At 45.7% G+C, this 143,574-nt stretch overlaps 1 protein-coding gene across 2 annotated transcripts; it reads right to left on the reverse strand.

Moving 5' to 3' along the window:
• Nucleotides 1-1,631: 1,631 nt before the first annotated feature.
• On the reverse strand, nucleotides 1,632-74,826 carry SPTLC2 (serine palmitoyltransferase long chain base subunit 2). 2 transcript variants are annotated; one of them, XM_065839117.2, is made up of 12 exons: nucleotides 74,668-74,826; nucleotides 63,492-63,686; nucleotides 55,271-55,425; nucleotides 54,132-54,280; nucleotides 53,681-53,805; nucleotides 48,899-48,992; nucleotides 46,245-46,350; nucleotides 45,200-45,419; nucleotides 42,099-42,225; nucleotides 9,674-9,809; nucleotides 7,486-7,615; nucleotides 1,632-2,349 (listed from the first exon to the last, which is right to left on the reverse strand). In XM_065839117.2, the coding sequence occupies exons 1-12, from the start codon at nucleotides 74,782-74,784 to the stop codon at nucleotides 2,230-2,232; spliced, it is 1,674 nt and encodes a 557-aa protein (XP_065695189.1). In that variant the 5' UTR covers nucleotides 74,785-74,826; the 3' UTR covers nucleotides 1,632-2,229. The 2 variants fall into 2 exon arrangements, with proteins under 2 accessions (XP_065695189.1, XP_065695190.2); XM_065839118.2 differs by lacking the exon at nucleotides 74,668-74,826 and adding an exon at nucleotides 74,231-74,608.
• Nucleotides 74,827-143,574: the final 68,748 nt, after the last annotated feature.

Consider the following 143,574-nt stretch of genomic DNA (forward strand, 5'->3'; position numbering starts at 1 on the left):
CAAACTGATGAAGTAAGTTCACGTAATTGCAGTTTACTCACTCTGTGGCTGAACAAATGAGACTATTTCATATCTATTAAAGTTGCAGATACAGGTTACAGACTTCTTGGTCTGTGCACACACTTTGCTCCAGAAGGCGAGCAAATCAACACTAGTGGACTAACACAGAAGGAGTTATCTGGTCGTATTTTGAAAGAGTCAATTTTAGTTCTCATCTAATTAAATTTCTGAAATGCAATGGTAAGAACTGAATCAGTGTTTTGAAGTTCCCTCACATTAAAATGCAACAAGATCTATAAATGCATGAAGATATATATATATATATATTCTATAAAACAGAAAACAATTCTGCTTTAATTCACCAGATGTATTTTCAGAACTGCTTGGTTCTAATGACCAAAGAGCTACATCCCTGATAGTTACAGAATGAACATAAAAGAACTTAACATTACTATTTTTTTTTTGCAGCACCAGGCAGATAGCTTTGAGCCACACTCTGCTTTAGCATTATGATGAAGAATCTGTTTAAAAAACTCCAGCCACCTGCAAAAAGCATCATGCTAACCCAAACTGAACAGCTGGCTCAAACCCAATTGATACGATGTTAAAGCTTTACTATCTTTGCAGAAAACCTACATGTCCAAGGTAAACATACAGAAACAAACTATACTGCAACTGAATCCTGTTAGAAAACTTTTGGTATCTCTTCAATGATCTATTCCATTCACTGAAAGAATCCAAGATGCAATGACGTAAGTAGCAGACCACCTCTAAGGTGTGCTAGAGCAATGGTGTCTATTTTAAACTTTGATCACAGTAAGACAGTGCGGAACATGCAAATAAAGATTCCAAACAGCAACTGGCTCGGTGAACATTAATTTGATCTCACACTAACAGAACAAAAAAGAATAAAGACCTTAAACCAGATGCAATGAGGATATTCTCTCTTCAGGGAAGGCCTACACAGACGTGGCTGCTACCAGAGAGACTGCTGGCTCACTGAAACATCAGCTTTGATAGAAGAGCCAAGCTGTCTACACTCTTTGCATAAAAGCCTTGTTCAAAAAGGCCAATGAAGAACATCTTGTATATGAAAAGAAAGAGTGAATTAGTGTGGCAATGGGTAGCAATCATTCTTCTACAGATCTGCATGAAATAAGTGGTTCTCCTAACAGTCATCCATTGTATAGGCCTGCTTATTGAGGGGTTCTGGTCTAAACAAGAAGCACAGGCTTGCTATGGTTTACTTGATCCCAAGTGCACCCTTCCAGAACTCAGCAGTGACTTGTTTGTGGTTTTATGATAGTCCTAAAGCAAAAGAGAAATTAATTTGAAGAAGAGAAAGCAACTCATGCTAAAGCTACCTTTTTTTTTTTTAAACAGAAGTGTGCCGGAAGGACGATAAACACAGCCTGTTTGAAAAAACAAACAAGCAAACAAAAACCCCCAAACCAAAACCAACAAAAAACCTCTCCAACACTTACCCTATATCAAGAGGATAATGAGTGTCAAAACCAGGAGACCATCTGGTCAGTATCCATACCAGGAAGGAAAAGAGGTTACAGTCCCAGAAGTCCTTCTGCCTGTGGCTTACAAAACTAAGTAATGTTTGGGAACAATGGTCCTGTCAGTGACAAGTCAACACCACATTTATTTTAAAAAGGCTAAATTCAAGTTTTAAACACAAGTAACTGCAAAAGAAAAAAACCTTTGGTTGATTTTCCATCTTGTTAAATATGTCAAAGTTAGCAATCAACAGTTTCTCTGGGAAGTCTCCAAAACCAGACAGGTCAGCTCACTCCTTAATGGGAAGGTCAGACACCTTAGCAGTGACTCTGGAAATGCTGCCACGCCAGCGTCACACATGCTCACGACATCTCAGCCAGCATTTGGGAGGCTAACGGTGATTACAAGGTCTGAGCTGATCAGCCACAGGCAGCTTGGGTTGCTGTGAATCATTGGGACAAATAAATTAAAAAAGCAATGAGAAAAAAAATAAAGCCAAGCACCTCTAGGGCGAGACCCTGAAGACATGGGAATCAAAGCTTTGTTTTTCTCCTCTCCCTATTTACAAAATGCCATTTAGAGCTGATGTGGCCACTTCAGTATTGTGAGGAAATGTCTTTTATGCTAAGCAGTCAGAAGTGTGTTGTTCATGGACACTGTGGGCTGTGTGCTACAGAGTGTCCCACAGGGTGTGCTCCCCCAACCAAGGCACATGGGGGGAGTTCAGTCTTCTGTTTCTTCATATGTAGTCTCATCAAATGGGCGGTCCAAGAGTGGTACCAAACGGTGACGGGAATATTTCAGTTGCAAAAGGTCCCCAACTTCATTGATTTCTTTTAAAGCCTGAGAAAGAGATCACAGTAGATCAGCAGAAGAAACATGCAAGAGTTATCAGCACATCTGCCTTTTTGCATTCCCACAGACTACTCTGACAGCCATTTTACTTCAATGAGATTTTACTGTGCTAGCAGTCTGTAGCTTCAGAGGTACATAGGATTTGGGTTTGATTTTAGCATTTGGAAGTCTCAAGACCAAGAGAGCAGCACTGGTCACTTAACAGAGCGACTCTGCACCCACCTGACTGACTATGCTTCCAAAGCAGGACAGTAACATCCAGCAACACCAGCTCAGATTTCACTGCCATTCCCAAAAAGGTTATGCCAATTCACAGACAGAAAAACTGAAAACAATGTTTCTCCTTTCCTGGGGGTAATAAAGCTGAAGCAGAAAAAGAATACTTGGAGGTTTGACTCCTCTTTATGTATGGCTTGTGGAGTCTCCTTCCCCGGAGACATTCAAAACCCGCCTGGACATGTTCCTGTGCGACCTCACCTAGGTGTTCCTGCTCCAGCAGGGGGATTGGACTGGATGATCTTTTGAGGTCCCTTCCAATCCCAAACATACTGTGATACTGTGATCCTTCACGATGAAAACAATACACATGTTAGCACACCATCTCTGACCTGTATTTTTTAAATTGCAAGATGGCAAAGGGCAAACTGCAATATTGTGCTAACAAGTTCTATTGATGCATTTGTTTTAACTACATTTGGTTAATTTGGGTTGTCCATATAGAGATGCAAGCTTGTATCACAAACAACATTGGATGGGAGATTTTTATCAGTCAATGTAAGGAATGAAAATAAGTTATTCTGGGAAGGATCCCAAGCATTTTCTCCCTAGAAAGCAAGCTGCCACAAGGGCAACACTCAGGCAACTGATGGCCTAGAACACTGCTAGGGAGCTAACAAAAGCTTTCACCATTTTGACCCGAATGCAAACGTTAAGTTTAACAGAGATCAAACATCTGCTAGTGTAAGAAATGAGGAAAGTCCCGGCTCACTTAATCATAGTTTCTTTATGTTGCAATCTCTTTGATAAGACACTGGTTCACAACAGCATTTTTTTAAAAAGCCAAACCCTAAACTTCAGTTCCTTTTTTCTACAGAACACTCCTGAAATAAGGTACAAAAGTCAGTTGCTGCAGACAAATCTGCAACAATATGTGATGCTAATTATCTAGGCAAGTAACAAAGAAATGAGTTCAGAAGATGACTTCCAAGTCAAATGTGATTTTTGAACTCAAAGGCTGGCATTCTGCACATCCTTGAATTGTAAATTTATTCAGATAGATACATTCAGCATTCCTTCAGGATGCCACTAATCCAACATTAATGCTCCAATTTTAACATGTTCTGGGTCAAATGCCTGTCTCTTGAGACTACATGGAGGTTAATATCCATACATGCTTTTTCTTCCTGGATGGATAGTTCAAGTTCTTGTTTCTTTAAACAATGGCCCCTCATGGTTGCTGTATCTGGCAGCAAGAAACTCTCTCTAAAAGTTGGGAGAATGACAAAACCAGAAGTTGGACCTTGGTAAAAACAAAACAAAAGCATGGGCACAGTTTGCCAGAGTTTTAAGTAAAGACCCCATATGGAAACAATTTAAGGTTGAATTTCTGTTGAAAGAGTCTGTTAACTGTTATTCTTGAATGCAGATTTAGGATTTTATTAATTTAAAACAAAAAGGACCATGTGACCAGCAAAGACTACAAAGGAAGTGGCATTGGTGAACTCTGACTTCAGGAGAGTGTAATATATTTTTCATCAGTGAAAAGAAAGGACCAGCCCACAGGGATGCAGGTTATGAAGGACTTCACTCTGATCCTGAGCCAAATATTTTCAGGCAAGGAAGTTTTATTTATATAAAACAGTTAAAATTGTAACTGAGAACTGTTCCCCATCATGTAGGCTTATTTAATAAGAACAAGGAAGCATTGCAAATATAAGCATTTACAAGACAAGTTTCTCTTCCCTGTGCTCTAAACTTGGATAAATTTTGGCTAGAAAAAGTGCCCTAGCAGCTCTAGTTAGCATCCACGTACACACGGATTCGCTACCAAGTTCTCCTCTCTGTCACTGACTTTGAGACAGCTGGCAGAGAGCTTCTTCAAGTCTATTCCTTTCAGTTCTTTTCATTGTGGATATTGTTGCCACAGTTCAGTAGAGGGATTGGATCTGAGTGCTGCCTTAATGATTAGCTGCCTGAAATCAATCCCTTTTCACTGCATCACAAGAAAAAAACAACACAAAGTCACTGACACAGACTTGTTCCTTACAAACTCCTCTTGCCAATGTTCTGGGTTCAGAGTGTGCAGCTGTTTTGAACGTTAAAGAAGATTACCCTAACTTGGAACAAAGTCTCCACATACTGAGCTAAATCAGGATTTCTTCATTCACTTCAAAATTCACACCTCATTTTGTCCTGGAATAATTTTCTTAGGCAGACAAGCCCTCATATATTAAACAATAATTTCCTCTGTTTAGAGCATTTAGCCCATAGAGAGGTACTCTAGAAATCAGTCTTTAGAGTTCAATGCATAAAATTTAAAACATTTTCTGGAAGGCAGACAGACCTGTAAGTGAATTGACAGGAAAAAAGCTTATATAAGCTGAGTAATAAAAGTTACAGATTGGTTTTGGAAGACAGCAAGTATAGTACTTATGTAGACCCTGCAAAAGCAGGTTGTTACAGTAAAGACTCCAGCTAGTCACTAAGAGAGAAGACCAAGAATCTAACCAAGAGCAAGACTGCATGATTGCTCAGGCAGTACCAGCACATCAAGTTTACACAGTTTCAGCTGTAGCTCAGTTTACAGCAATATCATTTCAGAGACTTCAGTTTCCTTTCTTTTCCTTCCCCTCACCTCCTTCCCATCCACCTGGCCAGAAGTTACTACGCCATCATTTGTGTCAATGTACTCAGTTCTATTAACATGCTCTGAGCCAAGTCTGTGATACTATTAATTTTATACAGGGGGAAAGGAAAAGAAGGAGAAGGCCTTCTCCAAACATACTGTTCCAGAATTTTATTTGGAACAGAAATAACTGAATTGGGATAATTATGGCAAGAGTAGCAGAGCAAATAGCTGGGAAGGAGCTCCTTAAGCAGTCTGCTGTCTGTCAGGGCAGAATCTCTCAGGCCTTGTAAGGCAGAAGCAACTCAGAAGCAGCAAGTACAGCACCACAGATACATGGCAACTTGTTTAATCAATACATAATGACACTAAATACACATTACCAAACTGCACACACCACTGCCTTACTAATTTTCCTAACAAAACTGAAATTAAAAAGAGCCATTTTTGGCTGTTAATTTGAAAGTTCTGCGGTGGTGAAGTGTGAAAAGTTTTCATCTATTTTTTTGACATGACATTAACAGATATCTGTTTACATGTCCCATTTGCTGTTCACATATTGAAGTGTTACCACCTGATCATATCTGGACACTGGGCCTAATCTCCCCTTCATAACTCCATGATGACTACTCCAAATCAGCTTCTTGTCCATGATATGTTTGAAAATAGTTTCAAGGATTTCTTTCTCCGTCATCCTTCCTGAGGATCAAGGTGAGGCTTCTCAACCTGCAGTTTCTCAGATCACACTTCTTGCCTTTCATTAAGTCAGTGGTGACATTTGCTTTCTTCCAAACCTCAGGAACCTTCCCTAATCACCATTACCTTCCAAAGATGATAATCAAGAGTGGCCTTGCAGTGACAGCCAGCTCCCTCAACAGTTGTGGGTGCATCCCATCAGGTCCCACAGATATGTGCATGTTTATAGTTTGTTTAAATGTTCCCTTATTTGATTCTCCTTCACACCAAGGGTAAGTCTTCATTGCTCCATATTTTTCCACTGACCTCATGGGCCCAGGACCCCTGAAGGCAAGTCTCACCAGTAGACAATGAGGCAATAAAGGCACCAAGTACCCTGGCCTCTTGCATGTCATTTATCACCTGATCCCCACGCCATTCAGCAGCAGCCTCACATTTTCTCTACTCTTCCTTCTGCTACTAAGACCCTCAACAAAAGCCCTGACTGCTGCATTCCATGTCCTTTGACAGACTCTGCTCCAGGTGGGCTTTGGCTTTCCTAACCCCATTCTTGTATGCTCAGGACTGTCTCTATTCCTCCTGGGTCACTAGTCCCTGCTTGCACCTCTTATGTGCTTCCATTTCATGTTTCTGCTGGTTTGTTCAACTGTGTAGGCTTCTCCTCTCTTCAGGACTGTACCCTTTGGAATTCTGTCTTGTTCAGAGACCAGCTTGAAAGAGTCTACTCTCCTGAAGCCTAGCACAGGTTCTGACTCACAGAACAACAAAGTGGGGAAAAAACACAACAGAGAACTTTGACAGAGCCTATGACAGCCCACATACATGTCCATCAAAGAAGATTTATCAGAAGACTCAAAAATGAATGTAGTTACCACATTAAAACATAGTAAGAATCGACAGGCTTATTAATATAATCCCCTTTCAACTGTATTAGTCAGAGTAAGCTCCATCCTTGTTTTTTAAGGCAGTATCCCTAACTGGGACGCAGGCCTCCTTAGAGGGGACCTCCATTCTCACCGGAATGTGCTTAATGCAGACAGGAGTCAGTAAGGCACTGCACATGGTACAGACTCATTTAGGGGAGGATCATTTAAGATATAGTGCTCTGAAATTTTGAACAAGAACCGGAATAGTAATCTTAGGAATAAAAATTATCATTCATAATCATGTCCTGAGGTTTGCACTTGCTTTTGAGAAGAACAGAGACATTTTGGAGGTTCTCAGGAGTTTTTTTTCTTACCTTCTGCATCTAGGATCAGAAGAACCAGAATTTTTTCCTTCTAAAAGATTCAGTGGAAGGTACAGCCTCTTAAAAGAGGAAAAAGCATTGTTTCTAAGGAATAAGACTCTCTCTCTCTCACATAATTTAAAATAGGAAAAGAAAGTCCCTGCTTTGCTGTAGGCAGCCATTCTGCATTGTTGAAGCAAGGAAAGAGAGAGAGTCATTGCCAGCTCTACTACACAAGGCTTTGAACATCAGGTTCAACTAGTTTGTGTACCAAACATTGAACTAGTCTACAAAAAATAGACAATTGTTGTATCTGTTTATAGAAACCATGAGGAAGACAAGATGAGACACTTACCGTATCAAGCATCTCTTTGGTATGAGCTGCAGACAAACAGAATCTGGCTCTGGACTCGATTATGGGGGTGGCAGGGAAGCCCACAACCACAACACCGATGTTCCGCTTCAGCATCTCACGCCCAAACGCGCTGCCAGAAAGAACAAGAAAGATTGTCAGAATGATACCAGTGGAGGCAAAGTAGCAGCAGCAGCGTGAAGGTCTCAGTAGGTTAACCCATGCAGGACTTTGTTGAAACAAGTCTGTAAGACCACAACTTGGAGCTTCTAGTGCTTGCTTTTAGAGGTAGAACACCTGTTCACAAAAGCCTTTTCAAAATTGAATCCCAAGGTGGTCCTCCTCAAAAGGTTTCATTGTATTAAGTTCTAACAAAGCTGAAAGATCGTATGTGGCGGATGCTGGTCTTTTAGCAGGCTGCTTCTAAATGGATTTGTAACCTAAGCTTGGAAATCTTTCCAATAGGAAATGGGGGTTTAGGTTCAGAAGTTTGACTATGCAAGGAATCCCCCGTGCTGCAATCCCCCAAAGCAGATAGTTCTGGAGTTTCAAGGAGGTTTGTTTTCACCAATTTAATTCAAGTAAAGTACATTATGGTGTCACAGAATGTACCACTTTTTAAGCACCTATCATGGGAACCATTGAATTGCCACAGTAAATTGAGATCATCTAATCTTTTACCAAATATTTTTAAGGAATGTGCAGAAACCTCATACAACTGTCAATCAGTATCTTCAACAAAACAAATTCTTATGGACGTTAAAGAAATTAACAGTTGTGACTTAGTCAATGAGAGGCACAAAGATCTAGATCCTTTCCATAATAGCAGTACAATTGTGGGTGTTTCTACAGGTCCCAGGAAATGGTTAATCCTTTTTGAACTGACCTTGTCTTCAGAAGTAGAAATAAATTCAAGAGGCTTATGAGGATGCATAAAAATAACATCCCCTACTAGGTTTTTACAATTTTTGCCTTTTACTTCTGCTACAACTATTTTCCTTATAAATTCGTGTATCCTGATACACTTCATTTAGTATCCATGTAGTACTCTCAAACTATTTCCAAAAAACAGACTAACAGAGACAAAGAAAGGATGAAGTAGATACTAAAGGCCAACTCTTGTCAGAGCTCTGTGTTCTTGCTCACTTTACAATAAGTTATTGGCCCAACTGCTCAGCTAATGAACATTTCCACGAACATTTCCAGGGAAAAGATAGTACTGAGTGGTAGAGCAGCTGGGCAGTAGAAACAGCATGCCTCCGTGTGCTGGATGGCACACACTGCAGACTCTACAGCATCCATAAAAGTTTCAGGCTGTTTCAATTGGGTGATACTGAGAAGAGTGGAGGACTGACCTGGCTTCATACAGAGTGCTAGAAGACGCTTGTTGCCTCACAGAACCACAGTTCACAGCCAGACTGAAGCCTAACTGAGCTGGAAGAGCACCAGACATGTTCGGCATGGTTTAAACCGAAGCTATGCTTTCCAAATTTGAAAGTGTTGCTTTAGCACTGCATTATACAGGGACACTGAAAAGCAGCTATGAAAGCCAGGTTATCCTTGAAATCAGGCTTTTGTTTATGCTGCAAAAATTTTTTAATAGATGCAGAATTTTAGCCTTAATTATCGACACAGCAGCCCACAACTCCATAAGCATTTATAAAGCTATATGTTACATCCTATTAGTATTTACAATAACACCTGGGCTATTAAATGCAGACCTCTTTAATTTGTGTCCTATTGTGTCCTGCCCCTCTGTTTTTTCTTTTTTAGTTTTTAGAGTACATCTGTAGAAACGTCGGCTGCTTGTGAACCATGAGCTGATTTGAAGGATTCCTCCAGTGATGTTTAATGTTAATTTCTATCCAGTTTCAGCTTCTCTTTAGCACACACTTCTCTCTAAAGCATACACTTTACAAATAAACAAAAAGGAAAAAAGCCTCCAATTTTTAAAATGTGGCACATAGTGGTAAAATTGGTTCCCTTTGAAGTGTTTTCTTGCCGCCTCAAGCTACAAGCCCTGGTTTTCTGAAGATCACATGTAGGAAGTTCCATGTTTTATAAGACCTGGTAATGATCATAGAAGCAAAAAAATCAAACTAGTCTTTTCTTATATTTAGACAAGTCTTAATATTCTTGTACCACCCTAGCTTTAGAGACTATGGATGAGACGGTACCCTGTTAAACCTACCCAATTTTTGCTGGCATGTACAGCATCAGAGGCACAACAGGGGAATCTTCATTTCCATAGATGATAAAGCCCATCTCTTTCAGCCGTCTCCTGAAATACCTGGTGTTCTCTGCTAGCTGCTGCACACGCGCTTTCCCTAGAGAAGAAATTAAGACAAGACCGTGAACACAATAGTCGTAAGTCACACATGTAACTGCAACACAAGGTCACTTGTTAAAGTACAGACTATGAAAATATCACTTGTGCTTATGGAAATGTTAAAATGAAATGCACACCAGAATCTGCAGTTTCTTCTCCCTCACGTAAGCAAGATTAATTACTTAGCTGAATGGACTAAGACAAGCATAGCTGTCAAGTCAAACATTCCCTAGGTTTTCCGGATCAGGTTTTTGTCAAGAGGTACCTAGCAGAACAAGACAGGTACCTGCTTTTAAACAAGACTGAAAATTTGCTCAACAATCATGGGTAACAGTATCTTGAAGAAAAGTTTACTTACACTTTGAATCATTAATGGAAATGTCGAATCAGCTGAAGTTGTTTGCCATGTTTTATCCTGCTTGCCTGTATTGATGGAAATTACTTTTTTCCTGCTTAAATCTGCTTGCTGAACTGATCGTGTGGCTGCTCCTTAACCTTATTCAGTTAAAATGAGCTGGGTTTAAATCAAACAGATCACTTCTGATTAACCAGCTTGCTTCACATAAGCAGCAGCAGCCAATTTATCACGTATTCAGCCAATTCTGTATTTTTTTTTTTAATGGTTGTCTAAACCTGTACACAGGACATTAGACAGTTGGTATAATTTAAATATTCCAGCTATTCAGACAGTCATGGGAAAACCTATTCCTCAGTTAATTAAATTCTTAGCTAGCAAAGTGTAGTACATTTCTGTATTGCCCAGAAAAAGATTCATATCATCTCACCTAAGCAGATGATAATGCACTTCTGATCAACTAATAACTCTAATGTGCTTAAGAGATTAAGCACTATGCTATTGATGAGACTATGATAGATAACATTTACAATTACTTGTCTCTGGTCCACAGAGTGTATTTCTGGATAGCTGATTAACCAAACACTACCTTCATCGGATGGGTGATTCACATACTGAAACACTGAATCTACAGCAGTGCGGATCTCTGCCACATGGTGAAGTTGGCTGCTAGATATTAATCATCTTCCTTTAAAGTTGTAGATAACTGAAGGTGATCAGCCAAAAGGAATGTCAGGCCTCAAAGAAACATCCACACCCACATAGCTATGCTCCAGGCCAGAACAAATGTAATTTTAAGAACCTATATAGTTTTTCATTGCCAAGAGTATCAGACATTCCACCCACAACTGTGTAATCAAAGGCAAAATCCCATCAAAGGCAAAGCATAAGAAAAAAGGATGAAACCTGTTAAGTTTGCAAAACTTGGCCTATCATTAGTGGGCAGGATCTGGTATTTTTAACAGCATTCACTGCCATTTAAGGCATCTCTTCTCCTCTGTTAACAGCATTATTTCTTATTATTTTCTCTCCCAGAGTTTCTGCAGATGCTTAAATTCCTCTTTCCCCCAAAGCAGCAAGTTTTCAGTAAAACACAATGGCATCTTGTGCTTATGAAACTCTTTTTTTATTAGCTCACATTAGATCAGATCCTCCAGTGGAGACCTAGCTTTCTTTTATGTTTTCAGACCAATTATTTGGTTACTTTAAATACCCCAGACTGCAAAGTGAAGTTAAACAACAAAATAAAAAGAAACAGGTCAACTGCAAGATACTACAGAGAGTGGGACAAAAGCCACTACTTGCATTTCTAACATTGAGACAATCAACTCAAGTGTCCAGAACAATCTACCTGCAGAAAAAACCTACTGTGGTACCTTCTGAGAAAGCTACATCCACGTCTCCTATACAGAAATGCACAACTTCTGATGTTTTGAGTCAGTGATCTACAATCCCACCAAAATAAGCACGAGATTTCACTACTGCGAGAGCGGTAAGGTAACATACACAGCTGGATACAACTACTGTGATCAGCCCCCTCCCACAACAAGGAATGCAGCTTCTTCCATACGTATGTTCTCTCTACGTTCCCATAAAGCACAGAGATTACAGCACTTCCAGAAGAAGGAAATTTCAGCACCCTTATCGTTTTCCCCTCTATACAATCACACCCTTACGCAAATTGTTGGGAGACTTGCAGGCTAAAGATTAAACAGGAACCTTAATTTGTAGTTGGCAATCACTTCACAGTCTTCCTTAAATGCTTTCCCATAAAAAGAATTTATGATTCTAGATTTGTCCTTATAGATTGAAGAGGGCTTTGAGACGTAAACAAGTTTAACGCGCAAATCTTTCAGTTCTCTACAGAGATGTAATCATCTACAACAGCAACAGATAGATTTAGAAGACGCTTTCTTCAGGTTTGTGGGTCTCACAAGCCTGTCATTTTTTACTCCACTCCAAGATCAGTCAATTTAATTGTCTCCTCTTTAAAAACTTGTCACCATGGCTATAATAATATTACTAAGAACTTTAACACACATTCAGTGGCGTCTTCTCACTACCCACCACATGTCATTCCCATCTTCTGAAGAGAAATAACTGTAGTCATGGTGAAACAAAGCAGCAGGAATTGAACAAGAACTGGGCACTTGTTCTTTGTCCTTCACTTTCCTTTCTCCCTGCATCCTGTGCAACTTCTCTTCTCTGCACTTCTATTCATTTAGTCTCCTAATCCGCTATAAAATCCTGCACTTGAAGAGTGATGCCACACGCTAATTGAAGAGGGTTTGCAATATTACGCAAAAAAGCATACGCCCAGTCTTCAGCTGTGTTAACATTTGCTGGTTCAGCCCCACTGGTACATGCTAGCACAGCACAGCACGCTGGGAACTGCCACCACAGTTTTACCATGTTCTCTGCGACAACAAAGACAAACCAAGCGGTGCCTGGAGACCGCAGTGATCAGGTACCAGTGCTAATCTCACCTGCACCCAAACAACGCTTGAGCATTCAGACAGGACCTCAAAATCCCTTCCCAGCCCAAACGTCTTCTGAAACTCAGCGTTTTGTCCATGTCTATGCAACTACAGGCCTAGAAAGCATTCCAGGATGGCAGCAATCCTCCAGCAAATGCCTTTCGTGGCAGAATGCAGCCTCATTTTAAGAACATGCAAAGAAGGTCGGCTCAGACACCACCCTGCCAATTGTTTTTGCACAGGAATTGTGCAACAATTCTGGTAACATCCTTTCATGTAGGAAACTGGAATGTGATGACCTTCAGGGAGGGAAGAAAAGGGAGAAGAAAGGGAGGATTACTGGAACTGAGTTCTTCAAAAGGGCTAGAAAACTAGAAATCCTTATCAGAGCAACTGATCTGAAGTCCCTCATGGGTCCTGTAAATATCTTAAACTATAATAGCTACCGACAGATCTACACCGGAATTACAGGATTAACTAACAACAACTCCTCTTTTGTACCCTTTTGCAAATTTACCGCAGTCATAAGAAGATTGGTCTTGCAATTTAGTAAAACACTCCCTTGCTTGTAGCACTATGGACACCATTTAGTCCAAAGCTCACAGTTAACCTCTGAAGAACATGCTGCCATTGTATTAGAAGGTCACATGCCACCCCAAAGGGAGAAACACTCTCCCTTCACCACCCTCAACTCAGAGCTGCATTTGTATGGATTCAGGAGAGAAAGAAAAAAGAACAGAGAAAATAATTACATCTGCTTGGATGGCTAAGATGGGCTGAATATCTATAGCTGACAGTTTGAGAAGAGGAACGTGCTTTTCCTTGACATAACCTTATACCGGTCCAAGGTATAACAGGCAGTCACTTTAAAATGGAATTGCTCATTTTCATACCGACATTTGTTTTACTCTACACCTGCAGTTCAGAGTATGTGGCACAGAGCCCAGATGCCCCTGACCAAGTGTGACTTCCCAGATCAGCAGCAGCTTTGCTGAGAAAGTCACTCAAAGCTCCACTCAAACCTTCATTCTAAGGCACTGCTTGTAACATCACAGTTGTTATAGCACCTACTCTTCATGGTCAATAATGCCAAATGTAGGCTTTTGGGCTCACAAACCCTAAGCAACTTCACTTGACAGAAGAGACAAGTCAGGCTTCAGAGTTTCTGCAGCAAAGGGTTCAGTGCCACCAGCTGAACCAATACAGCAGGTAACGGCTGACTGACTGTTGTATTTTTACCATTCTTACCATACTTAGTGCATACTTCCCAACACAAACAGCAATTTCTTCCCACTTCTAAATAAACTTCAAAAGATTGTGTTTCTACATTTGTGCTGAGGAAGAGTCTCTTTTCTGAAATTTGAAAATATTTAAAGAGTAGCATATCAAGTCTTATAAATACATAAGAAGGCACACAATAATATTAAAAAAATGCAGCTAGCATGTTCCTGGAAAACAAACAAAAAACCCCAACACAAAACAAACAAAAACCCAACACCCTAGAGAAAGCACTCAATTATGAATCTAAAGGAGCATAAGATACACATTCCCCTGCAACCCTGGTGGAAAGTAAATTAGTATATCTGCTAGGACAGATCCCCATAAGCTAAGGGAATGACATTTCATCACTTGTGAAGATCTCTGCTTCAGGGGTCACATTGCTCAGACAGACAAAAGTTATAGCGAAAACATTATCAAGTAGTCATTTAAACAAATTTCTTCCTGAAACCAAAATTAAATTGATAACTTACCATAGTTACCTGCAGAATAAAAAAGGAGGCTGCACATTCCACCACACAAAATCTAAAATCATCTTGCAATGGGTTTATCAGTGAGGCACATGGAGAAGTTCCCCTTTATTTAGTCTCACTGCTTCTTACAGACTAGAATTTGATGCTTACACTATTATAACAAATGTTGCACGGATTCTCTGACTGACCTTATTTGCAAAAGGCAGTTTAACAAATCCACAGTGATTAAAAATTTTTGCAAGGCCAGGATGAACATAGTCTTAAAAAAAAAAAAAAAGGAAAACTAGACACTTTTTAGAGCTGAGATCTGTGTAACTTCTCTATTCAATGTTTTAAAAAACCAAAATCACCTCTATAAGGAAGCCCTACAATCTGTGGAAGTGACTGACAAAGACCTAATACTTGTAATGTCCCTGTCATCTATTAAGGCTAATGAATAAGCTATCATAGATGGTACTGGACTCACAAGAAAATTTAGTTCAACCAGGATGTATTAGTTTTTCTCCCTTCTTGTGATCTCCAGGCAGCAATTGGAGAAGAATCACAAATCTGTCTTAAACAATGCAACACTTCATCAGCAAGGCTTCTTGAGAAATAAAAAGCATGTTGCACTGTACACAAACAGACTACTGACTGACACCAAACACCAGAGGGTCAAATCAACTTCAGATGGGAATACAAAAAAAAAAAAAAAGTGGGATTTTATTCACTTGTCACACTAGGGATCACTGTCACCTGGATCTAAAACAAAGACACTTGGTGCAACACAAAGAAAGCTCTACGTTTACATTTCAAATTTATTCAAAGTAACATAGTAGGACACATCTTTTAAAATAGTTTCTGAGTAGTGAAATGGTTAACTGTATGAGCAAGCTGCAATACCACTCTTGTTGGTCAACAAATACCAGTTTAATGGAAAATATGTCACATTAGATAGCCATCATGAAGTTACTACATATTCTCTGATTAACTAATTTTATAGCTGTTCAACACATTAGAGTTTCAATCTTGCAATCTTAATTTAATGTATGTTTTGTTGGCAACACAGACAATGAGGCTAAGCCAAGCAACTTCATGCCTTTATCTTACATGCCAGTTGAAGGCTAACATATTTGGTTTTAATGACTAAATGAAAGATTTATTATAAAAGAAAACTCTTGATATGAACAGATTGCTACTCAGTACATACACAATCATTTCACCTGTGATACACATTTATTGCCCTAATTTCTCAGACTCTGTATAACACCTCGAGCTGTAACATAGCGGAGCATCCTCAGTTTCAGTTTTCATTATGCAATCAACAAAATTCAAATGTTTACTAGCAGAGATTTGTAAGAATTTTGTGATAACTCGTAAATATGTACTCTGATAAGATTCAGTATGTATCTAACAAGATGCAGGTTTTGTTAAGAAGACTGGCTGAATCATATTAAAGACTGCAAGTAGTAAAGAAGACTATGGAAAGTTAATATCAAATCCATAAGATGAAAATACTCCATTAACTCTTTGCACAAGAGTTGCTTTCAGTCTCTAATGTAATTCGTTTTGCATTGTTTTTCAGGCTTGTGCCATCTTACAAACTCTTGCCAGTGCAGAGCTGTTGGAGGTGACACACATTATATCACCTATTGACAGATGTGTCATCTCTTATTTGTGGTAGAACCACTTACCTTAGTATAATTTATTTCAGTCAAGTTTATTCTAGAATAAGTCTACCTCAACAAAAATAACACAGCTTTACTGATATAAGTGTGACCTCATGGGGAATACTTTGCTAGGATGGCTATTGATTTTGTAGGACTGCTCACCTGGACAGGTTTCCTGTCCTGTCCTGACAGCCACAGTATAGGGAATTTAATGTCTTTTTCCTCTCTTGTACAAATGGTTTCCCAAGACTAAACAAGTTAATTTTTGGTCTTCCTTAGAAGAAGAAAAAAATTATTCAAGCTAACTAAAACAAGGACCTTTGTCAATTAAGAATGCTCATGAAGACTACGGTAGCTCTGTGTGCACGTATATGTACACATGTATGTGTGAAAATGCATCAAAGTGGCAGATCTTAACCTACCTTTTCAGGAAAAAAATTCTGAAAGGCATTTTACAACCTGAGCAGTAATGTTTACTGACTGGTGCTAGTTACCCAAGTAACAACTGAGCCTCCATATCCTTGTGCAGAATAAAGAGAGCTTATGGAAAGGGTATGTTCTGTAGCATCCACCATTGTTCCCAAATGGCATGGCCAACCTACAACCCCATTTTATGGAAAACCTTGACCACGCAACTTACCAAGATTTTTACCAGACATGAAAATAACTAAAAGATTACAAAAAGAGTAGAACAGCCAACCATCATGGAAAACCGAAGGGGAAAAAAAAAATCATAATCTATTATGAAGGCACAGAGAACAGCGATGCCATCAAGTCCTGTTCCTCAAACAGAAGGTAAGGTGATTAAATATATCACACAGAATGGATGTGGACCAGGCTGCAACTGACCGTGCTTATTTCCCTGAGAACACCACCATCAATGACAGTGAAGATAAAGCACTGTTTCATTAGCATGGATGGGGCTTTTTCTCCATATACCTTGCTACAAATAGCCCAAACAGAGAAAAATAAGTGATAATTTCTACTTCTAAAAGCCTGTGTTTTCAGACATTTGGAAGTGTTTAAATCAAAGTAAGCTGGTGGTGAAAACTTGGTTACATACATCATTCTGCAGAAGTTTGTTTCTTCAAGTCAGAGTGACGCTGTAATATATTCAAGCTTGTAAATTTTTCCACATTAAAACCCCCTTGTTTTTGCAAAGGCTTATACTTCCATTTTGTTTATTATTCCTACATTTCTGTCTTTTGGTTGGCTGTTTCAGTGGAAGACATAATTCAGCATATTCTGTTTTGGAAACAAGCATTTTTTCAAATCTCAACCAGGAATTCAATATTATTCTGCTGATTTAACAGATTCTCCACTAAGCTTTCAGAAGCAAAGTTGCCTCCTGAGGGCTTAGGAAGATCTTTTGCAATGTTAACATAATAAGTCAAGTTGTTTTCTGGATACTATACTTGTAAATACTTCATCATTTTAAAAAAACCCCACAACAGACAATTCCTTTTTTTATTTTGAGAAGGCATAAAACCACTACTCCTCTTTTACTGCTGTGAACATGTTTTTCATACAAGATACAGAAAATTTCTTCTTTAATGCTTTGCCTGAAAAACATAAGTCAAGCATGACACCTAAAACAATCTGCACAACGAAAAAAAAAAGAAAAATGTTTTTAGATTTGCTATGTAGCAGAAAGAACAAGCGTGACTTAAGAATAACTGACTGGGAACAGGGATCAGATTCAAAATGAGGTGGTACCTATTTGAGGGCTAAAGCAAGGAAACTGACAACTAGATAAAGGAGAGTGAGATTTCAAACTCAAACCCACTTGAACAGGGAACAAAATTCCAGTTCAGCATTCATTAAACACCACCATCTTTACCTTTTAATGAAATTGCAGTACGAGAGACAAAGAGAACACAATGTTGTTAAAAATACTGTAATAGATGCTTAAAGACCTGGGATGATAATATCCGCCAGAGCTGATTTTAAAAGGTTTGGAACATTATCTGTCAGAAAGAAGCACAAACTCACATCCCGAGGCAGAAAACGGGATCAAGACCAATTCATGTGCACAGTCCTGCCAAAGTTGGCACTCACCTACATGATAATGGAAAGGTCATTTCCTACAGCAACCTATTCTTCCAGCCTCAAAAAAAGTTATTTACAACAGCTCAAAAATGAAAGGGAGGTTTAAAGCAAAGTATTCACTGTTTTCTTCTGAGAGATTATACTATAAAAGCTATACTATAAAGAATCAGAGTCAAAATTCTATTATACATTACACAAAGATTTCTTATCTCTTGGAATACCTTTCCTATCTCATTGTTTAAGTTCCAGGGACAAGGTGGCTCCACACGTACTGATTTGCTTCCTTTAAGTTTGCACATGTGAGCACTGCACCACTGCCAACGTTTGCAGGAATAATTTTATATCCTTCCCTTCAGATGTGGTCTGCAGATTTTCATCACAGGTCTTCAGAAAAGTGTTCTATGTGATTATACAATGTAACTTGAGATCACACAGAGACATACTAAAATGTATGGGTCAAAATATTATATTCCCCCAGTTTTACATTATAAAGCACCAGCTCACACAGGCAAATGCCAAGAGAACCTGCCAAAACAATGAGAAAAAAAGTAATCAGAACAACTCCTTAACTCAGTGCTATTATATTACTGTTTAATAGCTCAAAGTCTAGTATTCAGCAAACCAGTCAGAAGAGAGAAGCAACTCATTGTGTTTTTCTGCAGCGCTGCTGGAGGCAGGGAGAATCCAGGTTTAAAAACAAGCTTAGAAAGGGAAGAGTCTCTTTAGGCTTTATGTCAGGAGTCTGGGGTCACCCGAAGGACTGAGCATCTCCCACTAGAGGCCACTGCTGCACAGAGGGAGCCCACAGCCGCCCTCCGTACCGCAGTGCTCCCTCTGAACAGCAGCTGTCAGCATGTTCTCCCCACAAAAAACACACCTGTACTGCATCACCGCAGAACCATGCTTAATTCATCCAGGAAACTCTAAGGAACCGCTAGGTGGACGGCTCAGTCAAGTTATTTATTCTTCTGACACACTTGCGTGCTTCCCCAAGTTCACTGCTCTGGAGATAAACTACAAATAACGTGGAAGGAGAAGCCGGGTACAAGAGACAAGAGTGCTTGAAAGCATGAACAAGGAAATCAAAAGACTGCTGAGAGCTCATGTTCATTGGTCATATGGCAGCAGCATTAGCAACAATTTATTTTAGGAGAAGCAGTGAAGGGCTTGGTTCATGACCACTCTGAGCTAACCTCATGCCTATGGGTTCTTAACAAGACTGTGTGCAGGGGATTTGCCTGGAATACATGGGTACCATGCATGGTGCCACTGCAGAGGTGATGGCAAAAATGCTCAGTGCTCTAAAGGAGAGAAGAAAACAGTTAAATTTGATTTAAAAATCTGGCAATGGTAAAGCCAAAGAGATGCAGAAATGGAAAAGGGAAAAAGTAAAAATTATGGCTGATGTTCTTGGCATTGAAAGTTTGCTGAGAAACAAAATTTATGCTAATACTAAGTATCTGTCATTGCATTTGCTATCAAGCTAAACAGTTCCAGTGGAGTCTAAAGGCATGCCAAAAAACAGCTGGGTACGTGTATTGTGTCCTCATTGAGTTTATATATTCTGGTGAGACTGAAGCCTTTGGCGTATTGCAAAGCTCAGTGGAGTACTTTTATACTTGCATTTTCTGATTTTGTTTGCAATCAGCTGCATTTAAAGAACCCCAAGGCAGGCTGCTCACACCATGAACTTCACCACAAAGAGATGCAGCTCTCACCATGAAAAGATCATGTCTCTTGATGCAACTGGAAAGACAGCATCTGTTAAAGAACTACCATTTAAAATAGACTTAAAGAGGTTTTAAAAGAACTTGGGCTGAGTGTGTAATGAGGGCACTTTCCCAGATCTTATTCATTTTTAAAAATAACACATGTTCCACAGTTTATTGTTCTATTAACAGAAACTGTACTTCGGTGACCATGAAAGAAGTTGACTGATGAGGCTGCACGTGCACTCCAAATATCACAGTGGTAGTATTGTCCAACTTTGTTGTAGACAACAAAATAGTATTTGTATTAATAGGATAATTCCAATTTCTTCATACTGCCCTGATCTGTGTACCATTTAAACTGTCAGTTCTCTACAGCAGTCACTACCTCTGTAAAGCAGGGAACACAACAGGGTCTTAACTCATGTCAAAGGTTTTCTGTGATATGGTGATACAATGATGTTGCAAAATGACACAGTAATAAAACCGGCTAAAATGGCCGCTCACCCATGCACAGCCACTACAATTACTTGATTAGCCATCTTTTGCCTCAAACAGCAGGCTTCACTATGTGAGCAGAAAGACTTTGAAATAAGATACATGTGTAAAGGAGACCAGCATAAGTAAACATTTTAAGGAGTTTAGTAAAAGCAGTATTAAAACCAATTGATTTAAACTGAGCCAATGTTTATCAAACTACAGGAGAGGGCTTTTCTACAAAACAATCCCTGTTATAAGATCCTGAAAACTCAAGCTTTAAAGAGACAGAGACTAAACCAGTACAATGCTAATGCCACAGAAAAAAAGATGGCTTAACAGACCATCCTGCCTCAAATCTGGCCAATGTTGGCTCCTAAACTCAGCATAAGCCAAACATTTAGTAACAGCCACAAATACCAAAAATAAGTTCCACTAAAGATGTTTATAAATGGCGAAACTTAGAAATAATTAATCCTTAGTCATTGCAGTGAGAACATAGATGTTACTGTTTTGCCTAGACTCTGCCATTTTTGTACAAATGAGCAGCTAACACAGAGCAGCACCAGCTGCCAGCAGAGCTCCGGAAGCAGAAGGGTAACATGCTGGCATCCCTCCAGCTCGACATTTTCACAGATCTACCATGTGGCAGACCAGGATTCACACGCGTACCAGCCAGGCAGCTCAGAACTGAAGGGCTGTCTACCGCCAGCACCACTTACTCAATTCTGCATGCAGGTGAACTAAGACACCTGAGTGGTTCAAATCATGTCCAAACCACCCTGCAGCTCCAGTCCACAGAGATGGTAGTGGGAAGCACCTAATATGCCAGAGTTCGGTCCAGAGCAAGAGTGGCTAAAAAGGTTTTGCATGTTGAAATTTAAAGTTATAAGAAGGAAAATGACTTATTAATAACTCAATTATTTATTTTGTCTGTGTGTACATTCCATCTTTCAGGTGGACATACATTAAGAATAATAAACTTTCTTAGTTTCTGCCTTTGCATTTGGCACAAGTGTATTGCAACCTGCATCTTCCCTAGTGTGACTGAAACACGGCTAATGTTCACCCCTGCATGTGTCCTTCAGAGTCTCTCAACTACAGAATTCAGAAAGCTGCTAAGTACTCAGAGGGAGGTTACTACACATGAGAACCACACAAGTATTTAACAATCCTTAAAAAAAGTACATCTGCAAATCCACAGGATAGAAGACTCCAAGCACTCTCCGCCTGTCATTACAATTATCCAACAGTGGGTATAAGTCTTTTAAAGGTACATGAATACTGTACCAGTGGCAGAGATTTTGATGAAGCTGTGACTGAAACATGAGGTAACTGACCTGTAGATGCCTGAAAGACATTTTTAAGATAGTTCAGGCTATGTCAAAATATTTTAGCATAGCATACTTGCATAATTAGAGAAGAATCTTCTGTAGCCAAACCAAACAGCCTGTGGAGGGACTGCAGCCCCGGATAAACTGAAGTCTTGGACAAAACTTGATTGGTCTCCATCATGGGAAGTAAAGTTCCAGCCCTGAAATACAAAGCTTAAACAAAAAATGCAAGAAGATAATATCCTGATCTGGGTGAAAGTCAAACATCATCAGGAAGAAAGAAACTACTAAAAGCTGTCAATTCTTCCTCTTTAGGATCACCAGAAAAGTATCCTCATAGAAGGACAGAGAAACTAACTGTTGCCCTGATGAGGCAATGTAAGAACAGTAGGAAGGAAAATTGGAACTTGCCCTAGAGAATTTTTTCCCCCCCCCCCCAACAAGGGGAAATATTTTCACTGGCCTGCTCTGGTATTTCAGGGCTATGGGGTGACTGATGGTAGAGAAAGGCATCTCAAAGACGTAAGTGGCCAAAGCAGATGCAAGAAACTTATCTAGCCAACGGACAGACTTCAAGGACAGTAACCAACCAGTTACTTCAGAACTGCTGAGCTAGGGACATATAAGAGCTTGTACATGGGACAGAACAGCCACTTTGGCAAGATAAGAATGACCCCTTGAATCTTGCCTGCTTACCAATTAGCACATCCTTTGTAAGTGGAACAGCAGCGTTCTAGATGTGAGCATCATTCAACTCCACACTGAGGTTCCCAATGCTTTGATGAACATCTCCTGAGTTCTGCACAGTCACATTTGGGAGTACCTAATATATCTACTGTCTGTCCAATAATTATAGAATTGGCACTAGAATTATCCTTTACAGTCCAGGTCTAGTGGCATGGCTGCTGCCACATGGTATTGGCTTATCAAAGACCACCAGAAGGAATCTTGTCAAGGGCAAGTCAGCTTCCCTGACCACAGGCTGGAAATGTGCACAAACAGACACAGACATAAACCAGCTATGAAGCAGCAGGAATTGACATCATCAGGAACTGTCAGTGTAATGTGGTCATTCTAGGATTCATCTTGCACGGACAATTACTCTGGAAACATCCACTCTGTACCTTCCTCTATGGTCCAACAGCACTGGAAAAGGCATTTGTAGAATGTAGAAAGACCTCTACAGGTTTCTCTTACTCTATGAAAATAGAAAATGTCCCAAGATGTGAAAAAAGCCTCTTACTGCTGCAGGAGGTACCACTTTCACTTTTCACAGAATCCTTTAGATAAGAAGAGATGTCTTGAGATCAGCCAGTCCAACCCACCTGCTCAAACAGGGTCAGCTGGAGCAGGTTGCCCACAACCATGTCCAGTCAGGTTTTCACTGTCTCCACAAATGGAGACTCTACAACCTCTCTTGGCAGTCTGATCATGCTCACAGTTTCAGTTTTCAGAAACTCCTTCTCCTCTTTGATAAATCCTAAAATTATATAAAACTTATAATTTACTAGATACAGAAACCAGCTAAAATTAGCCACATTAATTCAGTTCTGCCTTGCACTTTTTAGCTGCCTCCCACAACAGAGGATAAAATTTGATGTCTATAATTTTGAGAGATTAATAATAATGAACACTGCAAATTTTGCTCATCAACATGCTGCACATTAAGAGGTACGAGTCATCTAGCCTAAACGGCTCAAAGCTGCTGACTGAGGTATTCTGCCCACAAAAGGTGAAGACCTACAACCTGCCAAACCCCGAAATAATACACATCCGCTTCTTATGTACCCTGGCAACCAAAGAATGAGTCAAACTTGCCAGGGCACTTTGCTCAATATACATAAAATGCTCGACTGAATTTTAGCTACAACTCAACATGGCTTTGGAGTTATTTTAACCTGTGGCCAATCCCCACATGAATGTCCAAACTGCCTAGCCACAGAAATAACAAGCATAGCAAAGCCAGGTTCAAAGTGTTTTCTCTTCACATCTAAATCTAAGATAAATGTTATTCATGCCACACTGTGCAAATATAACTGCAAGGACTCCAGCTCTAAAAATAGAAGTGGTAGGAAAGTAAGAACTAGTAATGAATGGTATTACTGCTACTTCTGTCCAAATAAGAATGAATAAAATGCTTTGCAGAGTTAATGACACTTCCCTTTGCAGCAATTAGTCTCACAAAATGTATCAAAAGAACCTGGCCAGAATAAACTTCATCACGGTGTTGCTGTGATTATTTTTTAAAGCAAATAAAAACAACAAATTGAGGAAATTTCTAAAGCAAAAGCAGTAATGTGTGGCAAGAGAATTTAGAATTATGTTCTGAAATAAAAGAAAGTCTGGAAGCAGGGACCAGTCAACACTCTCAACAAATCAGACACTGTGGTAAGTCACATTCAGTATGTTCTACTTGCAAGCATTTAAACCTGTCTTAGGGTGGAGTTATGATTTAGATGTTGTGAGACCCAAAGCTGCCTCTTACCTCTCACCCCCAAGAGCCTCAGCTCAGATTTTTTTTTTTTTTTTTAAAGCACAGAACTGAGCCTGAATTTATCACAAAACTAAGCAGGTTAGAAGAACTAATAGTATTTTGGCTGGGACAGTAAGAAAAAGAAGTAGTTGCCAGGAGGACCAATTAGCTAACAAACTACCTAACACCACTCTGAACTTTATTTATAGATGCAAACTGACTACTTGCCAAGTTTTCAGAAAAAGAACCTACCTCCCTGAAGCTACTGCAACCAACAAGTTTATACAACCACTCCTTGAAAAAAACCCTTTAATAATCTGCAGTGTTAGGGCCACGTAATTTATCACAAACAGATGGTGTGCTGTCAATAAAGGAGGGGCTGCTATCATTCCAGGACAGAATAATTACCTTCCCTTTGAACCAAGGACAATGTTTTCAATAAAAACCCAAAGCTGTATAATGCAACTTCCGGTCTGTCAGACTCCCACTGTGCAGCCCCAGGATTCATTAGACTCACAGAAGTGAAGGAGACCATTTGTTAAAAGCACAGCACAAGTCTCTCAGAGAGGGCATTGATTATATACAATTTAAAAAATTTAAAGAGGCATTTTGAACCTTCTCTAAAAGCTTTTTGCATAGACTTTTTCCACCACAAGTTTTACAGGGAAAGTAGCTGTACTGCATTAAAATGCTACCTATGTCCTGGGCCTTTTAAGTAGACTATGGTAGATCTCCACTGTTCTGGTACACACCTCTTCTGGCTCTGCATCTTTGCATCTCAAAAGCAGGAGTAGCAACATTTATCATGAGAGAAAGACTAATAGGCAAGCACAGAGAATTCAAGGTTAGCTAGTAATTGAAACTAAAGGACTGAAAGCTGTCTCTTCCAGATCGAAAGACCACTAGGCTGACATTCCTCTGACATATCTAGAGACAAATCCCAGTTTACTTTACTGGAGTAATTCAGAGAACTGGACCTTGCAGTGCAATTAAACAAGTTATAGTACTACTAAATGGTACCTTCACTTTGAGCAGTGCAAGAGACTGGAAGAATTTCACTACATACTAAATTTCCCCCAGAGCTTCAAACTCTGCCAAATAAAAAGAAGTAATTATTTGAACACTCATAACATTTTCTGAGTCTGCTTCCAAGCCGAATTTTGACTTTCAGCTTCCCCTTCTTTCAGCAGTACATATTTAATGAAGTGGTTAAGAAACACATCCTCTCTTCAAAACAGCAGAACATTCTGTTCATCTTGGAAGGCTAGAAGAATAACTATTGAGTGTGGGAAATTAAAGGTGAGCTACAAGCCCAAGTGTGACCGTTTCCAGGAATTACATGTAACAGAATAGAAATGTTCATGTAGTTTTAGTGTTAAGATGGTAGCGAATGTTATCGAAGATGGTTTAGCCCAGTTTACTCTTGACTGACTCTCTAAGATCAAATCAGCACATTCTTATTTTCATGCAGCAGTTGCCTAAAGGACACTACTCAGATTCTATTATATTTTACATGTGATTTACAGCCTACAGAAGAAGATGCACGATAGAAGAGGGAAAAAAAAAAATCAAACCAAACCAACACAACAGTTGAACAGCACTTAAGATTTTGCACAAATGTCAACTGGTGTACATTTCAGGTCATCACCGCCAGGAGCTGCCATCAGTAGCTGATGGCTTACCACCCAGAAGACCACAACTAATAAAAAAGGTTAAAAGGATAAAAGCACAAGATCTCTTTGTCCTCATAAGAAGCACAGTTTTGTGCATGAACAAAGAGCTTCACAGGGAAAGAACATGTAGTTTCCTCTGTAGGAACCAGCAAGGGTGGCTCTTACCTTGGGATACTGGGGTTCATCCCCACCAGAACTTCATAAACATCACTGGGAAAATCCCACCAGAACTTCATAAACATCACTGGGAAAATCTCTTTGTTGTTCTTTCTTAACGAGTACACACAGTGGGGACATGACATAACATAACAGAGACAGCAAGTAAAAAACTTCCATGGAGACAGAGAGAGATACAGATCTATTTTTACTAACCCTTAAAACTCTTCTCATGAGTTTGGGCATTTCTTGCACCTATACGGTAGCCTTCAATGGAGATTTTGCAGGCTTTCCCAAAGGAGAGGCCTTTGTTTTCCAACACATGCCAATTAGTCTCATCTTGAAAATGAACCATTTCTACTGTTCTTCTTTTGTACAATATTGCTGTATTTCACATAGAATATACTATAATACAAAATAATCTTTTGTGAGATCCCCACTAGCTATAAAGCACTAGTGTTGCCACTGTTATTATATTATAGCTACTTTAATGAGAAAGTAGTGAAAACTGAGTACATATTGCATTATCAGGAACCAGTCGATCCAATCAATCAAGCTAAAGACAACTGAAGCCATTTGTCCTTACAGGAAATAAATACACTTGGAACTACCAATATTAACTGATGCACAGTACACAGAAAAATGAAGCCAAAGAACAGGCTGCATCACAGCACAGATGACCAGCTGCTCGTGGTGTCAGCACTTACACCAGGGCAGAACGAGACTGCAGTATGTTCCTCTTTATCAAGCTCTTTCTCTAGTAAGGGACTGAAGAAGCAATGTCAGTTTCTAATTAACACTGTATAAAATCATGTAATACAACTCTAAGGACAAACAAGTCTGAACAGTTTTGCTGTAGGTTTTACTAAGACTCTTCCTTCTATTAATAGTTTGCATTATAGATTTCCTAATTAATCTGAATTTTATAAAGCCAGCAGCTGAATTAACCTATTTTATTAAGTGAAACACCTTAAACCATCTTGCTACACAGATGGATTAGTATCTGCATTGAGACGTAATTAAATGAAACAGGGGAAAACAAACAAACAAACCAAACCAAACAAGAACTACTAAAAACTTACAAGCCACCAAGAGTCAATTTTACTAAGCTTTGTAAAGTGAACTTCAGTTGCGGGGAATAGAGATTTTTAAAGGCTCCACTGGTATGCAACATCATGGGTACACTAACTAGTATTTTTTAAAATACCAGGTATTCTCAGCATTGTGGTAAAAGTACCACCAGTAGCTCATCCCTGAAAATAGTCGATGTATTCTTTCAAATCTCTCTTGTTTAAAATATTGCTCCACAATAGGAACAGCACACAACTCTCTGGTACATCCAAAAGACAGGACTATTTGTAATTTAATATGGAAACATTTCAGCTGTCTTAATACCAGGATAATTCCTGTGCAGGTCTGGCATTTGAGACATGCTGCATATTTGTCACTGAAGTGTGTGCATTTTTATGCTCTTATGTGCGGTCCATCACTTGATGCATTGCCTATGACAGCATCCCCTCCCACACATTCGCTCTCAGGTTGCTGAAGAGATTACTGGCCTTCTGAACCTTTTTCATCAGACCATTTCTTTGTTCTATAAGGCACCATACAGTCCTCAGGGGTTCACAGCTAAAGGGACACCAACGGTTGAATCTGGTTGTAAGCAATTCAGCAAAACGCACGTTTACATTTGTCAGCCTTTTAATTAAGAGAGATATTAAGAACCACTGGGTTTGTAGCAGTAACCTTCACAAGGTTTAACACTTGAGCTGCAGTGCTTTTTCCCACTGTGACTTTAAAAGCTGTCCTTTCCCTCTGTATAGATAAGAAAGTGACATATAAGAGGGATACAGAGCCATTAGCATCTCAGGCTCCCTGCGTGATAATTAGAGGAAATTATTTGCTGACCTCAAGCAGCCTTTGAAGTCTGCACAAGCAGTATGCAGAGAAGAGGGAAGGACTATTCAAGCAGGATGCATACCCCCTTAGGCCTGTCTCTGCAAAAAGTTCTGCTGGACTGACTCTTCTCTCAAAACCTGGAAATACCTGTGCTGCCAAAAAACTTGTGGTTATAGGCAATGTTCAAGGACTGTCATGAAACAGACTTTGCACATTAGTACAAATACCGTCAAGAGGCAAGCACTGCTTTGCAAAAGCCCAAATTACTAATCTGTTAGCATTGGGGTAAGAAAACCACAGCAACATCCAAAAAACCACAACCCCCAGATCTATATAAGCTCTCCTATTTAAGAAGCTAACCACAATTCCCATTCACATTTACACAGGCTTTTATATTATGTAAGACACGATACAAACTAAAATGAATTTCTCACATTGTTTATTGTCAGCAGCTCCCTGATTTTAAAGATACAGAAATTACCAGATAGTAGACCTTTATTGCATAAATAACCTATCTGAGTTAACCATGTAAAAGAGAACTGTATCTTCAAACATAAAGCTTGTAACTTATTTCAAGAACTCAGTTTCAAGAAATGGGAAAGCCTAATACAGTCTCTTACCATTTCTCTGTATACTCAAAATGCACTGTGTATTACAGACCTTTTTTTTTTTAAATATTCAGGAAAGTCTTGAAAAAGACTGCTGGTTGCTGGTACCGTCAGATTCCTTAATGACTAACAGAATTGCATTTAGCTGGTAGTGAGCTTTTAAATATTCTTTTCCAGTATTAACTAAATGGCATACCAGATCCAAGTCAGACACTGCAGAAATAGCAACTGTCTCTACTTCAAAGTCTGCACAATGCACAACAAAAGATCCTATGCCCTCTATTCATGTTCAGTGCTGCTCTGCATAGGAAATCCACCTAGGCAAAAATGGAAGGATTTGATGATTTCGGTGAAGAATAGATCTTGTCCAAGGGAAAAAAACACAACAACAACAAACAAAACCAAACCAAAACATTGCCTCCTGTGAATGGCCGTCAGAAACATACAAGCCTTTTTCCCTTAAAGTAGAATTCCAGATAAAGTCTCATCTGGTAATGCTTACAAAAAATTATCATCCATTCTATTTTACCCTTTAAAAAGAGCAAGAAAGTGAGAACACGTGTCTGTGTATCTACAATCCAGTAAGAAGGACTGAACACAAAATTATTCCGTATGCAAAGGATTGCATTGGAACAACTCCATTTCATGGTCACATTATACTTCCCTCCTCTGATATGTTTGAAGTCCTATATAACAGACTATGCTCATGAAGAGATTCAGAAGGGCACCCTCACTCCAGCCCCACAAGCCACCACCATGTTTTTCCACACAGAACTTTTCTACAGGCTGAATTTCTACTGAAAGCAAACCCCCAGCCAGGCAACCCAGAAAGCAATTTCTGAAGTATAATTCACAAGAGCAATACTTTTTAATGATTGTTTAGTTTTTATGTTTAGCTGTTCATGTTTGTTTATACCTTGTTCACTGTATCTGGTTACACTGCTGTCACATGCCTGAAATGCATTACATCCTGACAATTATGATTTACAGTCATCTTTATTTTGAAGTCAAATGTTAAAAGCACTGGCTCAGATGAATCAATAATTATAAAGAATGTTATGAGGCTACCCCTCCAGAACAAAGAAATTAAGTTTGTGATGCCTGGGCATAAGTATTATCTAACTCTGCATATTAATTACTGGGAAGATTTGAGGGATTGGTATTAACACTCCTTACACATTATCTCATGCAATTGAGTATTATCACAAACATGCAGTCATGATAACATTCATAATCATTCCAAAGACAGTTGTACATATCCTGTCTGACAGTTATTCTTGTACCTTGCTGAGAAGAAACGGAAAAGAAATATGTGCTGGTCAGACTGTTCTTCTGAATTAGTTACGGTGTGTCCCACCACGAAGAAGTCAAAAACATGAAAAAAACAACTTTATATAGTTTCAATAAAACTTAAATTGTCAAATTAATGAAATTTTAGAGAAAAGCAAGCCTTTTTAAATTTCTGTTTTCTTTTTATTATGATACCTTGGGCACTGGAACTTAAAAAGAAGTTCTTTGCTCTTACGAATCTCAAAAAAGAGGCAAAGCATCAGTGAAGAACAGACAGGAGGAAACAGACTCAAACCTTTGTACAAAACGAATAGGTTGGCAGGTCTTTACAGCAGACTGAACTCACATAGAGAAAAAACATCAGGAACACATACAAACACCACATTTCTTTACAAGCTATGGAATGTGCAAGCTTTGACAAAGTATATTATATAAAGGATAGTTATAATCTACTTCCATGGAGACAGTTCAGTAGCTTTACAACATAGCAACAAAGAGCGTGAACTGTATTTTCCATCTGTTTTGTGCAGACTGTTTTTCTGCTCTGGAAACCAGCCAGTATCAAAGCTAACTGCTCTTTGGGATTTAAACCAGCAACATGAGAGGGCAGAGAAACGCTCTTTGCCTTTGCAGTACAGGAGAAGGTGATCAAGGACACAGCTTCTTTATCTGTTTCAACCAGGAAGTGTTACGAATAACCCAGTTTCAGCTAGCATTACTAACTGCCTTTACTAATTGCAAAATATCACACAGATATAAAATACCTTACAGAATCAGACAGATTATCACCTCCAGCTGAACATCTGCCATTCAGCCCTCTTTCATATTTTAAGACTAAGCTATAGCTGAAAAGGAAGGATATGGTCAGTATAAAACATGAATTCAGTTTTAGCTTAAGCATGAGAATAAAAATGCCAGTGTTGTAAGAACTCCTTCCATCTCCAAAGTTCATTTAAAGTGGTAGCATAAAATCTATTCGGAAGCTGTCCACCTCAAAGGAGATAAAACAAATAAAAATAGCATCTGTTGTATTGTTCTATATCACTAGCACACGTTCTGCCATGCTGCTGTTGTTAAGCTGGAGTTGACTCTACATGATATAGCAGAGATGTTCTCTATGTATATAGACCACTAGAAACAGCATAGTAAGCCACATTTATTTTCAAATCTTGCTATGAATAATCTTCCCGAAGTCCCCTGTATGAGCCCTCAAACAACGCTTCAGTCTTACAGAATAAACCTAAACTTATGCAATCTCACATACAGCACCACATGGATTTAAGACTGTGCCTGAGGAGCAGTAGTTTCTCCCACCGCTCCAATAAATATAATTACAGAGCTATCAAAACACGTGGATCCTGCACACATGCTTCCCAGAACACAGTATAATTCCCCATTTACCAGGTATCTACAGAGCTTCCATGAAGATACTGTTATGCAAATTCTTCACTTCATGATGAATGGTCAAAAGAATTTATCCTCAAGACAAACACATGTAGAAGAATATTTTTCTACCTATATAGTGCTGTCCAAAGGTTTCCCTTGGTAGTAAAATTTATAAGTTAACTATATACCAAAATCCATAGACTCAACCAAGACATTAGGGTACAATCTCCACAATCAACAGGCTACAAGCTGCTACCTTCTTTTTCCTGATTGAGAAAATACCATAACAAGAAATGGCCAAGTAGCTGCCTTCTACTCCAAACTGGGCTACCTCCTCTCAAAACACAATGATGGAAGCAGGTGCAAGTACGAGGTACCATAAAAATTAAAAGGACTAAAATCCAATTAAAAAAGAGTGCATACAAAGCAGGCTATAGCAAGAGGTCTGGGTTAGGTAGTCTGACAGCCATACCTGTGTCACTGTGCACCGTGTTAACAGATCAGCATTAAAATAAATAGTTTAAAAATAACACACCAACTTGGAAACTGACAGCTGCAATTTTCACCTATATTTAAATAAACATGTTTTTCACACTAGATGCAGTACTCTGGAAAAAACCCATTCCTATCGTTTGAATTAAAAATCACTAAATGTTAACTCCAGATGTTTCAATAACCTCAGGACTGTGAAAACTAATACTACTTCAGTCCAAGTTAGCAAAGGTATGAAAAAGTAAAATTTTCCACAGGGAATGTATGTACTTAAACACTACAGGTGTATTATTTATCATCTTTAATCAGTTTTCCATGCCTGACTTTTACAAATCCTGTTACATGAAAAAACATCATCACTAAGGCAAGGATAACTAATAACTATTGCTTAAGGATTATTTCTAATTACACTGAAGTATATTAATTCCCAAGGCATTCAAAACCAATTTCTAAACTTTAAAAAATATTATATTTATTTGCAGCTTGTTTTTTTCTGTGTGTAAATAAATAATTACCTACTGTAATAGTCTGAAATTTGTCTGGAAATGCACTAGAGAATTTCTATTTAAGCAGAAGACTGATTCTGATTTGCAAGGTCTGCAGTTTCTCATGTATGTTGATTTGCATATGAAAAAAATTATCTGCACATTTCTCCCCTCTAATCTCCTACCTCTCAGCAGCTGCTGATCTATCTGCTTCCCCTCTTAGACCCATTCCTCACAGTGCCTCTGTTGACGCTGGGACAGAAATCAGTTGTTCATCAACTTCTGACCTTTCCAAGACCTGCAGGACAGAAACTGCAAATGTTGCTTCATCTGAAAGAGATGGCCACCATTCAACACATCAACTTTGCTATTCCACGCACACCCGTGTGAAGCTTCTAGAAGACAACCGCAACTTCACACTAGGAAGGACTTATGCAGATAACTGAAGCAGCTCATCTATCTATCTATCCAGTTACAAACTCAACCCAAACTGTTCCTTTTACAAATAATTTCAGTACCTCCCATATTTCAAACACCCTTTTTTCCTCGGTAAGCAGTATGACCACTGCTGATATTAGGGGCATCTCAGGTGGTTCTGTTGAACTAGGACTTTCTAATACTGAGTAAATGAAAAAAAAATACAAACAGAAGAGATGCAGCGACAATGCAAAACGAGCAAATTAATTACTCAAAGACTTTTTGTTTCATGTAACAGTGTAAGAGCGAAGAGGCATAGTAAGCATTTCCTGTACCAAGCAGCCATCCAGGACTGTTTTCTTTACCCAGATTTAACAGCAATAGAGATACAAAATGTCTTTAGCTGTGCAAGAGCTACCCTTGACAACTCTAGGAAGCACCTTACAGAATCCAACTTGGAAAAGAAGAATTAAGCTCTGCTGTGTCTAGAAAAAAAAGCAAAGCAATTTTTCCCACCTCAAATTCTCAAATAGAATCATAATGTTCAGGGAAATACTCATAGTGGAGTACAGTTAGTGCAGTTTTATGGAAAAATTATTATTTAGCAACAGTATTAACATTTAGTCTGTCAGTATATTTATCCCGTTATTAGGCACATCTCTTAGGAGCATATGCTGTAATTCATATACCAGACAAGACAGCCAAGCACTCCACTTTGGAGCAGTAATTCAGTAACTCTGCTAACTGGTCTCTGAGATACTAGCTTACCTTGGGATCCCTCATCAGCTGGACATAGAACTTAGATTTTTTTACTGCTTTGTTTTTTGAATTTCACATCAAACCAGTATAGAAGCATAAGGTTAAACAATATCCACAGTCCTTAACCTATTATTTTCAAACTCAAAACCAGTTCAGCTAAATAGAAGGATTTGTATGTCACAAAAATTACAGGCAATGAGAAACAGTGCAGATTAGCAGCAGAGGACTAGGAGGAATCTTCTCCCTCATTCCCTACAGCTGTATCAGCCACTGAAGTGCTGTTCTTAACTATAAAATCAGATGGGAAGTGTATAAGTGCAAGAAACAGTATTCAGCAAGAGTCAGTTGGCTAGTCACACTCCATGTCAACACACTGAAAGCTTCCAACAGCATCGCTCCTGAAGCAGTGAGACTAATGCTCAAGTTCTAAGGCTTGATATTCAGATATACCAGCCAGCTATAAAGTGTACACCTTTAGTCAGAAATAGCAGCTTAGTGTAAAAACAGACAAACAGAGCTAGGGCATCCATTCTCTTACCTGGATAGTGAGCAAGGCTGAGGTGTGGGATGTGTTTGACTATCCTACTCTCTGGTAAACTTCTTTGGGAGGTGGCAACCATAAACACTGGAGTAGCATCTTCTGGCCAAACTGAAGAGAAATCAGCTCCATAAAGAAATGATGCCAAGAGCACTATGAAACAGGCTCCATGAGTTTGAGATAATAATGAGATCCGACACAGAAGTAAGCTTTGACTAGTAACTGATACTATAAGGTACTATGAGAAGTATTTCATCTTTGTGTTAGCACTCACTCTGAAAAGCCAGAAGAAAATCTGGCAGACAGGCTACCTTCTACTAACAGTCTCTGGGTAGGAGGATCCCTTAAGGGATAAGGAAAGTGAACAGAATAGTCCTAAATACCTACTTTTCCTCAGTGGTACTAAATGGGACCTTATGGAATGAAACGCAGTAGTTTCCAAAAGTCTTTTTGTCCCTCAACATGACTTTGATATATGTCCCAATATTGCTAGAGTTTTCACCTACATAGCACAAGGAGCAATGAGAGAGATAGGATGCTGCAAGTGTGTACGTGCTCTTTACTAATGTGTCCTGAAATTAAGAATTTCCACTCAGGAGGAGTTGGTTCAGGTTTGTTTGTTTGCTTTTGTAAATAGGAAGTTTATGTATGAAGTCAATGACAAGGTAGTACCTGAATCTTTCAAAGAACATAGTCTTTGTACATCTTTTTGTGAAGACCTTGATCCATTCCCATAAGAGGTTCTATACATCATCTCAAGTTTCTTGACATTCAAGACTCTTATAACTGAGAAGTTCATCTCACGATAAAAGCTACAGCCTCCGAATTTGCCATCATGTCAGAGCTGTCCACAACTGCCTGTACATCTGTTTTAGCAGTCATACTGGTCCTGCTCCAGTGTGCTCTCAGATTTACGCTAAAACTCTGCAATAATTTCAAGAGGAAGAGTGTTCAGCTTTCCCATGTTATTTGGTTGTATTTGGCAAGCAGCTCCTGGTAGGCTGCCACCTGGAACTCCAGTGAAGTGGAAGAGGAGGAGGCTTTGTGCCCAGAATGACCCAAACCCTAGAGACCTTGTCTCTGCTGTGACTTTTATAGACTTGTTTTTCCTGCATGGCTCTATTTTCCAATGAACCTGGAAAGATCAAAACTGTGTACACAAACCCCACAATTGTCCTGAACAAAAATTTACTTGTCAGGAATACAGCAATAACCCTATGCCATGGTTCAACCCCAGACAGCTACCAAGCACCACACAGCCACTTGCTCACCCTCTCCAAACCCCTTCAGTGGGATGGAGGAGAGAATTGGAACAAAGCAGCATAAGCTCTACAGGCTGATTTGTCCTGTTCTTGACAAGCCAATTTGTCTGGAGCTAAACAACGCTGTTGAAGTTAGGCTGCAACAGAACCTGCACAATCTCATTTAAAGTCACCTCAAATCTCTCTGCCGGCCATATGCTCTCAAAACACTCTAATTGGCATGTAGGTTATTCAGACTACTTCTTCCTTCAAAAATTAAATCTGTACTCTCTATGGAAATTTATTAATTCTGGGACATTGGCAAACATCTGTACCCTTGTTGGATTAATGTACACACTGTAGATTGTCAAGATTGTCCATGTTTGGAAATTTGGGGTAGATCAACTGTACTGATGTGAAAATGCAGGAGCTGACCTGGTGCCAACCACATTATATATCAGAACCCGCTAAAGCAGGCAAGAACAGTAGTTCGACTGGCTTGAGTCCCACATAGCTTAAAACACCTGCACATTGTCTGCAGAAAGGGCTTCAGTTACAGACTGCTACTTGTTTCCAAAGAAGCTAGAAACATTTTGCCATGTGTCTGTAGACTGCAGACACTATTTAAATATTAGTACTAATTTTTCTATGTAGAAAATTGTTGTAGTTGCCAGGGCTGATAATAGGAAATTGTGCTTACATGGGTCATTCAGGTACGTTGAAAAAACCTCTGCTCTAGTAAGTTATTATATGTATCACACCAGGAACAGCGAACTTAATTTCACACTAACCTAGGGTACACATCACTTCATTTGTCATTACTCCCATTCAAATGCTTTACCTTAACATTTATATCAACTTGAAAGCATTTTAGTCACACTACTGCTAACAATATATGCTAGTGAGCTGCTATCCAGTATTTTCTCCTTTCCCTGTATGAATGGCACATCAGTGTCCTGTAGCAACATGACAACTCAAGTGCTACTGAGAATAAAAAGTGAGCCACACATTTTAAATCAAACGCAGCGTAAGAAATTAAGAAAAACGAAATTGCTTCAACAAAGCCACATTCCTAGTTGTATTTCTGCTATAACAGATCGGTGTTTAGGCTATGAAGATCTAGCATAAAAGCTCACACCTGAACAGATATAGCAAGAACCAGAATGTTATGAGAACAAAGCAGGTGTAGAGTTATAAAGGTTTATGAGCTCTTGCACAAACATCACAATGTTGATTAAAGTCCAAAAGAAGAGGCACTGAGGAATTCTCACATTCCAATGCACAACACAAAGGGTACAGCTCTGCTAATTCTGTAAACACTCTTCAAAGCACCAAAGGTTGAAAGATTTCTCTTGCCCAGCCCAGGTTAAAGCAATATTTCTGGAGGCTTGCCATGCTCTCTCTGTGGGAGGGAGGTATGGGCGCAGCAACAAGCTGGATTTAAAAGATCCCCAGCTGGAAGCACAAATACAGAGAGTGATGTTTAAAACTGTCAGTCCCCTGGAGAGCAGCAGGAAACTCTCTTTATGACCCCCAGAGTATTTGTTTTTCCAACGGTTTCCCAGCTCAGCTTGAGATTCTCAAGGGCAGCAACAAAAAAAGTTTTCACTTCGCTAAAATTAGTTTTGACTGGTCCCTGGGTTCCCAAAGTGATAATTTAACACCTCATTAACAAGTGCATTATTAGAGGAAATTCAAATGAACCTATTTTAATGCTGATTGAAGGTTTTCAACCTCAGCCTGCACAAGGAATATTTATTTCCTCTTCGCAGTACAACAGCAGCCACTGCTTCCATTTCTGGATCTACTGCTGACAATGGCAAGGTACAAGCTTCATTTAAAAATATACGATAAGCTAATTAAAATCCTATTCCAAATGATGTAACGTGGGCTATTCCTGCTTACACTCGATACTTACATACACTGCTGGTTTGTCTTCGGAAAGAAAAGGGGAATTTTACAAAATGTCCAACTTGAAGAAACCTACTGATTAGGCATCTGATTGAACTACTGAGGTTGTGTCTTCACTTGAGGGTCTGATTAACTACATGGAAGTTAAAATACTAATTGCAGTCTCTTCTTCCCTAGAATTTAAGCACACCAGGCTTAGTTTTGATTCCAGCATCTTCTCCCTGGGCATATTAACAGCACAGCAATGGCCCTTCTGTCTTCTCAACAGCTCAGTTAGGCTCAGTTCTCTGCCATCACAGCTGTACATTCTTATTTACTTTGGCTATAATGGGTTTAACTACCTTTTCTGATCTAACTCACTCAAGTTTGTTGCACACAGCAATGACAACATTAGAAGCCACTTTTTAAGGTTTCCTTTGACTTGATATAATCAATTACTAGTTCTGCACAACTGAGTTGCTCACAGGAGACAAATACCAAACTATGTGCAGCTAACTGACCAGCCTTCAAAGGCTGGTTAATAATTTCTGACAGTTTAACAGCTGGGATGCCCTATGCAACTGCTGCCTCCATTGCCTGTGACATTAGAGCTATGTAGGATAATAATTCTTGGTTTCTATATGGTGCCTAAGACAATGTTAATTCAGAAGTTAAGTGCCATCTTGGGCAAGGTCTATCCACAACTTATCCTTTACCACACTACGTATGGCACTGTGGTTGAGTGTCAGATATTTGCCTCCTGAAACTGAGATGGAAGACAGTAAACTTCTCACAAACATCAATATGCATAATTACCATTATCAAATTAATGTCCATGTAAGAAAGTATTTCATCTCTTTTACAAGCCATTAACACTGCCAGCTTTACTTCAAACTGAAAACACTCTTGGATTTAAAGCTCACCTCCATTTTTTAATACACATGAGAGCAAACTAAGGTTTTATCTCTGAAGGAGGTTAACCAGTTCCTAGACTGGTTTCACCTTGCATGTTTTAATTTGCCCACATCTCAGTCAGGTTACTTTATGATTTTCTTCCACTTGCCCTCAGAGATATTATCAGGGCAACAAAGAGGCTGAGTCCTCAACACCAACAGTGCTAACAGAACTCCAGTTGCCCTGGCTCTTATGCAAACGGCAGAAGGGAGCCAACTGGATTCCCAGTTCCAGAGAGATTGTAATGGTAAAAAATCCAGTTTTCAAATCAACCATTGACACTGAAAAATTCACCAAGACAGATTAAGTACTTAATATAATGAATTCCAACATCATCTCATTTACCAGGACCAGCACCAAGCTGTCTCATTTTCTCTACAGTCAATTTAACACCACATGAACAGCAAGAATCAAGTGGCTGTACAGCACAAGCTTCCAGAACTCCATTCCAGGAATCAACTTGCCACCTTTGTGTACACTATGACACTTATTGCGTCTTTTTAGTATTGTTGTTTCAAAAATCAACTTTATCTACAAAACTATCTGAAGTTCATCCATCTTTGTGGCTGAACAGAGAGAAAGAGCAGCATCCACTGATATGCTGACAAGCAGCTGCAATGCTTGCTCATTAACCATTTCAACCATACTGACTCTGAATTGGAAAACCAGCTTCAAAAAAATTTGCTTTTGCAGAAGGAGGCCTTCTCCATCTCTCCTATTCACCTTGCTCTACTATATGTCAAAGCCAAATATGATGATATGCATGATGTACATTGTAATTGGAGCTCTCTGAAGGCATTCTATGTGCTCAGGATGTTCACCACTCTTGAGGACGACTGTTCCTTTCAAGAAATTCTCAAAGTGATCACAAATCAAGTATGCTTTGTTTAAGACCATATCATGGTCTTCTAGCCAATTACGTGCAAGACAAGTACTGCAAAGTAAAATAGGACACACATACAGCACTGAGTTAATAATGTAGAGGAGTTTCAGAAGCAGTACTGGAAGCACCACTACCAAGAACCCATAAACATGGCTCTGCCATTGCCTTCACTGTTGGAGTGATTTTCTTGCAGTTCAGATGAAGGAGTAAGTAATATACTTGTATTTATATACAATTATGTTCCCATAACTGTCGTCAGAGAGACTGAGGCTTGCTAGTCACTGACATGCATAAACAGTACAGAGAATTAGCAGATTAGTTTGAAAAGAAATCAAGACACAAGAAACTACTGTCTCAATTCAGGCAGCACATTTGCATGCCATCCATCTTATGTTCTCTATAAGCAGACATTCAGCTTTTCACAGCATCTGTATTTTGTCTGTGCTGCCTCCTACTAATATCCTATTTAGTCACTGTCAGCTGCTGGAAAGACTTGAAAGGAGATATTTACTTTTTTTTTAGTTATTTAAAATTTTACTAACTGCAATGCCTTATATTGTAAGTTTAGAGCCTCCAGAAGTTTCATTAGATTTAGAAATAGCCTGAAGTATAAGAAGATAGAATTAACTTCTTATTGCAAAATAATACACAAACAAAGCTTTCATCCTCAAAACTAATTGCTTCCTACTACTTATTCCCCAGCTACAGACCATTTCAATCTGACATCACAATTTCCACAAAGGTTTGATGCCATGCTAGACGGCAGCTTTTACAAATAGCGTGTGGTGAACAGAAGCAGGCAGACAAAGAAACCGCAAAGGCTCTTTTCAAGAAAGTATTCTTGAAGCCATTAAAAGATTTAGCCATGGCCCAAAAACCAGGGTTGGGAACTAGCTGTCTACTGTTCTGATTCCAGCTCCAACTCCTGTCCCATTGTAAAACCATTGCCCTATCTCAGTTTTCCTTCATCCATTAGTTCAGTTTGACTAATTTAAAAGCAGTGAATTTTTTGTAATATACAGTTGACTCAGAGGTGCTTATCGAGTGACCCAGTTTAACACTATTTCTCTACTTGTCCTCCACAGTTAACAACGCTTACCAGCACTACTCTACTCCACATTTACTTGTAGTCAAACCAATGGCAGGCAGTGGTCTTCCAGAGACCCGCCCATAATTCCACAGAATCCAGAGAGAGGTTTTTCAGCTAAATCCCTTAAGAAAAAAACTTTGTCATTCTATCACTAAGCAGCTCCGCAATTCACCCAAATGAACTTCTACCAACCTCATCCACAGAAAATGTCTACAAAGTAATATTATCTCTAAAGCCTCAAAGCAATTAAAAAAATGCATGACCAGGAAACAGCACTGTGCAGAAAAGCAACAGAGAAGCACTTCCATGCAGGGATCATCCTACGAGGTGCTTATCCTAGCTGAAGGCTGACTTAGATGCTTAGAAGACCAGTAACACTTCCGTGAGACCTGTAACTGAGAAATCCTCTCTCAGTATGAGCAGGCAGGACTCTGGTTATCCAACTGTTATATCCAGCACTTCTGAAAAGTGCACGGGGTTTCTTTGAAATGACACAGCTTTCAAACACCAAATTCGCTTATTTTCTCAACAGAAAGAGTGCCTAGGAATACTGTTACCCCATAGCACCAAATTAGCAAGATGTAGCCTTGACATACATTTTAAGCAACACAACAAAATAAAGGCCTTTTGAATTTAAGATTTCCCCCCCCAATTAGCTCCTGATCTGGTTCGCTTTTCAGCTTTGATGGATCTTGCTGGCATGATGGCACAAGAACAACACTCTGGAGTAGAAGTTGCTTCCATTCTTCTGGCTTGAACAAACAGTACACTGTAGCCTCAGAAGGGGCAAAAATGCCTGAATTTGAATACTGCAAACACATTTCCTGCTTCCCACTTTATTAAGCAAAACAGATACTGGAAGAAACCCAAAACAAGCAACACCTGAGCAGACCACAGACTGTTGGCAAATCATGAGCTAGAAAGAGTTCAAACAGTCACTTTTAAGATGGTGACAAGACCCAGCCTTTTTGCACAACGTTTTTTGTAGTCTGAAGCTTGGTTAGTATTTGTTCTCGAGAACAGCACTGTGTGCAGCTCTTCACTTCTTCAGGTATCTCCTGTGGACCACTGGGAAGTGCTCCAAGCCAGCACAGACACAGGCTACTGCCTGGCTGTATGTGCCTCAGTGACAACTTCTCTGTTGAGCAACCACCAACTGCTGGCACTCTGTTCTCAGATAACGTTAGCAAGCTGAATGAAGAATTTTTCACTTGTAATAGGTTAAAATCATTTCTCCAGCGAGCTTTTTCACTGTAGGATTTATCTGTCAGGTTTGTTGGTCAAATGACCCACGTTCAACAGCAAATACAGTTCTTCAGTACACACCACCACCTCGTGGCCAGATGCCCAAAACTCCCATAACTGAATATATTCTGCAGTTTGAATTCTAAGAGCCTCTGAATGGACGGCCACTGACAGATCCTCAAACTGCATCGCCATCCTCTAAGAGCTGCTCACAACTTTTTAATTACCTGTGAAGAGGGAAAAGCATCCTACATGAAAAGTGCTGGACCATTTCGGTTTTACGGCAGCTCACACATCACAAGTACAAGCTATTTACCTTCATGTGCTAACTGAAGGAAGCTGTTACCCACTAGGCAAAGGAGACACAAGAGTAAGTATTTTTTGAGTTTGAATGCATCAAGGCTAGTACAGATTTCCCCTTTCTTACTTTCATAATGAAAAAGGAAAACTAGGACCATAAAGACAAATATGCTGAATTTCTTCTCCGAGGGCATTAAGTCTGCTGATCTTGAAAACTGCTTCTAGCTTCCCAAGTAAAAAGGGATTTCAGAAACATTCCTGTATTTACTTTAACTGAGGTGCAAATTGAATTACACTAGAGATGAAAATCAAAAACCTTGCCTCTGCAGTAAGCAGCACACAAAACTGTAAGAGATAGAGCAAAATATTCTGAAAATACTCTAAAAAGTGGGGCAAATAACAAAGGACAGACAATGGGGAAGAGAGGGCAGCTATAAAAGCTGGACACAGAACAAAAACCAATACAAGACACTATTGTGTCTTTGATAAGACTAAGACGACTTACCTTTAGCTGGAAATTCCTTATGCTGTTATTAGCTTTATCTGCCAAGCAGGATGGAAAATCAGTTTTTTGCTCCAGAAATTAGAAATTTATATGTCCTAACAGATAATTATGAATGAGTTCACTGAATGAGTTATCTGTAAAAGTGATAAAGAGGCTCTCTTTGGCTTCCCACTTTCACATGTTTACTGTTAAAAAGACTCACCAACAGATGTACCATCTTCACCCATAATGCACTTCATGGAGGTGATGATTTGCTCCACAACAGGAGGTGACATTGATGTTGCATACACAGCACTGTGAGAGTGTGTCCTCAGGTAATCAATCAGTTCCTAGCAAAACACAGGAGGCATCAGACATTGCCTTCCCAGCACTCAGAGCAATGCTTTATTGTTATGTCTTAATCACACAATAAAACAGGCCACCAAAAGAAACCTCTAATATCCTGGAAGAGAACAGGTAGCTCAAGGATTGATTTTACAGTACAAGTAATAAGTACCTGAAGAGTGAACATCAGGGGCACAACAACCCATAATTATGCCGTAGGGCAAGAACGGTGTTTAACAAAGAGAAATGTCTATGACAAATTTGTTTAGCTAACACCATCAGCACTGGATTGCAACAAGGTGTTTGCATCACTAAAGCCGTGCACAGGCTGTGTTTCAAGAATGTTTAACAGTGGGAGTAAAAAAAAAAAGAAAGAAATAGTGGGGAGGAACATTAGCAAGCCACATCTCCATTTGGATGGGCTGAAGTAATTGTCACTACTAGTATCTAAAAAAAATTATTGTCCTGGTAGGAAAATGGTAGATTTTTACTCTGAAATAACGCTTAGAAGCCTGTACATTTGAGGATATGAGAAAGGGGACACATGTGGTTGTCTACACCATCCCTCCCAAAAGGAGGAGACTGGCAAGGGCAACACTTTCTAGCAGTACTTTCCAATAAAAGAGAGTCAGTGGCAAAAAAAACCCAAACAAACACCAACCCACCAAACCACCAAAAACACGGAAGAATGGTCTTTTTAGAAAGCAAACTGTTTCAGTCCAAAGAGCATCAGTTCCACCAGACTAATCTAAGAATGCGATTTTCCTCCAAACAGGCTGAAAAACTTCAGCTTTTTGCTTTTTTTTTTTCCTTTAAGTCTCATTAAAAGTAACACTAAGAAATCCCTGCTTTCTGGCTCCTAGCAGTTCCTCAAAAGATATTACACCACCACCGTACCATCTGCAAACTGAGGTCATCACTGACCATGTGAGAACTATACAATTACGAGTTTTTTTACTATACTACACTCTTCTGCATTCACAGAATCACAGAATGTTAGTGATTGGAAGGGACCTCAAAAGATCATCCAGTCCAATCCCCCTGCCAGAGCAGGAACACCCAGATGAGGTTACACAGGAATGTGTCCAGGCGGGTTTTGAATGTCTCCAAAGTAGGAGACTCCACAACCCCCCTGGGCAGCCTGTTCCAGTGCTCTGTCACCCTCACCGTGAATAAGTTTCTTCTCAAATCTAAATGGAACCTCCTGTGTTTCAGTTCATACTTATTGCCCCTTGTCCTATCATTAGTTGTCACCGAGAAGAGCCTGGCATATTTATAAACATTAATGAGGTCACCCCTCAGTCTGCTCTTCTTCAAACTAAAGAGATCCAGTGCCCTCAGCCATTCCTCATAAGGGAGATGCTCCACTCCCTTAATCATCTTTGTTGCCCTGTGCTGGACTCTCTCCAGCAGTTCCCTGTCCTTCTTAGAACTAAGAGGCCCAGAACTGGACACAATGTTCCAGGTGTGGTCTCATCAGGGCAGGGTAGAGGGGAAGGAGAACCTCTCTCAACCTACTAACCACCCCCCTTCTAATACACCCCAGGATGCTGTTGGTCTTCCTGGCCACAGGGGCACAGTGCTGGCTCATGGGGATCCTGGTGGACAGCTGTATGACCAAGTCTCTTTCCTCTGCACTGCTCACTAACAGGTCATTCCCCAGCTTATACTGGAACCTGGGGTTATTCCTGCCCAGATGCAAGACTCTACATTTGCCCTTGTTGTATTTCATTAAATTTTTTCCCCAGCCAACTCTCCAGCCTGTCCAGGTCTCGCTGGATGGCAGCACAGCCTTCCAGTGTGTCAGCCACTCCTCCCAGTTTGGTGTCATCAGCAAACTTGCTGACAGTGCACTCTATTCCCTCATCCAAGTCACTGATTAATACACTGAATAGTACTGGTCCCAGTCCTGACCCTTGAGGCACTCCACTAGATACAGGCCTCCAGCTAGACTCTGTCCCATTGACCACAACTCTGACTTCTTTCCTTCAGCCAGTTCCCAGTCCACCTCACTACCCAATCCTCCAGTCCACACTCCTCAGTTTAGCTGTGAGGATGCTGTGGGAGACTCTGTCAAATGCTTTACTGAAATCAAGACAGACCACATCCACTGCTTTGCCATCATCTATCCACCTGGTTATGCTCTCATAAAAGTCTGTGAGTTTGGTCAAGCATGACTTCCCCTTGGTGAAGCCATGCTGACTGCCCTTAATGACCCTGTTATCCTCGATATGCTTTGAGATGGCACCAAGGATAAGTTGTTCGATCATCATTCCAGGGATGGAGGTGAGGCTGACTAGTCTACAGTTACCCAGGTCCTCCTTCTTGCCCTTTTCGAAGACTGGAGTGACATTTGCTTTCTTCCAGTCCTCAGGCATCTCTCCCATTTCCCAAGACTTGGCAAAGATGATGGAGAGTGGTCCAGCAATGACTTCAGCCAGCTCCCTCAGCACCTGCGGGTGCATCCCATCTGGACCCGTGGATTTATGGATGTCCAGACTGCTTAATTGCTCCCTAACCCAGCCCTCATCAACCAAGGCAAACTTCTCCATTGTCCTGCCCTCCTCTGGGGCCTCAGGGGTGCGGGGCTCCTCAGGACCACCTCTGGCAGAGTAGACACAGACAAGCAAAGCATTTAGTAACTCTGCCTTCTCTGTATCTTCTGTCACCAGGACACCCACCTCATTCATCAGTGGGCCTACACTGCCTCTAGTGCTAGTTTTATCTGCCATGTATTTGAAGAAACTCTGTTGTCCTTGACCTGTCTTGCAACGTTTAACATATAAGGAGGCCTTAGCTTTTCTAGTTGCTTCCCTACATCCTCTGACAACAGCCTTATATTCTTCTGCATTGCACATACTTCCACTGTACTAGACAGTATATAAAACAAATGGACAATCAGGGTACTTGAGAAACAGATCAACTTTGAAATGCTTAGTGAAGGACTCCATCACAGCCATGAGGTTCCCAGCTTTTTACCTTCTTGCCTCCAATGTATCCTCCAGCAGCTCCAAAGCTTTTGGTGAATGTTCCCATCATAACATCCACATCTTCAGGACTGAGTCCAAAATAGTCCACTACACCCCGGCCATTGGGGCCCAGGGCACCTATACTATGAGCCTCATCAAGGTACAGATAGGATTTGTACTTCTTCTTCAGGGCAATCACTTCAGGCAAACGGACTATGGATCCCTCCATACTGTTGAGAAACAGAAATTCAGTTTAAGTTGTGTAATGGTTGGGGCCTCTTTATAGAGCCTAAAGTGACTAAGCTTTCTTTTCTTCACCCTTTTAGTAATTATGAAGATACAAAAATTGCTAGACACATCCTGTTCTGCAGAGGCATGAAAGAGAACTCCTCCTTGTATCTGGCTCCCAGATCTCTACTTTTTACCTGTTTAACATCCCTGGGATGCTGACATATGGACTAAATAGTAGCAGCAACAGTAAGTTAAAGCAAAGGAATGTGTTCAGTGATTTTGTTGTTTTTACTTCCACCTTCATGTCAGTATTTTGATCTGACATCCACCTACCTGTTGTTTTTTTAAGAACTGACTAGGTTCTCAGTAGCAGCACTCCAAAATGTCCCGTTTTCTGCTGAAAGTCACTGTGATTTAAATGCCTAACACAGTTAAGCCCACTACATATTCCTACTCACTCTCAGCAAAAATATTCAATTTGTGCAATTCCATTCACACTAGTATCATCTAGTGAGCACAGAAACAATGGAATGGACAAGTAATTTAAGACCTCAGCTCTGATGTAAATAATCTGATTAGATTAATTAATTTCTACAATCTAATCAGGATATGGGAAGCACTGTGATAACACCAGGTGCAGCTACAGTACTAGTAACAGAAAGTCCAGGAAGTGAGGCATTCATAGCTCAATTTAGTTCACAGATGAGATTAATGAAATAACTATGAAGTGACAGTATTCATAGCTTGATTTGGCAATGGAACACAAATACTAAGCAGCTAGATCTTATGTGGAGGGTCTTAAGAATACAAAGAATAGTTTGTACCTGTATATTCCTTCCACCAAGATAAGAATTTTTTTCCAGGGCCTCCGTGTACGAGGTTGCCCATGCACAATAGCATCTTTGAGCAGCTTCTCCAGGCTTTGCATATCTGCACCAGAAATTACTGTTAAATGGTACCAAAACAGCTACAGCTTGAGCTTTGATATGACTAAAGACAGCAATACTCCAGAAACGTATAAATTGCTCCAGCATGGAGGACAGACCGTACACAAGTCAATAAGCATGAGCTTCACCTAGCTGTAGGCCCACAGATGAGATTAAAAGGAATGGATAACTGTATGAACTCCAAGAAAGAATTTCATCATCCTAAGCTAAAAGCACAAGTTAGAGCATTAGGCAGAAACAGCAAACAAGGAAGGAAAGGGCAGGGGAAGGAAAGTATCTCATTGTGAGGAAAAGAGAAAGCAATTTAGGTAGTAAGCAAGTCCTTGTGGATGAAAATGACAAAAAAGAACAAGCAAGCTCACAGATCAGCAACTAAAAATACATAGAAGATAGACCAGTGTGCAAGACAAGAACAGTGGCAAGTGTGCTTTTTTATTACTTTGCTTAAAATTGAAGGGACTGGAGAGGTGAACTAAGCTACTAAACAAAAAACAGAAAAGGAAAAAAAAAACAGACAAAAAAAGGATCAACAGTGTAGGGAAGGAGGACAGCGCTCAGAAGTATATAGTTTTTAGCAGCAATGTATTCCAAAACCTCACTAGCTTTGGCTATGGACACTTGATGTGATCCTAGGAGACCTGACTAATGTGAGCAAATAAATACACATTACATCAGTCCTGCAAAATCAACTGAGGGAAGGAGTGGAGATGGTACTAATCAAACCATGAAAGCTACAGTGTTGCGCAAGAGACATGTATAAACACTAGGGCATGAAAAGGAGCACAAACCATCACGAAAAGAGGACTGGTAGATAAGGGCAATTGTAGATGTGAGAAGAGCTTGTGAACTAGGACTAGAAACTATACAGCAAAATAGGTCAGTTAACAGACTGTTGGAAGACAGGTAATGATCAGAAAAAGACAAAGATGAAGAAGTCAGTAATGGAGTCCCTGCCTCTAACAATCTCTCAAGGAAGAAAGGCAAGTTTAGTGCAGTTAGGGTGAACAATGGAATATAAACTACTGCTCTGATCTCTCAAGAGGGAAAGACTGGGAGCTCACCTTAATACAAAGGACAAAGTGCAAAATGAGGTAGAAAAAAAAATTTTGAAACAATTATTTGAAAGGGAATCTTTTTCCCCCATAATTTCTAAAAAGCAGAATATGAAGCCATTCACATCTCAGGAAAATGAAGTTAACTAAGGCAGCATAGAGTATAACAAGAGTAGGACTGAGAACACACACATAACTATGAATTGAACATCTTCCTGACAGGTCAAGATCATTGCTTGCACTGCTTCGCATTTTTCCTCCCCACCATCTATCCCCCAATCTCACCACTGCTATTTGTACCCCTTTCCCACAGCTCATCTATTCTTCCTCATCACACCAGAGCTTCTAAGTCCTCTTCCTCATACCCAGAACCATGTCACCATTGTTCTCTGAAATTCTAGAACTGGATGCAACATTCAGAAGTATGTCTACACAAACGCAGAAGTTGAATGCAAAGCTTTTGTGATCTTCCCCAGCAGTCAAGAATTATGAAAAATAAAGAGAAACAGTTTAAAATAATCAATGAATGTTACATGTTTGTAAAGAAAATTATTAAACCAATAGAGAATAAGAAAGTGAGAAAACAAAAGAAACAATAAGCACAGCAGAGGATCCACTGTCAAGTAGGATGAAGAAAGGAAAATAATTGCAGCCACCCAAGCTTTGCTGTCACCACCACACACTTCAACAAGAGCAAAAGAGTAATGATCTCAGAGACTGATACTATAGAGAGTATTAGAAGCAGATGAAGAATGTAGGTAGTGGCTTTACTAATCAAGGACAACCAGGTACTTCTTTCACTGAGAATAGGAGAAGGAAACCCTAAGTATTTTAATCTGAGAGTTATTCTAAATACTTCCCCTGGAAGAAGCTGAAACTCGCAAAGTGAAAATTTTCTGTATTCTCAAAACAAACACTGAACGCAAACCACTCAGTGAAATTAATCTATGCTTCAGATCTCAAAAATTCCTTTTGTACTACATTGTACCAATGCATGGTTGTCTCGTTTAGCTCAGGCATCTGAATTCATAAACTTTTGCTATTGTAGGATCATGTCAGCACCTGGTCCTAAAATTAAAATTTCTTATCCTCCATATTATAACTTAGACCACTTCAAGACTGCATTACTATGTGACAAGGACTGTTAGAACAGCCTAACCATGCTGCTATCCAAGTAACAAGAAGCCATGTTAAAAACACTAATGCCCCTAGACTTGCCAAAGGGCAGCATGTGCCTCTTCATACGTACAAGATGTAAGCCAGACAGCTTCAGGATAAAAATATTATTAGTTGGGACTGATCAAAACAGATCTAATTCAGAATGATTACATTCTCAGTAACAGAAGTCTTCTGATCTTTCAGTTAACCAACAATTGATTTCCTTGCAAGAAGTTTGATTTCCAACTACTAAAAGACAGAAGAGATTGCATCTGATCTATAGCATCTGCAGAAAGGCAGAGTCCACCATCTGATACTTACTGTTGTGCTTAAAGATTCGAATAGTTGCTCCTGACAATCTTGCTCCGAGCACTAGTGATGCATGATTCAGTTCATCACTCAAAATCAGACAGCCCTGAATTAGAAGGGGAAAGAGGAAGATATTGAAAAGGTTATGTTTTTACAGCCAAGTATGTAATACCTTTGAGCTCTGAACTTCTTAGACATCATTTAAGAAAACAAACAAACATATATGTCTGACATAAATGCAGGTAGGCAAGATTTGCTAAGAAACACTTTGCAGCCTTAGTATAGCAAATAAAAATACACAACTGATAATAACTGAAAGAACCACTTAAGTTCCACTTTCCCCAAAAGTTCTGCAGCTGAAACTGCCTGAATATCTCATGTTGATGATTATCTCGATGATTATCATCCTCCTCTGCAGCCAGGTAAAACTGAGAGCAGAGCAAGTTACTCAGCAAGTCCACAGTGGTGCTAGGAAACAGGCCACTGAAGTTGCACTATTTCTTACATTAGGAGGTAACTACTGATTAAACCCATGGGTGCTCAGTAGTAACAAAGGGACTAATTTTTTTTTTAAAGAATAAACCTATTTAAGTACTTTGTAGATGGAGGTAACATACAAGAGACAGGAAGTGGAAAACAACGTTGCAGAGTGAAATTGAGAAGTTTTCTGAAGCCACTGAACATTGCATTGCAATCGTTTGCTTTTCCAAAAGGGAAGATATTATCCTTGGACAAATATCAAAACAAGATAACGTCTGTTTTGAGAGTAGCAATGATTACAGGTCAATAGCTGATATGCTAAACATTCAGTCACAGTGTTATCACTGTGGACTACAGGAATGCGTATTAGGAGGATTAATTTGTAAGAGAGCAATAGTATTTCTAAATAACCATGGTCCACTCCAATTACTGTGTGAATTTGCTGCAACTCTAGAAGGGATTCAGTAAAGTTAAAAACCCAGAAAGTATGTCAAGATGCTGAAGATTTGACATGATATACAAAGATATACATGCTCATTCTATATTTTTCTATTAACAATTGGTCGAGGGAAGAGTAGAGAACATTTTTCTCTGCAATGAGAGTTGCTAGAAGGGACTGTGAAAAGCATTGCCTACCAGCATACAAGGAGGTGTCACAGGTAAGAGGAGTATTTTCTCCACAATAAAGGAAATTTTGCACTAGAATTGCAATGTATCTAGAAATATTCTGCATCTTGGGAAAGCTCGAGACTGGTTTTCCCCAGAAACTGCACTAAATCTCATGTGTTCAAACTGCTGTTACAGGGATTCACAGTGCATATTTCAGAGACTTTGGCATAAGAAACACGGAAATCTCCTAGAGGGCATTGTTGTTAAACACTACTGTAGCAAAACCTGAATAATCTAGTACTAGTATCCTTCTTAAATGGCAGAAGGTAAGAAAAGTGTCAGATTATAAAAAGAGGAAGAAGAGATTAACAGTCTAGAAGGAGCTTTTCCATAAAAATAAGTATGAGCTTTCGGTAGAGAAAAGATTTAACAAATCAATGAGTAGCCTCTTTTTCTTCCTGTAACAGAAGAGGACATTCAATCGGACAAAATCAACTAATTTAAAACTGAAGAGGAAGTAAAGAGTATAGTATAATCTGTCACTAGAGAGAACGCAAAGAATCAAAGAAGCCACTATGGTAATCACTGATGATCACATCTAAAACTGAGGGTGGCTACTACAATGATAAGACTTCACTTGCATTTATCGGCAAACTTACATTTGAGAGAGTATCCAAAAAACTAACACTAACTACTGGTATCAAGATCACACTACTGGTATAAAGAAAAACGTATGCCAACGAAGATCAGACTTGCCAATCCATCCCACACAGCAGACATAGAAACTGAAGTGAATGCCACATTTTTTCCACAAAGTGCTGCACACATGAATTGCATAATTTAGCCCTGAGCCCTTAATTTTACAAACTAAATATGCCTGGAAATTAATTTGTTTTCTTACAACCAAAAAGAGATCATTTAAGCACCATTGCTCTAACTTGATTATCTCACCTCTGTCAGTTCAGGGCTATGATAAAAAGCTCTGTGCTGAAGGCAGTACAGAAAGCTGTTATTAGCCACTTAAACTAACCACAGTAACGACACTTACTCCAAAACAGGCAAGTTTCAGAGACTAACTAGCTTACTCTCAAATGGTCTAACAACTCCCCTCTGTGTAATCCTCAAATCCCACATTATCTGTGGTCTAGACTCAGCATACTCGGCAGTGACTGCACCAGGCAGCCGACAACTTGGCTGTCGACAGGGGTTCTCTCCTGCTGAAAACTGCCAGATGCAGAAATTCCTGTTTTTAGTGATGCTTTAAGAGTGTTGAAATACAACTTTCAGTGTACACCAACCATACCTCTTTTCAGCATCTTCTTAGTAGAAGCTGCTGTTAGCAAGGCATAGTGAATAAAGATCAACTAGGTAATGCTGATGAAGCTTTTGAATTCTTTTTGCTGACCAATGCTGATCTGATTATGGGGCAGAACTGGATCATAGGATAGTCAAGTAATATTTGTTGCTATTAAAAGAGGATTCAGTAGCAACATAAATCAAGTGCTTAGGGATTTCACAAAGTAAAACCAGAACAGGTGGTCCAGTATAATATGTGAGTAGCTTTATACCAGCGGTTTGTGTTTTAAGCTAATTAAGTTACAATATAGGTGCCCAGATCTGATATAAATAATGATTAGCTTCTAATCGTATCAGTGACTGTCAAAGAAAATCCTTCTGGACAAATGTGGATGCCATTACTGATTATACACTCGGCCAACCTCCAAAAATTCACATTGCAAGAAGCTTTGCACCTGAAAATGTATGTAGGACATGCAGATAGACGTAAACAGTAGTAAAAAAAAATGGGATCCCAAGAGTTTAATCAAGCATGAGAATCTCTGGGCTTTACTGAGGACTCTATCAAAGCATTGCCAAACAGGCTGTGCACACACGGCCAATTGTCTACTGGGTGGTGACAGAATTCAGGATTTATGCGAGTTGCTATTTGCAGACAATGAAGAAACCAAAAGTGCAATGAGAAGCAACCTCAGGCATCTGAAAAAGAAGCATTTAGTCCATGTTCTGAACTGTGAAATGGTTCATTTGACAAGATCTCTTCAGAAGAGAACATTTCCTGTATTCACCTAAGGGCACTTCTAGCGTTGAGGCAGAAGCTTCTTAATACTTTAAAGTGCACAAAAACTAAGTATGCTCATTACTAACACAGTATAAGACTACTGTATCCATTTACAGAAAGAGCTGATTTAGTAAATATTCAAGTTATGCATATGAAAACTGGCATTTTTCATGCCTTAGAATTCACTGTTCAGATTCTCTCAATGGTTGTAAAAAGTTAAACTGTGAAAACCAAGGAGCTGAGTAATGTGTCTCAAGGGTATTTTTATAAGCTATTAAAGATATACAGTGGGATCCATGTGCACAGAAAAAAAGATTGAGTAACTCTGCAATAATGGGCACTGTGTACTGACTTAAACCAAACAGAAGTCTACTTAAATGTATCTGATAGTGTGTTCTGAACCTAAAAGGTCTCACAGAAATCATGACTCATTTTTATGTTGAGGGAAAACCAAAACAAAATAGAGATGTGGGAGACGGAGCAGAAAAATGCAAGTAAAAGGTACGTTAATACACGCTGTTCAAATCATAGCACTGCAGAGGTATTTGACTCCAGAAGGACTAGATTTGAAAGCACTGAATATCTCTCTGGCATCGGACTCTAAACCATCTTTCATTATGGAACATATCTGTTATTTAAAACTTAACAGACCAAAAGAAAAGAGGCATTATGTATACAGTGGTGCTCCACTGTTACAAAGAAAACAGCATGCTGGAAGACACTACAGCTGGTCAAGAAGAGATTCACCAGGAGGAAAAGTTGCTGGGAAGAATAAGGCAGCGATTTTATAATCTGTAGATATCACAAATGAAAGAATTCACAACGTTACCTCAGGAAGTGGAAAAATGAATGGAATAAAGGAAAAATAATTCACTACACAGGGACAAAGAATTCCAATGAGCTAGTAGTATTAGGCTAACAATGAATCATTTTCAATAAAGAAGAAACGGTTCCAGTACTTTTAGTATTTTACTCTAAGTAGGAGCTAAGAGAACACATATTTTGCAGCAGAAGATGCAAAAGAAAAGCTCTCTTCCATTCAATTTTCCAATAATTAAAAAAAAAAAAATTAATAGTTAGAGATGCAGGATACTCAGGCTGTGCTGTGTACTGTTTTATGGAGTACACAGTAGACATCATCAGTCTTCACATTTGACCTCATTTCTCTCAAATAGTTTTTCTGCAAGGATTTTGCTCCTTCAGAAGGACTTCTCAGCTGTCACTTCAAGATAATAAATTCTGTATGTACCAACACGCAATTCACCTTATCTGTGTGTCTTACACAGCCACTTCTTAGTGTCTCAAGAGCATCAAAATACCTTCAGCCAATCAGTCTGGTAATCAGCCACCATTTCATATATTAATGAGTAGCCTGCGGAATCAAGTCTTAACATGCTAGGCACATTACTAGAAAAAGGGCAAGATCTGGACTGCTGCTGATCCTATGGATGGTGTTTCCCAAAAAGATTTCTGCAACAGCTAGAGATTTATACCGTAACCTTTTAGTTACCACAGAGAATATCTGCAGGGGTTGTCACTGAAGAAAAACAAAACCAAACACGTAGCTTTTAAAAAAGCTGCAGCTAGCAGAATGTCAGATGAGCTTTTGCCAGTGATTGGAGCCATACCTTGCCAACTAATGCAGGAATGTTCATAGAGTTGGTTGCAAACCCCATTCCATATGCCATTGCAGATTCTACACCTAGGAATCTGGCAACTAGCTTTTCCAGCTCCTCATGTTTGTCCAAGTTTCCTGTACATGAAACAAACAAGAAATTCAGAGTGAGAAGAATCTTTCACTACTGCTATGTTCAACAAGAAGAATTTCTACCAACCAGACTGCTCTTTATTTAAAGGCTGATAGGCGAACATCAGTAAAAAATATAAATGAAAATATAAGTGAGCCAACTGCTGTGCCATGTAAACTAAACCTAGACAGTCAATTTTTCTTCACTAAAGTAATCTTTATTGATTAGTCTGAAGTTTAAAAGCTAGAACAAGTAACGTTTAAAAGACTTTTTATTAATTACAGACTTTGAAACCTACATTTGGGGAACATCCTATCTTTCTCCAGCTTACCCATCTCCCGCCTAGTGCTGCACACCCCAGCTCCATACTGGGACAGAACTTCAGCTGCTGCTTCTTGGCAAGTCCCAGCATTCTGTGCAAATCCAAGGTAGTTGTAGGAACCCATATTAATAATGTCCTTTATCACTCTCCCTGTGTACCTGTGTTTTAAAAACACCTCAAGTTAGGACACCTGCAATTTCAAAAGTTAACTACACCAGAAGATCCTTATTTCAGCTTCCTAGAACATACACTGAAATGTTAAAAATCAAATAATTAAATTATTTCAGTACTGCCCTTCATCACCAAACTGAAACAACCAGTGAAAAAGGTGGTTTCCCTACTATACAGTCTCAAACTAGTTCCCACAAGAGTTCACATTAAAAGCCACAACTGCTATCGCATCTATCATTGCTTGAGGCTTCTCAAACCATTTTTTTTTTCCTCTGGCATGTGCCCCCTCAATTGCAGAAACATAGAATTTTCTTTTCAATTACAAAATAAGATCTCTAGATCAATTAACTTGGCAGCGCCTCAAGCAGGATATCCTCTAACCACAGAAAGGAAAAACATCTGGCACTGCTATGCTAACAATATGTGACAGGGAGATTATGGAAGAAGTTTAGCAGAAAAAAAGTTAATTATTTTGCCCTTGAAAGCCAAGGAAAGACATGACTAGTTTCACCAAATACTGTGCTACAAACCTCTTCGCATCAAACCTGGGATATGTAATTTCCCATTTGTAAAAATCCTTGGTCTTGCATTTCTAATTTCATTTCCACAGACTACTTCAGCTCTGACTCAAAACAATCATGTTAAATTCAGCTTCAGGCAGCAATGTTTACCTCAAGTGTCAGGACTGATTCTAAATTAACACCAAGTCACAAGTAGCAGTGCAATCCAAGGTATCTACTCCAGGTCTGGTCACCACGCACAAAAGTATTTATTTTATTATAAGCATATGCCCATGAAATCTTAAAACAGTCAGGAGCCTTAGTAAGCACCTGAAAGATTATACACAAATAATCACCTGGATGACCAGATATGCTTGTTTCAAAAGAGCTCCTTTAACCTCACAGCCTGAAACTTGCTCCTACAGACCCTCTACTTAAAGACAGTTGTTGGAAGCCTTTTCTTCCATTTTGACTCACGTGAACGTCCAGTTATAGTCATGGGAAACTCTCTCCATCATGTCCACCTTGGCCCCTGGCACACTGCAGATTGGACGGTTCCAGCTGTCCCGAATGCGCATGTAGAGGTTTCTATTGTAGAAATTTTCAAAGTCCTGGTACAACGGGACGAAGTCCTGAAACACATCAAAAGCACTCAAAGTAAAAGGAAAATATATATTACAGCAAACTAGGAATAAGAGAAATAAGTTGTTTCTGTCATTTGGGTGTAATTTACAAATGGAGGAAAACAAAACAAAACAATTTTTTCTTAAGTTGAGTTATTCATCGCAAGCCCTGAAACCAATTCCACCTAAGTGTTTTTAATCCTGGAAATCTGTGTCAGTGCAAAATTATTTGAAGGCCAGACAGCATGCGATTCCCAAACTCTTTCAACCTGCAAGTATACCATGCCCTCAAGATTTTCTCAACAGTAGGTGCTTATTTGTACATAGTATAAGTAGCTTATAGAATCTAAAAGCTATTGACCACAACTTAAAAAAAAAAAAAAACAAGCATGGCAACAGGTCATGCTTCAAGTTGGAAAGCCTCCAAGAATTCTAACATATCGGAGAGGGAGTGCTGAAAGCAACACAGAAGCTGAAATGGAAACTCCTAATGACACAATGAGGTCTTGTTCTCTGAACTCAGGTGGCACTTAAAACATCTTGTCTCTCTTTCCAGCTCTTGGTGGGTAGCTGAGGAGAGCACCTATCTCAAAACATACAATAATGCCCTTCGTGAAATGCACGGGTATATAATCTTTGCAAGAGATTTGTATTCAGCCTTAAGATGTAAGCAGAGCAAAGGAACATGCAATTGCTTTTTAGCACCAAACAGCACGCATTGCTCTACTGAATACAAAAAGAATTTGAAAACTGAGGTACTCTGCTGTATCTTATTCTGTATATACGGAAAGCAGCACTAGAGGTTACTATTAGAACTTTGCACAAATTTTTTGTTCTGAATCCAAGCTATTATAACAAGCTGCATGATGGCATCTCTCCTCTGCACAGCCTACCAGCACTTCAGTCTCACAGGATTTCTCTGCATGAGCATTTCCTGATTACCAGCTTCCCTTCCAACAGTTTTCAGGAAAAGTGACTGTCTTGAATGGATAACACACAAGAATGTCAGACTAACGCTGACAGCAAGGATATCCGAGCACTCAAGAGCACTGTTTTTCTGGCCTACTTAAAATGCTCCAAAGTCATGAGATTTCCTTATTATTATTCAATTAAAAGGAAGTCTGACATACAGTAGTGATAAGAATGCATAATTATTTTGCTACTTTTTGGGAACAAAAAAAAGAAGTCTTTCTAACAATTTACAGAAGGAAAAAGTAGAACTTATGACAAAGGTAAGAGCCAGCACAGCATTTTTTCCTGTTTTTCACAAGAGAAATGTAAACATGGCGAGGGGCATTTTATTTTTGGTGACAGGAATATCTGTCTGACCAGATACCACAGTGCTTGACATTTGTACCACCGAAGCAAGACCGGAAGGATTTAAGTCAGTTTCTTAATAACAACTCAAACAAAGGGGCATTGACAAGTATTTACTTTCAATGCTTGACTGCAGGAAGAGTATTTTTTCTTTACCTTCCTATTTTAATGATTTCTCAACTTTGTCCTTTCAGTTTGGAGTAAAGGAACCATCTAGGTCCACCCCTTTGCATCCTCCTACCAGAAGCCATGCATAAAAAACTGAGCCCAAAAGTGACAGCTTCTGAGCAGACACAGTTGCACCTAAAGCCCCCTTCTGATTCGCCTGTGCATAAGGAGATGCCAAAAAGGAAGAAGGATATTAATTTTCATTATTTCAACTATGGTGAAACAACCCAAATTTAGCCAGTGATCACTCCTCCAGAAGCTAAGATGCATGGAAGGGCAGTTATTTCTTCCATGTTCCTCTACTTAAGTATAGCTTTGCATTATTTCACATGTGCCAGGTTTTCGTTGAAGGCCCTTGAGATGTTAACAGGAGTAGTAGCTCAGCTAATTCAAAGCTGTAACTCCCTAGAAAATCACTAGTTTTCTGAGGTAGCTACAAAGCTCTATCCTTTCTTGACTCAGCATCTCACCTTGTTCCAGGTTTACAGTGGATTTCAAGGCTGAATCACTAACAAACTGATTGGTCACTTTTACAATGGAGAAAAACATCTTGGTATTGATAAATGCATTTGAGAACTTCTTTCGCATATGAAAAGTTACATAGCTAGTGTATTCTTTTACAGAGCAGTGACACCCATGAGAGTACTTGCAGTAATATATTAAGATGATCCCGATTCATGACACAAAATCAATTATCACATACAAGTGTCTGAAACCCCCTGCTACATCACTTGTAGAAGGGTGGGGGAGGTGAGCTGATCAAAAAGAAACTCTGGCACATAATAAGATCAATACTTGAGGGACTTGTACCTCTTACATGTAATTATAATCTACTGAGATCCTTTTAAGCATTTTCAACTCCTCTTAACCATCTTTGCATGAAAATTCAGCTTTGCAGTAGTTACTCACACACACTATGTGACCCAGGAAACAACAGATTTTAGCTAAGGTTCCTGGCTAGAAGTAGAGGCTGGTAATGAGTCATTATACCAACACTAGCAGGTATGCCTGGGCTGATACAGTCCAAATCTCACCTCAGATCACCGCTCAGATAGAGCATGTTTTGTTCTGAAACCCAAGCTGACAAAGCAGGAAGAGTAACAAGTTGAACTGGTGAGATAAAGATGATCACCCACAACAGATTAACACCACCAAGAGATACAACGCAAGTATGATCTTACAAGCCAACAGCATAACTATGTTTAAAGTGATTTAACAAGGGAAAAGGTGTCTTAAAAGTCAACAAGAATTCAAGGAACAAATTATGGGTAAGAGAAATAAGGTCTAATACAAGACACTAGCCTTAGTTTTTAGGGGTACCAAGCTGTAAGATTATAGCAAAGGGCTCTCAGTGAGGCATCAGCTTAATGCCAGTCCCTTTGTTGTCTCTCCGCCTTTCCCGCCCTACACGCCCAATAAACTACCCTTAGTTGGCTCTTATGAGAAACTTCCTTGAAATAGGACAGGCAGGAAGTGTTATTTCGGTATAAATCAAAACCGGATTGTCTGTTTCCTCAGTAATACTAACCCCAAGAAGACGTTCTTGTGACCCATGAATCTGAGAACACACAAAAAGAGAAATGGTAGGGAGGTCATGCCTTAATAAACTGGTACTGACTTCTGGAGTTTGAGAGCCTTCTTTTGGAGCTGGCATACAGGACGAGATTGTGTATCTGGTTGGTTTGTGGGTGGTTGTTTGGTTTTGTGGTGGTTTTTGTTTGTTTTATTATTTTTTTTCTAATTTCATTTGTTTTCCCATTCCCCTATCTTTCTACAGTGCAGCATTTCAGATGGAGAGCAGAGAGGACAGTACACCAAAAAGACCACCGAAGTTCCTCATGGAAATTAAACGTTTTCAATCTTTGGACCGAGAAAAAGCATCTGAGAAAAAAGGGGGGACAAAATCTACCCATCCATACTATTTCAAATTTCTGGTACATGCAGCCTCAGCGTTTTGCTGCAACAGTGTCCTACACCTAGAAGCAATCACCATCACCTTTAAATGGCCTTCGCAGCTTATTGTTATTTTTCTACCAAGTTCTCATGTTATTTCAGATCCAACACTCTTTCTAGCCATCACAGACCCTAAGAATATCAGCCTGAGATGGAACAGTTTCATTTGTAGAAAAAATATTCTAGGAGCGAGTTGATTCTTTCAGCAACCTTCAGAGTACTCATCAAGACAAAAAAACTGCAAAGAATATACTGTTTCCCTAGCAGGGAACAAAGGCAGCATGTGTTCTTTCAACTGAATTTATGTGAATATGGAGCGAAGAAATCCTATACAGCTCTATTCCTGTCTATTTAAGCCTAGAACACATCCCCTATTAGTAAGGTGATTCCTGATGAAGAAACTTAAGTACTAGTGGTCTTCCAGAAGCAGAAAACACATAGCAATTTCAAAAAGAGTGAAACAAGGGAAGAATAAAATTCTCCCTTGGACTGCCGCACCTTAGCACAGGTGATTTGGGAATCCAAGATTTCATCATACTGTAAATTAATACTACGACAAGTGAAGGTCATAATGTGAGCTTTGTAACCATTAGCTTGGAGCACAGTGATATGCAAATGCAGTGATTATTCTGCTTTTAGAGCCAAGTTTTCACAGTGTTGCACCTCAGCTAACAAATGGTGCCATGAGCACCAACTGCTATTATCTGCAATTCACATAACATGCTGATAATACAAAACTACCTCTGAAGGGAAGTCGAGTAGACAATTGCAACTTCAGGCTTCCAAAAGGAAGCAGAAAGACTAGTTCCATCTCAATGCTACATGAGTCAAGAAAAAGAGGAGCAAAATCCATGGGCAGTCTTCACACTATCAGGAGGCCTCAGATGTTAACACTGAACAAAATACTCCAGTTTACTGCCCGTGTGATACTCCTATACCTGGATTCCTGCAGACAAGCATTTGAAAACCCCAGATACTAGAAACATCTTCTAACTGGACAAGCTACTCAGCACGAGGAGGTATGTTTAAGAATTACCGTCTCCATTTGGACAGTTGCTCCATTTACAAAACACATAGGGCAATCAACAGGTCAATCAGACCAGAACACCAGCAGAAGTGCCTTTCATCCTGCCTACAAAATCCTACAAGCATTTAACTACATTGTACGACCAGACATTATTTTAAATTCAGTACGCATAAATAGATTCCAGGGTAATTGAGAGCTGTTAATCTTTCTGCTTATCCATGCCTCAAACAGACTGATAATGCTTCGGAGAGGTCGTGCTACAGAACACCCGTTTTCCAGAAAAGTCCAGTTGGGTATATTTTAAACAAAGCCAAAACCCATCAGACTCTTTCCTGGAAATCTAGCAAAGCCTGTCCCTTTTCACCCTTTTGTTTTCCAATAGTGAGTGAATATTAGGTTTTCCTGGAATCCTTCATTTCAAGGCTCTAACAAATTCCAAGGAATTTATTTACCCACCGTCAGAGAGAGCCCAAATACAGACCTGCTGTAAAGTTTGCTCTTTAAATTGGTTTGGTTACTTTCAGTTTCTAGTTCTGATGCACACACTAAGATTACAAAACTAAAGTGACAGAACAAATCCTTCCTGACACTACTGAAATAAAATGCCCTCCAAAACACACAAAAACTGAAGGTGAGGGTTTTTTGTGTTTAATACTACATTTTGGACCTAAGTCTATGTTATGCTTTTAAGGGCGATCACCTTCAGGAAACACACCCCAGAAAATTCACACACTTCAATTCCATGACTTTCAGGACAAGGTCATTCAGCCCTTTATGAAATACTTCCTCGCACTAAGTAGTTTTGTTTTGCTCACGAAGCAAGTCATCACACACTGTTCAGCTACACAGCTACTCCCACTGCCTCTGCTTTGAGCTTTTCACCTAAGCAATTTATGAACTATTTCAAAAACTAAAGCTAACTCTTTTGCTTGATACTTAAGGAAATCAGCATCACCTAGATAGCTCTTTGGAATAATAAAAATGTTACTTTCTACATGAACGTCACAAATCTGACAGTGACTAACCCATGACATCCACAGGGGTCCTCAGATTTGCATGTATTAATTAAAAAAAAAAGTGAGAGTTTCAAGCCTTTTCTGCACCCTAGTATCTGCATTTCCTTACCATAATAAAAGACAACTGGGCTGTCAGCCAGCAGCTTAAGAGATTCAAATATTTGAAAATCATGACAAACTGTTTCAAAACAAGTCACTGAGCACCCGTCCCGCATCAAAATAAAACCTGGCTCACACACTAGATGCACTGCAACGTGTTCTCAGCAATTCATTTGCAGGCAAACTAAGCTTTAAGCACCAAAGTGTGAGGGTAAGTACTGTATGTTCTAGACCTCACACTTTTCTATTAGTCTGATATTGGAAACAGCTATTCCAACCTAAGGACTAGAAATGTGATTTCGGGAAATACACTAGGCTGAGATTTTTTCAAACACCAAACCCTTCTTAAACAGGATTTCCTATTTTTCATTCTTACGCAATATTCACTGGCTTAGTCATGACAAGCCAGAACAAACAGTATGCTCAGATAAAAACCACTTCTTACTACACCCATCCACAGAGGTCCTAAGTACAAAACAAAACCAGAATGAATACATGCATTTCTTCCTGCAAGCCGTGACCAACACACAAACTCAAAGGGTTTCAGTTCATCTGTCTAGGAGATACCCAAAAGACATTTGCTTGACAAGTGTAAGATGCAATGCTAAAATTAATTTATAAAATACTTCGCAGCTAAATTCCTTTTAGAACTAGGATAATCAGTTGCCAACAAACTCTGTGCCTCAGTGCCCTCTCTGACAGTCTTTTGAGAAAGCCCAATATCAATAACGTATTCCCAAGTCAGACCTACTACCTGAGGTCTTCCTTTTGTACGCTCTCACATAGGAGTCATGAGTGCTCCCACAGAAGACTTACTGTAGGTAGTCTTGCACCTTACACACTGGTAATAGAATAAGCATTTCACAGGACCTGTGACACAGAAATACAGTAACTACAGGACAGAGTTACTGCACCAACACTTCAGTTACCACTTTATAATCCCCAAGTACCATGAGTACAGACCAACATTTAAACCTTTACTCAAATGTCTTGGTAGATTTCTGCAAATGTTTGACTGTTCTCTACTATATCAGTTTCCAGTTTACATACAGAAAAATGCAAGAGTGTCATATTCTCAGGTGACATTAGCTCAAATGACATCAACAAACATTTGTAACTCATCGGAGTTACAAACTGAGATTTAGCCAGCAATTGTTATTCAGATATTGTAATTGTTAAAAAGGATCCAATGTTTTGTTTCTGGATTCCCAAACTGAGTTTCAGAAATAACGTAAATGTAAGCATCTATACATTTAACCAATATGAAATACCGATTCCTCGTTAAACTCCTATGAGAATGTTTCTATTTTAGAATTAGGTGTCTTACTATGAATCAGCTTAATTCTACCTCATGATGCTCACACAAAGAAGCTACTGTGAAGTCATTTTAGGCACTGATTAGTTTGCTGCATCTTAACTAATGTACTGTAACATGACATGCACTTTACTCCAGTGCTGCCTCCAAAGTAGCCTCTATTCCCCCCTATGGTTATTTGTTTGCATTAGTGAGATGCTTCTCTTCCACCCCTCCATTTTCTGCCAGCCAACTGCTTGTGTTGCAGGACAAGAGAACCAGAAACCAGCACCTGGAAAACAAATTCCCCTAGTGCCTTATATGCCAGATCAATGCCCCAAAGTGGCTGAGAAAAACAGAACCCCCATCAGAAAGAATAAGCCAATTCACCCCACTTTTGGAGCAAAACTCAGTATGCTAAGAGGGCTCACACTAAGAGTTTGCAGGAAATGGGCTGTGAACTGCAAGATTAAATGGTAGCTTTCTTAACAGTAAATAATTCCTGTGGGGAATAAAGGCCTCAAAATCTTTAACAACTACTCAAATTTAATGTTACCTATTCCAGACTAACTGCTGGGATAGGCAAGACTTTTCACCTGGTAACAACAGTTTTCATGAATAGGTCTTACTATGAATTAGTTATTTTTAATTTCTATCAGTGAGCCAGGAGCCAGTACCTCAGATTACTTACCAGCTAACATGCTAGTGTTCTGGATTCTGTATGAATTTAAAGTAACCCAGCCTGTGCTCTGGTTTTCAACCATGAGCTTTTCTTTGCAACTACTTAAGCTAAAGAGAATAAAAAGCATGCTTCCAAAACAAAACACAGCCATCAGAGCAGCCTCCCATTGCTGTCAAACTCAAACCAGATACTTTGATAAGCATTTCTTCAGCTGCTGATGCTGGCATACGCAGTCTCTCTCTCTCCAAACCCTTGTTTCTGCTGCTGGGGCATCTCTCAGCACATTGCTAGAATTGTTGATGCAGTTTTGCAGTGAACCAGATCAGGGAACTGCTCTGCCAAAAAATAATCCAACTAAAAGAAACATAATTTTGTCGCAGTACTAGCATAACATTTGGGGCATTCAGAAGACAAGGAAAACTGCAAAAAAAAAATGAATACTACTGCTGGCCAAAGAAATTATCAAACTGTGGCTTCAGCCACATCATTTCCCACTGAACATTATTTCCCAGTGTTTACCTTTTGTTCTTCTCTTTCTGTTGCATTTTGACACTTCTCAATCTTCCACTGCCGCATAAAATCTCGCAGGTATCCAAAGAGAGTGAGAACACCATAGCCTACATAGGTCAGCACAGCAACCAGCATTGGTGTTTCTTCAAAAGCTTCATTGAAAGGTCTTTTGTATAATCCTCCATTGTGCACGATATGATTTATCTATAACAGAAATTTAAAGAGAGGCATTTGTGAGATACTAATTTAAGAAATGTCCGATAGGCATTTCAGAGTATTCCCTGGCCCTGGGACCAGTTACAAACTCTGCATTCCCCCTGCACAGCTCCAAATATTTCCAGCTCGGTTCAGTCATTACTGACAAATAATGTCACTCTCCATGTATGAGGCTGCTAAGTAGCTGATATAACCAAACTCGCAGTTATCAATTTAGTGCAGTTTAATCTAACATCTAATTAAAATTCTTTAGCTTGCAAAACTACATAGAGGGTATTGCTTAGAGCCAGGCAAATCAAAATGAAAAAAAATGCCTTTCCCCTTCCCCAAGAACTAGCTAGGCACAAATAACAGAACAGCGAGGCTTCCCAGACTTACTACAGGGAAAAATGAAACAGAAATTAATAGTTTTATTAAGCTAAAGAGTGTATTCTTAAGATTATGAGGACTGAAAATTAACTGAAAATATGAGAATGGACTTGACTTTGGAAGCCTATGCTACTGTAACAAAACAAACGTAATCTATGTGTCTCCATGGCAGTTAGCCTAAAGATGCTGATGTAAACACTGTATTCATCCACGAGGTGGACATGACACCACAGACAAAACAGTCATTGTATACAGAGTCTCAACACTGCATGAATGTCAGCACACAGAACAAAGCAAGGCTTTCTGCTTAAAAACCACACTAAAAGTCATATTGTACCTACACACCATCCCGTGAAGATAAGAGCACGAGTAGTTGTATAATACATGTGCATGTCTGTCTCAAGTATGATTTCCACAATACATAATATTTGTGACTACTACAGAAAAACTTGACAGCTACAAGGCAAGGCCTCATTCAACGTAACACTGGGGTGAAAAACATCATGGTTTTAACTAGACTATTTCTCCAAAGAATTAAGTTAAAGATCAGATCTCAAAACTCAACATCTCAAAACAAAGAAACCCAGCCATTGGATGCAAACTGCTATCTGTACTCCTGGAAGTTGTAAAATAGTTTCCATACTATAGAATACCTATGTGTGAAAGCACACTGTCCAAGACATAGATCCCCTATCTCTATCATCAAAGGTGTCAAGTCTTACTCCTTGCAGAATAAATTTATTTTTGCCAGTACTTCTAGCTTTACCTAATAGGTTGTAATTTTCCTAATCTTAACTGATTAACACACAATTCTGTAACTCTGGTATCCAAATATGTTATAATGGATGTTGTCAGATGTGCATGGCACCAGCTACAAGACAAGAAGGAAACCAATATGTTTCAATAAATGCCTATATTAATAATAACACCACACTGAAAAGAGGGCTAGGACAAAGATATATCTAGGATGTTGCTTAGATTTCTCTGGACTGCATTCAAACTGCAGTTTATAGCCAGATGTAATAAAAAAAGCATTTAAAAAATATTCTAATCAAAGAAACATCAACACCTAGGAAAGCAGTTAATCCTAAGTATATCAAAAAAGGCCAACAGCAAAGAATCAATGAGGAGTAGGGACCAGGACACAGAACAAAACTCCTGTGGCATCCACACCATCATATGGGAAAGGAAGCCAGAGTTCTAGTAACCTCTGTAGCAGCCAATGGATCAATAGAAGCACACATACTTGCTGGCCTCACCAGACACTGCATTATCTGAAAATGGCACCTGCTCATCTCAGATGCTGGAACAAGTCTGTATTTTAAGCCCACTGTTAATAATTTCAACTTTTCAAAGGCCAGGGTCCACTCTTAATATATAATTACACTATAGCTATGCAGTCACCAAGTATAAAATGCACCATAACCTTCCTCTTGATACTCATTTACACCTCTTCCATTTTGCTGACAAGAACATCCAGACAGCTGAAGAGCAAAAACACAGTTTCAACCAAAGTAAATCCTTTATTTGGTCACTGTAGTTGCAGAGGAATTAGAATTGGTGCAAGTGTGGAAATAAAAAAGCAAAGACACAGCAGGAACTTCTCTTTTAGGAACAGCACTTACCCCAGATGCAGATAACTGATGTGCAGTTCTTTCAGACCACGTTTAACAGTGAAGTATTTTTTAAAACATACTGGTGACTTAGGTTAGAAAATTACCATGATTTGAAATAGGTGTACCAACACTTGCTTACCACATTTCAGCTCAGATTATGGCAATTTAGGGCTTTAATAAAGGCCACAGTTTCATACAGTTTTCTTCAGAAGCAGTGCCAGGCAGGAGAGCTGCCCCTGCCCCACTTGCTCCCACTTCGAGCTGCCTGCATCACCCTCTGGCCTGCACAACAATGGGTAATTTAATCACAGCATCCCTCCAACACAGAACTGATCCAAGTTGGAAATACAATGATTTGCAGAAGGTTATTTATTAGACACTAAGAGATTTTACAGCACCTATATAGATCTCAGCAAACAAGAACCAACAGCTGTTGGGGAGAGAGGAGGAGCAGCAGCACCCTGACAATAAACAGACTCCATGAGCAGCCAAGGCTGCAAAGGAAAAAACATGAAAGCTTCCTCTTCTCTATTACTTTTGAGATTGCTTAACTGCATCCCTATGGCTCCAGTTCACAAAACCATATATTTTTATTGCATCCAGATCTGAACATTAAAGCTCCAGTTACTACAATTCCAGTCTGATGAATTCAAGTTGAATTCTATGTCCTCACATTGCCAGACCAGGCTGCGAAGAGCAGCTACTCAGAAGCAGGCACACAATGTACCTGCTACCTGTGGCTGTCTACTAGTAGCTGTTTTCTGGACAAAGAGGTAGACAATGGGTAGTGACTACTTCTCAAATTACCTAGTATCTAATAAATATAGATCACATCAAAGTTTTTGATGTCATTGCCAGGTAACTCAAACTTCATCTGGAAAAGATGAAAGCCTACTTCCTAAGGGTATGGATCTGAGGTTAACTAATATCAAAAAATAGCTACTGAAAAAAAACCAAAAAAACAAAACAAACCTACATAGAATTTTACTCAGAAAAAAACACACTTTTTTTTTTTTACCCCCAGGTCTTTAGAGGTACCTCTGCTTGTGTCAACTGCTAAAATTAAACAAGTTAATCCACATGGTCAAAAATGACATTTCATGGAGAAATGCCCCTTTGGGAAATACCTGTATTGATTCAACACATACTCCAATTGATTTTACCTCCCACTGTTCTTTTACCAATGTGCTTATATGTCCTTATGCTCTGTCAGCTACCATGTAAGCTGAGAAGCTTCTATGCCATCCTATCTGAATTAAATGTTAAAGAAATACGCTTGAATGCAACTCCACGGACTTTTCATGAAGCATAGGATGACTATAAATACATTATAGTATTCCCTATAGAAGAGACATTTGCAGCCATGTTTTAGATACAAGCCTATGCCTCTTCCGAAGAATGCCTTATGAATCTGCATGTCAGCCTTCCAATGAAAAGTTATATGCTGCGAGCTCCATGCCTGTTGCTGAAGAGCAGAAAGTTCAGTTTCAGAGATGAAAGAAGGTGGGTATAGTTAGTGACTCATTTACTTTCCTGGGGGCAGAATGCAGTACTAAAACTTTTATGGTTTCAACAAGTATTATGATGACAAAGTGAGCCCTGACCTTTGAACTAGAACATATTATGCATCTAAGTGGAGACTACAAAGAATAGTCAGGGTTCACCTAAGCACTAGGTTCAATAAAGCAGGTGTATGCTCACCTACACCTCTCTCCTGTACTGCCCAGACCACAAGTACAAGAAGAGCACCATCGCATTAAGAAACCCAAATGCAGAAGGAAAATCAGAGCACCAGCTACTGGTTACGGAATCCAGCAAAGAGACAGCATTCTGAATCAGCCACAGGTAATGCCTGTGTCGGGCCAAGCTTCTGGGGAAATAAATAAATCACACAAAACAGAATTGTAACCATTACTGAGCAGCAGCAGCATTCAGCTACAGCTGGAAAGGATTGTACTGGTCTGAGCAGAACACATTGGAGAGTCTGATTACCATAATTCCCCCAGTCTGATAACAAACAGATCCAATTCACAAGACAGTACAAAACTGACTTCAAATTTAGTTCATCCTGCAAATTACAACCATAACTAGCTGACAGCACCTCTGGTACTGACAGAGGATAGGACTGCAGGCAGATATGCGTGCAGTACAACCACACTTAAGATGATGTTCTTGCCCAACTACTGCACAATGTTACGCTTTAAAGAACATATTGGCCTCCAGACAGCATCAGATATTGCAGTGCCTTAAGGTCATGTACTATCAGCATGAAACTCCAGCTCCACAGACAGAAAAGGTATTTCTGCCTATCCTGAGTTCAAATTCTTTAATTACTTACATGGAAAACATCTCGCAGGTAATACCCTTACACTCCCATCTTTGCAGTTACCTTAGCATGATTACAGGTCACCTGGTATTAGGGACAGAATAGTGTAATCTAAACAAAAACATTTCCCATTTAAGCCACCCCACTGATGGTAAATTCACACTGGATTGTATCTAAACACACACTTTGATTACAACCTCTGCTATCCTACTACATGTGAAGACAAATCCTTTATCAGAGCACAGAAAAAAAATGCAATTCATCAACAGCAGTTAGCAGTAAAATTGCTTTTACTAGTACCCTTCTCCATTTTACCTTCTCTAAATTTTGACAGTAGGATCTTCAGAGAAGGACCACCGTATCTCACCCTATCATAGATTTACAAAGAAGATAAAACAAAACTAGCAAGCAGATACAGATTTTAGCATTAATTATGCTTTCACTGCCAACCCCCAAAACAGATCATGTATGAAACTGGCATTATTCTGAACCTGAATTTATTTTAATTCAAAACTTATTTCTCAAAACCAACAGGAAAAAGGGATTTCAGTATATTTGCTATATCTGTGCCAGCAGCAAACTCAGATAAGAACTCATCATAACCCAAGTCAGCATGACAGAAATCAGCAGATGCAAAGGAACACATGAGAAACCAAAGACTCTCAGACCAAAGTGTATGACACCATGCTTAACTTCCAAGAGCTTGGAGGAGGAGTTTCACGAGAAGACAAAAGCCATGCTTAAACAGGAACATGCTGCTGCCCCAGGAAAACCTCACACTCTGTATTAGAGATGCTGGTGTTTCTCCTGGCAGCATGAAATAAAAAGTCAGACGAACCTGGTAGACTTCATACAAACACCTTAAAAGCATTATTTATGTTGGAACACAACTTCACTAAATTCTTACAATTTAGTAGCTTCTTGTTGCCACATACCACACATACTGCAGTTTTAATAGCAGCTCTGTGGCTTTTGTTTTTTTGTTTAATAACACAATATGGAAGAGTTGTGCTTTGTCAAAGATTCCTGCCAACTACAGGGAATAAATGGAAACACTCAAAAGCAGTCACGTTCATTCTAAAGGATCAAGGGAATCAGCACTACAGAAACTACAGCAATGCAAGTGAATGCCACACAGGCAGCTTTTCTAAGGTTTTAAGGTATTCTATGGTATTTTTTCTGTCACCTCCAGCCCTTTTCCTTGTGCTGTTTTATTCTCAGACTGCTGCATGGGTAAAAAGACCAGGAGGTATTTACTGCAGAAATTAGAATGGATTTCAATCACATTTTAAGGTTAAAAAAAAAACACACACCAAAAAAAAACAACACAGGAGGGAAACTTGTTGTACAAAACTTTAGCACTCCATTGTATTCCTAATTAAATATTTGTTTTGATCTGCAACTATTTACTCCCAACAAATTTGTCAGTCCTTTGCTAACCAAGATGCACTTGCCACATCTACACAAACAGTACAAATATTCACACATGTTCACAGTTTAAATGTTCTTTGCTTTGTTAGACAAGTGGATGATTAAATTAAGTTCTTTTTTGTGTTTAGTATGGAACTAATTTTAACCCTACTGAGAATATACTTTCTTCTGCCAGTTTACCTTAAATTACCTTAAACCCAGTATGTTACCCTATCTAGTATGTTCAATTGATTTTAGGTGTGCAGCATTTTGACAAAGAATGCCTTAAATACATTTAGTAAGTAAGTGAGCAGTTTACAATAAAGATTTCTGAAGACAGCACAAGTCTGTAGAGGTTCACTAACAATTTAATATCTAGGATCTTAGCTATCTCTGAAAACATTCTTGAAGTACTTTAGAATTGGCTCTCACTCTTTTTCAGACATTAAACCTCACCACTTCCTAAATTTTTCATCTCCTGCCTTCTCAACTATAAGTATTCTTCAAGACTACACTTCTCAACTAAAAATGGTTCTTTTTCTAGGAGTGATTTCTTAATAAAGGCCAAAGTATAAAAAAAATATATTAAGTTACTACAGAGTGTCCAGAAGAGGGCTATGAAGTTGGTGAAGGCTTTGGAGAGGAAGCCTTATGAGGAGCAGCTAAAGTCACTTGGTTTGTTCAGTTTGAAGAAGAGGAGACTAAGAGGAGACCTCACTGCAGTCTAGAGCTTCCTCACAAGGGGAAGGAGGAAAGGCAGGCACTGAATTCTTCCCTCTGGTGACCAATGACAGAACCCAAGGGAATGGCATGAAGATGTGCCAGGGGAGGTTTGGGTTGGACATGAGGAAAAGGTTCTTCACCCAGAGGGTGGTGGAGCACTGGAACAGGCTCCCCAGGGAGGTGTCACAGCCCCAAGCCTGACACTGTTCAATAAGAGACTGGACAACGTCCTGACACATACAGTGTGTGAACTGTGGGGTTGTCATATGCTTGTGGGTCCCTTCCAACTCAGGACATTCTATGATTCTAAAAAAATTAAAACCTCATTGCAGCTGAGCCAGTATTTTATGCTCTTCCTAGAGAAACTGAAGTCAGATAATTAAGCTTTTCTCCCAAAGAAATTCAGCAAAACAACATTTCTGAGGTACAATTAGGACAGGAAAACACAACATTACATCACTCAAGTAGTTACAATAACAAAAAATGAACTTGCTTATATTTATAAAAATTTATGATTTATCACCAGCCAACTTTGAAAAGACAGCCCCAATATAATTGAAAGATTTTAAGAAGTCAGTCTGGATAACATGTTAGTAGCACATATTCAAATCTAAGTGAAGCCAGTCACATCAGTAGATACCACGGGTGTTTGCTTTCATATTGGTACAGATACACAAACTCTCAACAAGTACAACACTAGCACTACATCTACTAATTTAAGATGATGGTGTCTAATATTCATTTAGTCAGATGCAATGTTGTATAGCTATTCCTTCTACAAAGCCTTATAGTCTTTTATAACTAATTTTGGTATTAGAAAAGTATCATCATGCACAGGTATGCTTTTTCAGAAATAGAGTTTTGTCAATTAAAACACCTGAAGGAGATCATAGCCTTTTCTAGGTCAGACAGTTTTCTACTCTTCAGTTTTATGTTACTGACACAACAAATGCAGTCAATCAAAAAGTCAAGCAAGAGGCAGAAGGTAATAACTTCGTTCCTCAGGTCTGATGCAAGCCTCAGAGTACATACCATAAGCCTCGAGGCACACATTTTTACAAGGGTTCAAGGATTAAACACTTATGTCTAAACCTAGGCAAAGTCTCCTGCAACTCACAAGTTTCTCTCTATATCCATGGAATAACCAAGGTTGGAATGGACTTCCAGTGGTCATGATGTCCAACTCCCAGCTCAAAGTAGGTCTAATTACAGCAGGTTGCCAAAGGCCGCTTCCAGTCTAGTCTTGAATACCTCCAAGGATGGAGAGTCTACAATCTCTCTGGGTAACTTCTTCCAGTATTTTAGCACCCTCACGGAAAAATTATTTTCTCTGTATGTAATCAGAATTTCCCATATTTTTCCAAATTACATCTGTTGCCTCTCATCCTTGTTGCCATGCACCTCCAAAAGTCTGGCTCCTTCTTCTCTGTAACCTCCAGCCAGCTAGCTGAGCCTTTTCCTCCTAAGGCTGAGCCAATCCAGCTCTCTCAGTCTCTCCTCATACCTCAGGGGCTTCAGCCTCTTCTGCTTCTCGCTGGCCCTCTGCTGGATTCAGATTCATGTGGCTATGCCAGCATCTTTCTGGGAAGCTCAAAACTGGACACAATACTCATGATAGTCTCATGAATGCTGAGAAATGGGGAACAATCACTTCCTTGGGATTAAGATCATGAGAGCTGGTTCTTTGGGATCTTTTTCTTTGTTGTTGTTTTCATGAGAACTATTTGCATTTAAAATTTGCACACAGACATGGAAAAAAAACCCAAAGAATTATGTACTCTAATTCCTTTTTATACCAGTAGATAGGGCAGTTACGTAGCATCTTTATCTTAGCTTTAATCTCAAATAAGGGCTTATTCACATCGCTGTTATCATTAACTCACTAACAAAAAAAATTCCAGTATTTGTTGCACTCATCCTCATAAGCGTGTTCTCCAAAAGAAGTCACACTAACCTGAATTTCAGCAAAAGCACCTATAAAAATCAAGATGAAGCCATCATTCCCCTGCACCATCTCACAATGAGCCTGCAAGTAACAAGACTGTTCTCTTTAAAAAAAAGTCAAACACAAATCACAGGACCAGGACCATACAAGCTGTTTCAAGCATGTACACACCAGAGCTTTCAGGAAATTAAAAAAAAAAAAAAAGAAAAATCTCTAGTGACCATTTTAATATGTGTAAGAATTCAGGGCCTTGTATCAGTTTTAAAGGAATGCAAATCCCACAGTCATCCCACTCTCTTCAACCAAACTATTCCTTGTCTTCCTGAGGAAGTAGTATGAGACCTTGTTTACAAAAGCATGTATGCAATAAAACATTCTAGAAACATCAGGGAAATTAAAATCTGTTTATATAATTCCAGCTCCTATATAACTGAGATGCCATGCACAGTAGAAATGAAGGACTTGGTATCTAAAACTTATATTCCATTTTCTTTTTAGTTTGAGATTATTTCTTCCTCAACTTCTGGAGGCATAACAGAAGCCATTCTAAAGTGAGAAGCTCAATTAAGGAGTCAAAAAACACAAATTCAACACATGGTAAGCATTAACATGCTTCCCTTCTCCTGTGTAAAGCCAGAACAACCACAATTCAAAAGCCAAAAGGCCAAACAAGTAGCTATATCTTTAGCAGTTCTAAGTTTCCACCACCGATGCTACTTGAGAAAGCTGTAGATGGCTTAGACTCCTGGCCACTTCTTCAGTAATGTTCTAACTTTCAGACCCTCATTTTGAAAGTTACCAATTTGGACCACATAAAATTATGGAGAAAAGAATGCAAGACCTGTAACTTTAAATCTGTGCTTGATTAGCAAGCAGCTGCCAGAAGGATCTAAAACTTTCTTATTCTCATCTTACATCCTCTGACCATGCTGCTACACTTTGGTCTTTTGCTAAGATTTCTCATGATCACTTATCCAATGAGCCTCCCCCCCAAGAAGTGGTTATCTCAAATGCCTCAGGCTTTCAAGACATATTTGAACACAGTATCACACACAAACTACTAACTGAATAGAATTTCTCATAAAACAGCAACATTTTAAAGTTTCCTCTGTTTGACATCAACAGATTTTCCATTCACATGCTGCATCTCCCATGTTTTCCAAATTTTGTTCAGAGCTGATCAAAATCCCTGAGGACAAAGCTTTTTCACACCTCTTTTCTGCTGAAGCAGAAGAACATGACTATATTCAGACCTTCTTCTTTAAAAGCACAGAGAGGGAAAAATGCTCAAAGAAAGAATGCTCACCACTAACAACCTTGGTCTTAGTGCAAAAATTTACAACTACAGTTCTATGCTTGGCAGCACGTGGTGTTTGCAAGGTATGACTACCAGTGCCATAAATTCGCAAGTCAATATAAGCTAACACTACTTGCCAAATGAACATATTGTACCCTCCCAGTACTGTGCTATCCCCTCCCTATTGCCAGGGCAACACCATGTGCCCATGAAGTGAAAGAAAACAGTGAGTGTCCTGGGTTAAAGTAAATTCAGGGGAGAAAAAAAAAAGTTTAGCATTAGCCTGCATCAGTTCTCGAACTGGTTCACACAGTGACTGCACAAGCCTATACTGGAAAAACAGAAGGGGCAGCCGAGGAGTGAAAACAAGGAGCAACAGGAGGCATGACAATGGAGAAAGGATTTTTCTCTAAGCAGAAATACCAGCTTTAGGCATCCAAGGAAACACTACTTATTCCATACCACTGGGATTGCCTTCATGAGAACAATTAAGTGTCTTGCAATATAGCACAAAAGTTCAGTGCTTTGCAGAGAAGTCTGAAAGTTTGAAACTGGAAGTCTGAAAGCATAAACACACACTCGCATCACAGAGTGTAAATACAGCAAGATGGGAAGTGCTGCGTTAACCTTTAACTCTTCTGTACAGGGAAGTCCCTACCTGAGGCTACTTGTATCCATAGCCCTGTGCATCACACCTGTAACAACAAGACAGAACTGCCAAAATCTTCTAAAACACAGACCCACTATATCATAGCAATGTTTACAATTAAAAATCTGCTGCTAAGAAAAGCCTTGCAGTAAAGGTACAGCAATGACTGGAGGGCCAGCGGTTTCACAGTCACCAACCTGGAGAACAAACACCCCCCTCCGGGACAGGCCAGTGGTCGAGACGCTGCCCTCCTCCTCAGGCAGGGGCCGGGGGGCGCAAGCCCAACCCCGCCGGCCTGCGAAGTTCCGCCGAACTCTGGAACAGCCACACCTCGGTGACTCCCCGGAGCCCGCCTGCCGCGCTGCGCAGGCCGCCCCAGCTCCCCGCCTGCCTGAGGGGACACCGGCGGCACGCACAGGGTGACGAGGCAGCGGAGCAAGGGCACCCCAAAGAACCGAGGCGGCACTGGCCTGACAAGAACACCGGAGCAGCCCTGTCCCGCCCCGCGGGCGGCCCCACCAGCCCTGCCCGCCGTCGGAGCCCCCCAGGTGGGCGTCCATCACTCTCTCACTCCTCTCTTCCCCGCCCCGGTGCCGGCCCCGCCCTGGCGGCGGAGGGCGCCCGCCGCGCACACCTGGGTGTCGGGCGCGGGCAGGCCGCGCACGTAGCCGTTGCGGAGCGAGCCGTGGGCCCCGCCGCTGCAGCCGTTGGCGCGGGGCTGAGCACCCAGCGCCGCCGCGTGCCGCTCCATTCCGCCAGCCCCACTCCGCTGCACCCGCTCCGCTGCCCCCGCCCGGCCGCGCCGCACCGGAAGCGCGACCCGCCGCCTCCCCCAATCGCCGGCGGAAACGTCACGCTCGGGGACGGGCTCTGCAGCGGCGCAACAGCGTCCGTGTGAGACTGGCGGCAGAGGCTACGGGGAGGGGGCGGGGCCTGGAGGACGGAACCCAATGAGAGCCCCGCATGCCGATCAAATGGGAGGGGTGCGAGGTGAAGGAAGCGTCTTGTCCAATCGCAAAACAGAAAGCTCGGAGGGAGGTGGAGCCAGAAGGTGAAATTGTCCAATCACTTGACAGAGATGCAACCGGGAACGAAGAGAAGGAGACAAGCTAGCGAATCACAGAGTGAAGTGGAGGAAGGGGCATGAGCGGACAACGGAGTCCGTCCAATGACAAGAGGGAGGAGCAGAGTGGCTGTACAGGCTGCAGCCAACGGGCGGGGGCCGGGGCTGGGGCAGGGGCAGGGGCAGGGGCAGGCTCAGGCTCAGGGGCAGGGGCAGGCTCTCGGGGCTTGGTGTGAGGCGGCGGCGCGTTAAGTGCCCCAGTGGTCACGGTGGGGGGGGTGTGCGTGCGTGCTTGGCTTAGCTGGCGGGTGCTGCTGTGCGGCTGTAAGCGCTTCCCTTGGCGTGAAGGGTCAGCACCGCGACGTGCGGGGCCCGGTGCCGCTTCTGGTGCCGGCCACGGCCCTTTCTTCAGGTCACCCTAGCCGCTGGAGCGGGGAGAGGGCCCGGGAGCCCCCCGCCTAACCTCGCCACCCCATGAAACGGTTACTTTAGGGCCCGAGGGGTTGCCCAGGGACAGGCAGGTGATGAGCTGTGTGAAAAATAAAGTAGCCCATTGCAATTCTGACGGCACAACCCCTGGGCGAAACCCTGAATGGCTTTTTAGGAGGCCAGACTTAATTACTGTAATGCCCTTTCAAGCCTACACATCTACCTGGGAAAGGTGTATTTTGGCACAAGTCCACCTGTGCAACAAAGGACATGCTTCAGGCAGAGTGTGAGTTAATAGGATTTGAATTTGGGTGTAAGGGTAGATGTACGCTTGGCTGCCTTGCTGAGCTAGTATCCCTGACAGCTGCAGTTACCAGTCTGCTAACTCTGCCTGCAGCTGTGTTTAAAAATCATCATATATTAGGTTATGAATTTGAGTATTTCTGTCAAGGTTTGGAAATACATACTTCAATCAAAGACCAGGTAAACTCAACACTGTTTAGTTCAGGGGTAGGTATTAACTGCATTAGTAAAGTTTGGGTTATCAAACATCACATAGACATCACCAGAGGAAAGATGCCCTGCAAACCACAAGGCATCTATCTCTTCTACAACTTGTATATATGTTGGTGAGGGAGTGGGAAGTGGGAGGCAGCTGGAGGTTTCTGAGTTGCAGGAGTGTTGATTGGTAGAAAGGAAACAGCCTCGCATGTTTAATCACTTACTGAAGAGATGGAAAAGTATGACCTTTGATTTTTCCAGTGTAATTGAGGGGGAAGGGCCGTTTCTTAGAGTGTAACTTGAAGCAATGAGAACGAATCTCTGTTAATGCAATGGAAAGTTAGCAGGTTTAAGCAGATGAGTTTGTGAGAACAGTCTTTTTCTTTCTGATTTGCAACTATTAGTAGTTATTTTTTCTGTATTACAGTCACATTGTGGAGCCTCTGTCATAGATCTCATTGCAAATTTCATATGAATGTGCAGTTCCTAGCAAAAGTGAAATAGTTTCTGCGAAAGACAGTCATTTTTCTTCCCCCAAGAAGACAGGAGAGCTTTACAGCCTGGTTTCAGCCTATTTGTAGGCAGCAATGTGTGTCCAGCATGTTTCGTATCTCTGTGATACCTTTGGACACAAGGGCTTTTTGTAATGAGGAGTACAAACAGAGGCTCAGGAGTAACAAGCACAGGCTGGGTGTGGGACCATGTGGTGGTAGAGCTACATGAGACTTTGTTCCTTTTCTTGCTTTCTGTGGCTGCTCCCATATCTTGACAGCCAGTAAAGCAGGAATGGACTTGCCTGAGAAGCATTCTTTCTCCACTTGGTTTCGGTATGGAGTGAGACAGCCATCAGCTAAGATGGGATGGGCCCTGTCCCTCTCGTGTTGCAGGGTGGGAGCATGGGGAAGACTGGCGTTGCTAGGAAGGACTTGGTGACCAAAGCAGCAAACACCCTGTTCAGCATTTGGGTGCTCATGCAAGTGGACTTGCCCCAGTGCAGGTGCAGTTAGGAGTGCTGGTGGGGAAGAGGCACAGGGACCTCTCTTGCTGCTGAGCTTTTTCTGAATAAGGAGGGGAGGGCTTTTGCAGAGATGAAGTAATTTAGGAGGAAATTAAAAAATACTATAATGAAGAAAGAAAACAAGTGGGCAAGTGAGAGAGAAGTGTCCTAGGAGACCATATACTGTAGAACTTTTTTTTGTAGGATTTCTCTCCTGTTGCCATAGTTGGCTGTTGGCATTTTCCTCCCATCTCTTCTTTTGAGTAGAATGGATTGAATTATACTGACTAGTTTGTGCCATGGGCTGCAAATGGTTCACCAGCCTACGCTCACCTGGTGTGTGTGAGGCAGCACCTTCACCCCTGTGTACACTCAAGTTTCATTTGCTAATGCCTGACTTCTGTTGAGGATAAGCTGCTTCCCCTGCTAGGCACTGGATCTCACTGTCATGTTAACTGTTCAGTTAGAGCCCAAAGCCCTTCCACATGTAGGTACCTGCAGACTGGTGACTTCATCTGTCCTTAAACCCAACTAGCACAAGCCCTTACAATGTGATGGTTTCAGTTTTGGTTTAGGAAACTGGAAGAAAAAGCATTAACGGATCCACCAAATCACTGGTGCCAGGCTGGGCACTCACACAGCAGCTGCAGTGCTCTCCTGCACTTAGGACCTCATTGTGTTGCCAGGACCTACCCTGCTGTTGGTGTGGCACCAGCATCACCTGGTGTTTGAGGGGCACCTGGGCAGGGGAGGCCACGCTCACCCTGAGCCTGCAAGGATGGAAGTCCCAGCATAGGGGTTCCATCCCAAGGTACAGTGGCTGCCACAGGCAGCACCAAGCATGTCCCAGAGAGCTCCTGGAGTCACACCTGCAGGCAGCTGGATGGGGCTCCGTGTGACCCACGAGACACCTGCATACACAGGTGGCTGGAGCTTGTACTTCTGGACTACACAGTTGCAAAACAGAGGAGCCAAATAAATCTTATAACAGCAAATTCCAGGTCTGAGTTTCCTTTTAGGTCTCAACGAGACTATTCCTGTGAGCTGTCAGAGCAAACAGCCTTACTCAGCCAACTGAGTGAAGCAAAGGACTGAATAAGAAATTGAATGAGTCAAAAGGAAGAGCAGACCATAAGTAGTAACAGGTCAGACAGGCAGGGATTGCTGTGCCACAGGCTAGTATCAGCAGAGAGCTTACACCACTGACATGAGTCGATGAATGCTGTTTGGGAATCACAGAGTAGAGTTGTGCAGTTTGGAGACAGCAGAAGGCAAATTCAGTAAAGAACAATTGGGCAACCACTGGGACAGAGAAGTGTGGCAGAAATCTTTTTTGCTCCCACATCCTACACAGAGAGAGCAAGGGCCTTTTGCAATAATAAGAGATAATCAGAAGTTGCCACTGAGATGTGACTGAGGAGAAGAATTTCCTTTGTAAAAGGAGTTGATGACTGAGATAAAATGGGGTATTTGAATGGTGCCGGTGTCACAGAGGCACCCTGAGGTTAGTTTAAGGGACAACAGGGTCCAAAACAACTTTTATTAAACCGGTGAGAAACAGGGTTTTAGCACTCCGAAAGTGACTTAAATACAGGTTCAGATATCAGTTGAGGAAAATTATTAAAGGGCAGCAACTAGTACAACAGGCGGTCCACAGAGTGCATGCACGTGGCTTCACCAAAACAATGCTGGAGCTGTCTTTGAGTCTGGGAAGAGTACACACTTGCCTACGATTATGCGAGGATTAATTTTACACGTGCTCATATTGAGGACGGACAGTTACACGTGCATATGTGCACGGAAAGTATAAATACACTCGCAGTCCTGCGAGAAGTTTTACTCACACCCATGGCGGCAAGGCAAGTGGAGTCTCCATCCTGGGGAGGGGAGCTCTCGGCAACAGCATCTCGCTCGTGCTCCGAGAGACCCGTGACAATGGGCGAAGTCTCGATGAGAGTCCTGTTTTTTATACTGGCTGATCAGATCTGACTGTAGGCATTCTAGAAGCTCCTCTGCACCCCCACACTGGCTGTGGGGTGCCCCTGAAGCCTCCACACATCCCCCACACTGGCCGCAGGTGCCCAGCGGCTCACTGGCGCCTCACCACTCCCTTCTCCTAGTGGCTCTGGCCATAGTGCTCTGGGGCCAAACAAAAGAAGCTGTTAGCCTCAAACAGCAGAGAGAGAGTGAGATGTGCCTATTCCTTCCATACTGAAGGAGCGAGGGGGAGAGAGGAGGGTTTGCATCCTGCCACAGCCGGCTACACAGGGTCTTGATGCAAGGTCTCAAGGTGGCTGTTGTCAAAAATAAGCCAAAGCCTTTGACTTTGACATTTGCAATGCAGAGACAGAATAAACAGTGGCTCAGCCATTGCAGTTAATAGGAGACAGGCTGCTCTGGGACAGAACAGTCTACATTCTCCAAGTACCTTTCATCTTCAGTCTCCGGGTGCAGGCTGAAGTAAGCATGAGATGAGTGCTGAAGGTGTAATCAAAAAGGCTGTAGTTTGGGCAGACCAATGCACTGCTGTGAGGTGAGGATTATTTCTGTTTCCTTCTTTCACAGCTATAGCTGTCTAATACTAAAACTTAAGAGACTGTCCCAGGAAATTACTCTAGGGAAGCACTGAACCTTGTTTTTTAGCTTGAGTCTGAATGGCAGAATGCCTGCCTGAAGCATAGGAGAAGAATGAGCAGAGGTGTGGAAAGCTCTTTGGAGACCTTGTAGCTGATTAAGTAGCCCTTGAAGAAAGCAGGTAGCTATGAGGGTGCCTCAGGAGAATTTGTCAAATCCCTAGCTAAACTTCATGGAAAGCTGGAGAAGGCTTGGAATAGCTTACAAGAGGGAACAACACTTGTAATTTTGGCTAACCTGGTATGGGAATGACCATCATCTGTCCTCAGCGTATCTTCATAAGTGGGTAAACCGTGAACACCCAGAGAAGATTGCTTTCTTCTGATGGAGGCAAGGGCAGGTAGGTACACCTTTCTAAACAATGTCGGGTTTACATTTAGCTAAGCTGAGAATTGTGTTTCTGCTCCAGGAGAGCCCCACCCTGTCATTAAAACTTTCTGCTGTGAATGCCACAGTTTTAGGCTCACCACAGCTTCTGTTTCACTGACTCCACAAATAATATTCTGGAAATAACCTCTAAGACTACACAATGCTAAAAATACGCCGTTCAGACTATTTCTCCCTGTTTTTTTTTTCAATGAAACCTTGACTGAATCTATCTGTGGGCGCTGGTTTGGACCAGAATTTATAAATGTGGTGGACAGTTTGCTGTTCAGTGTGTTTGCCTGGAGAAACCAGCCCGGCTTGCATAATGTGATTGTGGTGAAATGGGAAAGGAGTCAGGATGGGAGGTTTGTGATGGGAGATGCAAGAGGCCTGAGAGGATATACCAGGGACTGAAAGATGTGTATACAAGTCAGATGAGCTATAAGAAAACAGAGATGTAAGAGGAGGTGAGATGATCAGGGTGTTGGCCAGCAGAACAGAGCATGGGAGGGAATCCAGTGTGGCAGAGGGGATTAATGACAGACTGACTTAATCCTCTGCAGTTGTTATTCCTTTTGACACATACAGCTAGCTAAAAGTTTAATCCTTCAGTTAGGAGAGAAGTAGATAACTGTATTTACTCTTTTTAAAAAGATACGAAATATGTATGAGCTTATGTTTCCAATTGTGTGAAGGAATCACACAGCAGGACGCTGTTGCCTTGCTCATGGCTCCAGCCTTCTTTTAGCAAGTACCAAAGAGCTGTTTTTCTCTAGGTTTCAGTCAGGGATGAATACCAAGATTGTCCTAGCTTTGTTTGGAGTCATCTTCTCTATGCTTTATAGGCTTTTCCTCATGTCCTCCACCCCTAGGACTCCTGCGCAAAACAGTACTCAGAAAGTCCCTCCACCCACACAGTTCAAATTTAGGTACATTTGCATCTTCTTTAGGCAGTGACTGGTGCAGTGGTTTGGAATTGAGGTTGCCATTTCCCTGTAACTGAGCTGGACAACTAACTTAAGACCAACAGTAACATACACTCGTTTTTACTTTGTTTCACCCAGCCCATTGAAACTGAGGTCTGGATCTTTCCTTATGCCATTCACAGTGGAACTGTGTGGTGATATGTCTTCTCAGGTCACTTACTGGCACTGTAGGACTGACAAAGCGTGTAGCTTCAGGAACTCTTGGACTTGCTACTTGGATAAACTGATATGGGTTAAAACTATGCTAGCAAAAATTGATATGTGTGATCCTCCTCTGCAGTTCACCTTGTATCTGTGTCGGTTCTGTGGTTTAGTAGAGCAGGAAAGGCAGATTTGGGAATGAATGTCAGAGTTATGGGACCAGTTATTTTATCATCATTCCTGGCTTATGTTGGCTTTTGTCAATGTCTGACAAATATGTCCTGGAAAAGTCAGGTATTGCCGGAATATAGGTGCATTAAGTGCGTATATACATGGGCAGTAGTGTCTGGAAGCAAGATAATCTCATCAGGATCTGATCTCCTATTTGGCTGCTGTAATACGTTGTCAATCACCCATGGTGCTTTAGCTTTCATGTCCATCCTCCATGGACATTCATTGTCACTCATGCCTATTGCTGTTCAGGTTGTGAGTGGTGAAGCAGTGGAGCAGAAACTTTTTTCAAATCAGATTCAGTTACTTTCTGTCAGTATGTCCTGCATCTAAACAGGCCTCAGTCTCCTAGAGTCAGGGCTCCCTGGATTGTTCAGTACTAGCCTCTCCATTTCAGACACATCAGGGATTTGACCCTGGTCTCCCCAGCTCTAGCAGTGAAAAAGCTCCTGTGGCTGTAACCTATGACCAGGTTCTGTGCCTTTTCTGCCTTTCTGTGCCTTTTTCTTTTGGGTGATATTGAGCCAATGAGTTCATTTTGTTTGTGCCTTGCTTTCGTAGTGTGTAAAACAAGGCTAGTGAGACTGCTACCCTCCCTCTCCTCTCCCCTCCCCATCCAGGATGAAGTGAAAGGCTGCATCTGTGAGGTATAACCAAAGCCCTAATTTACATTTAAATGCATGTGATATCGCTGTAGCAGCACAGTTGCACCAGTGAAGCTTTCCTTGTGTGCAGGCAGCTTATGTCAGCAGAATAGGGCTCTTTTTTGAGCAGAACTTTTCCAAGCACTATCAGCTATATCAGCAAAAAACATTGAATACCAATATAACTGCATCCTCATTAGGACCCAGAGGCCCATGATATTTTAATTCCTAACTTTTTTACGCATTTAAATACTTTTGAAGATCTGGGCCTACAACTTTTGGCACTATGGAAGTGACCCTCAAACCCCTCTCCTCATCGTTACCCCGATGAACAGGTTGAGGGCAGATGTGGTCTCAGTTTATCAGTGGCTGCAGAGTGCTCTGTGAAACTTTGGTAAAGGGCACTGAGCCCAGCAGAGCTTGAGGAGGCTGCTATGGCTGGCTTCAAGGAGGACCACAACTGCTTTTGCTGGTGGTTCTTCTGACAACATCGTTGATACTGCAAGAGACTGGACAGATTCCTCCTTATTCACCTGGTCCTGTGTAAAGAACAGAACTAAAACAAGTGTTGCATTGAACATGTGTCTTTGTTACAGTTTTCATTTCATCCCTCAATGACATTCATAGAAAACTGGCACATCAGAAGGCAGCATGCTGTAGTGAAGAAGAGCGAGACAGTGAGGACATAGAATCATAGAATGTCCTGAGTTGGAAGGGACCCACAAGCATCATTGAGTTCAACTCCTGTTGTTGCGTATGACAACCCCACAGTTCACATCATGTGTCTGAGGGCATTGTCCAGTCTGTTCTTGAACACTGTCAGGCTTGGGGCTGTGACACCTCTCTGGAGGACCTATGACACCTCTCTGGGGGACCTGTTCCAGTGCTCCACCACCCTCTGGGTGAAGAACCTTTTCCTAATGTTCAACCTAAACCTCCCCTGGCACATCTTCCTGCCATTCCCTTGGGTTCTGTCCTTGGTCGCTCAAGAGAAGAGTTTGGTGCCTGCCCCTCCTCCTTCTCTTGTGAGGAAGCTGTAGACCGTGATGTTGTCTCCCCTTTGTCTCTTCCAGGCTGAACAAACCAAGTGACTTTAGCTGCTTCTCATATGGCTTCCCCTCCAAACCTTCACCAACTTTGTAGCCCTCTTCTGGACACTCTGTAGTAGCTTAATATATTTTTTATACTGTGGCACCCAGAACTGCACACAGTGCTCCAGGTGAGGCCAACAGTACTGTGGCATCTAAGCAGTGACCAAACCTTAGCTTGGAAAAGGAAGCAGCAGTTTGTCCCCTTTCAGGTACCAAGTGCAGTTCTCATTGTCCTGTCTCTTCAGAAAAACTGGATGAAAGGAGATAGACAAGTTGACAAAAAGCATAGATAAAGGGGCTTTTAAAATGCTGTATTTTATACCTGCAGAGTGAGGAAGTTCAACTCATGGATCCAACAGAAAATTATCCTGTGGAAAATTGACTAGTTTTCCTTCAGATCAGTGAACTGAACTGACTTGACAGTTGGGGGAAAGTGGCCATAGACTGAATGTAAGGGGAAACTCCCGCTTGTGTGCAGTCAATTGGTCTTAACTTACAAATCTGGTATTTGGGTGATGGTAGCACAGAGACAACCAGCTACCTGAAGCTCCGTCCAGAGAAGAAGGTCAGTATGGTGAAATAGAAGGCTGAGACCTCTCCTTTTGGCAAGGATATTGTTATTTATATAGAAGAGAGAAAGGCTTTGCCATATAGTACAGCTGTGCAAGGATGGGGGGGATAAATTGAATATAATTCTCAACCACCCATAACTAGGTAATGAAAAACTTTCCATTCAAAATCAAAGGAACTAAAATCCAGGCTTAACTTGCAGAAAGGAAAGATGTTAGAGGCCATATCCTGCCATAAGAGAGATCTGCCCCAGAACCAGGGATGGATACTCAGCCTTCCGTCAGAGAGGCAGCGTGACACTGCAGACAGGACCACTCATTGTGTGTGTGTTAATCAGCATCAGCCAAACAGGGCGCGCGGCTGGCCCTGTCCTTGTCCTCCAAGTGCAGGAGAGAGACGCCTGTGCCTGACAAGTGTAAGAGGCATCTGTGTGAAATATCAGTATTCACAGGAAAATCACATCTCCAGTGAAGATGCTGGGGGCCCGAGTGGTTGCTATATCGGGCATGGCCATAAGAGGGGAGTGTGTGCTCAGACTTTCCCTGGGCTGGAGCAGCCCCAACCGGGTCGGGTGTGGGCTCTGCCGGCAGCGCCGACCCCACCTGGGTCCCACCGCCGATGCCGGGCGACCAGCAGGGCCTGCACCTCCGGGGGCACCTGAGCTCGGCCACAGCCAGGCGAGCAGGTGGCAGTGGTGGGGAGAGAGGGGAGCAGGTGTGGGGAGGTGAATGTGCAGGTGGCTGTCACATCCTGAAGATAGGGAAGGATGAGATGTGCAGCCCTGACCAGTCCTGAAAGACTTGTCTCGAGATGCTGGGCAGCCAGGTGAGGAAATCTCTCTTCAGTGGTATCCTCACGCTTGTACGTCAGATCACTGTATTAACTGGATCACAGTCCGATTAGGGAGGGCATTCGGGCTTGAAGATGTTGATGTTGGGGTGCTTTTAGGAGGGATAGGGGAGCTCAAGAGAGTGAGAGCTGAAGTAAGCAGGGTGATCTTGAGAGGTTTACAGAAAGAAGGTTGGGTTCTCAGAGCCTTTTATAGGCCACATGTATAAAGTATGCAAGCTATAAATACATAGCTGTAACAAATGAGACTTGGTTGTTACCAGCTCCATCAGACTCTGGTGGCTGTCACCCTTACGAGATGGGCCGTCTCAGACTGTTTGCTTTTGCTAAGTGCTTGTTAAGTCTCACCATAGCACAAGGCAGAAAAGTACACTTATGCCATGTGATGTGAAAATTTGAGACTCCAGGAAGTTTATGCCTGCTGGCTCCTGTGGGTCCTGTTAGCTGGAGCTGTCATGCACATATGGCTGAGGAGTTTCTACTTGCTACCTGGCCTGGCTGAGGGCAGGTCTATGCCCACCATAGCAATACTGCCCAACCTCTAACCATGCCAGCACTTTTTGAAAGGGCTGAGGGAAACTGCTGTGACAGTGGTAGCTTGGGAGAAGTCCCCAGGCTGTGTCTGGTGGTGTAAGTGTGATCTGAGTTCCATCTTTTTGATATGGCATGATAGCTGGCTCTTGTGTGGCAGAGAAGTTAGGGACTTCACTTGTGGCTCCTATCTGCAGTGTTCCTGCTATCCTATGAAATTAGATGCCGCTGTTCTGGGTTTCTGTTTCCCTGCTATCAGCAGGGAACTGAGCCCTCCTGCAAGGACCCAGAGGGTGCTTTGCAGAAACGGAATTCAGATTGGTTTCCTATAGTTACTTGCCAAGGCATGTGAGCAGCAGGGTACAGTCAAGAGCACCAAATGACCTGACCACCAGCTTCCCATGAGTTGGCACTGCAGAGAGGCAGACAGTCTTCTCCTTACAGATCTGCTTCTCAGGGATGCTTTTTTCCTCAGTGGCAGAAACAGAGGAAAATGAATGAGACAGAGCCGAATTTATTCCTTGTTCATGCCACAGCATCAAAACAAAATGCATCCGAGAATAAACTGTACAAGAGCTGCAGGCAAGTGTTGTGGCAAGGCTGGGGGTGAGAGGGTGTGTGCATCTTTTGGCAGCTGGCTGAGCATGTGTTCATCTTGTGCTTCTAAATCGTCTTATGCCTGTGCAGCAGAGGGACCTATAGGTGTAGTAGCAGGGACTGTAAGCCTGGCTGGTTATACAGAGGCAGAGGAAACAGGAGTGGGAGAGAACCAGGGAATGTGTGTTGCTCAACACATGCGTGTTGTGCGTCGTATATGCACAGGGGTGTTGCAGAGCAGGGGTTGTAGCGTGTGTGCAGGGGTGGGCAGGGGGTTGTTGTGCGTGTGGGTACATGGGCAGCCTGGGCTGTGCGTGGGGCAGATGTACCAGGAGTGGCTGTGACACAAGAGGTTACTTTGCAGTTAGATGAAGCAAAGCATTACCATGGTGACTGCACTCTCCTCTCCCTGCCAGATGCCAGGCTCCCAGGCAATAATGTTTGTGCGGTGTTCTGAAAGCCGAAGTCCTACTCCCCCTCTTTGTGAATGAGTGAGGACTGTGCTACCTCCTCTTTTGGCTGGGGGACTGGTAAACATGGGGATATGGGGATGGTTTCTGCACACTACATCTTTCAGGAGAAGGGAGCCACTGTAGGGGTACCTCCTACACTGGTGGCTGGCACAGTGCAAAGACAGAAGGGCTGGAGTTTGAATTGGTATGACACATTATGGTTCTTGCACTGTATGTCCACACAGTCTCTTTAGGAACAGTGAAGTCTGAACGAGTTGCCAGTTCTTGGGCACCTACAGCGAATGTAAAGAGAGATGTCTGTTGGAGGACCTTGCACCCAGATTACAAGAGAGGTGATCCAGGGGGCATCACAGTGAACAGCTTCAGCCCTAACACCACCAGGAGCTCAGAGCTCACCAGCGATAGGTGCCGCAAGACTCCAAGATAGACAGAAGGCAAATATGCACCAGAACATAAAGCCTTCTCCTACCTAGTGTGTTCCTGCTTGCTGTTAATGCCCATATGGAACATGTTTTCTGTTTGTACTCAGTTGGATCATCATGTCCTGTGCTGTAGCCCCTGGCAAAGAAAGTACAGTTGCATCTTCCAGGGACTACAGGAGCTAGGGTGTGTTCCTCAGAGACCTGATTCCTTTCATCTTCAGAGACCTTATTTCTTTCATCAGCTCTCTAGATTTAGTGCTCAGTGGTCTGTGAGGCCACATAAATCATATCTCTCCCGTGCTCTCAGTTAAAGGTTTGGGAAGATGGCTGCTTTGTGGTCTGTGGGGAAAACTTGGAGGAGGAAAGGCTTTGTGGCCTAAAAAGTTTGGAAATGCTTTGTTTGGAGAGGAACAGTGGTACATCCTGCACAGATCCATGTGCAAAAGCTAGAAAGAACAAACTAGGTAGATGGTCATATTTATTCTGTAGGCTGAAGTGCCACAGGGGACGAGAGAGGTGCTGTAGACCAGCAGGTAGGTCATCATGTCCCCTTTGCTGCACTAAGATGTTGCAGACCTGCAGAACACAACCAGAGGCAAAGGTTTAGTGTTCCTCCTCACCAATGTGCCCACTGCAGCGTCTTCCCTTGCGTACTCACCTTTTCCCTTTAAGAGTTTTTATTTAAAGCACGAAGAAACAAGATAGACACTGACAAACAGGTATTGTCATCTTGCAGAGGGCTGACAAAAGAACAAATAGCTGCACTTCAGTGGAGGTGAAACAATCTCTCCACACAACAGATAATTGCTAATTTGCACGGTCATGAGGTCTCATTGGAAAGATATTTTTACATGAAAAAGCAAGGAAATTATGCAGAATAGATTTGAGTATATTCCAGGTGATAGTTAAATTTTTCATAGTGAAAACCAATAACAGATCAGTCTGTGTGCTAGGAACATCTCATCACAGAAATACATCATGGGGGGCTTCTCTATCTGTTCTTGGCTGAGCACTGACCTTGGCTCTTAGATCTCAATTAAGCAAGTCTATGACTGATGTTTCTTTCTCCCTCACTATTCTGCTGCATAAAATAATATTCAATGAATCAAACACCGAATACCTGCATACTTACTCTCCAGATGGGTTCCATGGCTACTCAGTAGGCTCCCTGTCACCTGAAAAAAATTCTTGTATGAATTTCAGGGAAAGGGAGTATTATAGATCTGCAGAGCCAGGGATTGCAGCCTTCAGCACTGAGCATCCTATGCTGTTCCAGAATAGTGTGCGGCGATGCTTGCAACTAAAGGGGAGGGGTGAGGAGGCCACAGGGATCAGAAAGACCACGCTATATCTTCACTTCTTTATGCTTGCTAACCTGGGATCCTGTCGTTTAATTTCTCCCTTATCCTTTTTTCCTTGGAGAAGGGAAGAAGTGCTAGCGGATTAAGCAAAGGTAGTAATAAGACTATACAAGACTTGCTTTGCTGGATAAGACACCTGTGCCAGCCAGGAGGTATCTGCAGGCTGGTTCCACTTTCAGCCCAGGTAAATGCTGAAGCACCAAAGCAGCATGCCCAACCCCGATCTCTCCTAGAGAACAATCACAGTGCGAGGCCAGGAAAGGCTTGGAGGAGATCATGTCCCTGCACTTGTGTTTAACATCCAGCAGCAGTGGCCAGTGGCAGGAGCAGCCACAGAAATAGTTGTCAGAGATGTGCTCCTGCTGTTGACAAGTGAGGACAGGGTGTTAGGAGGGATGAAGAGTTCTCTCTGCCAGTTAATTATGTGTGTTGCCCATAGCTGGCGTTCAGGCAGGGAGCAGGTGACATGGCAGCATCTCAGCTACAAGGATGGAGGAGGCAGCAAGGAAATAGCAGATTCTTGTTACACTTGTTCTAGCACTGCTTGAGGGCAAGAGGAAGACTGAGGTGAATAAATGGTTTGTGGACGAGGATGCATTCTCTGCGGAGCAAAAGAGGTACCACCAGCATTGTGATGGGGATTTGACGGAGCAATGTCAGTGTGAAGAACAGAAGACAGGTCTTCTACACAGTGGAACAAACCCCTTGTTTTAGAAGGACCTGTGGCATGTTTTCAGCTGTCTGGGCTGAAAATGGGCTTATTTGCATGCAGCATTCAGCTGAGTTTAGAATAGTTGCAGATTATTTGCAGCTAAAATCTTCCTGACCCCCTGTCGTAGAGACCTGATAATCAGCACTTTTGCAATGTCAAGTTTCATCATAGCTATGAGAACAAGATGACAAACTCAAACCAGTCAGTACGAGATTTGTGCTGTTCTCTGACAGTCTTTCCAGGCACTGGCTGTATTTGACAAAAGATCAGAATAACATCTGACTTTAGTCTTAGAGGAATGCTGTCTGAAAAGTCAAGGGGAAAAAAAGGCAGTGTATATCAAAGTGTGGTGACTGGAGTGGCAGAAAGCTGTACCTAAGCTTGATCTCAGCCACTGGCACAAGGTAAGGCAATGCCAGATCATTTCTCTCTGTTCTGGAAAAGATGGGGAATACTATGCAACAACAGGGAGTCAGAAGGGTGTTGATCTTGGTGCTTGTCCCATATTCAGCATTACATTTGTTCCCTTTTCTCTGCCTGCCTTGGCTGTGAGCAGTGGCAGCTTTCCTCAGTCCTTGGAAGAAATTATTTTTAAACAGTTTCTGTTACCACTAGTGCTAAGAATTTCTCAATGCTTTAGTCAGGTTTACTTTTGTTCAACTCCATCGCATTATTTGTTGCTCCACATTCTTAAGATTTGTCTAAGGAGCATCCACTTATGAACCAGTGAGATTTTCCAAAATTTAAATTCTGTCTGAAAACAAAGCTAATTCCAAAGCTTCAGCAACAACCAATACCTCTGGCTGGACTGATTGTTTTTAAGTGAGAACAGTGCCTTGAAAGATGAGTCTCCTTTCCAGACTGTTTGCTCTCCTTTGGCTGCTCCATCATTTCAAAATCAATAGCTGTCTCTGATTGCCCCCCTCCTCTCCATACCCTGCTCTTTGCTACCTCATTTTGGTTTTAATTTTTCACAGCAAAATTGCAGTAATTTTTCCCCCATCCTAATTAAGAAACCTATCCATTAACAAGAAAGAAAACAAAACCAAAACCTTATCTAAGCCCTTAGCACAGAACAGAGACAGAAATGATTGGTGAGAAGATCAGCTCTAGAAAGCCAAGGCCTTTATTGATTCTTCTGGCCTTCCTCAGTAAATACAGAATGAGTTTTAAATTCACCTAGAAGGAAGCTAAAAACTAATGTGAAGTGCCGAGTTCCCAACATCAGAGAAGAAAGAGGCAGTACTTCTGCTAGGCTGACTCACTTTTTACTCTCTGTCCATAGTTTCAACAAGAATATTTGGAGAATGTTTCATTGTTCCTTGTCTTACTTCTATTTCAGTTTCCCCACACTTTGGTATTTGCCTTGCTCCTGGCTTTCCGTGGGGGTAATGGTCCTTTCACCATCCAGAGGAATAAACACCTCCTCTATTCTGCAGAGAGGAAAAGCTACTGCAGGCTTTTCCTGATTTTGTCCCCTCTGCCCTTCTCCCACAGGGTGGTGGAAGTGGTAGATACCTTCTGTGATGCCTATCTGGTTCCCTGCCATACTCTAGACACTTATTTACCATCCTGGTGGCATGAACATGTAGCTGACTAACCTCTTCAGAGTCTCAGTACATAGTTCCTCCTAAGAAGAATCAGACACTTAAAATAGCAAGAACCAGGTGGGGATGATGCCCACTTGGCTAAAATTATTCTGATATTCTCAATTGTTCCTCTCTTGACTGGGACCCTAAGAGCAAAACACCTCAGAAAAGGACCTGCAATAAAAGTCCAGACAAGTCTGCATTAAGATCATAAAAGTAAGCTTTTGAGCTGGCTTCCTGGGGAAATAATACTTACGTTCTCATGGTTTGTGCATGTGTTAAACTTTGTGTATCCTCACATTCCTGTCCGTAACTTCAAAACCTGTCAGTCTATTTCAATTAGATTTGAGATATGACATAAATTTCACAGCTAATTAAGTTCCTGCAGGTTTAGTAGGTAGCCAGTTAGAGGAGAAATACCCTATAAATACACTGATTCAGAAAAAGGGTGCACTATGCATCCTGGAGACATCAGATGGGAAAAATAACTTAAAAATGCTCAGCTGGAAGAAAAACTTCAGTGAACTCTTACAGTTTCTCAGAAACTTAAATCCATAGGGAACCATGGTACATTCATTCTGCCCCTCACAAAACCACTGCTTTTATTTTATTGTGATGTAGATGGGAGGAAAAGTCAAATTTAGGAAACCCTGAAAAAACAAACAAACCCACAACACCCAAATAAACAAACAACAGCAAAACAAGCAAACAAACAAAAAACCCACCACAAACCCAAAACAATAAAAAAACCCCAAACCAACCAACCAAAAAAAAACCACGAAAAAACCTAACCAAACAACAACCTTAGGATCTAAGTGGATCTGGTGGATCTGGCAAGAACTAGGATTCAGTAGCCCATTTGTTGTTGGCATCTTGTTTATAGCAGAAAGCAGCAGTAGCAGAGAGAGGGGAATACCACCTGAAATGGGAAAATGTCCTGAGGAGAGTCAGAGGCCCAGGGCACATGATCTGTGGGGAGATGTTGTGGGTGCTGGAGTACTTCCATGTGACACAGGGGAGACCAAGTGCGGCAGCAGAGAATCTAATTGTAGACCTCAGTTATTTGAAGGAGAGTTAGAAAGACAATGAAACCAAACTTTTGGTAGTAAAAAATGGTAAAAAAAGGTAGAGGGAATGGTTGCAAGTTGTATTTTGCAAAACTTGGGCAGGGCATCAGGTGAAATTTCTTCCTAATGTGGGTAGCACAGCATTGGCTCAGGTTACTGAAAGAAATGGCAGAGTGTCCATTGTGGAAGGTTTCTAAGCCTTGCGTGGGTAGCAACAGCACTATTCCTAGTGGGAGGTTGGACTAGATACCTTCAGCAGTCACTTTAACCACAATTTCCATGGTCCTTTGACTACAGATATCAGAAGATGACGTAAGGAAATAGCCTATATGAGCTAGGCCGTAACTTTTATCTCACCTCAACTTTACCAGCACTTATGTGAACATATTCTTAGTCAGTGTTCAATTCTTTCTATAGAAAAATGGTTTTGTTAAGGCATTTGTGATTATCATTTGCTAAATAGAAATAGCTGAACTTCTTTTGTACTGTACTAAACTAGAGTCAGCAGCACCTTGTGCCTCTTGTACCAGATCTGTAGCATTATGCTACAGATTGGTTTTTACCAGATTTGGTTATTAAGATGTACAGAGGCATGGGCAGACTGTGGATGACTATCACTGATTTTCTCTCAAAGCTTCTTCTCGCATAGAAATTATCCAAAAAAAAGCCTTTTATAAATGGGTCTTTCAAGGTCTCCAGCAACTTTTTTTTCTGTATCATTAGTTTCCGCTGTCCATGTACTTCTGTTAACTTTTTGATGTAATGTGTTGAGACCCAGGGAAGTTTTATTATTTCATCAAAACTAAAGTATGCTTAGAGCACACTGAATTATAGCTCAATTAATTTTGCATCTCAATTAAGTGGAAGACAAGTCATGTCACTGACAAGTCTCCTTTCTGTATTAAATCTATCCTGTTTCAGGTGTGATGCAGAGAATGAGAATAACTTATATGAATAGATGAATACAGGTCCAGGCTCTTGTCTGCACTCCATAAGATGCAAGTCAGCTTCAACCTGGACGTGTAGCCATGGCAGTGAGATACTTGCTGTTCTCTGGCTATTCCCTGACTACTAGCTTTTCCCTGCCAGCTAGTTTAGCAGAGCACGTCATATAAATCGAGGAGCTTAGGTGCACCTTCCTGCTATCTGTAGAAATATCTGATGTAGAACAGTGAGGAAAAAATGTCAACAAGCTTTCAAAGAAAGGAAAAATACCTATGATTGGAATAATTCTGGCAGCAGGCACAGCTCTAGTGACTGCTTTGCCTGTAAGATATTGCCTGGTTGGCACGCAGAGAGCATGCAGTAAATCTGTTTTGGGCACTAGACAGCAGTCCAGTTTGTAACGCTGAACTTCTCTAGCACAGTACTCTCAAGAGGACTGGAAATGATAAGTTTGTACAGGCAGTTTCCTCTTCTGCTTCCAGTATTCATCCCACTGTCCTTTGATTCTGATTTAACTGGAGATTTTCTTGTCCCTTTACTCTTGATTATAAAAAATCAGTAATTGTTTAAACTCTATTGGACAGGTAGCTTTATCTATAGGTCACATAATGAATGGAGTGCATGTGGTAAACGACATGCTTCATTTCCAGGTGGCCTTGAATTAAACACAGAATTATCTTCCTGTAATCAGCTCATTACATTAATTTTCTTGCAGAATTGGTCCAGATGTCCTCTTCTTTCGCTCCTCTCAGGTGTGCACGGCAGGACACCCTAGAAGACTGCTGCCTATGCCATTGATGCAATTTTGTGCTTGTGACCCTTCAGCAGTACTTCCCTGTTAAAGGAATTAAAAGCTACAGAGGTTATCTCAGTATGCACCTGTATGAACATGAGCAAATATTTGTTGTATCTATAGATAAAAAATTTTGATCAGCTCTAGGAAAGATCCTGTTGTGTTATCACAAACCCAAAGAAACGAGGCGCAAATGTCACAGCCCGAGAGCTCTGTAGACTAGGTCAGTGGTTCTCAATCATTCTGTCCTAGAAGGAAAACTAGCAGAATGTATCACTGCATGCAGCCCTATTGCCCAATTCAGCCAAATTCATCCAAATTCAGAAAAGAACAGTTACTTAGAAGAACTTAGCTGAAAGGAAAATTAAATAACAGAGAAACTGACCTTGTTTTTAAATAAACCAGGACATTACACACCTCTCGCCTCAGTGGGTGTTTTGGCACCGATGGGTGTGGGGACTCAGCGGGTTTTCTCTCCTTGGCTGTTGAACACTGGGACCTTCCTACCCGTGCCCTCTGACGGTGGCTTCCACAGCAAAGTGTTGGCTCTGGGCCAGTTTGCAAATCAGCCCTTCTGGTGCAGCTCTTGACAGTATGTGATGGGGAGAAGGTAACAGTGCAATCTTTTCCACGTATTCAGTTCAGTGACGCATTTGGTTTCCAACCATGATAGGGGTTGTAAACCAGCATTGTGCTCCCTATAGATGGTGCTTTGGAGGGCTCGCTCTTGCTGGAAGCAGCCGCTGGTTGATGCACAGTTGAGAAACAGTCTGCCCTGGACAGAGGCAGGGAGTTTTCTAATGGAGACAATGTTGCTGTCTTGCTGCTTTTCCTGCGAATTGCAGGTGGCATGTTGAATAAAAAGGTGATGCTTGGTTGCGCTGGGTTTAGGGTGACTTGTGCAGGAGCGAGGCTGATGAGAAGAGGCCCGTGTGTGCGTGCGATCGCACCCGTCTCTGTGCCGGCAGGTTGGGCAGTCCCCCTCATGGCCACCTTTTCACTGTGTGCCTTGTCCGCTGTTAGTGCACGAGAGGAGGAAAGAGGCAAGAGGTCCCAAAGCCGGGCATGTTTTCTGAGGTGAGGTGGCTGCGCGTAGGAGAGAGCCCTGGCAGAGCTCCCAGCTGGGCTGGACCCTTGCAGAACCCGGAGTCCCCGGCAGCTCAGCCGCGTCTGCCAGCGCTCAGGGACCCGGCTGCTGCGGGCACGTCTGCTGCCTCCTGGAACATCTCCTTTTTCTCAGTGCAAAGAGGAGAAAGCAACCATTCCTCCAGGGAGCCTGCACTTGGTATGGTGAGGAAGCACAGCAGGGCCATGGATGTAGCCACAAGTACTGCTGACAATGCCTAAGCGAGCACATATTTCGAAGGCACGCAAGGAAGTGTTTGGAAGTCTACTTCTGCCAGGGTCCTGGGGGTGCTCCTAGGCCTCAGCGGCTGGGACCGGCCTCTCCTGGGACGCCCACCCACCGCCACCGTCTCCTGCCAAGGGCCCAGCTCAACATGGGGCCTTGGGTCCCTGCCTGAGCCATGTTGTAGGTGTGTGTGCCTGTCTGTGCCCTGCAGAGAGCTGCTCTCCTGGCTGGAGCCCTCAGGGCTCGGTCAGGGCTTGCCCTGCAGAAGTCCAGGCTCCCAAGAGAGCAGAACTTTTCTATTCTACTTGCTCGCCATGAATCGAGCCACGATGAGACTACTGTTTCCCTGAAATGCCAGGGGGGTTTTGGCTCCAGGAAGGCTTTCAAGGATGCAAAACACAAAGAAAAACAGTGGGACCAGGCTTTTGTTTCTTTAATGTAGTTTTACTTTGTTGTTCATTTTTGTTTGATGGTAGGTAGGCTGACGGCTGCAGGTTGGCTGGTTGGTTTGGGCTGGTCGGTTGAGTTTTGGTTGAGGGTGGTTTTGGTTGGTTTTAGGTTGTATTTGGTTGGTTTGGATGAGAGAGCAATCTGTCTGCGCCCTGTGTCACCCCATTGATGGGGCAGGGTTGATTGGGCTGGTCTGGCCGGCTGGGCAGGCGTCCCCTTCCTCCCTCCCTGCTCCATGCGTGTCCTTCCCGAAGCTAGGCGGTCAGTCCAAGAGGATGAGCTTCCCAGTTGGAGGGGTACCGCTCCTGGGTCAAGAGTATGCAGTGGCTGCACTCCCCTTCTAGAAGCTCCAAACAAGCTGAAAGTGCATTTGTAGGAGAACCTGGCTGGGGTAGCCAAGCTTCCAAGACTGCAGACACATCCAAGTGAGGCACTGCATGCGGTAGGGCGGGGTTTGGGTTGTTTGGGTGTTTTTGGTCATGGAGGTTTTTTTGGGTGTCTGAGCTTGTTTGTTGAAGTGTTGTCTGGTTGAGATTGGTTTTTAGCTTGGTTGTTTTAGGTTGGGTTTGGTGGTTCTATTTCGGCTTAGGTGATTTGCTTTCGGTCATTTTGTTCAGGTTGCTTATGTTGTTTGGTTTCCTATTTTGGGGGTTGGTTTAAGTTGTTTAGTGTAGGGGGTTAGTTTAGCTTGGTTGTTTCAGGCGGTTTTACGCTTTATGAGGTGTTTTTTAAGTTGTTTGAGGTTGTTCAAGGGTTGTTTTAGGTCGATTAAGGTGGGTGTGTTTCGATGTCTTCAGCTTGTTTGGATTAGGGTTGCTGAAGGTTGGTTGAGGCATGCTGGTTTATGTTGTTTTAGGTAGGATTTTTTAGGTCATTTGTTTTAGGTAGGTTTGTTTGAGGGTGTTGAGGTTGCTTTATTTGGTTTGGCTTAGGTTGTTTGAGGTAATTTGTTGTAGACTGTTTAAGGGGCTTTTGAGGTGGTTGGTGGCTGATTGTTTGAAGTTTCTGAAGGCAGATTGAGATTGGTTTAGGTTCTCGAAAGGCTGATTGTTTTCAGCTGTTTAAGGTTGGTTTAGGTTAGTTGTTCTATGCTGGTTTAGGTGGGCTGTTCTAGCTAAGTGTAGGGCCACCTCGTGGAGCAGCAGGCACCCAGCCAAAATGGCCCAAAGAAGCCGCGGCAAGTGGGCCATGCTCAATGCTGCAGAGGAAGGCAAAAAACCCCCAGAGACACTTGGTGTCCCACATGGGGGGAAAAAAAAAGCCTTCCTCCCCCCAGCTGCAGGGCACGAGAGGCCATCTTGCTGGTGCTTGAGCAGCAGGTAGGAAGCGAGCCAAAAGGGCCCAGAGGAGCTCTGAAAAGTGGTCCTGCTCAATGCTGCAGAGGAAGGCAAAAAACCCCCGGGGACCAGTGCCAATCTGCCCCGGGAGAAAAAATTCCTTCCTGACCCCAGTGCTGGCGATCGGCTGTTCCCTGAGCATGTGAGCCAGACCCGGCTCCTTGTCCCACAAGCTGCTCACGCCTCCCCGGAGCTGCCCAAGCCCTATCCTCCCTTGAGCTGGAGCCATCTCGGGGACTTCCCAGAGTGCCCAAATGGCTCTGAGCTGGTGGACCGTGGGGGCAAGAAGCCTTCCTGTGCCTGGTGGGACACCAGTGGGTGCTCCAGAGCACTGCAACCCCTTGCAAGCCCTCTGCATTCCTATTTCTGACGGCTCCTGAGCCTGTCTGCGCATGGGATGAAGATGGGGTATTCCCTTTGTCTTGCCACTGCTATGCACCTGAGAAGGCTTTCTATCCGTCCGTCCGTCCGTCCATCCATCCATCTGTCAGATAAGCTTGGAAGGTGGCCCTGGCAGTCCCTGTGCCATTCTTTCCCAGTGCAGCAAGTGATACGTGATGCTACGCTGTCGTTGATGGTGAGGTTGTCTGCTTGGGAAGAAGTCTTGAATGGTTTTGTGCTGTTGACCCTATCTTTGCTTGCACTCGATAGCCCTTATCCTCCTTTGGCCTCCATCCTTGATATCTTGCTTGAGGGTCATGCCAGCCCTCTCAGGCTTGGTCTTGCTCCTCGCAGCTGTTGTCTTCTTCTGTAGGCCCTCCGTGATCCTCACCAACTACGTAGTCTTGGTTTGCTTTCATCCCAGGTGGACTTGATCTTTCCCGAAGCGGAGGAATGAGAAATGTCTGTAGTCGTCCAGGCGAGTCCTCACCGGGGCTTTGCACCAGGCTTGCCTTTCCTGTGGCAATGCCTTGTCTGACACACCAGAATGCGTTTGCCTGTGTCACATTTGTGGCTCACAGTCGGGCTGTGACCTACTTGTGCCTGCAGGAGCGTTTTCCTACTCTGCTGTGTGCAAGCAGTGCCGGAAACTCCTGGTGCTCCACCTGACGCTGTGTTCCCTATTTGTAGCCCGTAGATCTTCAGGCGGGCTTTCCTGGTGTAGGGGATTTCTCCTGTGTCAGAGCTTCAGCTGGGAGGGAGTGTGGGGGCTGTAGAAGTCCACTGTGAGAGAAGAGCTTCTTCTGGTTCATGGATGCTGAGGACCTGGGATGTGTCTAGTTTAGAGAGATGGAGGCTGAGAGGCGACCTTGTTGCTCTCTACAGCTTCCGTGGAGGGAAAATGGAGAGGGAGCTGCTGATCCCTTCTTCCCGGCAGCCAATGGCAGAAGGCTCAAAGCTGCATCCATCCATCAGGGGAGCTTTGGACTTGACAAGGGGAAAGTTTCCTTTCCCAAGAGGCTGGTCAAAGCGTGGAACAGGGCTCCCGGAGCCCAGGTGGTCGATGCCCCATGCCTGTCAGTGTTGAAGAGGCATTTGGACAGTGCCCTTAATACCGCCTTTTAACTTTTGGCCAGCCCTGAAGTGGTCAGGCATTTGGACTAGATGATGACTGTAGGTCCCTTCCAGCTGAAGGCTTCTCTCCTTCTGTTCCTACCTCCTCCTTTCCCTAGCAGTAGCAGACGCTGAGGAAATTTTGGATGTCGTTGCTTCCCATCCCTGCACTAACAGAAGGCATTGTACAGCCTGAAGCGTGCCCCATCTTCGGCACTTGCTCCGTCACCTTGTGGCAAGGAGGCACGTAGCTTCTGATGCGGATGAGAGCCCTGGGCCCCCTTGCAGCACCTGGGCACCCCACTTCTTAGAGCTACTGCCCCTGGCTCTGCAGGGCATGGTGATGGTGAGCTCTGCAGTGCTCCTCAAGAAGGAATTCCCTGGGTCTTGCCACTGCTACCCAGTGGAAAAGGATTTCCATGCATCAGATGAGTTTGGGAAGTGGCCCTGCCAGGAGATTGTCTTGCAGTGGAGAACCTCCCGTAGCTTCATGCAAGGTCTTCCTCCCTCAGCCCCTGGCCTGGGATTCCGCCAGCCAGCTCCTCAAGTGCTTCGTCTGGGATGTGTTGGGGCTGCCCCCGGGCCAGCTCTGGCGGTGGAGACGGGGGGCTGCTCCTTTTTATCCTGCCCGGGCCATTGTTACCTCAGCGTTGCCGGGCGCTGGCATTGTGACATGGGGGTGACAGAGCCCCCGTGTGCAGCCCCGCCCGCCACCCCTGCGCCCAGCGCCCTTGGGAAGAAGCCTTTGGTGTGTTGGGGGGCCCCGAATCAGTCCCCGTGCCTACGAGATAGGGGAGTAATCAACCTAATTGTGTCCCTTTTTGGCAAAAATACAGTGCGGATTTGTTGCCGGCCCAGCCTTCCTTCCAGTGCGATACTGCCCGTGACGACCTCCCGTTCGATTCCACGGAGGTGCCTTCTGTCTGGCACCTGGGGCAATGACTCGCTCTGTTTTGACTTTCTCTTCCTTAGACAGCTCCCGCCTCAGTGGGTGTTTTGGCACCGATGGGTGTGGGGACTCAGCGGGTTTTCTCTCCTTGGCTGTTGAACACTGGGACCTTCCTACCCGTGCCCTCTGACGGTGGCTTCCACAGCAAAGTGTTGGCTCTGGGCCAGTTTGCAAATCAGCCCTTCTGGTGCAGCTCTTGACAGTATGTGATGGGGAGAAGGTAACAGTGCAATCTTTTCCACGTATTCAGTTCAGTGACGCATTTGGTTTCCAACCATGATAGGGGTTGTAAACCAGCATTGTGCTCCCTATAGATGGTGCTTTGGGGGGCTCGCTCTTGCTGGAAGCAGCCGCTGGTTGATGCACAGTTGAGAAACAGTCTGCCCTGGACAGAGGCAGGGAGTTTTCTAATGGAGACAATGTTGCTGTCTTGCTGCTTTTCCTGCGAATTGCAGGTGGCATGTTGAATAAAAAGGTGATGCTTGGTTGCGCTGGGTTTAGGGTGACTTGTGCAGGAGCGAGGCTGATGAGAAGAGGCCCGTGTGTGCGTGCGATCGCACCCGTCTCTGTGCCGGCAGGTTGGGCAGTCCCCCTCATGGCCACCTTTTCACTGTGTGCCTTGTCCGCTGTTAGTGCACGAGAGGAGGAAAGAGGCAAGAGGTCCCAAAGCCGGGCATGTTTTCTGAGGTGAGGTGGCTGCGCGTAGGAGAGAGCCCTGGCAGAGCTCCCAGCTGGGCTGGACCCTTGCAGAACCCGGAGTCCCCGGCAGCTCAGCCGCGTCTGCCAGCGCTCAGGGACCCGGCTGCTGCGGGCACGTCTGCTGCCTCCTGGAACATCTCCTTTTTCTCAGTGCAAAGAGGGGAAAGCAACCATTCCTCCAGGGAGCCTGCACTTGGTATGGTGAGGAAGCACAGCAGGGCCATGGATGTAGCCACAAGTACTGCTGACAATGCCTAAGCGAGCACATATTTCGAAGGCACGCAAGGAAGTGTTGGGAAGTCTACTTCTGCCAGGGTCCTGGGGGTGCTCCTAGGCCTCAGCGGCTGGGACCGGCCTCTCCTGGGACGCCCACCCACCGCCACCGTCTCCTGCCAAGGGCCCAGCTCAACATGGGGCCTTGGTCCCTGCCTGAGCCATGTTGTAGGTGTGTGTGCCTGTCTGTGCCCTGCAGAGAGCTGCTCTCCTGGATGGAGCCCTCAGGGCTCGGTCAGGGCTTGCCCTGCAGAAGTCCAGGCTCCCAAGAGAGCAGAACTTTTCTATTCTACTTGCTCGCCATGAATCGAGCCACGATGAGACTACTGTTTCCCTGAAATGCCAGGGGGGTTTTGGCTCCAGGAAGGCTTTCAAGGACGCAAACCACAAAGAAAAACAGTGGGACCAGGCTTTTGTTTCTTTAATGTAGTTTTATTTTGTTGTTCATTTTTGTTTGATGGTAGGTAGGCTGACGGCTGCAGGTTGGCTGGTTGGTTTGGGCTGGTCAGTTGAGTTTTGGTTGAGGGTGGTTTTGGTTGGTTTTAGGTTGTATTTGGTTGGTTTGGATGAGAGAGCAATCTGTCTGCGCCCTGTGTCACCCCATTGATGGGGAAGGGTTGATTGGGCTGGTCTGGCCGGCTGGGCAGGCGTCCCCTTCCTCCCTCCCTGCTCCATGCGTGTCCTTCCCGAAGCTAGGCGGTCAGTCCAAGAGGATGAGCTTCCCAGTTGGAGGGGTACCGCTCCTGGGTCAAGAGTATGCAGTGGCTGCACTCCCCTTCTAGAAGCTCCAAACAAGCTGAAGGTGCATTTGTAGGAGAACCTGGCTGGGGTAGCCAAGCTTCCAAGACTGCAGACACATCCAAGTGAGGCACTGCATGCGGTAGGGCGGGGTTTGGGTTGTTTGGGTGTTTTTGGTCATGGAGGTTTTTTTGGGTGTCTGAGCTTGTTTGTTGAAGTGTTGTCTGGTTGAGATTGGTTTTTAGCTTGGTTGTTTTAGGTTGGGTTTGGTGCTTCTATTTCGGCTTAGGTGATTTGCTTTCGGTCATTTTGTTCAGGTTGCTTATGTTGTTTGGTTTCCTATTTTGGGGGTTGGTTTAAGTTGTTTAGTGTAGGGGGTTAGTTTAGCTTGGTTGTTTCAGGCGGTTTTACGCTTTATGAGGTGTTTTTTAAGTTGTTTGAGGTTGTTCAAGGGTTGTTTTAGGTCGATTAAGGTGGGTGTGTTTCGATGTCTTCAGCTTGTTTGGATTAGGGTTGCTGAAGGTTGGTTGAGGCATGCTGGTTTATGTTGTTTTAGGTAGGATTTTTTAGGTCATTTGTTTTAGGTAGGTTTGTTTGAGGGTGTTGAGGTTGCTTTATTTGGTTTGGCTTAGGTTGTTTGAGGTAATTTGTTGTAGACTGTTTAAGGGGCTTTTGAGGTTGTTGGTGGCTGATTGTTTGAAGTTTCTGAAGGCAGATTGAGATTGTTTTAGGTTCTCGAAAGGCTGATTGTTTTCAGCTGTTTAAGGTTGGTTTAGGTTAGTTGTCCTATGCTGGTTTAGGTGGGCTGTTCTAGCTAAGTGTAGGGCCACCTCGTGGAGCAGCAGGCACCCAGCCAAAATGGCCCAAAGAAGCCGCGGCAAGTGGGCCATGCTCAATGCTGCAGAGGAAGGCAAAAAACCCCCAGAGACACTTGGTGTCCCACATGGGGGGAAAAAAAAAGCCTTCCTCCCCCCAGCTGCAGGGCACGAGAGGCCATCTTGCTGGTGCTTGAGCAGCAGGTAGGAAGCGAGCCAAAAGGGCCCAGAGGAGCTCTGAAAAGTGGTCCTGCTCAATGCTGCAGAGGAAGGCAAAAAACCCCCGGGGACCAGTGCCAATCTGCCCCGGGAGAAAAAATTCCTTCCTGACCCCAGTGCTGGCGATCGGCTGTTCCCTGAGCATGTGAGCCAGACCCGGCTCCTTGTCCCACAAGCTGCTCACGCCTCCCCGGAGCTGCCCAAGCCCTATCCTCCCTTGAGCTGGAGCCATCTCGGGGACTTCCCAGAGTGCCCAAATGGCTCTGAGCTGGTGGACCGTGGGGGCAAGAAGCCTTCCTGTGCCTGGTGGGACACCAGTGGGTGCTCCAGAGCACTGCAACCCCTTGCAAGCCCTCTGCATTCCTATTTCTGACGGCTCCTGAGCCTGTCTGCGCATGGGATGAAGATGGTGAGCTCTGCAGTGCTCCTCAAGAAGGTATTCCCTTTGTCTTGCCACTGCTATGCACCTGAGAAGGCTTTCTATCCGTCCGTCCGTCCGTCCGTCCGTCCGTCCATCCATCTGTCAGATAAGCTTGGAAGGTGGCCCTGGCAGTCCCTGTGCCATTCTTTCCCAGTGCAGCAAGTGATACGTGATGCTACGCTGTCGTTGATGGTGAGGTTGTCTGCTTGGGAAGAAGTCTTGAATGGTTTTGTGCTGTTGACCCTATCTTTGCTTGCACTCGATAGCCCTTATCCTCCTTTGGCCTCCATCCTTGATATCTTGCTTGAGGGTCATGCCAGCCCTCTCAGGCTTGGTCTTGCTCCTCGCAGCTGTTGTCTTCTTCTGTAGGCCCTCCGTGATCCTCACCAACTACGTAGTCTTGGTTTGCTTTCATCCCAGGTGGACTTGATCTTTCCCGAAGCGGAGGAATGAGAAATGTCTGTAGTCGTCCAGGCGAGTCCTCACTGGGGCTTTGCACCAGGCTTGCCTTTCCTGTGGCAATGCCTTGTCTGACACACCAGAATGCGTTTGCCTGTGTCACATTTGTGGCTCACAGTCGGGCTGTGACCTACTTGTGCCTGCAGGAGCGTTTTCCTACTCTGCTGTGTGCAAGCAGTGCCGGAAACTCCTGGTGCTCCACCTGACGCTGTGTTCCCTATTTGTAGCCCGTAGATCTTCAGGCGGGCTTTCCTGGTGTAGGGGATTTCTCCTGTGTCAGAGCTTCAGCTGGGAGGGAGTGTGGGGGCTGTAGAAGTCCACTGTGAGAGAAGAGCTTCTTCTGGTTCATGGATGCTGAGGACCTGGGATGTGTCTAGTTTAGAGAGATGGAGGCTGAGAGGCGACCTCGTTGCTCTCTACAGCTTCCGTGGAGGGAAAATGGAGAGGGAGCTGCTGATCCCTTCTTCCCGGCAGCCAATGGCAGAAGGCTCAAAGCTGCATCCATCCATCAGGGGAGCTTTGGACTTGACAAAAGGAAAGTTTCCTTTCCCAAGAGGCTGGTCAAAGCGTGGAACAGGGCTCCCGGAGCCCAGGTGGTCGATGCCCCATGCCTGTCAGTGTTGAAGAGGCATTTGGACAGTGCCCTTAATACCGCCTTTTAACTTTTGGCCAGCCCTGAAGTGGTCAGGCATTTGGACTAGATGATGACTGTAGGTCCCTTCCAGCTGAAGGCTTCTCTCCTTCTGTTCCTACCTCCTCCTTTCCCTAGCAGTAGCAGACGCTGAGGAAATTTTGGATGTCGTTGCTTCCCATCCCTGCACTAACAGAAGGCATTGTACAGCCTGAAGCGTGCCCCATCTTCGGCACTTGCTCCGTCACCTTGTGGCAAGGAGGCACGTAGCTTCTGATGCGGATGAGAGCCCTGGGCCCCCTTGCAGCACCTGGGCACCCCACTTCTTAGAGCTACTGCCCCTGGCTCTGCAGGGCATGGTGATGGTGAGCTCTGCAGTGCTCCTCAAGAAGGAATTCCCTGGGTCTTGCCACTGCTACCCAGTGGAAAAGGATTTCCATGCATCAGATGAGTTTGGGAAGTGGCCCTGCCAGGAGATTGTCTTGCAGTGGAGAACCTCCCGTAGCTTCATGCAAGGTCTTCCTCCCTCAGCCCCTGGCCTGGGATTCCGCCAGCCAGCTCCTCAAGTGCTTCGTCTGGGATGTGTTGGGGCTGCCCCCGGGCCAGCTCTGGCGGTGGAGACGGGGGGCTGCTCCTTTTTATCCTGCCCGGGCCATTGTGACCTCAGCGTTGCCGGGCGCTGGCATTGTGACATGGGGGTGACAGAGCCCCCGTGTGCAGCCCCGCCCGCCACCCCTGCGCCCAGCGCCCTTGGGAAGAAGCCTTTGGTGTGCTGGGGGGCCCCGAATCAGTCCCCGTGCCTACGAGATAGGGGAGTAATCAACCTAATTGTGTCCCTTTTTGGCAAAAATACAGTGCGGATTTGTTGCCGGCCCAGCCTTCCTTCCAGTGCGATACTGCCCGTGACAACCTCCCGTTCGATTCCACGGAGGTGCCTTCTGTCTGGCACCTGGGGCAATGACTCGCTCTGTTTTGACTTTCTCTTCCTTAGACAGCTCCCGCCTCAGTGGGTGTTTTGGCACCGATGGGTGTGGGGACTCAGCGGGTTTTCTCTCCTTGGCTGTTGAACACTGGGACCTTCCTACCCGTGCCCTCTGACGGTGGCTTCCACAGCAAAGTGTTGGCTCTGGGCCAGTTTGCAAATCAGCCCTTCTGGTGCAGCTCTTAACAGTATGTGATGGGGAGAAGGTAACAGTGCAATCTTTTCCACGTATTCAGTTCAGTGACGCATTTGGTTTCCAACCATGATAGGGGTTGTAAACCAGCATTGTGCTCCCTATAGATGGTGCTTTGGGGGGCTCGCTCTTGCTGGAAGCAGCCGCTGGTTGATGCACAGTTGAGAAACAGTCTGCCCTGGACAGAGGCAGGGAGTTTTCTAATGGAGACAATGTTGCTGTCTTGCTGCTTTTCCTGCGAATTGCAGGTGGCATGTTGAATAAAAAGGTGATGCTTGGTTGCGCTGGGTTTAGGGTGACTTGTGCAGGAGCGAGGCTGATGAGAAGAGGCCCGTGTGTGCGTGCGATCGCACCCGTCTCTGTGCCGGCAGGTTGGGCAGTCCCCCTCATGGCCACCTTTTCACTGTGTGCCTTGTCCGCTGTTAGTGCACGAGAGGAGGAAAGAGGCAAGAGGTCCCAAAGCCGGGCATGTTTTCTGAGGTGAGGTGGCTGCGCGTAGGAGAGAGCCCTGGCAGAGCTCCCAGCTGGGCTGGACCCTTGCAGAACCCGGAGTCCCCGGCAGCTCAGCCGCGTCTGCCAGCGCTCAGGGACCCGGCTGCTGCGGGCACGTCTGCTGCCTCCTGGAACATCTCCTTTTTCTCAGTGCAAAGAGGGGAAAGCAACCATTCCTCCAGGGAGCCTGCACTTGGTATGGTGAGGAAGCACAGCAGGGCCATGGATGTAGCCACAAGTACTGCTGACAATGCCTAAGCGAGCACATATTTCGAAGGCACGCAAGGAAGTGTTGGGAAGTCTACTTCTGCCAGGGTCCTGGGGGTGCTCCTAGGCCTCAGCGGCTGGGACCGGCCTCTCCTGGGACGCCCACCCACCGCCACCGTCTCCTGCCAAGGGCCCAGCTCAACATGGGGCCTTGGTCCCTGCCTGAGCCATGTTGTAGGTGTGTGTGCCTGTCTGTGCCCTGCAGAGAGCTGCTCTCCTGGATGGAGCCCTCAGGGCTCGGTCAGGGCTTGCCCTGCAGAAGTCCAGGCTCCCAAGAGAGCAGAACTTTTCTATTCTACTTGCTCGCCATGAATCGAGCCACGATGAGACTACTGTTTCCCTGAAATGCCAGGGGGGTTTTGGCTCCAGGAAGGCTTTCAAGGACGCAAACCACAAAGAAAAACAGTGGGACCAGGCTTTTGTTTCTTTAATGTAGTTTTATTTTGTTGTTCATTTTTGTTTGATGGTAGGTAGGCTGACGGCTGCAGGTTGGCTGGTTGGTTTGGGCTGGTCAGTTGAGTTTTGGTTGAGGGTGGTTTTGGTTGGTTTTAGGTTGTATTTGGTTGGTTTGGATGAGAGAGCAATCTGTCTGCGCCCTGTGTCACCCCATTGATGGGGCAGGGTTGATTGGGCTGGTCTGGCCGGCTGGGCAGGCGTCCCCTTCCTCCCTCCCTGCTCCATGCGTGTCCTTCCCGAAGCTAGGCGGTCAGTCCAAGAGGATGAGCTTCCCAGTTGGAGGGGTACCGCTCCTGGGTCAAGAGTATACAGTGGCTGCACTCCCCTTCTAGAAGCTCCAAACAAGCTGAAGGTGCATTTGTAGGAGAACCTGGCTGGGGTAGCCAAGCTTCCAAGACTGCAGACACATCCAAGTGAGGCACTGCATGCGGTAGGGCGGGGTTTGGGTTGTTTGGGTGTTTTTGGTCATGGAGGTTTTTTTGGGTGTCTGAGCTTGTTTGTTGAAGTGTTGTCTGGTTGAGATTGGTTTTTAGCTTGGTTGTTTTAGGTTGGGTTTGGTGCTTCTATTTCGGCTTAGGTGATTTGCTTTCGGTCATTTTGTTCAGGTTGCTTATGTTGTTTGGTTTCCTATTTTGGGGGTTGGTTTAAGTTGTTTAGTGTAGGGGGTTAGTTTAGCTTGGTTGTTTCAGGCGGTTTTACGCTTTATGAGGTGTTTTTTAAGTTGTTTGAGGTTGTTCAAGGGTTGTTTTAGGTCGATTAAGGTGGGTGTGTTTCGATGTCTTCAGCTTGTTTGGATTAGGGTTGCTGAAGGTTGGTTGAGGCATGCTGGTTTATGTTGTTTTAGGTAGGATTTTTTAGGTCATTTGTTTTAGGTAGGTTTGTTTGAGGGTGTTGAGGTTGCTTTATTTGGTTTGGCTTAGGTTGTTTGAGGTAATTTGTTGTAGACTGTTTAAGGGGCTTTTGAGGTGGTTGGTGGCTGATTGTTTGAAGTTTCTGAAGGCAGATTGAGATTGTTTTAGGTTCTCGAAAGGCTGATTGTTTTCAGCTGTTTAAGGTTGGTTTAGGTTAGTTGTCCTATGCTGGTTTAGGTGGGCTGTTCTAGCTAAGTGTAGGGCCACCTCGTGGAGCAGCAGGCACCCAGCCAAAATGGCCCAAAGAAGCCGCGGCAAGTGGGCCATGCTCAATGCTGCAGAGGAAGGCAAAAAACCCCCCGAGACACTTGGTGTCCCACATGGGGGGAAAAAAAAAGCCTTCCTCCCCCCAGCTGCAGGGCACGAGAGGCCATCTTGCTGGTGCTTGAGCAGCAGGTAGGAAGCGAGCCAAAAGGGCCCAGAGGAGCTCTGAAAAGTGGTCCTGCTCAATGCTGCAGAGGAAGGCAAAAAACCCCCGGGGACCAGTGCCAATCTGCCCCGGGAGAAAAAATTCCTTCCTGACCCCAGTGCTGGCGATCGGCTGTTCCCTGAGCATGTGAGCCAGACCCGGCTCCTTGTCCCACAAGCTGCTCACGCCTCCCCGGAGCTGCCCAAGCCCTATCCTCCCTTGAGCTGGAGCCATCTCGGGGACTTCCCAGAGTGCCCAAATGGCTCTGAGCTGGTGGACCGTGGGGGCAAGAAGCCTTCCTGTGCCTGGTGGGACACCAGTGGGTGCTCCAGAGCACTGCAACCCCTTGCAAGCCCTCTGCATTCCTATTTCTGACGGCTCCTGAGCCGGTCTGCGCATGTGATGAAGATGGTGAGCTCTGCAGTGCTCCTCAAGAAGGTATTCCCTTTGTCTTGCCACTGCTATGCACCTGAGAAGGCTTTCTATCCGTCCGTCCGTCCGTCCGTCCGTCCGTCCATCCATCCATCTGTCAGATAAGCTTGGAAGGTGGCCCTGGCAGTCCCTGTGCCATTCTTTCCCAGTGCAGCAAGTGATACGTGATGCTACGCTGTCGTTGATGGTGAGGTTGTCTGCTTGGGAAGAAGTCTTGAATGGTTTTGTGCTGTTGACCCTATCTTTGCTTGCACTCGATAGCCCTTATCCTCCTTTGGCCTCCATCCTTGATATCTTGCTTGAGGGTCATGCCAGCCCTCTCAGGCTTGGTCTTGCTCCTCGCAGCTGTTGTCTTCTTCTGTAGGCCCTCCGTGATCCTCACCAACTACGTAGTCTTGGTTTGCTTTCATCCCAGGTGGACTTGATCTTTCCCGAAGCGGAGGAATGAGAAATGTCTGTAGTCGTCCAGGCGAGTCCTCACTGGGGCTTTGCACCAGGCTTGCCTTTCCTGTGGCAATGCCTTGTCTGACACACCAGAATGCGTTTGCCTGTGTCACATTTGTGGCTCACAGTCGGGCTGTGACCTACTTGTGCCTGCAGGAGCGTTTTCCTACTCTGCTGTGTGCAAGCAGTGCCGGAAACTGCTGGTGCTCCACCTGACGCTGTGTTCCCTATTTGTAGCCCGTAGATCTTCAGGCGGGCTTTCCTGGTGTAGGGGATTTCTCCTGTGTCAGAGCTTCAGCTGGGAGGGAGTGTGGGGGCTGTAGAAGTCCACTGTGAGAGAAGAGCTTCTTCTGGTTCATGGATGCTGAGGACCTGGGATGTGTCTAGTTTAGAGAGATGGAGGCTGAGAGGCGACCTCGTTGCTCTCTACAGCTTCCGTGGAGGGAAAATGGAGAGGGAGCTGCTGATCCCTTCTTCCCGGCAGCCAATGGCAGAAGGCTCAAAGCTGCATCCATCCATCAGGGGAGCTTTGGACTTGACAAAAGGAAAGTTTCCTTTCCCAAGAGGCTGGTCAAAGCGTGGAACAGGGCTCCCGGAGCCCAGGTGGTCGATGCCCCATGCCTGTCAGTGTTGAAGAGGCATTTGGACAGTGCCCTTAATACCGCCTTTTAACTTTTGGCCAGCCCTGAAGTGGTCAGGCATTTGGACTAGATGATGACTGTAGGTCCCTTCCAGCTGAAGGCTTCTCTCCTTCTGTTCCTACCTCCTCCTTTCCCTAGCAGTAGCAGACGCTGAGGAAATTTTGGATGTCGTTGCTTCCCATCCCTGCACTAACAGAAGGCATTGTACAGCCTGAAGCGTGCCCCATCTTCGGCACTTGCTCCGTCACCTTGTGGCAAGGAGGCACGTAGCTTCTGATGCGGATGAGAGCGCTGGGCCCCCTTGCAGCACCTGGGCACCCCACTTCTTAGAGCTACTGCCCCTGGCTCTGCAGGGCATGGTGATGGTGAGCTCTGCAGTGCTCCTCAAGAAGGAATTCCCTCGGTCTTGCCACTGCTACCCAGTGGAAAAGGATTTCCATGCATCAGATGAGTTTGGGAAGTGGCCCTGCCAGGAGATTGTCTTGCAGTGGAGAACCTCCCGTAGCTTCATGCAAGGTCTTCCTCCCTCAGCCCCTGGCCTGGGATTCCGCCAGCCAGCTCCTCAAGTGCTTCGTCTGGGATGTGTTGGGGCTGCCCCCGGGCCAGCTCTGGCGGTGGAGACGGGGGGCTGCTCCTTTTTATCCTGCCCGGGGCATTGTGACCTCAGCGTTGCCGGGCGCTGGCATTGTGACATGGGGGTGACAGAGCCCCCGTGTGCAGCCCCGCCCGCCAGCCCTGCGCCCAGCGCCCTTGGGAAGAAGCCTTTGGTGTGCTGGGGGGCCCCGAATCAGTCCCCGTGCCTACGAGATAGGGGAGTAATCAACCTAATTGTGTCCCTTTTTGGCAAAAATACAGTGCGGATTTGTTGCCGGCCCAGCCTTCCTTCCAGTGCGATACTGCCCGTGACGACCTCCCGTTCGATTCCACGGAGGTGCCTTCTGTCTGGCACCTGGGGCAATGACTCGCTCTGTTTTGACTTTCTCTTCCTTAGACAGCTCCCGCCTCAGTGGGTGTTTTGGCACCGATGGGTGTGGGGACTCAGCGGGTTTTCTCTCCTTGGCTGTTGAACACTGGGACCTTCCTACCCGTGCCCTCTGACGGTGGCTTCCACAGCAAAGTGTTGGCTCTGGGCCAGTTTGCAAATCAGCCCTTCTGGTGCAGCTCTTGACAGTATGTGATGGGGAGAAGGTAACAGTGCAATCTTTTCCACGTATTCAGTTCAGTGACGCATTTGGTTTCCAACCATGATAGGGGTTGTAAACCAGCATTGTGCTCCCTATAGATGGTGCTTTGGAGGGCTCGCTCTTGCTGGAAGCAGCCGCTGGTTGATGCACAGTTGAGAAACAGTCTGCCCTGGACAGAGGCAGGGAGTTTTCTAATGGAGACAATGTTGCTGTCTTGCTGCTTTTCCTGCGAATTGCAGGTGGCATGTTGAATAAAAAGGTGATGCTTGGTTGCGCTGGGTTTAGGGTGACTTGTGCAGGAGCGAGGCTGATGAGAAGAGGCCCGTGTGTGCGTGCGATCGCACCCGTCTCTGTGCCGGCAGGTTGGGCAGTCCCCCTCGTGGCCACCTTTTCACTGTGTGCCTTGTCCGCTGTTAGTGCACGAGAGGAGGAAAGAGGCAAGAGGTCCCAAAGCCGGGCATGTTTTCTGAGGTGAGGTGGCTGCGCGTAGGAGAGAGCCCTGGCAGAGCTCCCAGCTGGGCTGGACCCTTGCAGAACCCGGAGTCCCCGGCAGCTCAGCCGCGTCTGCCAGCGCTCAGGGACCCGGCTGCTGCGGGCACGTCTGCTGCCTCCTGGAACATCTCCTTTTTCTCAGTGCAAAGAGGAGAAAGCAACCATTCCTCCAGGGAGCCTGCACTTGGTATGGTGAGGAAGCACAGCAGGGCCATGGATGTAGCCACAAGTACTGCTGACAATGCCTAAGCGAGCACATATTTCGAAGGCACGCAAGGAAGTGTTTGGAAGTCTACTTCTGCCAGGGTCCTGGGGGTGCTCCTAGGCCTCAGCGGCTGGGACCGGCCTCCCCTGGGACGCCCACCCACCGCCACCGTCTCCTGCCAAGGGCCCAGCTCAACATGGGGCCTTGGGTCCCTGCCTGAGCCATGTTGTAGGTGTGTGTGCCTGTCTGTGCCCTGCAGAGAGCTGCTCTCCTGGCTGGAGCCCTCAGGGCTCGGTCAGGGCTTGCCCTGCAGAAGTCCAGGCTCCCAAGAGAGCAGAACTTTTCTATTCTACTTGCTCGCCATGAATCGAGCCACGATGAGACTACTGTTTCCCTGAAATGCCAGGGGGGTTTTGGCTCCAGGAAGGCTTTCAAGGATGCAAAACACAAAGAAAAACAGTGGGACCAGGCTTTTGTTTCTTTAATGTAGTTTTATTTTGTTGTTCATTTTTGTTTGATGGTAGGTAGGCTGACGGCTGCAGGTTGGCTAGTTGGTTTAGGCTGGGTTGTTTAGGCTGGTCGGTTGAGTTTTGGTTGAGGGTGGTTTTGGTTGGTTTTAGGTTGTATTTGGTTGGTTTGGATGAGAGAGCAATCTGTCTGCGCCCTGTGTCACCCCATTGATGGGGCAGGGTTGATTGGGCTGGTCTGGCCGGCTGGGCAGGCGTCCCCTTCCTCCCTCCCTGCTCCATGCGTGTCCTTCCCAAAGCTAGGCGGTCAGTCCAAGAGGATGAGCTTCCCAGTTGGAGGGGTACCGCTCCTGGGTCAAGAGTATGCAGTGGCTGCACTCCCCTTCTAGAAGCTCCAAACAAGCTGAAGGTGCATTTGTAGGAGAACCTGGCTGGGGTAGCCAAGCTTCCAAGACTGCAGACACATCCAAGTGAGGCACTGCATGCGGTAGGGCGGGGTTTGGGTTGTTTGGGTGTTTTTGGTCATGGAGGTTTTTTTGGGTGTCTGAGCTTGTTTGTTGAAGTGTTGTCTGGTTGAGATTGGTTTTTAGCTTGGTTGTTTTAGGTTGGGTTTGGTGGTTCTATTTCGGCTTAGGTGATTTGCTTTCGGTCATTTTGTTCAGGTTGCTTATGTTGTTTGGTTTCCTGTTTTGGGGGTTGGCTTAAGTTGTTTAGTGTAGGGGGTTAGTTTAGCTTGGTTGTTTCAAGCGGTTTTACGCTTTATGAGGTGTTTTTTAAGTTGTTTGAGGTTGTTCAAGGGTTGTTTTAGGTCGATTAAGGTGGGTCTGTTTCAATGTCTTCAGCTTGTTTGGATTAGGGTTGCTGAAGGTTGGTTGAGGCATGCTGGTTTATGTTGTTTTAGGTAGGATTTTTTAGGTCATTTGTTTTAGGTAGGTTTGTTTGAGGGTGTTGAGGTTGCTTTATTTGGTTTGGCTTAGGTTGTTTGAGGTAATTTGTTGTAGACTGTTTAAGGGGCTTTTGAGGTTGTTGGTGGCTGATTGTTTGAAGTTTCTGAAGGCAGATTGAGATTGGTTTAGGTTCTCGAAAGGCTGATTGTTTTCAGCTGTTTAAGGTTGGTTTAGGTTAGTTGTCCTATGCTGGTTTAGGTGGGCTGTTCTAGCTAAGTGTAGGGCCACCTCGTGGAGCAGCAGGCACCCAGCCAAAATGGCCCAAAGAAGCCGCGGCAAGTGGGCCATGCTCAATGCTGCAGAGGAAGGCAAAAAACCCCCCGAGACACTTGGTGTCCCACATGGGGGGAAAAAAAAAGCCTTCCTCCCCCCAGCTGCAGGGCACGAGAGGCCATCTTGCTGGTGCTTGAGCAGCAGGTAGGAAGCGAGCCAAAAGGGCCCAGAGGAGCTCTGAAAAGTGGTCCTGCTCAATGCTGCAGAGGAAGGCAAAAAACCCCCGGGGACCAGTGCCAATCTGCCCCGGGAGAAAAAATTCCTTCCTGACCCCAGTGCTGGCGATCGGCTGTTCCCTGAGCATGTGAGCCAGACCCGGCTCCTTGTCCCACAAGCTGCTCACGCCTCCCCGGAGCTGCCCAAGCCCTATCCTCCCTTGAGCTGGAGCCATCTCGGGGACTTCCCAGAGTGCCCAAATGGCTCTGAGCTGGTGGACCGTGGGGGCAAGAAGCCTTCCTGTGCCTGGTGGGACACCAGTGGGTGCTCCAGAGCACTGCAACCCCTTGCAAGCCCTCTGCATTCCTATTTCTGACGGCTCCTGAGCCTGTCTGCGCATGGGATGAAGATGGTGAGCTCTGCAGTGCTCCTCAAGAAGGTATTCCCTTTGTCTTGCCACTGCTATGCACCTGAGAAGGCTTTCTATCCGTCCGTCCGTCCGTCCGTCCGTCCATCCATCCATCTGTCAGATAAGCTTGGAAGGTGGCCCTGGCAGTCCCTGTGCCATTCTTTCCCAGTGCAGCAAGTGATACGTGATGCTACGCTGTCGTTGATGGTGAGGTTGTCTGCTTGGGAAGAAGTCTTGAATGGTTTTGTGCTGTTGACCCTATCTTTGCTTGCACTCGATAGCCCTTATCCTCCTTTGGCCTCCATCCTTGATATCTTGCTTGAGGGTCATGCCAGCCCTCTCAGGCTTGGTCTTGCTCCTCGCAGCTGTTGTCTTCTTCTGTAGGCCCTCCGTGATCCTCACCAACTACGTAGTCTTGGTTTGCTTTCATCCCAGGTGGACTTGATCTTTCCCGAAGCGGAGGAATGAGAAATGCCTGTAGTCGTCCAGGCGAGTCCTCACCGGGGCTTTGCACCAGGCTTGCCTTTCCTGTGGCAATGCCTTGTCTGACACACCAGAATGCGTTTGCCTGTGTCACATTTGTGGCTCACAGTCGGGCTGTGACCTACTTGTGCCTGCAGGAGCGTTTTCCTACTCTGCTGTGTGCAAGCAGTGCCGGAAACTCCTGGTGCTCCACCTGACGCTGTGTTCCCTATTTGTAGCCCGTAGATCTTCAGGCGGGCTTTCCTGGTGTAGGGGATTTCTCCTGTGTCAGAGCTTCAGCTGGGAGGGAGTGTGGGGGCTGTAGAAGTCCACTGTGAGAGAAGAGCTTCTTCTGGTTCATGGATGCTGAGGACCTGGGATGTGTCTAGTTTGGAGAGATGGAGGCTGAGAGGCGACCTCGTTGCTCTCTACAGCTTCCATGGAGGGAAAATGGAGAGGGAGCTGCTGATCCCTTCTTCCCGGCAGCCAATGGCAGAAGGCTCAAAGCTGCATCCATCCATCAGGGGAGCTTTGGACTTGACAAGAGGAAAGTTTCCTTTCCCAAGAGGCTGGTCAAAGTGTGGAACAGGGCTCCCGGAGCCCAGGTGGTCGATGCCCCATGCCTGTCAGTGTTGAAGAGGCATTTGGACAGTGCCCTTAATACCGCCTTTTAACTTTTGGCCAGCCCTGAAGTGGTCAGGCATTTGGACTAGATGATGACTGTAGGTCCCTTCCAGCTGAAGGCTTCTCTCCTTCTGTTCCTACCTCCTCCTTTCCCTAGCAGTAGCAGACGCTGAGGAAATTTTGGATGTCGTTGCTTCCCATCCCTGCACTAACAGAAGGCATTGTACAGCCTGAAGCGTGCCCCATCTTCGGCACTTGCTCCGTCACCTTGTGGCAAGGAGGCACGTAGCTTCTGATGCGGATGAGAGCCCTGGGCCCCCTTGCAGCACCTGGGCACCCCACTTCTTAGAGCTACTGCCCCTGGCTCTGCAGGGCATGGTGATGGTGAGCTCTGCAGTGCTCCTCAAGAAGGAATTCCCTCGGTCTTGCCACTGCTACCCAGTGGAAAAGGGTTTCCATGCATCAGATGAGTTTGGGAAGTGGCCCTGCCAGGAGATTGTCTTGCAGTGGAGAACCTCCCGTAGCTTCATGCAAGGTCTTCCTCCCTCAGCCCCTGGCCTGGGATTCCGCCAGCCAGCTCCTCAAGTGCTTCGTCTGGGATGTGTTGGGGCTGCCCCCGGGCCAGCTCTGGCGGTGGAGACGGGGGGCTGCTCCTTTTTATCCTGCCCGGGGCATTGTGACCTCAGCGTTGCCGGGCGCTGGCATTGTGACATGGGGGTGACAGAGCCCCCGTGTGCAGCCCCGCCCGCCAGCCCTGCGCCCAGCGCCCTTGGGAAGAAGCCTTTGGTGTGCTGGGGGGCCCCGAATCAGTCCCCGTGCCTACGAGATAGGGGAGTAATCAACCTAATTGTGTCCCTTTTTGGCAAAAATACAGTGCGGATTTGTTGCCGGCCCAGCCTTCCTTCCAGTGCGATACTGCCCGTGACGACCTCCCGTTCGATTCCACGGAGGTGCCTTCTGTCTGGCACCTGGGGCAATGACTCGCTCTGTTTTGACTTTCTCTTCCTTAGACAGCTCCCGCCTCAGTGGGTGTTTTGGCACCGATGGGTGTGGGGACTCAGCGGGTTTTCTCTCCTTGGCTGTTGAACACTGGGACCTTCCTACCCGTGCCCTCTGACGGTGGCTTCCACAGCAAAGTGTTGGCTCTGGGCCAGTTTGCAAATCAGCCCTTCTGGTGCAGCTCTTGACAGTATGTGATGGGGAGAAGGTAACAGTGCAATCTTTTCCACGTATTCAGTTCAGTGACGCATTTGGTTTCCAACCATGATAGGGGTTGTAAACCAGCATTGTGCTCCCTATAGATGGTGCTTTGGAGGGCTCGCTCTTGCTGGAAGCAGCCGCTGGTTGATGCACAGTTGAGAAACAGTCTGCCCTGGACAGAGGCAGGGAGTTTTCTAATGGAGACAATGTTGCTGTCTTGCTGCTTTTCCTGCGAATTGCAGGTGGCATGTTGAATAAAAAGGTGATGCTTGGTTGCGCTGGGTTTAGGGTGACTTGTGCAGGAGCGAGGCTGATGAGAAGAGGCCCGTGTGTGCGTGCGATCGCACCCGTCTCTGTGCCGGCAGGTTGGGCAGTCCCCCTCGTGGCCACCTTTTCACTGTGTGCCTTGTCCGCTGTTAGTGCACGAGAGGAGGAAAGAGGCAAGAGGTCCCAAAGCCGGGCATGTTTTCTGAGGTGAGGTGGCTGCGCGTAGGAGAGAGCCCTGGCAGAGCTCCCAGCTGGGCTGGACCCTTGCAGAACCCGGAGTCCCCGGCAGCTCAGCCGCGTCTGCCAGCGCTCAGGGACCCGGCTGCTGCGGGCACGTCTGCTGCCTCCTGGAACATCTCCTTTTTCTCAGTGCAAAGAGGAGAAAGCAACCATTCCTCCAGGGAGCCTGCACTTGGTATGGTGAGGAAGCACAGCAGGGCCATGGATGTAGCCACAAGTACTGCTGACAATGCCTAAGCGAGCACATATTTCGAAGGCACGCAAGGAAGTGTTTGGAAGTCTACTTCTGCCAGGGTCCTGGGGGTGCTCCTAGGCCTCAGCGGCTGGGACCGGCCTCTCCTGGGACGCCCACCCACCGCCACCGTCTCCTGCCAAGGGCCCAGCTCAACATGGGGCCTTGGGTCCCTGCCTGAGCCATGTTGTAGGTGTGTGTGCCTGCCTGTGCCCTGCAGAGAGCTGCTCTCCTGGCTGGAGCCCTCAGGGCTCGGTCAGGGCTTGCCCTGCAGAAGTCCAGGCTCCCAAGAGAGCAGAACTTTTCTATTCTACTTGCTTGCCATGAATCGAGCCACGATGAGACTACTGTTTCCCTGAAATGCCAGGGGGGTTTTGGCTCCAGGAAGGCTTTCAAGGATGCAAAACACAAAGAAAAACAGTGGGACCAGGCTTTTGTTTCTTTAATGTAGTTTTATTTTGTTGTTCATTTTTGTTTGATGGTAGGTAGGCTGACGGCTGCAGGTTGGCTAGTTGGTTTAGGCTGGGTTGTTTAGGCTGGTCGGTTGAGTTTTGGTTGAGGGTGGTTTTGGTTGGTTTTAGGTTGTATTTGGTTGGTTTGGATGAGAGAGCAATCTGTCTGCGCCCTGTGTCACCCCATTGATGGGGCAGGGTTGATTGGGCTGGTCTGGCCGGCTGGGCAGGCGTCCCCTTCCTCCCTCCCTGCTCCATGCGTGTCCTTCCCGAAGCTAGGCGGTCAGTCCAAGAGGATGAGCTTCCCAGTTGGAGGGGTACCGCTCCTGGGTCAAGAGTATGCAGTGGCTGCACTCCCCTTCTAGAAGCTCCAAACAAGCTGAAGGTGCATTTGTAGGAGAACCTGGCTGGGGTAGCCAAGCTTCCAAGACTGCAGACACATCCAAGTGAGGCACTGCATGCGGTAGGGCGGGGTTTGGGTTGTTTGGGTGTTTTTGGTCATGGAGGTTTTTTTGGGTGTCTGAGCTTGTTTGTTGAAGTGTTGTCTGGTTGAGATTGGTTTTTAGCTTGGTTGTTTTAGGTTGGGTTTGGTGGTTCTATTTCGGCTTAGGTGATTTGCTTTCGGTCATTTTGTTCAGGTTGCTTATGTTGTTTGGTTTCCTATTTTGGGGGTTGGTTTAAGTTGTTTAGTGTAGGGGGTTAGTTTAGCTTGGTTGTTTCAGGCGGTTTTACGCTTTATGAGGTGTTTTTTAAGTTGTTTGAGGTTGTTCAAGGGTTGTTTTAGGTCGATTAAGGTGGGTCTGTTTCGATGTCTTCAGCTTGTTTGGATTAGGGTTGCTGAAGGTTGGTTGAGGCATGCTGGTTTATGTTGTTTTAGGTAGGATTTTTTAGGTCATTTGTTTTAGGTAGGTTTGTTTGAGGGTGTTGAGGTTGCTTTATTTGGTTTGGCTTAGGTTGTTTGAGGTAATTTGTTGTAGACTGTTTAAGGGGCTTTTGAGGTTGTTGGTGGCTGATTGTTTGAAGTTTCTGAAGGCAGATTGAGATTGGTTTAGGTTCTCGAAAGGCTGATTGTTTTCAGCTGTTTAAGGTTGGTTTAGGTTAGTTGTCCTATGCTGGTTTAGGTGGGCTGTTCTAGCTAAGTGTAGGGCCACCTCGTGGAGCAGCAGGCACCCAGCCAAAATGGCCCAAAGAAGCCGCGGCAAGTGGGCCATGCTCAATGCTGCAGAGGAAGGCAAAAAACCCCCCGAGACACTTGGTGTCCCACATGGGGGGAAAAAAAAAGCCTTCCTCCCCCCAGCTGCAGGGCACGAGAGGCCATCTTGCTGGTGCTTGAGCAGCAGGTAGGAAGCGAGCCAAAAGGGCCCAGAGGAGCTCTGAAAAGTGGTCCTGCTCAATGCTGCAGAGGAAGGCAAAAAACCCCCGGGGACCAGTGCCAATCTGCCCCGGGAGAAAAAATTCCTTCCTGACCCCAGTGCTGGCGATCGGCTGTTCCCTGAGCATGTGAGCCAGACCCGGCTCCTTGTCCCACAAGCTGCTCACGCCTCCCCGGAGCTGCCCAAGCCCTATCCTCCCTTGAGCTGGAGCCATCTCGGGGACTTCCCAGAGTGCCCAAATGGCTCTGAGCTGGTGGACCGTGGGGGCAAGAAGCCTTCCTGTGCCTGGTGGGACACCAGTGGGTGCTCCAGAGCACTGCAACCCCTTGCAAGCCCTCTGCATTCCTATTTCTGACGGCTCCTGAGCCTGTCTGCGCATGGGATGAAGATGGTGAGCTCTGCAGTGCTCCTCAAGAAGGTATTCCCTTTGTCTTGCCACTGCTATGCACCTGAGAAGGCTTTCTATCCGTCCGTCCGTCCGTCCATCCATCCATCTGTCAGATAAGCTTGGAAGGTGGCCCTGGCAGTCCCTGTGCCATTCTTTCCCAGTGCAGCAAGTGATACGTGATGCTACGCTGTCGTTGATGGTGAGGTTGTCTGCTTGGGAAGAAGTCTTGAATGGTTTTGTGCTGTTGACCCTATCTTTGCTTGCACTCGATAGCCCTTTTCCTCCTTTGGCCTCCATCCTTGATATCTTGCTTGAGGGTCATGCCAGCCCTCTCAGGCTTGGTCTTGCTCCTCGCAGCTGTTGTCTTCTTCTGTAGGCCCTCCGTGATCCTCACCAACTACGTAGTCTTGGTTTGCTTTCATCCCAGGTGGACTTGATCTTTCCCGAAGCGGAGGAATGAGAAATGCCTGTAGTCGTCCAGGCGAGTCCTCACCGGGGCTTTGCACCAGGCTTGCCTTTCCTGTGGCAATGCCTTGTCTGACACACCAGAATGCGTTTGCCTGTGTCACATTTGTGGCTCACAGTTGGGCTGTGACCTACTTGTGCCTGCAGGAGCGTTTTCCTACTCTGCTGTGTGCAAGCAGTGCCGGAAACTCCTGGTGCTCCACCTGACGCTGTGTTCCCTATTTGTAGCCCGTAGATCTTCAGGCGGGCTTTCCTGGTGTAGGGGATTTCTCCTGTGTCAGAGCTTCAGCTGGGAGGGAGTGTGGGGGCTGTAGAAGTCCACTGTGAGAGAAGAGCTTCTTCTGGTTCATGGATGCTGAGGACCTGGGATGTGTCTAGTTTAGAGAGATGGAGGCTGAGAGGCGACCTCGTTGCTCTCTACAGCTTCCGTGGAGGGAAAATGGAGAGGGAGCTGCTGATCCCTTCTTCCCGGCAGCCAATGGCAGAAGGCTCAAAGCTGCATCCATCCATCAGGGGAGCTTTGGACTTGACAAGAGGAAAGTTTCCTTTCCCAAGAGGCTGGTCAAAGCGTGGAACAGGGCTCCCGGAGCCCAGGTGGTCGATGCCCCATGCCTGTCAGTGTTGAAGAGGCATTTGGACAGTGCCCTTAATACCGCCTTTTAACTTTTGGCCAGCCCTGAAGTGGTCAGGCATTTGGACTAGATGATGACTGTAGGTCCCTTCCAGCTGAAGGCTTCTCTCCTTCTGTTCCTACCTGCTCGTTTCCCTAGCAGTAGCAGACGCTGAGGAAATTTTGGATGTCGTTGCTTCCCATCCCTGCACTAACAGAAGGCATTGTACAGCCTGAAGCGTGCCCCATCTTCGGCACTTGCTCCGTCACCTTGTGGCAAGGAGGCACGTAGCTTCTGATGCGGATGAGAGCCCTGGGCCCCCTTGCAGCACCTGGGCACCACACTTCTTAGAGCTACTGCCCCTGGCTCTGCAGGGCATGGTGATGGTGAGCTCTGCAGTGCTCCTCAAGAAGGAATTCCCTCGGTCTTGCCACTGCTACCCAGTGGAAAAGGATTTCCATGCATCAGATGAGTTTGGGAAGTGGCCCTGCCAGGAGATTGTCTTGCAGTGGAGAACCTCCCGTAGCTTCATGCAAGGTCTTCCTCCCTCAGCCCCTGGCCTGGGATTCCGCCAGCCAGCTCCTCAAGTGCTTCGTCTGGGATGTGTTGGGGCTGCCCCCGGGCCAGCTCTGGCGGTGGAGACGGGGGGCTGCTCCTTTTTATCCTGCCGGGGGCATTGTGACCTCAGCGTTGCCGGGCGCTGGCATTGTGACATGGGGGTGACAGAGCCCCCGTGTGCAGCCCCGCCCGCCACCCCTGCGCCCAGCGCCCTTGGGAAGAAGCCTTTGGTGTGCTGGGGGGCCCCGAATCAGTCCCCGTGCCTACGAGATAGGGGAGTAATCAACCTAATTGTGTCCCTTTTTGGCAAAAATACAGTGCGGATTTGTTGCCAGCCCAGCCTTCCTTCCAGTGCGATACTGCCCGTGACGACCTCCCGTTCGATTCCACGGAGGTGCCTTCTGTCTGGCACCTGGGGCAATGACTCGCTCTGTTTTGACTTTCTCTTCCTTAGACAGCTCCCGCCTCAGTGGGTGTTTTGGCACCGATGGGTGTGGGGACTCAGCGGGTTTTCTCTCCTTGGCTGTTGAACAGTGGGACCTTCCTACCCGTGCCCTCTGACGGTGGCTTCCACAGCAAAGTGTTGGCTCTGGGCCAGTTTGCAAATCAGCCCTTCTGGTGCAGCTCTTGACAGTATGTGATGGGGAGAAGGTAACAGTGCAATTTTTTCCACGTATTCAGTTCAGTGACGCATTTGGTTTCCAACCATGATAGGGGTTGTAAACCAGCATTGTGCTCCCTATAGATGGTGCTTTGGAGGGCTCGCTCTTGCTGGAAGCAGCCGCTGGTTGATGCACAGTTGAGAAACAGTCTGCCCTGGACAGAGGCAGGGAGTTTTCTAATGGAGACAATGTTGCTGTCTTGCTGCTTTTCCTGCGAATTGCAGGTGGCATGTTGAATAAAAAGGTGATGCTTGGTTGCGCTGGGTTTAGGGTGACTTGTGCAGGAGCGAGGCTGATGAGAAGAGGCCCGTGTGTGCGTGCGATCGCACCCGTCTCTGTGCCGGCAGGTTGGGCAGTCCCCCTCCTGGCCACCTTTTCACTGTGTGCCTTGTCCGCTGTTAGTGCACGAGAGGAGGAAAGAGGCAAGAGGTCCCAAAGCCGGGCATGTTTTCTGAGGTGAGGTGGCTGCGCGTAGGAGAGAGCCCTGGCAGAGCTCCCAGCTGGGCTGGACCCTTGCAGAACCCGGAGTCCCCGGCAGCTCAGCCGCGTCTGCCAGCGCTCAGGGACCCGGCTGCTGCGGGCACGTCTGCTGCCTCCTGGAACATCTCCTTTTTCTCAGTGCAAAGAGGAGAAAGCAACCATTCCTCCAGGGAGCCTGCACTTGGTATGGTGAGGAAGCACAGCAGGGCCATGGATGTAGCCACAAGTACTGCTGACAATGCCTAAGCGAGCACATATTTCGAAGGCACGCAAGGAAGTGTTTGGAAGTCTACTTCTGCCAGGGTCCTGGGGGTGCTCCTAGGCCTCAGCGGCTGGGACCGGCCTCCCCTGGGACGCCCACCCACCGCCACCGTCTCCTGCCAAGGGCCCAGCTCAACATGGGGCCTCGGGTCCCTGCCTGAGCCATGTTGTAGGTGTGTGTGCCTGTCTGTGCCCTGCAGAGAGCTGCTCTCCTGGCTGGAGCCCTCAGGGCTCGGTCAGGGCTTGCCCTGCAGAAGTCCAGGCTCCCAAGAGAGCAGAACTTTTCTATTCTACTTGCTCGCCATGAATCGAGCCACGATGAGACTACTGTTTCCCTGAAATGCCAGGGGGGTTTTGGCTCCAGGAAGGCTTTCAAGGATGCAAAACACAAAGAAAAACAGTGGGACCAGGCTTTTGTTTCTCTAATGTAGTTTTATTTTGTTGTTCATTTTTGTTTGATGGTAGGTAGGCTGACGGCTGCAGGTTGGCTAGTTGGTTTAGGCTGGGTTGTTTAGGCTGGTCGGTTGAGTTTTGGTTGAGGGTGGTTTTGGTTGGTTTTAGGTTGTATTTGGTTGGTTTGGATGAGAGAGCAATCTGTCTGCGCCCTGTGTCACCCCATTGATGGGGCAGGGTTGATTGGGCTGGTCTGGCCGGCTGGGCAGGCGTCCCCTTCCTCCCTCCCTGCTCCATGCGTGTCCTTCCCGAAGCTAGGCGGTCAGTCCAAGAGGATGAGCTTCCCAGTTGGAGGGGTACCGCTCCTGGGTCAAGAGTATGCAGTGGCTGCACTCCCCTTCTAGAAGCTCCAAACAAGCTGAAGGTGCATTTGTAGGAGAACCTGGCTGGGGTAGCCAAGCTTCCAAGACTGCAGACACATCCAAGTGAGGCACTGCATGCGGTAGGGCGGGGTTTGGGTTGTTTGGGTGTTTTTGGTCATGGAGGTTTTTTTGGGTGTCTGAGCTTGTTTGTTGAAGTGTTGTCTGGTTGAGATTGGTTTTTAGCTTGGTTGTTTTAGGTTGGGTTTGGTGGTTCTATTTCGGCTTAGGTGATTTGCTTTCGGTCATTTTGTTCAGGTTGCTTATGTTGTTTGGTTTCCTATTTTGGGGGTTGGTTTAAGTTGTTTAGTGTAGGGGGTTAGTTTAGCTTGGTTGTTTCAGGCGGTTTTACGCTTTATGAGGTGTTTTTTAAGTTGTTTGAGGTTGTTCAAGGGTTGTTTTAGGTCGATTAAGGTGGGTCTGTTTCGATGTCTTCAGCTTGTTTGGGTTAGGGTTGCTGAAGGTTGGTTGAGGCATGCTGGTTTATGTTGTTTTAGGTAGGATTTTTTAGGTCATTTGTTTTAGGTAGGTTTGTTTGAGGGTGTTGAGGTTGCTTTATTTGGTTTGGCTTAGGTTGTTTGAGGTAATTTGTTGTAGACTGTTTAAGGGGCTTTTGAGGTTGTTGGTGGCTGATTGTTTGAAGTTTCTGAAGGCAGATTGAGATTGGTTTAGGTTCTCGAAAGGCTGATTGTTTTCAGCTGTTTAAGGTTGGTTTAGGTTAGTTGTCCTATGCTGGTTTAGGTGGGCTGTTCTAGCTAAGTGTAGGGCCACCTCGTGGAGCAGCAGGCACCCAGCCAAAATGGCCCAAAGAAGCCGCGGCAAGTGGGCCATGCTCAACGCTGCAGAGGAAGGCAAAAAACCCCCAGAGACACTTGGTGTCCCACATGGGGGGAAAAAAAAAGCCTTCCTCCCCCCAGCTGCAGGGCACGAGAGGCCATCTTGCTGGTGCTTGAGCAGCAGGTAGGAAGCGAGCCAAAAGGGCCCAGAGGAGCTCTGAAAAGTGGTCCTGCTCAATGCTGCAGAGGAAGGCAAAAAACCCCCGGGGACCAGTGCCAATCTGCCCCGGGAGAAAAAATTCCTTCCTGACCCCAGTGCTGGCGATCGGCTGTTCCCTGAGCATGTGAGCCAGACCCGGCTCCTTGTCCCACAAGCTGCTCACGCCTCCCCGGAGCTGCCCAAGCCCTATCCTCCCTTGAGCTGGAGCCATCTCGGGGACTTCCCAGAGTGCCCAAATGGCTCTGAGCTGGTGGACCGTGGGGGCAAGAAGCCTTCCTGTGCCTGGTGGGACACCAGTGGGTGCTCCAGAGCACTGCAACCCCTTGCAAGCCCTCTGCATTCCTATTTCTGACGGCTCCTGAGCCTGTCTGCGCATGGGATGAAGATGGTGAGCTCTGCAGTGCTCCTCAAGAAGGTATTCCCTTTGTCTTGCCACTGCTATGCACCTGAGAAGGCTTTCTATCCGTCCGTCCGTCCGTCCGTCCGTCCATCCATCCATCTGTCAGATAAGCTTGGAAGGTGGCCCTGGCAGTCCCTGTGCAATTCTTTCCCGGTGCAGCAAGTGATACGTGATGCTACGCTGTCGTTGATGGTGAGGTTGTCTGCTTGGGAAGAAGTCTTGAATGGTTTTGTGCTGTTGACCCTATCTTTGCTTGCACTCGATAGCCCTTATCCTCCTTTGGCCTCCATCCTTGATATCTTGCTTGAGGGTCATGCCAGCCCTCTCAGGCTTGGTCTTGCTCCTCGCAGCTGTTGTCTTCTTCTGTAGGCCCTCCGTGATCCTCACCAACTACGTAGTCTTGGTTTGCTTTCATCCCAGGTGGACTTGATCTTTCCCGAAGCGGAGGAATGAGAAATGCCTGTAGTCGTCCAGGCGAGTCCTCACCGGGGCTTTGCACCAGGCTTGCCTTTCCTGTGGCAATGCCTTGTCTGACACACCAGAATGCGTTTGCCTGTGTCACATTTGTGGCTCACAGTCGGGCTGTGACCTACTTGTGCCTGCAGGAGCGTTTTCCTACTCTGCTGTGTACAAGCAGTGCCGGAAACTCCTGGTGCTCCACCTGACGCTGTGTTCCCTATTTGTAGCCCGTAGATCTTCAGGCGGGCTTTCCTGGTGTAGGGGATTTCTCCTGTGTCAGAGCTTCAGCTGGGAGGGAGTGTGGGGGCTGTAGAAGTCCACTGTGAGAGAAGAGCTTCTTCTGGTTCATGGATGCTGAGGACCTGGGATGTGTCTAGTTTAGAGAGATGGAGGCTGAGAGGCGACCTCGTTGCTCTCTACAGCTTCCGTGGAGGGAAAATGGAGAGGGAGCTGCTGATCCCTTCTTCCCGGCAGCCAATGGCAGAAGGCTCAAAGCTGCATCCATCCATCAGGGGAGCTTTGGACTTGACAAGAGGAAAGTTTCCTTTCCCAAGAGGCTGGTCAAAGCGTGGAACAGGGCTCCCGGAGCCCAGGTGGTCGATGCCCCATGCCTGTCAGTGTTGAAGAGGCATTTGGACAGTGCCCTTAATACCGCCTTTTAACTTTTGGCCAGCCCTGAAGTGGTCAGGCATTTGGACTAGATGATGACTGTAGGTCCCTTCCAGCTGAAGGCTTCTCTCCTTCTGTTCCTACCTCCTCCTTTCCCTAGCAGTAGCAGACGCTGAGGAAATTTTGGATGTCGTTGCTTCCCATCCCTGCACTAACAGAAGGCATTGTACAGCCTGAAGCGTGCCCCATCTTCGGCACTTGCTCCGTCACCTTGTGGCAAGGAGGCACGTAGCTTCTGATGCGGATGAGAGCCCTGGGCCCCCTTGCAGCACCTGGGCACCCCACTTCTTAGAGCTACTGCCCCTGGCTCTGCAGGGCATGGTGATGGTGAGCTCTGCAGTGCTCCTCAAGAAGGAATTCCCTTGGTCTTGCCACTGCTACCCAGTGGAAAAGGATTTCCATGCATCAGATGAGTTTGGGAAGTGGCCCTGCCAGGAGATTGTCTTGCAGTGGAGAACCTCCCGTAGCTTCATGCAAGGTCTTCCTCCCTCAGCCCCTGGCCTGGGATTCCGCCAGCCAGCTCCTCAAGTGCTTCGTCTGGGATGTGTTGGGGCTGCCCCCGGGCCAGCTCTGGCGGTGGAGACGGGGGGCTGCTCCTTTTTATCCTGCCCGGGGCATTGTGACCTCAGCGTTGCCGGGCGCTGGCATTGTGACATGGGGGTGACAGAGCCCCCGTGTGCAGCCCCGCCCGCCACCCCTGCGCCCAGCGCCCTTGGGAAGAAGCCTTTGGTGTGCTGGGGGGCCCCGAATCAGTCCCCGTGCCTACGAGATAGGGGAGTAATCAACCTAATTGTGTCCCTTTTTGGCAAAAATACAGTGCGGATTTGTTGCCGGCCCAGCCTTCCTTCCAGTGCGATACTGCCCGTGACGACCTCCCGTTCGATTCCACGGAGGTGCCTTCTGTCTGGCACCTGGGGCAATGACTCGCTCTGTTTTGACTTTCTCTTCCTTAGACAGCTCCCGCCTCAGTGGGTGTTTTGGCACCGATGGGTGTGGGGACTCAGCGGGTTTTCTCTCCTTGGCTGTTGAACACTGGGACCTTCCTACCCGTGCCCTCTGACGGTGGCTTCCACAGCAAAGTGTTGGCTCTGGGCCAGTTTGCAAATCAGCCCTTCTGGTGCAGCTCTTGACAGTATGTGATGGGGAGAAGGTAACAGTGCAATCTTTTCCACGTATTCAGTTCAGTGACGCATTTGGTTTCCAACCATGATAGGGGTTGTAAACCAGCATTGTGCTCCCTATAGATGGTGCTTTGGAGGGCTCGCTCTTGCTGGAAGCAGCCGCTGGTTGATGCACAGTTGAGAAACAGTCTGCCCTGGACAGAGGCAGGGAGTTTTCCAATGTTGCTGTCTTGCTGCTTTTCCTGCGAATTGCAGGTGGCATGTTGAATAAAAAGGTGATGCTTGGTTGCGCTGGGTTTAGGGTGACTTGTGCAGGAGCGAGGCTGATGAGAAGAGGCCCGTGTGTGCGTGCGATCGCACCCGTCTCTGTGCCGGCAGGTTGGGCAGTCCCCCTCATGGCCACCTTTTCACTGTGTGCCTTGTCCGCTGTTAGTGCACGAGAGGAGGAAAGAGGCAAGAGGTCCCAAAGCCGGGCATGTTTTCTGAGGTGAGGTGGCTGCGCGTAGGAGAGAGCCCTGGCAGAGCTCCCAGCTGGGCTGGACCCTTGCAGAACCCGGAGTCCCCGGCAGCTCAGCCGCGTCTGCCAGCGCTCAGGGACCCGGCTGCTGCGGGCACGTCTGCTGCCTCCTGGAACATCTCCTTTTTCTCAGTGCAAAGAGGAGAAAGCAACCATTCCTCCAGGGAGCCTGCACTTGGTATGGTGAGGAAGCACAGCAGGGCCATGGATGTAGCCACAAGTACTGCTGACAATGCCTAAGCGAGCACATATTTCGAAGGCACGCAAGGAAGTGTTTGGAAGTCTACTTCTGCCAGGGTCCTGGGGGTGCTCCTAGGCCTCAGCGGCTGGGACCGGCCTCTCCTGGGACGCCCACCCACCGCCACCGTCTCCTGCCAAGGGCCCAGCTCAACATGGGGCCTTGGGTCCCTGCCTGAGCCATGTTGTAGGTGTGTGTGCCTGTCTGTGCCCTGCAGAGAGCTGCTCTCCTGGCTGGAGCCCTCAGGGCTCGGTCAGGGCTTGCCCTGCAGAAGTCCAGGCTCCCAAGAGAGCAGAACTTTTCTATTCTACTTGCTCGCCATGAATCGAGCCACGATGAGACTACTGTTTCCCTGAAATGCCAGGGGGGTTTTGGCTCCAGGAAGGCTTTCAAGGATGCAAAACACAAAGAAAAACAGTGGGACCAGGCTTTTGTTTCTCTAATGTAGTTTTATTTTGTTGTTCATTTTTGTTTGATGGTAGGTAGGCTGACGGCTGCAGGTTGGCTAGTTGGTTTAGGCTGGGTTGTTTAGGCTGGTCGGTTGAGTTTTGGTTGAGGGTGGTTTTGGTTGGTTTTAGGTTGTATTTGGTTGGTTTGGATGAGAGAGCAATCTGTCTGCGCCCTGTGTCACCCCATTGATGGGGCAGGGTTGATTGGGCTGGTCTGGCCGGCTGGGCAGGCGTCCCCTTCCTCCCTCCCTGCTCCATGTGTGTCCTTCCCGAAGCTAGGCGGTCAGTCCAAGAGGATGAGCTTCCCAGTTGGAGGGGTACCGCTCCTGGGTCAAGAGTATGCAGTGGCTGCACTCCCCTTCTAGAAGCTCCAAACAAGCTGAAGGTGCATTTGTAGGAGAACCTGGCTGGGGTAGCCAAGCTTCCAAGACTGCAGACACATCCAAGTGAGGCACTGCATGCGGTAGGGCGGGGTTTGGGTTGTTTGGGTGTTTTTGGTCATGGAGGTTTTTTTGGGTGTCTGAGCTTGTTTGTTGAAGTGTTGTCTGGTTGAGATTGGTTTTTAGCTTGGTTGTTTTAGGTTGGGTTTGGTGGTTCTATTTCGGCTTAGGTGATTTGCTTTCGGTCATTTTGTTCAGGTTGCTTATGTTGTTTGGTTTCCTATTTTGGGGGTTGGTTTAAGTTGTTTAGTGTAGGGGGTTAGTTTAGCTTGGTTGTTTCAGGCGGTTTTACGCTTTATGAGGTGTTTTTTAAGTTGTTTGAGGTTGTTCAAGGGTTGTTTTAGGTCGATTAAGGTGGGTCTGTTTCGATGTCTTCAGCTTGTTTGGATTAGGGTTGCTGAAGGTTGGTTGAGGCATGCTGGTTTATGTTGTTTTAGGTAGGATTTTTTAGGTCATTTGTTTTAGGTAGGTTTGTTTGAGGGTGTTGAGGTTGCTTTATTTGGTTTGGCTTAGGTTGTTTGAGGTAATTTGTTGTAGACTGTTTAAGGGGCTTTTGAGGTTGTTGGTGGCTGATTGTTTGAAGTTTCTGAAGGCAGATTGAGATTGGTTTAGGTTCTCGAAAGGCTGATTGTTTTCAGCTGTTTAAGGTTGGTTTAGGTTAGTTGTCCTATGCTGGTTTAGGTGGGCTGTTCTAGCTAAGTGTAGGGCCACCTCGTGGAGCAGCAGGCACCCAGCCAAAATGGCCCAAAGAAGCCGCGGCAAGTGGGCCATGCTCAACGCTGCAGAGGAAGGCAAAAAACCCCCAGAGACACTTGGTGTCCCACATGGGGGGAAAAAAAAAGCCTTCCTCCCCCCAGCTGCAGGGCACGAGAGGCCATCTTGCTGGTGCTTGAGCAGCAGGTAGGAAGCGAGCCAAAAGGGCCCAGAGGAGCTCTGAAAAGTGGTCCTGCTCAATGCTGCAGAGGAAGGCAAAAAACCCCCGGGGACCAGTGCCAATCTGCCCCGGGAGAAAAAATTCCTTCCTGACCCCAGTGCTGGCGATCGGCTGTTCCCTGAGCATGTGAGCCAGACCCGGCTCCTTGTCCCACAAGCTGCTCACGCCTCCCCGGAGCTGCCCAAGCCCTATCCTCCCTTGAGCTGGAGCCATCTCGGGGACTTCCCAGAGTGCCCAAATGGCTCTGAGCTGGTGGACCGTGGGGGCAAGAAGCCTTCCTGTGCCTGGTGGGACACCAGTGGGTGCTCCAGAGCACTGCAACCCCTTGCAAGCCCTCTGCATTCCTATTTCTGACGGCTCCTGAGCCTGTCTGCGCATGGGATGAAGATGGTGAGCTCTGCAGTGCTCCTCAAGAAGGTATTCCCTTTGTCTTGCCACTGCTATGCACCTGAGAAGGCTTTCTATCCGTCCGTCCGTCCGTCCGTCCGTCCGTCCATCCATCCATCTGTCAGATAAGCTTGGAAGGTGGCCCTGGCAGTCCCTGTGCCATTCTTTCCCAGTGCAGCAAGTGATACGTGATGCTACGCTGTCGTTGATGGTGAGGTTGTCTGCTTGGGAAGAAGTCTTGAATGGTTTTGTGCTGTTGACCCTATCTTTGCTTGCACTCGATAGCCCTTATCCTCCTTTGGCCTCCATCCTTGATATCTTGCTTGAGGGTCATGCCAGCCCTCTCAGGCTTGGTCTTGCTCCTCGCAGCTGTTGTCTTCTTCTGTAGGCCCTCCGTGATCCTCACCAACTACGTAGTCTTGGTTTGCTTTCATCCCAGGTGGACTTGATCTTTCCCGAAGCGGAGGAATGAGAAATGCCTGTAGTCGTCCAGGCGAGTCCTCACCGGGGCTTTGCACCAGGCTTGCCTTTCCTGTGGCAATGCCTTGTCTGACACACCAGAATGCGTTTGCCTGTGTCACATTTGTGGCTCACAGTCGGGCTGTGACCTACTTGTGCCTGCAGGAGCGTTTTCCTACTCTGCTGTGTGCAAGCAGTGCCGGAAACTCCTGGTGCTCCACCTGACGCTGTGTTCCCTATTTGTAGCCCGTAGATCTTCAGGCGGGCTTTCCTGGTGTAGGGGATTTCTCCTGTGTCAGAGCTTCAGCTGGGAGGGAGTGTGGGGGCTGTAGAAGTCCACTGTGAGAGAAGAGCTTCTTCTGGTTCATGGATGCTGAGGACCTGGGATGTGTCTAGTTTAGAGAGATGGAGGCTGAGAGGCGACCTCGTTGCTCTCTACAGCTTCCGTGGAGGGAAAATGGAGAGGGAGCTGCTGATCCCTTCTTCCCGGCAGCCAATGGCAGAAGGCTCAAAGCTGCATCCATCCATCAGGGGAGCTTTGGACTTGACAAGAGGAAAGTTTCCTTTCCCAAGAGGCTGGTCAAAGCGTGGAACAGGGCTCCCGGAGCCCAGGTGGTCGATGCCCCATGCCTGTCAGTGTTGAAGAGGCATTTGGACAGTGCCCTTAATACCGCCTTTTAACTTTTGGCCAGCCCTGAAGTGGTCAGGCATTTGGACTAGATGATGACTGTAGGTCCCTTCCAGCTGAAGGCTTCTCTCCTTCTGTTCCTACCTCCTCCTTTCCCTAGCAGTAGCAGACGCTGAGGAAATTTTGGATGTCGTTGCTTCCCATCCCTGCACTAACAGAAGGCATTGTACAGCCTGAAGCGTGCCCCATCTTCGGCACTTGCTCCGTCACCTTGTGGCAAGGAGGCACGTAGCTTCTGATGCGGATGAGAGCCCTGGGCCCCCTTGCAGCACCTGGGCACCCCACTTCTTAGAGCTACTGCCCCTGGCTCTGCAGGGCATGGTGATGGTGAGCTCTGCAGTGCTCCTCAAGAAGGAATTCCCTCGGTCTTGCCACTGCTACCCAGTGGAAAAGGATTTCCATGCATCAGATGAGTTTGGGAAGTGGCCCTGCCAGGAGATTGTCTTGCAGTGGAGAACCTCCCGTAGCTTCATGCAAGGTCTTCCTCCCTCAGCCCCTGGCCTGGGATTCCGCCAGCCAGCTCCTCAAGTGCTTCGTCTGGGATGTGTTGGGGCTGCCCCCGGGCCAGCTCTGGCGGTGGAGACGGGGGGCTGCTCCTTTTTATCCTGCCCGGGGCATTGTGACCTCAGCGGTGCCGGGCGCTGGCATTGTGACATGGGGGTGACAGAGCCCCCGTGTGCAGCCCCGCCCGCCACCCCTGCACCCAGCGCCCTTGGGAAGAAGCCTTTGGTGTGCTGGGGGGCCCCGAATCAGTCCCCGTGCCTACGAGATAGGGGAGTAATCAACCTAATTGTGTCCCTTTTTGGCAAAAATACAGTGCGGATTTGTTGCCGGCCCAGCCTTCCTTCCAGTGCGATACTGCCCGTGACGACCTCCCGTTCGATTCCACGGAGGTGCCTTCTGTCTGGCACCTGGGGCAATGACTCGCTCTGTTTTGACTTTCTCTTCCTTAGACAGCTCCCGCCTCAGTGGGTGTTTTGGCACCGATGGGTGTGGGGACTCAGCGGGTTTTCTCTCCTTGGCTGTTGAACACTGGGACCTTCCTACCCGTGCCCTCTGACGGTGGCTTCCACAGCAAAGTGTTGGCTCTGGGCCAGTTTGCAAATCAGCCCTTCTGGTGCAGCTCTTGACAGTATGTGATGGGGAGAAGGTAACAGTGCAATCTTTTCCACGTATTCAGTTCAGTGACGCATTTGGTTTCCAACCATGATAGGGGTTGTAAACCAGCATTGTGCTCCCTATAGATGGTGCTTTGGAGGGCTCGCTCTTGCTGGAAGCAGCCGCTGGTTGATGCACAGTTGAGAAACAGTCTGCCCTGGACAGAGGCAGGGAGTTTTCTAATGGAGACAATGTTGCTGTCTTGCTGCTTTTCCTGCGAATTGCAGGTGGCACGCTGAATAAAAAGGTGATGCTTGGTTGCGCTGGGTTTAGGGTGACTTGTGCAGGAGCGAGGCTGATGAGAAGAGGCCCGTGTGTGCGTGCGATCGCACCCGTCTCTGTGCCGGCAGGTTGGGCAGTCCCCCTCATGGCCACCTTTTCACTGTGTGCCTTGTCCGCTGTTAGTGCACGAGAGGAGGAAAGAGGCAAGAGGTCCCAAAGCCGGGCATGTTTTCTGAGGTGAGGTGGCTGCGCGTAGGAGAGAGCCCTGGCAGAGCTCCCAGCTGGGCTGGACCCTTGCAGAACCCGGAGTCCCCGGCAGCTCAGCCGCGTCTGCCAGCGCTCAGGGACCCGGCTGCTGCGGGCACGTCTGCTGCCTCCTGGAACATCTCCTTTTTCTCAGTGCAAAGAGGAGAAAGCAACCATTCCTCCAGGGAGCCTGCACTTGGTATGGTGAGGAAGCACAGCAGGGCCATGGATGTAGCCACAAGTACTGCTGACAATGCCTAAGCGAGCACATATTTCGAAGGCACGCAAGGAAGTGTTTGGAAGTCTACTTCTGCCAGGGTCCTGGGGGTGCTCCTAGGCCTCAGCGGCTGGGACCGGCCTCTCCTGGGACGCCCACCCACCGCCACCGTCTCCTGCCAAGGGCCCAGCTCAACATGGGGCCTTGGGTCCCTGCCTGAGCCATGTTGTAGGTGTGTGTGCCTGTCTGTGCCCTGCAGAGAGCTGCTCTCCTGGCTGGAGCCCTCAGGGCTCGGTCAGGGCTTGCCCTGCAGAAGTCCAGGCTCCCAAGAGAGCAGAACTTTTCTATTCTACTTGCTGGCCATGAATCGAGCCACGATGAGACTACTGTTTCCCTGAAATGCCAGGGGGGTTTTGGCTCCAGGAAGGCTTTCAAGGATGCAAAACACAAAGAAAAACAGTGGGACCAGGCTTTTGTTTCTTTAATGTAGTTTTATTTTGTTGTTCATTTTTGTTTGATGGTAGGTAGGCTGACGGCTGCAGGTTGGCTAGTTGGTTTAGGCTGGGTTGTTTAGGCTGGTCGGTTGAGTTTTGGTTGAGGGTGGTTTTGGTTGGTTTTAGGTTGTATTTGGTTGGTTTGGATGAGAGAGCAATCTGTCTGCGCCCTGTGTCACCCCATTGATGGGGCAGGGTTGATTGGGCTGGTCTGGCCGGCTGGGCAGGCGTCCCCTTCCTCCCTCCCTGCTCCATGCGTGTCCTTCCCGAAGCTAGGCGGTCAGTCCAAGAGGATGAGCTTCCCAGTTGGAGGGGTACTGCTCCTGGGTCAAGAGTATGCAGTGGCTGCACTCCCCTTCTAGAAGCTCCAAACAAGCTGAAGGTGCATTTGTAGGAGAACCTGGCTGGGGTAGCCAAGCTTCCAAGACGGCAGACACATCCAAGTGAGGCACTGCATGCGGTAGGGCGGGGTTTGGGTTGTTTGGGTGTTTTTGGTCATGGAGGTTTTTTTGGGTGTCTGAGCTTGTTTGTTGAAGTGTTGTCTGGTTGAGATTGGTTTTTAGCTTGGTTGTTTTAGGTTGGGTTTGGTGGTTCTATTTCGGCTTAGGTGATTTGCTTTCGGTCATTTTGTTCAGGTTGCTTATGTTGTTTGGTTTCCTATTTTGGGGGTTGGTTTAAGTTGTTTAGTGTAGGGGGTTAGTTTAGCTTGGTTGTTTCAGGCGGTTTTACGCTTTATGAGGTGTTTTTTAAGTTGTTTGAGGTTGTTCAAGGGTTGTTTTAGGTCGATTAAGGTGGGTCTGTTTCGATGTCTTCAGCTTGTTTGGATTAGGGTTGCTGAAGGTTGGTTGAGGCATGCTGGTTTATGTTGTTTTAGGTAGGATTTTTTAGGTCATTTGTTTTAGGTAGGTTTGTTTGAGGGTGTTGAGGTTGCTTTATTTGGTTTGGCTTAGGTTGTTTGAGGTAATTTGTTGTAGACTGTTTAAGGGGCTTTTGAGGTTGTTGGTGGCTGATTGTTTGAAGTTTCTGAAGGCAGATTGAGATTGGTTTAGGTTCTCGAAAGGCTGATTGTTTTCAGCTGTTTAAGGTTGGTTTAGGTTAGTTGTCCTATGCTGGTTTAGGTGGGCTGTTCTAGCTAAGTGTAGGGCCACCTCGTGGAGCAGCAGGCACCCAGCCAAAATGGCCCAAAGAAGCCGCGGCAAGTGGGCCATGCTCAATGCTGCAGAGGAAGGCAAAAAACCCCCCGAGACACTTGGTGTCCCACATGGGGGGAAAAAAAAAGCCTTCCTCCCCCCAGCTGCAGGGCACGAGAGGCCATCTTGCTGGTGCTTGAGCAGCAGGTAGGAAGCGAGCCAAAAGGGCCCAGAGGAGCTCTGAAAAGTGGTCCTGCTCAATGCTGCAGAGGAAGGCAAAAAACCCCCGGGGACCAGTGCCAATCTGCCCCGGGAGAAAAAATTCCTTCCTGACCCCAGTGCTGGCGATCGGCTGTTCCCTGAGCATGTGAGCCAGACCCGGCTCCTTGTCCCACAAGCTGCTCACGCCTCCCCGGAGCTGCCCAAGCCCTATCCTCCCTTGAGCTGGAGCCATCTCGGGGACTTCCCAGAGTGCCCAAATGGCTCTGAGCTGGTGGACCGTGGGGGCAAGAAGCCTTCCTGTGCCTGGTGGGACACCAGTGGGTGCTCCAGAGCACTGCAACCCCTTGCAAGCCCTCTGCATTCCTATTTCTGACGGCTCCTGAGCCTGTCTGCGCATGGGATGAAGATGGTGAGCTCTGCAGTGCTCCTCAAGAAGGTATTCCCTTTGTCTTGCCACTGCTATGCACCTGAGAAGGCTTTCTATCCGTCCGTCCGTCCGTCCGTCCATCCATCCATCTGTCAGATAAGCTTGGAAGGTGGCCCTGGCAGTCCCTGTGCCATTCTTTCCCAGTGCAGCAAGTGATACGTGATGCTACGCTGTCGTTGATGGTGAGGTTGTCTGCTTGGGAAGAAGTCTTGAATGGTTTTGTGCTGTTGACCCTATCTTTGCTTGCACTCAATAGCCCTTATCCTCCTTTGGCCTCCATCCTTGATATCTTGCTTGAGGGTCATGCCAGCCCTCTCAGGCTTGGTCTTGCTCCTCGCAGCTGTTGTCTTCTTCTGTAGGCCCTCCGTGATCCTCACCAACTACGTAGTCTTGGTTTGCTTTCATCCCAGGTGGACTTGATCTTTCCCGAAGCGGAGGAATGAGAAATGCCTGTAGTCGTCCAGGCGAGTCCTCACCGGGGCTTTGCACCAGGCTTGCCTTTCCTGTGGCAATGCCTTGTCTGACACACCAGAATGCGTTTGCCTGTGTCACATTTGTGGCTCACAGTCGGGCTGTGACCTACTTGTGCCTGCAGGAGCGTTTTCCTACTCTGCTGTGTGCAAGCAGTGCCGGAAACTCCTGGTGCTCCACCTGACGCTGTGTTCCCTATTTGTAGCCCGTAGATCTTCAGGCGGGCTTTCCTGGTGTAGGGGATTTCTCCTGTGTCAGAGCTTCAGCTGGGAGGGAGTGTGGGGGCTGTAGAAGTCCACTGTGAGAGAAGAGCTTCTTCTGGTTCATGGATGCTGAGGACCTGGGATGTGTCTAGTTTAGAGAGATGGAGGCTGAGAGGCGACCTCGTTGCTCTCTACAGCTTCCGTGGAGGGAAAATGGAGAGGGAGCTGCTGATCCCTTCTTCCCGGCAGCCAATGGCAGAAGGCTCAAAGCTGCATCCATCCATCAGGGGAGCTTTGGACTTGACAAGAGGAAAGTTTCCTTTCCCAAGAGGCTGGTCAAAGCGTGGAACAGGGCTCCCGGAGCCCAGGTGGTCGATGCCCCATGCCTGTCAGTGTTGAAGAGGCATTTGGACAGTGCCCTTAATACCGCCTTTTAACTTTTGGCCAGCCCTGAAGTGGTCAGGCATTTGGACTAGATGATGACTGTAGGTCCCTTCCAGCTGAAGGCTTCTCTCCTTCTGTTCCTACCTCCTCCTTTCCCTAGCAGTAGCAGACGCTGAGGAAATTTTGGATGTCGTTGCTTCCCATCCCTGCACTAACAGAAGGCATTGTACAGCCTGAAGCGTGCCCCATCTTCGGCACTTGCTCCGTCACCTTGTGGCAAGGAGGCACGTAGCTTCTGATGCGGATGAGAGCCCTGGGCCCCCTTGCAGCACCTGGGCACCCCACTTCTTAGAGCTACTGCCCCTGGCTCTGCAGGGCATGGTGATGGTGAGCTCTGCAGTGCTCCTCAAGAAGGAATTCCCTCGGTCTTGCCACTGCTACCCAGTGGAAAAGGATTTCCATGCATCAGATGAGTTTGGGAAGTGGCCCTGCCAGGAGATTGTCTTGCAGTGGAGAACCTCCCGTAGCTTCATGCAAGGTCTTCCTCCCTCAGCCCCTGGCCTGGGATTCCGCCAGCCAGCTCCTCAAGTGCTTCGTCTGGGATGTGTTGGGGCTGCCCCCGGGCCAGCTCTGGCGGTGGAGACGGGGGGCTGCTCCTTTTTATCCTGCCCGGGGCATTGTGACCTCAGCGGTGCCGGGCGCTGGCATTGTGACATGGGGGTGACAGAGCCCCCGTGTGCAGCCCCGCCCGCCACCCCTGCACCCAGCGCCCTTGGGAAGAAGCCTTTGGTGTGCTGGGGGGCCCCGAATCAGTCCCCGTGCCTACGAGATAGGGGAGTAATCAACCTAATTGTGTCCCTTTTTGGCAAAAATACAGTGCGGATTTGTTGCCGGCCCAGCCTTCCTTCCAGTGCGATACTGCCCGTGACGACCTCCCGTTCGATTCCACGGAGGTGCCTTCTGTCTGGCACCTGGGGCAATGACTCGCTCTGTTTTGACTTTCTCTTCCTTAGACAGCTCCCGCCTCAGTGGGTGTTTTGGCACCGATGGGTGTGGGGACTCAGCGGGTTTTCTCTCCTTGGCTGTTGAACACTGGGACCTTCCTACCCGTGCCCTCTGACGGTGGCTTCCACAGCAAAGTGTTGGCTCTGGGCCAGTTTGCAAATCAGCCCTTCTGGTGCAGCTCTTGACAGTATGTGATGGGGAGAAGGTAACAGTGCAATCTTTTCCACGTATTCAGTTCAGTGACGCATTTGGTTTCCAACCATGATAGGGGTTGTAAACCAGCATTGTGCTCCCTATAGATGGTGCTTTGGAGGGCTCGCTCTTGCTGGAAGCAGCCGCTGGTTGATGCACAGTTGAGAAACAGTCTGCCCTGGACAGAGGCAGGGAGTTTTCTAATGGAGACAATGTTGCTGTCTTGCTGCTTTTCCTGCGAATTGCAGGTGGCACGCTGAATAAAAAGGTGATGCTTGGTTGCGCTGGGTTTAGGGTGACTTGTGCAGGAGCGAGGCTGATGAGAAGAGGCCCGTGTGTGCGTGCGATCGCACCCGTCTCTGTGCCGGCAGGTTGGGCAGTCCCCCTCATGGCCACCTTTTCACTGTGTGCCTTGTCCGCTGTTAGTGCACGAGAGGAGGAAAGAGGCAAGAGGTCCCAAAGCCGGGCATGTTTTCTGAGGTGAGGTGGCTGCGCGTAGGAGAGAGCCCTGGCAGAGCTCCCAGCTGGGCTGGACCCTTGCAGAACCCGGAGTCCCCGGCAGCTCAGCCGCGTCTGCCAGCGCTCAGGGACCCGGCTGCTGCGGGCACGTCTGCTGCCTCCTGGAACATCTCCTTTTTCTCAGTGCAAAGAGGAGAAAGCAACCATTCCTCCAGGGAGCCTGCACTTGGTATGGTGAGGAAGCACAGCAGGGCCATGGATGTAGCCACAAGTACTGCTGACAATGCCTAAGCGAGCACATATTTCGAAGGCACGCAAGGAAGTGTTTGGAAGTCTACTTCTGCCAGGGTCCTGGGGGTGCTCCTAGGCCTCAGCGGCTGGGACCGGCCTCTCCTGGGACGCCCACCCACCGCCACCGTCTCCTGCCAAGGGCCCAGCTCAACATGGGGCCTTGGGTCCCTGCCTGAGCCATGTTGTAGGTGTGTGTGCCTGTCTGTGCCCTGCAGAGAGCTGCTCTCCTGGCTGGAGCCCTCAGGGCTCGGTCAGGGCTTGCCCTGCAGAAGTCCAGGCTCCCAAGAGAGCAGAACTTTTCTATTCTACTTGCTGGCCATGAATCGAGCCACGATGAGACTACTGTTTCCCTGAAATGCCAGGTGGGTTTTGGCTCCAGGAAGGCTTTCAAGGATGCAAAACACAAAGAAAAACAGTGGGACCAGGCTTTTGTTTCTTTAATGTAGTTTTATTTTGTTGTTCATTTTTGTTTGATGGTAGGTAGGCTGACGGCTGCAGGTTGGCTAGTTGGTTTAGGCTGGGTTGTTTAGGCTGGTCGGTTGAGTTTTGGTTGAGGGTGGTTTTGGTTGGTTTTAGGTTGTATTTGGTTGGTTTGGATGAGAGAGCAATCTGTCTGCGCCCTGTGTCACCCCATTGATGGGGCAGGGTTGATTGGGCTGGTCTGGCCGGCTGGGCAGGCGTCCCCTTCCTCCCTCCCTGCTCCATGCGTGTCCTTCCCGAAGCTAGGCGGTCAGTCCAAGAGGATGAGCTTCCCAGTTGGAGGGGTACTGCTCCTGGGTCAAGAGTATGCAGTGGCTGCACTCCCCTTCTAGAAGCTCCAAACAAGCTGAAGGTGCATTTGTAGGAGAACCTGGCTGGGGTAGCCAAGCTTCCAAGACGGCAGACACATCCAAGTGAGGCACTGCATGCGGTAGGGCGGGGTTTGGGTTGTTTGGGTGTTTTTGGTCATGGAGGTTTTTTTGGGTGTCTGAGCTTGTTTGTTGAAGTGTTGTCTGGTTGAGATTGGTTTTTAGCTTGGTTGTTTTAGGTTGGGTTTGGTGGTTCTATTTCGGCTTAGGTGATTTGCTTTCGGTCATTTTGTTCAGGTTGCTTATGTTGTTTGGTTTCCTATTTTGGGGGTTGGTTTAAGTTGTTTAGTGTAGGGGGTTAGTTTAGCTTGGTTGTTTCAGGCGGTTTTACGCTTTATGAGGTGTTTTTTAAGTTGTTTGAGGTTGTTCAAGGGTTGTTTTAGGTCGATTAAGGTGGGTCTGTTTCGATGTCTTCAGCTTGTTTGGATTAGGGTTGCTGAAGGTTGGTTGAGGCATGCTGGTTTATGTTGTTTTAGGTAGGATTTTTTAGGTCATTTGTTTTAGGTAGGTTTGTTTGAGGGTGTTGAGGTTGCTTTATTTGGTTTGGCTTAGGTTGTTTGAGGTAATTTGTTGTAGACTGTTTAAGGGGCTTTTGAGGTTGTTGGTGGCTGATTGTTTGAAGTTTCTGAAGGCAGATTGAGATTGGTTTAGGTTCTCGAAAGGCTGATTGTTTTCAGCTGTTTAAGGTTGGTTTAGGTTAGTTGTCCTATGCTGGTTTAGGTGGGCTGTTCTAGCTAAGTGTAGGGCCACCTCGTGGAGCAGCAGGCACCCAGCCAAAATGGCCCAAAGAAGCCGCGGCAAGTGGGCCATGCTCAATGCTGCAGAGGAAGGCAAAAAACCCCCAGAGACACTTGGTGTCCCACATGGGGGGAAAAAAAAAGCCTTCCTCCCCCCAGCTGCAGGGCACGAGAGGCCATCTTGCTGGTGCTTGAGCAGCAGGTAGGAAGCGAGCCAAAAGGGCCCAGAGGAGCTCTGAAAAGTGGTCCTGCTCAATGCTGCAGAGGAAGGCAAAAAACCCCCGGGGACCAGTGCCAATCTGCCCCGGGAGAAAAAATTCCTTCCTGACCCCAGTGCTGGCGATCGGCTGTTCCCTGAGCATGTGAGCCAGACCCGGCTCCTTGTCCCACAATCTGCTCACGCCTCCCCGGAGCTGCCCAAGCCCTATCCTCCCTTGAGCTGGAGCCATCTCGGGGACTTCCCAGAGTGCCCAAATGGCTCTGAGCTGGTGGACCGTGGGGGCAAGAAGCCTTCCTGTGCCTGGTGGGACACCAGTGGGTGCTCCAGAGCACTGCAACCCCTTGCAAGCCCTCTGCATTCCTATTTCTGACGGCTCCTGAGCCTGTCTGCGCATGGGATGAAGATGGTGAGCTCTGCAGTGCTCCTCAAGAAGGTATTCCCTTTGTCTTGCCACTGCTATGCACCTGAGAAGGCTTTCTATCCGTCCGTCCGTCCGTCCGTCCGTCCATCCATCCATCTGTCAGATAAGCTTGGAAGGTGGCCCTGGCAGTCCCTGTGCCATTCTTTCCCAGTGCAGCAAGTGATACGTGATGCTACGCTGTCGTTGATGGTGAGGTTGTCTGCTTGGGAAGAAGTCTTGAATGGTTTTGTGCTGTTGACCCTATCTTTGCTTGCACTCAATAGCCCTTATCCTCCTTTGGCCTCCATCCTTGATATCTTGCTTGAGGGTCATGCCAGCCCTCTCAGGCTTGGTCTTGCTCCTCGCAGCTGTTGTCTTCTTCTGTAGGCCCTCCGTGATCCTCACCAACTACGTAGTCTTGGTTTGCTTTCATCCCAGGTGGACTTGATCTTTCCCGAAGCGGAGGAATGAGAAATGCCTGTAGTCGTCCAGGCGAGTCCTCACCGGGGCTTTGCACCAGGCTTGCCTTTCCTGTGGCAATGCCTTGTCTGACACACCAGAATGCGTTTGCCTGTGTCACATTTGTGGCTCACAGTCGGGCTGTGACCTACTTGTGCCTGCAGGAGCGTTTTCCTACTCTGCTGTGTGCAAGCAGTGCCGGAAACTCCTGGTGCTCCACCTGACGCTGTGTTCCCTATTTGTAGCCCGTAGATCTTCAGGCGGGCTTTCCTGGTGTAGGGGATTTCTCCTGTGTCAGAGCTTCAGCTGGGAGGGAGTGTGGGGGCTGTAGAAGTCCACTGTGAGAGAAGAGCTTCTTCTGGTTCATGGATGCTGAGGACCTGGGATGTGTCTAGTTTAGAGAGATGGAGGCTGAGAGGCGACCTCGTTGCTCTCTACAGCTTCCGTGGAGGGAAAATGGAGAGGGAGCTGCTGATCCCTTCTTCCCGGCAGCCAATGGCAGAAGGCTCAAAGCTGCATCCATCCATCAGGGGAGCTTTGGACTTGACAAGAGGAAAGTTTCCTTTCCCAAGAGGCTGGTCAAAGCGTGGAACAGGGCTCCCGGAGCCCAGGTGGTCGATGCCCCATGCCTGTCAGTGTTGAAGAGGCATTTGGACAGTGCCCTTAATACCGCCTTTTAACTTTTGGCCAGCCCTGAAGTGGTCAGGCATTTGGACTAGATGATGACTGTAGGTCCCTTCCAGCTGAAGGCTTCTCTCCTTCTGTTCCTACCTCCTCCTTTCCCTAGCAGTAGCAGACGCTGAGGAAATTTTGGATGTCGTTGCTTCCCATCCCTGCACTAACAGAAGGCATTGTACAGCCTGAAGCGTGCCCCATCTTCGGCACTTGCTCCGTCACCTTGTGGCAAGGAGGCACGTAGCTTCTGATGCGGATGAGAGCCCTGGGCCCCCTTGCAGCACCTGGGCACCCCACTTCTTAGAGCTACTGCCCCTGGCTCTGCAGGGCATGGTGATGGTGAGCTCTGCAGTGCTCCTCAAGAAGGAATTCCCTCGGTCTTGCCACTGCTACCCAGTGGAAAAGGATTTCCATGCATCAGATGAGTTTGGGAAGTGGCCCTGCCAGGAGATTGTCTTGCAGTGGAGAACCTCCCGTAGCTTCATGCAAGGTCTTCCTCCCTCAGCCCCTGGCCTGGGATTCCGCCAGCCAGCTCCTCAAGTGCTTCGTCTGGGATGTGTTGGGGCTGCCCCCGGGCCAGCTCTGGCGGTGGAGACGGGGGGCTGCTCCTTTTTATCCTGCCCGGGGCATTGTGACCTCAGCGGTGCCGGGCGCTGGCATTGTGACATGGGGGTGACAGAGCCCCCGTGTGCAGCCCCGCCCGCCACCCCTGTGCCCAGCGCCCTTGGGAAGAAGCCTTTGGTGTGCTGGGGGGCCCCGAATCAGTCCCCGTGCCTACGAGATAGGGGAGTAATCAACCTAATTGTGTCCCTTTTTGGCAAAAATACAGTGCGGATTTGTTGCCGGCCCAGCCTTCCTTCCAGTGCGATACTGCCCGTGATGACCTCCCGTTCGATTCCACGGAGGTGCCTTCTGTCTGGCACCTGGGGCAATGACTCGCTCTGTTTTGACTTTCTCTTCCTTAGACAGCTCCCGCCTCAGTGGGTGTTTTGGCACCGATGGGTGTGGGGACTCAGCGGGTTTTCTCTCCTTGGCTGTTGAACAGTGGGACCTTCCTACCCGTGCCCTCTGACGGTGGCTTCCACAGCAAAGTGTTGGCTCTGGGCCAGTTTGCAAATCAGCCCTTCTGGTGCAGCTCTTGACAGTATGTGATGGGGAGAAGGTAACAGTGCAATCTTTTCCACGTATTCAGTTCAGTGACGCATTTGGTTTCCAACCATGATAGGGGTTGTAAACCAGCATTGTGCTCCCTATAGATGGTGCTTTGGAGGGCTCGCTCTTGCTGGAAGCAGCCGCTGGTTGATGCACAGTTGAGAAACAGTCTGCCCTGGACAGAGGCAGGGAGTTTTCCAATGGAGACAATGTTGCTGTCTTGCTGCTTTTCCTGCGAATTGCAGGTGGCATGTTGAATAAAAAGGTGATGCTTGGTTGCGCTGGGTTTAGGGTGACTTGTGCAGGAGCGAGGCTGATGAGAAGAGGCCCGTGTGTGCGTGCGATCGCACCCGTCTCTGTGCCGGCAGGTTGGGCAGTCCCCCTCATGGCCACCTTTTCACTGTGTGCCTTGTCCGCTGTTAGTGCACGAGAGGAGGAAAGAGGCAAGAGGTCCCAAAGCCGGGCATGTTTTCTGAGGTGAGGTGGCTGCGCGTAGGAGAGAGCCCTGGCAGAGCTCCCAGCTGGGCTGGACCCTTGCAGAACCCGGAGTCCCCGGCAGCTCAGCCGCGTCTGCCAGCGCTCAGGGACCCGGCTGCTGCGGGCACGTCTGCTGCCTCCTGGAACATCTCCTTTTTCTCAGTGCAAAGAGGAGAAAGCAACCATTCCTCCAGGGAGCCTGCACTTGGTATGGTGAGGAAGCACAGCAGGGCCATGGATGTAGCCACAAGTACTGCTGACAATGCCTAAGCGAGCACATATTTCGAAGGCACGCAAGGAAGTGTTTGGAAGTCTACTTCTGCCAGGGTCCTGGGGGTGCTCCTAGGCCTCAGCGGCTGGGACCGGCCTCTCCTGGGACGCCCACCCACCGCCACCGTCTCCTGCCAAGGGCCCAGCTCAACATGGGGCCTTGGGTCCCTGCCTGAGCCATGTTGTAGGTGTGTGTGCCTGTCTGTGCCCTGCAGAGAGCTGCTCTCCTGGCTGGAGCCCTCAGGGCTCGGTCAGGGCTTGCCCTGCAGAAGTCCAGGCTCCCAAGAGAGCAGAACTTTTCTATTCTACTTGCTGGCCATGAATCGAGCCACGATGAGACTACTGTTTCCCTGAAATGCCAGGGGGGTTTTGGCTCCAGGAAGGCTTTCAGGGATGCAAAACACAAAGAAAAACAGTGGGACCAGGCTTTTGTTTCTTTAATGTAGTTTTATTTTGTTGTTCATTTTTGTTTGATGGTAGGTAGGCTGACGGCTGCAGGTTGGCTAGTTGGTTTAGGCTGGGTTGTTTAGGCTGGTCGGTTGAGTTTTGGTTGAGGGTGGTTTTGGTTGGTTTTAGGTTGTATTTGGTTGGTTTGGATGAGAGAGCAATCTGTCTGCGCCCTGTGTCACCCCATTGATGGGGCAGGGTTGATTGGGCTGGTCTGGCCGGCTGGGCAGGCGTCCCCTTCCTCCCTCCCTGCTCCATGCGTGTCCTTCCCGAAGCTAGGCGGTCAGTCCAAGAGGATGAGCTTCCCAGTTGGAGGGGTACCGCTCCTGGGTCAAGAGTATGCAGTGGCTGCACTCCCCTTCTAGAAGCTCCAAACAAGCTGAAGGTGCATTTGTAGGAGAACCTGGCTGGGGTAGCCAAGCTTCCAAGACTGCAGACACATCCAAGTGAGGCACTGCATGCGGTAGGGCGGGGTTTGGGTTGTTTGGGTGTTTTTGGTCATGGAGGTTTTTTTGGGTGTCTGAGCTTGTTTGTTGAAGTGTTGTCTGGTTGAGATTGGTTTTTAGCTTGGTTGTTTTAGGTTGGGTTTGGTGGTTCTATTTCGGCTTAGGTGATTTGCTTTCGGTCATTTTGTTCAGGTTGCTTATGTTGTTTGGTTTCCTATTTTGGGGGTTGGTTTAAGTTGTTTAGTGTAGGGGGTTAGTTTAGCTTGGTTGTTTCAGGCGGTTTTACGCTTTATGAGGTGTTTTTTAAGTTGTTTGAGGTTGTTCAAGGGTTGTTTTAGGTCGATTAAGGTGGGTCTGTTTCGATGTCTTCAGCTTGTTTGGATTAGGGTTGCTGAAGGTTGGTTGAGGCATGCTGGTTTATGTTGTTTTAGGTAGGATTTTTTAGGTCATTTGTTTTAGGTAGGTTTGTTTGAGGGTGTTGAGGTTGCTTTATTTGGTTTGGCTTAGGTTGTTTGAGGTAATTTGTTGTAGACTGTTTAAGGGGCTTTTGAGGTTGTTGGTGGCTGATTGTTTGAAGTTTCTGAAGGCAGATTGAGATTGGTTTAGGTTCTCGAAAGGCTGATTGTTTTCAGCTGTTTAAGGTTGGTTTAGGTTAGTTGTCCTATGCTGGTTTAGGTGGGCTGTTCTAGCTAAGTGTAGGGCCACCTCGTGGAGCAGCAGGCACCCAGCCAAAATGGCCCAAAGAAGCCGCGGCAAGTGGGCCATGCTCAATGCTGCAGAGGAAGGCAAAAAACCCCCCGAGACACTTGGTGTCCCACATGGGGGGAAAAAAAAAGCCTTCCTCCCCCCAGCTGCAGGGCACGAGAGGCCATCTTGCTGGTGCTTGAGCAGCAGGTAGGAAGCGAGCCAAAAGGGCCCAGAGGAGCTCTGAAAAGTGGTCCTGCTCAATGCTGCAGAGGAAGGCAAAAAACCCCCGGGGACCAGTGCCAATCTGCCCCGGGAGAAAAAATTCCTTCCTGACCCCAGTGCTGGCGATCGGCTGTTCCCTGAGCATGTGAGCCAGACCCGGCTCCTTGTCCCACAAGCTGCTCACGCCTCCCCGGAGCTGCCCAAGCCCTATCCTCCCTTGAGCTGGAGCCATCTCGGGGACTTCCCAGAGTGCCCAAATGGCTCTGAGCTGGTGGACCGTGGGGGCAAGAAGCCTTCCTGTGCCTGGTGGGACACCAGTGGGTGCTCCAGAGCACTGCAACCCCTTGC

This window comes from Patagioenas fasciata, chromosome 5 (genome assembly GCF_037038585.1).
Source record: "Patagioenas fasciata isolate bPatFas1 chromosome 5, bPatFas1.hap1, whole genome shotgun sequence".
Classification (NCBI taxonomy): Eukaryota; Metazoa; Chordata; class Aves; order Columbiformes; family Columbidae; genus Patagioenas; species Patagioenas fasciata.

What these genes read in the sequence shown, in the direction of transcription:
- SPTLC2 (XM_065839118.2), bottom strand. Translation starts at nt 74,593, where the DNA reads ATGGACGCCCACCTGGGGGGCTCCGACGGCGGGCAGGGCTGGTGGGGC. An exon ending in CAGAAAGAGAAGAACAAAAG is followed by an intron (nt 55,426 to 63,491) that starts GTAAACACTGGG and finishes GATGTGTTTCAG; the next exon opens with GACTTCGTCCCGTTGTACCA. An exon ending in GACTATAACTGGACGTTCAC is followed by an intron (nt 54,281 to 55,270) that starts GTGAGTCAAAAT and finishes TTTAAAACACAG; the next exon opens with GTACACAGGGAGAGTGATAA.